Consider the following 144,179-nt stretch of genomic DNA (forward strand, 5'->3'; position numbering starts at 1 on the left):
ATTGACCAAAATGAACTTGGGTACAACTGGCAGGCATCAGTTGCTGTCAGTCGTTTTAGAACAAGCATGTTGGATAGGGGGCACTCCTAATTGCTTAGCATGAGCAAGTTTTTGTACTCTCTTATTTATGAGACCAATGCCTAAAGTATTATAAATTATGTTAGTGCCGTAGTTGACCTCTTTTCCTTTCAGTCCCTCAACTGCGGGGGGCGGGGGGGGGACAGTCCGCAGGTCAGAATTGCTGTCGACTCCAGCCTGTACACGGATGGCCTTGCCTTATCAGGCATCCTCTTGTTACTAGTACGGTACTGGAAAACACTCTTTGCTCTGTCCAGTAGAGGTTGCTGTGCGTATAGTTTGAGGTTTGCTTACAGAACGAATCACTTCTGCATGATAAAAACAGAAACAGGGATCCAAAGCCAGGTTGTGTAGGGCAGTGTAGATCGCTGCCTCCTTGCTCTTGGGCCTATCCTGAAGATTTAACTCTTTTAAAACCTTGTTTTTAAGCAGATTATCTTTTGGCTTTGTATTGTGTTTCCATTTTATATTAAACTATAAATTAATCTTGCCCTATTATACTATTTCTCATTATTTATTTTTGTTGCAGCCTGCCAGTGCAAAGGTGTGTGTTCTCCCCCTTGAGAATATAACCACTTTAATAAACTCACAATATGTAAAATAAGCCATAAGGCTTTGATTTTTGATGCTCCTAGAGGCATCTATGGTGGCTTGTTCCCAAACTCTATCTTGGCATTTTACCATCTTAAGTGTTTTCAGCTGAGAAGGAAATTTCAAAGGATACATAGGAAATGAAACAGCTTGCACTTCAAAATACTAGACCATATTATTCAGACCAATTCTTAGCACAACTGAACTACTATAGTTAACTTGTGTGAGTGGAATTATTCTATCCAAATAAGCAAGCTAACTTTAAGCTTTTGAGTGTAAGTGAAACTTCTCCCTAGCGTTCAAAGTTCTATTGCATTGTGTAAACATCACTGCAGTGCACAGTGCTAGCAAATACTAATTTGCATGTTAAAGGTCTTGTTAGCAAGAAATCCAGCTTGAAGCATGGCATTTATTCCAAATGAAATGTGCATATATGTTAACACTGAAATTTGCAGCACACTCCATACCTCAACTAGCTTGCAGTGTCCGTCTTCTCTTCGTTTTAATTTCAGGAATCAGCTGACTCTGCTTTGTAATCTGGTGTGAAGAGTTCTGAGCTGGCAGAACGCATCTCGGGTTGGGCAAATATAGCTTGGAGCAGATTGATATCACAAGTTGATTCAGGGTGCCTTACTGGCATTGTACCCTTGATTATTACAGTATTCAAGGTTCTGGCAAAGGTAATGCTGCCAGCCAATTCAGTAGCACAAACTAGACTGAAAGGGAGTGTGTCAGGGATGTAATGATAACAACTTTTCTACATAGCATTTTCAAGGCAACTTAGCTAGTGTGGTCCAGTGAAGTGAGGACCTTATGGCTCTATTTCAAAGAGCTGTATTGGACTTCAGCAGGGGCTTCAGAATTCCCTCTTTTGATAGCATCTTACAGTGCATTCATTACAAACTACCCTTGGAATTATGATACCTCATTCAGTATAGTGCAATGAGCTTCTGTTGGGAAGGGGAGAATGAGAATCTCTGGTACGGGCATGTGAGTACTTAAATAGTCCCCAGTTAGTGTCCTTGCTTTTTTTTTTATAAAAGGTTATGAAATTACTGTTCATTAGCAGGTTGCCTCTGCAAATACTTTAGGACAAACCATTCCATCCCAGTGTGGTAGTGCATAAATATAGGATAAGTGTGCCAGGGCTGAGTTGTAAAAATGCTGGTCTAGACTGGTGGCTGTTAAAGCTTTATATTTTTTGTTCATATGGCCTTTTCCCAATTGGAGGCGGGGTTCCTTTGCTGTGCTGAAGTACTTTTCTGTACTTGACTGCTTAGTCAAAGTAAGTTTTGTGCAAAGAAAGAAAAGCAGTAGGCTGTTGCCTACCCCCCACCCCACCCCCGATATTACAGTCATAGCTGCCTAATTTATCTCTGCACAGTGATAGCATCTTGTCACCGCCCTCCAGTGTGGCTTTCACAGTTCACTGGTGTCATTGTGATGCCAAATAGCTCCCTTCTTTCAATTATGCATAACTAGTTTTTTTTTGTTTCACCTACTGTGCAAAGGAGAATATCTTTACATACATCCAGTAGCATCTTTTTAAAGTTGTTACTATATCCTTGTCTTCTGTTACCACATGGATATGCAACGTGACACTTCAACTCACAAGCTGTCGGTCTTGGCAGTGTTTCAAAGCATCTCCCTATCCAAGTTATCAGGTACGTTGCCAGTGTCTTTACCTGCCTTCGAGTTCACTGGACTTGTTTAATCAAATATTTGCATTAAAATCCTTTAAATATAAATCCTAACAGATTTCTGAGCAAAGGGCTTGTCTGCAATGCACCAACTGCTGTCTCCTTATCTCAAATTGTGTGAATTAATGGTAGATATTTGAGCTTCAGCATCTGCTCCGTAAACATCTGGGGGTCTTTTTAGCCTCTCGGATATTGCGCTTAAATCTGTCTCTGGTTTAAAACGGTTGAAATTATACCACTTCATTTAGCTGTTGGAATGAAATATGTGCCAACAAAAATCTTGCATTAATTCTGTGTCAAAGTAGTTGCCCTCTGCGGGATGTGTGGGTTATCTTTGTGCCGTCCTTGCATGCCTTACAGGTCTGTCATTCATTACATGCCACAGCATACCTGTATTGTGAAAGAACTTGCAAGAGCTTAAACAAAAAATGCATCTGGTACTGGAAGGGTGACATTATTGGACTTAACACCCATCCCATAAGACAATCCATTACCCCAGCAGGATTTGATACGTGACAAAAGTGAAAAATAAGATGTAAATTGGATGTGGGCGATTGGGAATGAGGGCATGCAGATCAATGTGAAACCAAATGTTACACAGCTGGTTATATTCTACTAAACACCTAGCTGAAGACAACTATTTGGAAAGAGGTCAGGAATTTTTGTTCTGTCCAAGACTAATATGGTGAGCTTCAAAAATACTCCTACAGAGTGAAGACCATTTTAACACAGCAATCCTATGTACGTATGCCTTCTCAAGAGCAAGCCCCATTGAGTTCAATTGGACTTATGACATATAAGTGTTGCGGGACTGCAGCCTTAAGTGTGCATGCAAAACCTCTGGGGTTTCTGCAAGTGAACAGAGTAATGGTCCCTAGCAATAGGCAGAATATTTCCACCTTTGTGCAAAATGACCCTTTAGATTAGAAATTGTAGCAAAAGTGGAATTGTAAATGCATCTTGGAAGCTTATTGCTTAATAGAATATCTAAAACATTCCAGGCTTGAAAAAAGCTATGTTGCCTAACATGGGTTGAAAAATGAGAATAATTTGCTTGTTGCAAATTATAGTCCAAATGTTAATATCATCATCATCATTTTGCTGGAATTTTTTGTTTGTTTGGTGGTGGAATTTGTAAGCACAACCCTGGGGACTTATGGAAGGATGCCTCTCAAGTCATGTGAGTCATCCTTCTGTTAGTGATTGGTCTTTAAGGTGTTTCTGCATTCTGCCCAACTGCCCCAGATTTTTTAAAAAATACACCCACATAGATTCTTGTTTTGCTGCTGTTGTTTTTAATCCTTTTCTGCAGGGTTGATCCAACTTTGTGCAGAGCTAACAGCCACATGCATGATCAAGGAGCTATTATATTATTCCTTTGACAAATCCTAAGCTATGTACTTAAAGATAGCATTTTCTCCCTTGCAGCTGTAGTGGCAACACAAGATACATAAAAAGCTGCCTTAGATGGAGTCAAACTTTTAGCCTATCTTTTCCCAGTGTTAGCTATTCTAATGCTCAAAGCCTTGAGTAGAACTCTTTCTTAGCCCTGCTGCCCATGAGTCAGGGGTTAAACCTGAGGCTTTCTAATGCACAGTACTCCACTAATAATGTATGGTCTTTTTTTCCTATAAAATGTTGGCCCCAGCTGGTCCCAGGGAGAGCATAAGATTTGAACCTGTAAACACAAACCAAGCACAACTGCTAAATGTAAGCCACTGTCAAAGAACAGGGTGTAAGTATAAAATAAGAATATGCCTTTGCCTAACATGGCTGCTATGTCATTTCTTTAATTCCCATGGTACCGCTGTTTTATCAGCATTAAGGTAATGCAGTTGTGAGAAGAACAGAGAAGCTGGAATAGCACACACATGATAGTAGAAGCTTAATTCCTTTATATAGGTAGATAGATCAAATGTTTTGCATTCATAAGCCAGTTCCCATCAGGCTTCTTGACCTCTTTAATATGATGATGTTTGAAAAGTATGTGTATCAGATGCTTTGAAAGCTGTCTTCCAAAGGCTTTTCATGATGATGATTCATTTTATTATGTTAAATGTGATATTGACCAGGTCCAAAGGCAGAGGAGGGGAGCTTGGCCATTACCCATCCTCAAGGCATGGATGGGCTCTAAGGGCCGGTGCAAACATGCCCTACCACAGCTTGGAATAAAGCTTCATAGATATTGCAATGGTGAAAACTGGCATTGCCAATAGATAAGGGTGGGGTTTTTTTGATGGTGTCCCTCCTGTGTATTAAGGAGAGTTGTCTTATTTTTAGCATCTTAGATCAGCAAGTCTTCCTCTAGATGAACTTGGGGGAACTGCTGATTTACAGCAGGCATGCTGCCATTTGAACTGCACAACCTGCCACTCCCTTGTCTGTAGTTTCACTTTATAAATAGCAGCAAGCCGGGCTAAACAAAATTTAGGAAATGTCCCGGCAAATAATATGTCAACTGGCTAACTTTTGTGCAGTCACTAAAAAAAAAAAAACTCCCTTGTATTGATGTTATTGTGTAATGCCAAGCTCTCCTTGCTTGTGCTTAGAAACTTCCAAAATTTGATCATAATTCATTTTCTTGCTTGGGAGTAGCAAGAACAGAGCACTAAATAAATGCCTGCAATTGATTTTTTTCATCTGAAATCACCAATAGGGCATTCTCAGTCTCTTTCTTCCTGGATCCATATACTGTATAACTATATTCAATTTTTCATGCTATAGAACCATGCATCCGGAACCAAGCTATTTAAAAGCTTGGCATAAAATACCCTGAAGATAGCATAATGATATTGATATTCACATCTCATTCCCACCTGCGTGTTTTCTGACTACATAGCAAAAGCACTGTTGCATATAGAAATGTAGCTGCAGGGATGAGGAAAACAAAATCTGCTCAAGTTTGTTGTATAGGATTCGAATTATGCTCAAAGATTGCAAAACATGCCAGTGATATACGCACGCAAAAGGCTCCAGATAACAAAGTGATCAGGTAGGAAGGAGGTGATGCCTTTTTACTGAAGGAGATGGACAAATAGTCAACTGGTAAATAAGCAGCATCTTATGTTCCTGCTATTCTGCTGGACTATTGCTCCATCTAGCCCAGAAATGGGAACCAATGGCCATACTGGTAGTTGCAATCCAAAATCACCTGTAGGGCCACATCCCTAATCTCGCCCATTGTTACTTACTGTGACTGGCTGCTCTCCAAAATCTCAGGCAGAGGTCCTTCCCAAGACCTGAGATATTTCCAAAGATCCTTTAGCTAGAAGTTCCAGGGTCTCAAAGTATTCATGTTCTGTATCATAGAATGGTAGAATCCTAGAGTTGGAAGGGATCCCATGGATCATGTGGTCCAACACCCTGCAAAGCAGGAATATGCACCCATATAGGAATCAAACCTGTGGCCTTGGCCTTATTAGCACCACATAGACCAGGCATCCCCAAACTTCGGCCCTCCAGATGTTTTAGACTACAATTCCCATCATCCCTGACCACTGGTCCTGTTAGCTAGGGATCATGGGAGTTGTAGGCCAAAACATCTGGAGGGCCGCAGTTTGGAGATGCCTGACATAGACCTTCCATAGTTCACTTAATGACCACATGCTAGGAAGCCATGGTTGGTTGTAGTTGCCCAAGATTTGTACACAGCTGCAAAAGCCCACATGTAAGTTTGGACCTGACATGCAATGCTTTTCTCAGCTTTGAGAAGGCAATATGCTACAATCCCCATATTTTCTGTCGTCTTGGAGGTTTTCTGTGTTTCCCACGACAAACTTTACTGCTTCAAATTCAGGAGCCCAGTGTTGAAAACTAACTGTAGCAGATATAACATTTTAAGGTACTGTAGAATAAATTGGCTCACTTGTTGTTGTTGTTGTTGTTGTTGTTGTTGTTGTTGTTGTTGTTGTAGGGGACAGGAGTAAAAGAGTCTTAATACATTGTTACCGGTATATGTGTCCCAACACAATTTCATTAATAAAGGGTGCTTGGAAATGGAAAAGTTTGCAAGTATCAGGAATGCTGGTGGCAATTCAGAGGGGTTTGGTAAGACTTCATATGGATAGCACTATACAAATAGGTTGTTGGACTGCAGGGGGGGTTGTCCAATATTAGTATCACTTTTCTGGTACTGTACTGTTCTTGCTGTTCTGGTTTTAGCACCCTGTTGCTCAATAATCAACACATGAATCTGCTGTCTGGGCGCAGCCTTAGAAATTTGACCTGCCTTGTTAATGGAAGTAGGGAGAAGGCCACCTCTACCCGAGAAGCGCTTGTCCTGACAGAAATGTATTTGTAAAATAAAATGGTTGTAGTAATCATGTAGGTAAGAGCTGTTCACAATGGAACGGATTCGGGAGGTTGTGGACTCTTCCTTCATTGGAGGTTTCTAAGCAGATTCTAACTGAGATTCCTGCGTTGCCGGGGGTTGGACTGGATGATCCCCAGGGTCACTTCCAACTCTAGAATTCTATGATTCTATTATTTAATGTTTAACAGGAACAGCTGCACTCCAAACCATGCCTTTCTACAAAATACATTTCCACTTTGAATAAACTTGCATGCCTTAGGACCAAACTAGGCGTGGATTTAAATGCATATTTGCAGCTAATGTGCAGTTTCTTAAAATGCAAATGGCATCAGCTGAGGGCTGGTCATTATAAAGATTGTAGCAGGTATGGAAGGGGAATTTTACCCTTCCCTCCCCTGTTGAGGTCCTGAAGAAAATCTCCCCCCTGAAATTAATATTTGCATTTGGAATAAACCCTCTCTTTGTTCCAATAGAGGATTCTACCCCACCCCAATGCTACTTGTATTTTTTTAAAAACTTGAATATTAAAAGCAAATATGTATTTAAAGTCCAGTGAAGCTTGATGCTTTAGACCAGCCTTTATCAACCTTAGGTCCCTAAATGTTGTTGGACTACAGCTCCCATCATTCCTAGCCAGTAGTCAGGGATGCTGGGAGTTGTAGTTCGAGCACTGGGGATCCAAGGTGGAGGATATTCTGTTTTAGACCATTAAACCTGAGATTATCCAACATTTGGGGAGGACACTTTGCTAGGAAAGCATAGTTGGTGATATACTGGTACAAAAAAGAACAAGCCTGCTTTATTTTGACTGACTTACCTTCAGGAAAAACTATGTAGTAGGGGCAATATATAAAATGGGGGACAAATCTGGAGGCAGCAACACATTAGTGATATCTCAGGCTTGCAGGAAGAATCAAACAAACAAAACATCAGTTGTGTCCAGTGTGGTGCTGTAATATGAAGGCACAATGGCATTTGGGGTTGTCTTAATGAGTGCTTCAAATAATCAGGAAATAACTTGATCCAATCATCTTGGTGTTGGCTCTAATCTCACCTGAAACCTTGATGCTCGGTTCTGGCTATTGTAGATCAGGAAGAAAGTTGTGCAACTGGAAAGGAATTTGGAGAAGAGCTATGAGCTTCTAAAACAAGCGAAGGGAACTGGGTATACTTGGAGAAGAGACGTTTAAGGAAGTGGGTTAAGGGAATATGTCAGAATTCTCAGGACTTAAAAGACACCAGGTAGAAGAGAAGCAGTTCTTGATCAGTCCGTAGAGGGTAGAGAAAGGAGCAGTTGTGTTTAAACTTCATTGAAATGCTAAGTATGAGACAGTGCCGTCCTAATATGTACTGCAGCACATGATACATACATCCCTTACGTCTTGGGGGTGACTTTTGCTTCACGTTTGCTCAGCTGGGGAGCTGGTAGCAGGACAGAGCAGGAGAAGCAGGCAGGAGTGCACCATAAATAATAATAATAATAATAATAATAATAATAATAATAATAATAATAATAATAATTTATTTATACCCCACCCATCTGACTGAGTTTCCCCAGCCACTCTGGGTGGCACCCAATCGAGTGTTAAAAATAATACAGCATTAAATATTAAAAACTTCCCTAAACAAGGGCTGCATTCAGATATCTTTTTAAAAATAGGATAGCAGGCCCTCTGTCTGGTTCCCCGTAACCTCACTTCTCGCAATGAGGGAACCGCCAGTAGGCCCTTGGCGCTGGATCTCAGCGTTCGGACTGAACGATGGGGGTGGAGACGCTCCTTCAGGTATACAGGACCGAGGCTGTTTAGGGCTTTAAAGGTCAGCAGCAACACTTTGAATTGTGCTCGGAAACGTACTGGGAGCCAATGCAGATCTCTCAGGACCATAGTCTTCAGGCTCTTCTCCAATTGTCTGTAAACCCGCTAGCCTCCCAAGATTTGGCAAGTGAAACCTCCCCCCCCCCGCCACCCCCCATGTCTAATGTGCTGTCTGGTTGTGGTGCGTGTCTGTTGGCAATGGCAATGCATAGTTAGGAGCTAGATCCAAAGACTCAGTGAATAGACGAATTTCTACAGGCACACACTCCCCTCTATGCTCCATCCAGACAAGCAAATTCTATATAAACACATTGAAAGACACATTCCATCCTGGCAGAGACACTCAAAGAGAGAGCAAAGCAAGGCTGAGCTTTGCCATCCCTGAAATAGCCTTGCAGTATAGTCCCCCTCCAACTCCTATTTTAAGTTTACCTTTTGCTTTCGGGTAAGCACAAATTAATCAGATTGTAATGTTTCTTATTTTACTCTTGAAAAACAGCAACAACCATTCAGTTGCAGACAGCATTCCTACCACTCCTAAACTTCGGAAGGGTTATATGACAATGGGTTCGTCTCCTGCGTAAACACCACTTAGATTAATATAAACCTAATTCAAGGGTGTTAAGGCGGCCTTGTCTAGAAGTAAATGCATGCAAAGATGAGCCTGAACATGGACAGAGCTCCACACAGGGGCTGCTGGAATCCTGGGGTGCTGAATTCCAGGTTTTCTTTTGGTGAGGCTTGCACCAAACATACTGGACATTGCAATGGATTGTGTCTGTCATTTCTTTGCATGAAATGTAGCCTGATACAGAACTGGTAAAAAAAAAAAAACTTTATTAGCCAAGCATATGAAAGTCCGAAGACTTGATTTTTCTTTTTCTTTTCTTTTCTTTTTTAAAATACTCTTGGGCTGGTCCTAAGATTATGTGAAAAGTGTGTCTGTATTGTTGGTTTGTAAAGGCTGATATTATGGGGTTTCATAACTTAAATCTCATGGTATTTGTAGGGGGTTTGTTCATTCCTTTTTGTACTTATACTTTTGTTAAGGAGTCATTGTTTTAACATAGTAAACAGCCTTGTTTCAGCTTAAACAATTTTTTGTGTGTTGTTGTTTTTTAATTGTTCAAATACATAAATATATCTAGCTGTTTGAAATCAAAATGGTTCTAATACATAATAAAGGACATCATTTTGGGAGAGGCAGGGGTCAATTCACATAATATGACCATTTCACCTGTTGAACCATACCTGTTTGCCCATTTGTGCTACTTCCAGTGATCAAATGTACTCTTGCAACACAACATGCTAAATCACAAGCTGGATGTATTATGCAAAATAAAGGTGTAATTGATTTAATAAATTGTCTGTTTGTAATACATGCCACTTTGATTTCAGTGTTTTCCGTTGTTTAGACATTCAGAAATAGTTTCCATTTTCACAATTACTAACATGAATATTTGCATTTCCAATGTATGTAAATAAACCAAATTAGAAAGCTTCATAGGCTGGCATTACATGTTATATTTAAATGACCCTTTTCCGCTTTCTCCCTTGCATTAGCATTCCCAAGAGATACAAAGACATGAGTCTTTATAGTTAATATTAACTCTTTTAACTGGACATTTTCTCAAGCTTGCCTAACAAATTGTGGGCAATGATCAGACCAGGTATCGTGCCATTCACAAGAGACTATGTTCCATGTTAATATATACCAGCCTTTATCAACCTTGGTTCCCCAGATGTTGGACTACAACTCCCATCACTCCTGACCACTGGTCCTGCTAGCTAGAGATGATGGGAATTGACATCTGGGGACCCAAGATTGCGTAAGGCTGACCTGTACTATAAACTATCTGCTGAAAAAGTATTCAGGTATCCAAAAGCCATGACGATCTATGAACAGCAACTCCCTTACATGTTTTTTATATTTATTTTGGTTGCAGAGAGGTCCAAATCTGATCAGAACTGAAGGTGAATTGAATTTGCCCTTTTCCATGCTAATTTCCAGTGAAAATCAAAGATTTCAACTCTGTTATTGAATGAATGAGTGAAAATCCAAGTCTCAGCAACACTGAGCTGTTCAGTCTGGCTTTTTTTTCAGAATGTGAATTTGAAACTGCAATTTGAACGGGCTTTATGCTCCGTTGGTATCTTGTCTGAAAGGATATGATGGACCAGTAAACTAAACAAAATTACTTATTTTCTTCATCTTGTTATAAGCTTCCTTGCAACAAAAACCAAAATTGGAAGGTGGCATTTCTGTTTCCAATGGCTTTATCATGATTGATTTAGTGCCAGAATTTAGTATCCTGGCCTTCTGTCTTAGCAAGATCTTTCTGTGTTCATTATTTCATCCTGCAGAGAAACAAAGGTAGGGCTGTTCCCTCCCCCTTTCAGAAACAAGACTACAAAACTCACCATTCTTGTGCATTCAAGAAAAATAATGGTGCTTTATAAATGCATTGCAAAAAGTAAATCTCCACACTCATTTAAGGACATTGCATTGCATCACCTCCATCCAATGCCTGTGCAATTTCGTTGTCCCTATTGGTCCCCCCCCCCCTTTAGCAGGCATAGAATGCCTTCCCCTTTCAGCCTGAAGTCAGAGGAACCGGTATGAAGATGTTTGTGATTCACATAGGGTGTCAGACAGAAGAATATGATGCTTTATGGCCAGTGCCAGCAGCAGCGTACTTTACCGCCAAGCATTTCAGAATGCTGGGTTCACGCTGTGATTTACTTGCTTTTAAAGGCCTGTGACCTACTCCATTTCCTTCTACACTGACATAGCAACCCCAGCAGTATATGCTGAGTACACCAAATTTCACATCTTAGTGAGACGCTCACTGGGGGAAATACAACTATCTGAGCAGTTGTAGGAAGTACAGAGTAAACAGCTTTTTAGCTTGATCCAAACAACACAGTTCTGGCCTGGAGATGATAGTGGGGAGGAACTTCCAACTCCATGATTCTAATCCAGGCATCCCCAAACTTCGGCCCCCCAGATGTTTCGGACTACAATTCCCATCTTCCCCGACCACTGGTCCTGTTATCTAGGGATCATGGGAGTTGTAGGCCAAAACATCTGGAGGGTTTGGGGATGCCTGTTCTAATCTATGGCACGGTTGTTTGATTCTAACCTTGCTTATTAAGAGAGTGAGGATCCAGCTGCCTCAATGCCGCTCCCTTGGAACACCCCATTTGGGGGATTTCACTGGGCTACTGCTAGCGATACTCCCCAAGCCTAGACACTTGGTAGGTGGAATGAGGATCTCTGTGTCAATGAGCCCAGGAAAGCAGAGCAAGGTAGAGGGTCACTTCCATCCAATCCACCCCCACCCCTGAGATGGACACAAAACTTGCGTCCCAAATTCAGCAGCCCCAAAACACCATTCTGGCTCCATCGGACTTTATAAAGGCTCCAGCATATGGTATTCCATTTGAGCAACTCATCTCACTGGAGAGGACCCTAGCTAGGTAAGTGTCTGATCCTTTTTGAACCTTGTTTTGCTTGATCTGGGGTTATTCTGCTACCTTCCAACCTCCTGAAATTCAGCTGTCGCTTTTGGAATTTGCCAAGATCAGACCCTCCAGGTGTCCTTATTTTCCAGGGGCAGTCCCAGATTTACAGACGCCGTCCTGGTTTCTGATTTGATCCTGGAATGTTCCGCTTTTCCTTAGGACATCCCTGTTTTATTTTATTTTGAGAAATGTTGGAGTGTATGGGGTTATGCGACCCCCCCCCCAAGCCAAGGATGTAAGTAAATATACAACATTTAAAAGGCATCTGAAGACAGCCCTTTACAGGGAAGTTTTTTTTAAAATGTTTAATGTTTTATTTTATTTTTATACCAGGCAGATGGGTGAGGTAATAATAATAATAATAATAATAATAATAATAATAATAATAATAATAATAATAATGGAACAGGACACCCCTATATTCATCAGAGAAATGTTGGCAGGTATGCAAGATAGGTAGGTTTGATTTTGTCTGCTACTTGTGCAATTGGAGCCTGTGTTGTTTACTTAATAAAAAAAAATTAGACCGCTTTCTGTATGGGATTGGAAAGGAATCACAATGAAGTATCCCCAACCTGTTTCTTTAAGCCCACCTCATTTAGTCATTTAGTCATGTCCGACTCTTCATGACCCCATGGATCAGAGCACGCCAGGCACTCCTGTCTTCCACTGCCTCCCGCAGTTTGGTCAGACTCATGTTGGTAGCTTCGATAACACTGTCCAGCCATCTCGTCCTCTGCCGTCCCCTTCTCCTTGTACCCTCAATCTTTCCCAACATCGGGGTCTTTTCCAGGGAGTCTTCTCTTCTCATGAGGTGGCCTCAGCTTCAGGATCTGTCCTTCCAGTGAGCACTCAGGGCTGATTTCCTTAAGATTGGATAGGTTTGATCTTCTTGCCATCCATGGAACTCTCAAGAGTCTCCTCCAGCACCATAATTCAAAAGCATCAATTCTTCGGCAATCAGCCTTCTTTATGGTCCAGCTCTCACTTCCATACATCACTACTGGGAAAACCATAGCTTTAACTATATGGACCTTTGATGGCAAGGTGATGTCTCTGCTTTTTAAGATGCTGTCTAGGTTTGTCATTGCTTTTCCCCCAAGAAGCAGGCATCTTTTAATTTCGTGACTGCTTTCACCATCTGCAGTGATCATGGAACCCAAGAAAGTAAAACCCCTCACTGCCTCCATTTCTTCCCCCATTTCTTCTTCCCTCCTTGCCAGGAGGTGCTGGGACCAGTGGCCATGATCTTAGTTTTTTTTTATGTTGAGCTTCAGACCATATTTTGCACTCTCCTCTTTCACCCTCATTAAAAGGTTCTTTAATTCCTCCTCACTTTCTGCCATCAAGGTTGTGTCATCAGCCTATCTGAGGTTGTTGATATTTCCTCCGGCAATCTATTACTACCCAATTATTTGTGTTTAACTCCCCCCCCCCCTCCGCCAGATGTAGCTTGATTTTGTTTCTGCAAACTTCTTCCATGGAGCGGGGGAGCTCATTAGATTGCAGATCACCATCATATGTTAATTCTTTAAACCAAAGATACAAGTTGAATTAGTTCTCTTGACAATAGCCACAAACAACCAGTGGCTTGGTGATTGTCTCTATTCCTACTGAATGTTTCAGATTTGATTTAGAGACCCTCTAAGGCTTCAGTTCAGAGGCGAAAGTGTATAAACTTTCCCAGTGGTCAATGATTGATTATCCTGCCTTGAATCCAAAGACCTGAGAGTCTATATAGTCTTGACATCACAGGCAGTCACTGATAAGAGTGATACATGGACACAGAAATCCATATAAGTGACTTCAAGGCATTAATCAGCCATCATTCTTTCAGGAGGGTGGATCTGTGTTTGCCACAACCATATAGTTGCCATCTCTTGATGAAATCAGTGATAATATTCAGGCTAGTAGAGGTAGTTGATAACAACCAGTAATAATACTTGTCATTCAGCTGAGCATTTAGCTAACATGTCTGCTTCTCTGGAATTTCCATATGAAAAACCATAGAATTGTAGAGTTGGAAGGGACCTAAGGGTCATCTAGTCCAACCCGCTGCTATGCAGGAATCTCAGCTAAAGCATCCATGACAGATGGCCACCCAACCTCTGCTTAGAAACCTCCAAGGAAGGAGAGTCCACAACCTCCCAAGGGAGACCTTTCCACTATCAAACAGCTCTTGCTGCCAGAAAGTTCTTCCTGAATTCTTTATTCAAGAAAACAGCATACTGTACAAGCAGAGAAGCCTCAAGGCAAGGTTGACCCCCAGTAATACAGTTGCCAGGACTGATGATATATGTGCCTCCTGCTTCCTGCTAAGTCTCCCCTCCAGCTGGATGTCTCCCCAGCAGCCTTAAGCTACACCTGGTAGGAACCATCTGAGCCCTTTGTTCTGCTACACGCAATGGTTCTTCATGTCCTTGGAGACATGTGGGGAGGAGAACTTACTACAGTCAGAAAGGCAAGCTCTGTGGATGCTTCTGAAGCCTCTAGCCCTTCATTCTCAGCTTCATGTCCTGAATCTGAACTGCTTCCTGCCTCTGGCTCTTCTCTCTCACTCAAGCCTGTTGCTTCTGCAGCATCCAACCATTCTGCCCCCAATTCATCCTCTGACCTGTCCTCAGTGTCCCACCACCACTTCCCTGGCTCTGAGCTTTCCTCCTCTGGGACTTCCATGCGGGGGGGGGGTTCTCCATCTGGAATCTCCCACCGCTCCTCATCATCCAGTCCCTGACACCAGCCTTTGGTGCCCTCAGTGTCTTGTGTGAAAAGAGTAGGTTGTGTGTCCTCTTCAGAGCCCAAGCTTTGGTTTCTTGGCCACTAGCATGTAATGATATAGACTAGTATAGACAACTAGAATAGATAACTTTATTTACAGCATGTACTGCAGAAAGTAATTAGTAATCCATGATATTTTTATTTTAAACTATGGTGGTAGGCTTAAAATATTTGTTTGCAAACTATTATGTTGCTTGAAATATTTCAGCAGTGCATCCTACACAGATTGCTGGCCCAGCAGATCTTAGGACCTGGCTATAAAATATTATTAGAAGTGAACAGTTCCCACACCAATAAAGCCGGATGCCTTGAGGAATGACAACCAAACCAAAGGGTAGCCAGTAGAAATGTGTCCCGTTGACAATTTCATTAAGTCGGCATTTGCTCTGCAAGGAGCCATCAAACATTCTTCCAAACTGCCTCATCGTAGAAACTATTGTCCTGTTAATATCTCGCCGCTTTCCGGAACTTTCTCTACTTGCATTACAAAACGATAAACATCCAATGTTGCAGAACGGCAGCTTTTCTGACTTGAAGAGCAATGAAAAGTCCAATTTTGTCATGGTGTGTTGGGGGGGGGGCAGGATTTATTGCTCAAAGCAGCTGTGCAACCACCATTCATTTCATTGATCATGAGGGACCCTTGAACTACTGAAACAAATGGAAGACATTCAGCAGTGGAAAGACTAAATAAATAAATAGATAAAATCAGAGAAGTTTTATTTTCCTGCCGGAAAGAGGTCCCAGGAAATATAACCGCAAGTCAAAATCATGCAAGGGAGGTCCTTGGGTTGCAGAGAATGTTGAACCGATCGTTTTTCCAAAGCTAGATTTTTAAAATAGTGTTGTTGTGGGTTTACTATCTGATTGCTATTAACAGGCTATCGCCCGGGCTTTGCCTTAAAGTGATGCCTGATCAGAGTCTGAGATTTAGCACTCAAAAATGTTAATGTTTCCTAAAGCCCATGGCATAAGAGTATCTATGGTTAGGAGGCTGATGCTGGTCGCCTCCCTTGGGCAGTTCAGAGTAGCTGCTGGAGACGCTACTACAGCTGAGGCCAGCCCTGTGTTGACACACCAGATATGGGGCAGGCAGAGGGCACCCTGGGTGAGAACAGACCCTCCAAGTGTCCCTATTTTCCAGGGACATCCCCGATTTAGAGAAGCAGTCCCTGTTTGTGATTTCAACCCACTTTTCCTTAGGACGTCCCTATTTCCATTGGAGAAATGTTGAAGGGTATGGAGTTATCTGACCCCCCCCCAAAAAAAAAGTGGCCTGAAGGCAGTCCTGCATAGGGAAGGTTTTTTAAAATGCCTTTTTTATGTTTCTATATATGTTGGAAGCTGCCCAAAATGGCTGGGGCAACCCAGTAAGATGTGTGGCGTATACCGTAAATCAGGGGTCAGCAAACTTTTTCAGCAGGGGGCTGGTCCACTGTCCCTCAGAACTTGTGGGGGGCCGGACTATATTTTGGGGGGGAAAAACAATGAACGAATTCCTATGCCCCACAAATAACCCAGGGATGTATTTTAAATAAAAGGACACATTCTACTCATGTAAAAACATGCTGATTCCCGGACCGTCTGTGGGCCGGATTTAGAAGGTGATTGGGCCGCATCTGGCCCCTGGGCCTTAGTTTGGGGAACCCTGCCGAAAATACTAAAATTATCATTAGGGAATGGGACGTCCCTCTTTTCATCAGGGAAATGTTGGAGGGTATGTGTGAAATTTCCCCATCAGATGGTGTGCTTCAAGCTTTTCCTGTGGCAACTGCTTTATGAACGGTTCAGTTTTATCAGGGAAATTGTTTGCCCTTCCCACAGTGATTTTTGTGTCATGCTAACATCCTGTACGTAGGGAGGGAGCACTTGCCAGGTCACAGCGTCACACAAGTGTGTTTGTAATTCCAAAGGACAGCATAATAACAATAATAAATCTCTCTGGAGGAGGGGGAGGAAGACCTGTAACAGGATGTTTCTGAGCCATGGGGCTGGGCACTGATGAGTTACATCGCACTTACATTAATGTGCCATATGAAATCACTGCTTTAATTCTGTTTGCAGCCAGTTCTGGAAAAACATGGCTCCCATACTAAATGAGCCCAATTGCATTCAAATGTTTTTAAGACCAGTGGCTATTTTTATACATCACATTGCACTAGAAAATTAAATAGTCTTCTAGACCTTGGTTAAAAGCTGAGGTTTTTCTACGACGTGGGCTCTGCAACATAAGCTTGCAGCGCATCTCCACAGTATTTTGCTTTGGTTCAGGGCTTCAGGCAGTCTGTAGCATACCCTCCAAGTGTTCTGATTTTCCAGAAACAGTGCCCAGAATATCCCTATTTTCCCTGCCACTGCTGCTGCCGTCAAGCTTCAACCAGCCTTCACCCAGCCTGCCCAGGCTGGATCCCAGTCTTCCTTCTTCCCAGCACCCCTTGCTAAAAACTCTCTTTTCCTGTCACCTCACAACCAGTTGGCCTGGCAAGCCCTCAACAGCCCTCTGTTGTTTCTTAATGGCCCTAGCTTGGCCAGGTCGCCTTGCACAGGCTAGCAAAAGAATACCCGTGCTGCTTGTATTTCTACCTTCACATCCCAAATATTAAATTCTAGGGTTCAGGGGGGTCCCCCCAAATCGTTCCCCTGAGAATACAGACACCACTGGCCCAGTTTCACATCCAACCTGATAGCCAAACTTCAGAGTTTGTTCTTACAGGAAATGGCAATGGGACACTGTAATTACCGTAACCTCACCAGCAATTGCCAATCATTTAGGAAACAAGGAAAACCCAAATCATTCTAAGAATCTGGTTTTGCAACCTCTCTTCTGCAAAACCAGCTGGAAAATAAATGGGTGTGATAAAGCTGCCACGAGATGGAAGGAATAAAGTATATTGCTTTCCTTCTGAATAGAATAAGGAGCATGGTGCCTTGTTGTAAATGGTATTTTCTATTTCATTTAATATACTATGATTTAAGGCTCCAGTTCATCTCCTAGTTAAGGTCTGAAACTTCAAAGGTTTTTGGGGGGTGAGGAAATTTTTTTAAGGCAAAGTTGCTTCTTTGCCTTATCATCACTATTCCACCAGTTTGCACAGTGCTTTACTGCACCAGCTCCTTGGGATGCAGGATCTGGCCATGGTGTCACATGCCTTCGTTACATCTATGTAATGTGTTCGGAAGCTTCAGCGGATCCAGAATCCTGCAGCCAGAATGGAGACTGGGGCCAATTACAGAGAGTATGTTACTCCCTTGTTGAAACAGCTTCACTAGCTACGGACCCATTTCCAGGCATAATTCGAAATGCTGGTTAGACCACAGCGCCTCTTCAGCTTGCCTATCGGAAGCTTGGTGCTTCAAATCCCTGTGACCGGGTGAGCTCCCATTGCTTTGTCTCAGCTCCTGCCAAGCTAACCATTTGAAAGCACACCAGTGCAAGTAGATAAATAGGTGTACCGCTGTGGTGGAAAAGTAAATGGCGTTTCCGTGTGCTCTGGTTTTCACCACGGTGTCCCGTTGTGCCTGAAGCGGTTTATGAGTTGGAAAATGAGAGTACCCCTAAACATGTGTGTCGTGTTTCTCCGAAAATAAGACACGGTCTTATATTTATTTTTCCTCAAAAAAGCACACTATGGCTTATTTTCAGGGGATGCCTTGTTTTTTTCCTCCTCCTGCTGCAGCCGGCATTGCTGCTGCGCCTATCACTATGTCTTATTTTCGAGGTATGGCTTATATTCCTTGAATGCTTAAAAATCCTGCTATGGCTTATTTTATGGCTACATCTTATTTTCGGAGAAACAGGGTATATATAAGCATTGCAAAAGTCTATGTAAGGGCTTGCGCGGCTTTGCATTGTTCTGGGTTCCTCCTCCCTCCTGCCTGTGGTGAGTGGGGACCCTGTTGCAACAATTTAATAAAGATCAGGTTTACTAACCACTTTGCTTCTCAATATTTTCTGGTTGGCCTCTGTTATTTTCTCCTACCGATAGGAGACCCACTTATACGGGCTCTTGGATACCCCATAAGGGAAAAGGAACAGTTAACCAGGGCCGTCTTTAGGCCTGGGCTGGGTGGCGCAATGCGCCAGGGCGCCTGGCCACCAGGGGCGCTGCTGCACCCGCCAGACAGCTGATGTCTGGGCCCTATGGCTCCGCCTCCTCCTCCTCTCCTTCGGCCCGTGGGAATCCCCTCAGCCGCTGCCCGCTGCCGCCTGCGGGAGTGGTGGTGGCCTAAGCGGCTACCGAGGGGCCTCCTCCACATCTGCTGCCTGCCGCCCCACCATCACCACTCCCGGAGCACAGGTGGCGGTGTAGCAACCGCCGCCTGCTCCTTGGGCTGCTGGGAGCGCAACGAGAGAGCACAGGTGGAGGCAGCGGTGGACTGGTCAGCCGGCCGGGGAACAAGCGGTGCACTGCGGGACCCGGAATTCACCGCTCACGCTTGTTTCCTCCGGTGCGGATGGCGGCTGCTAGGCCACGCGGCCTCCGGGCCGGGGAGGTGGCGGGAGCTGGGGAGCTGCCTGCGCCCTGGCTGGGGCGGAGAGGGGTTGTCGGGGTGACCTGGGCTGGCAGCGGGACACCGCACAGCAGGTGAGGGGTAGCGGGAAGCCTGGGCTGGTGGCGCTGGGGACCCTGAGCCAGGGCGAGAGAGAGCAGCTTGGGGAAAGGGAGGGGGCGCCGGAGGGACCTTTGCGCCACGGCACTGGATTTGCTTAAGACGGCCCTGCAGCAACAACAACAACAACAACGACATAAGACGCGTCCCCGCTTTTGAGAGCATGTAACAAAACCCAAAGTGTGCCAACTCATTTACTCGAATGCCAGCTAGGCCCCCTACTGCTTTCTCCCGAGTAAGCCCCCTTCATCTCTGCGCCTCTTCCCCGCCCCCTGTGCGCTGCTCCTTGCGCGCTTCCTACGCGGCGCGTGCGCCCTCGCTTCCTCCCGACTCCCTTTTAAGCCGCGCCCAGCATGACGCGCGCCGTTCCTTTCGCCTCCCCGAGCGCTGGGTTTGCCTCTTGCCGCCGCCGCCCCCCCGCTCCGTCCGTGCCGGCTGGAGACGTCAGCTTGCAGCTTCCCTCTTCGCCCTCCCCCTTTGCCATTGCTGCATCGTCCTCCCCGCCTCCTTGCCAGGGAGGGAAGCAGCAGCGTCGGCGAGCGAGTGTGCGCGTTGGGGGCGCGCTCGGCGGCTTATTCCCCTCGCTGTGTGTGCAACAGCCTCCGGTGGGTGCTGCCGCCTCTCGCCCCCACCTCCCTCCGCCCTAGAACCGGAGCCGCCGCCGCCGCCTCCCTCCTCCACCGCGGTTATTTCCCTTCCCAGCCTCCTCTAAGGAAGGAGCTCTTACCCAACCAGCCGCGGGTGCGTCCGTGGCGTGTGTGTATTCTTCTCCTTCCCTCCGCCTCCAAATCGCAATCTTATATAAATATATATATCTCATAATCTATTATATATATATATTGCTGTTCAACCCTGCTTGGTGCCTCCACCGCCGAGGAGGAGGAGCGGCAGCAGCAGCGGCAACAACATGGCGAAAACCGAGCAGGTCCTGAGTCTGGAACCGCAGCACGAGCTGAAATTCAAAGGTAAGGAGGGCGCGGGGAGGGGGCGGCCGCCCATGCAGCAGCCATGCGACGCTTCCTCGCCTTCCCCTTCCTCCCCCCGCCTGTTTCTTCCTCCCATTTTATTAGTATTATTATTCATTTTCAGAAACAGGCAAGGTGGCTCCTCCGGCGGCGCGCTCTGCTGCAGCCGCTTTGCCAGAAAGGGCTCAGCTCCAGCGGCAGCCATTTTCCGGGGGCCGCCGGGGTTGGGCAGCAGCAGCAGCGGCCGGGCTCAGCTCGCAGGGCTTGCTCAAATGTCCTTCGTGGTCGACGAAAGGAACCGCGCGCGGCGGGCGCGCCTTCTCCTTCCCCGGGGTCCCCAGGGCGCCTGCATCGCCCGGCTGCTGCTGCGCAATCCTCCCTCGCTCGAGGCGCTGGGGATGCGAGAGGAGCCCTCGAAGCGTTTCTCTCCTTCGGGTGCAAAAGAAGGCGGAGAGAGGGGTGTTTTTCTTTTTGCATTTGCGCTTTCCCCCTCTGCTCGGGCCTGCTTGGGCCCTGGCGCTACTCCTCCGCTTCGATCCCTGGATGCCCGGGGAAGAAAAACCTTCCTAGGCGCAGCAGCCTTTCAGAAGCGGGAGCAACCCTTGGCTCGATCCCACCAAGAGGGATCAGAATGGGATATATTTCCCCAGTTTTAAGCCTGTAAGTGCTCCGCGGTGCAATGGGGAGAGGGGACATCTCTCGATCCTTGGTTTGGGCGGGGGCCTACGAAACCCTAGTTGACGGCGGCAGTGACGGGGCTGATCTGCGTTTGCAGAAGGGCACAGAATATCCGCCTCTGGAAACTTGACAGGCTCCCCGATTATTATGAAAAACAAACATTTGCAAACTCGTACAGTAAATGCAATTACGGTTGTTGCACAATCGCGCGCTAGTGGGGGGTCGGGACAGTGAGGTCGGCTCCCCAGGGAAGCGTGTACTGTGGATGTGAAGAAAAAGCACAGCAGCAACAAATAACGCTTCATGACGTGTCACGCTTGTAAGGTGCGTTGATCGGCCTGATCCCAATTATGTTCACTCGGAAATAAGTCCCATTGAGTTCAGTAGGAAACAAGCAAGCATGCCTAACATTTGCAACAGATTAAGGGTTTACAGCGCAATCCTGTGCATGCTAACTCAGAAGCCCCACTCTGTCCAGTGAGTCCCAGGTAAGTCAGTGTGGGCATGTGTTGTCAATTGATGGTAGCTGAATGACAACTGGAATTTTTATCTTGCTGGGGTTGAGTCACGTTGCTCTTACTGCCTGCAGCAACCTTATAGCTGCCTGAAAACTGCCTGAAAGTGTGGAACGGCTTTCACTTTGTGTGGCAATAAATTCTAAGACCTTTAGCCCAGTGTGTAACAGTAAACGGCTGACTCCTCCTTTTCCCCCCCCTCCTTTTGCATGTTAAGATAAAAACATCTGCTATTTTTGGAATCCTTACTAAATACGCCTTTTAATACGTGCCTCTGATTCAAGGTGTTATACTTCAAGGTTTTATACTTTAGAAATCAAACGCTGATGTTTTCATGGACAGGGCTGCTGGTAATACAATACGGTGAGATTACACAGCAGCAACCAGCAGGCTTATTTATAAAGTGGATCAGAAGCGTTTCTGCTTGCAGCGGTGTTGTTCCGGTTCCAAGACTCCAACACCGAATTGTTTTGTCTAATTGCCTCATGCATATACTTGGTCTCCTTGCAGGAAAAGAGTTGTCACTTTACCGAACGCTGCAGTTCAGTAATAAACATGTAGATGAAACATTAGCTGTACATATGCATGTGAGACAGCAGCCATTATAATATGTATCTGAGGAATATGAAAACACTGGTTTAATTATGGAGGCAAGTCCAGACTCAATCCTGCTTCATTAAACATGGCATGTACATATAGACACACCTGTGTGCGCACAAATCTAATGAATATGTGATGGAACTGTTGGTGTAAGGTGAGATTAAAAATAGACACACACTGAACTTGGAGATTCCATCTTTATATGACTCATTAGGCACTCAATTGAAGTAAATAAGGTTCAGTCATAAGGGACCTGAAGGCCATAGATCAGTGTTGGCATACCTAATAATTCTGGGTTAGAGCTTAATTTGCGCATGATCTCATGGCCATCTCTAGTAAGACAGCCACCCTAAATGATTAAGGCCTGTTTGAGTTGAGTGAAACTGGCAAATGAACTCCAATCCCATGCTGTATCCACCTTTTTTCATTTTTACTTTGACCTTGGCAACAGAAATAAAATTTCCTGGGGTATTGGAAAACTGGGTTTTTTGTGTTGCTGTTTCTGGCACATTAATTTTCTTCTATAGCTATTTTCCCTGTTTGTCCTATTTGCCCATAGATGGGCAGTTTATAGCTTTGTACAGTCATAGTATTCTCATGTATTGACAGTACCTTTTTTCTAATTTAGTTTAAGGCCTTGTTTTTAACTTTGGGAGGTATAAAAATTAATAGGTGAGACCTCATCCACTTCCGTAATATGTAAGCTGTGGTCTCTGCTGGAAGTAAACTGCTGTTTACTGGGGGTAAAAAAAAGAGTAAGCAAAAACATGTTGTTACTGCAAGCAAAAGCACTCAACTCTGTAACATAGAAGATAAAGTGAACATTATTACGCCATGCATATTTGTTTAGATTTGCACCCACACATTCAGGTTTAGAAGGATGGATTTAATCTGGCTTCTCTAAGTAAGAATGCTTAGGATTGCGGCATATCTTTGAAGGTAGATGTCACCAGTGCTTCAGCAGGTACTTCTGTCCTAATTGCAAAACAGTAAATAAATAATAAGAGGAGAAAAAGGGCTTGAGACTCCAAGGGAATGAGAGCTGGAAAAGTGATTCAGGTTTCCTTGGTGGCATTGCTAAATATATAAGTGCTTGGGTGGCCAACAAGTCTTTACTCAAGTCTTGCTCGGGCAGGAATTAAGAAAGTAGAAGACAAAATTAGGGTGCTCTGGGAGCTGTGAAGAAGCTTCTTACAGGGAGGAGAGTTTGCTAGAGCATATTACAGTTTGCATGCAGAAGGTCCCATGTCATCTTCAGGGAGAAACTTCTGCCTGAAACCCTGGGGATCTCCCAGGCATTGTAGACAGTACTAAACTTGATAGACTGGTGGTCTGATAAGGAAGCCTCTTCTGTTCCTTCTCCTACAGGTTTGTAGACAGTCCCTGTAAGGTCAGAAGCAGCTGTAAGGTCAGAAGAAGGTGTGCTTTCAGAATCTCTTGGGGAGGCACCATGCAAGATGTTCTCTGAATGACAGTGCAGTTATTGATGGACTCCATAAAGTTTAATTTATAAACCGCTATATATATATATATATATATATATATATATATATATATATATATATATATATATATATAATCCCTCTTCAGTGATTGGCATATAATATGATTAAAATTCATATAATTTCAATAATCAGATAAAACTTTAAAAAAAACATAACTGTAGGCCATAGACAAAAAGTGAACAGCGCAGCAAAAGAAAAAAATAAGTTTTGAGTTAGGAATCATAAGCCAGGAAAGCTTGGGATAAACTTATGTGTCTTTAAGAAGCATTTAAAGCTAGCATTTAAAGATTCTGTTCACTTCTTGACCCACACAAGTGAGGGCATTCCAAAGTCTAGGTGCCACCACAGAGAATATGGTCCTGTCCTTTCACCAAACAGCCTGCTGCAAACTTGTCTGCTTATGCCTGCGTTGCATGCAGAGAAAAAAGCACAGCAAGTACCATTGGAAGTCCTTGAACACACTTGAGGTTCTGGTTAATATACATTAGAAGTGAGCCGGAAGAGAAAACAAATCTTGCCCTCGAGACTAGCAGTTACGTTAACATAAGCAGGGTGATTCTCTCTGATGGTTCAAGTTACTAGTTCTTGGATAAGTACAGAGACCTGTGAATACGGTTGCTAAGTTATTCCTTCTGCTTGTCCTGCTCCTGTACTTTCTAGTAGCTCATATGCAGATGTTGAAACAGGGGAAAGGTCTTCCTGACATGGAGGTAAGTGAACAGCTGCATCTAGTTCAAGGCTGAGTGACATGTGGCCTTCCAAATGCAGTTGGACCGACATCCCCTGTCCTCGACAAGGCAGCATAGGCTTCCACATAGCTGTTTGCGTGGCAACCTTTGGCAATGAATAATTGCTGCTAGATGATAATGTCACAGAATATTTTGTAAATTGGAAGATAATTTTCTTCCACCCTGTTGATAGGAAACTGGTATGCAACCATTGTCAGCAGGTTGTAGAACAGCTATTAGCACTTACTGGAAATGATTGCAGGCTGGTATTTCCAGAGCTGTAGATGGTGCTGAGGCTGTGATTTTCCTGTTTGGGCAGACCGGAGTGGTTATTATGGTACTTTGAGAACACCTGAGTTCCAGTTGTATGACTGAAGATCCCCGCCTCTTCTTTTCCTGGGTTGTAGGCGACGCGGGTGGTGCTGTGGGTCAAAGCACAGAGCCTAGGGCTTGCCGATCAGAAGGTTGGCGGTTCGAATCCCCTTGATGGGGTGAGCTCCTGTTGCTCTGTCCCAGCTCCTGCCAACCTAGCAGTTCAAAAGCACGTCAAAGTGCAAGTAGATAAATAGGTACTGCTCCGGCGGGAAGGTAAACGGCGTTTCTGTGCGCTGCTCTGGTTTGCCAGAAGTGGTTTAGTCATGCTGGCCACATGACCCGGAAGCTGTACGCCGGCTCCCTCCGCCAATAAAGTAAGATGAGCGCCGCAACCCCAGTCGTCCGCGACTGGACCTAATGGTCAGGGGTCCCTTTACCTTTTACCTAGGAGACATTGTATTCCAGGTGTGGCACGGAGCCTCATCCTTAGTTGTACATCCCCAAACTTCTTGTGTTACCTTTGCTTAGTACGCGGTGTTCCTCGTCAAAGAATAACGCACCATGTAGCAGTTCCAGGTTTACTAGGTTCTCATTCATCCTGAAAAACGGAGGAGGCAGGCTCTCCTGAGACATGTGCTCTGTATTGAAAATTGTCATGTTCTACCATGGTACGATGAGCTAGTTTGCTGAAAGTTCAGTGGGAGCACACTAACGTATTTCAATTGCACATGACTGACAGAAACCTGCATGTCAGGGGAGGAGAGAAAGAAGAAAATTGGCACAGCCTTTGATCTTTTGGCATATCCTCTTCATCCTTTCTCCAAGTGGGTTTTCCCAAGTGGGTTTTTACTAGAATTGGGAAAAGCTTGGATTGTGCAATTGTTTGCTATTTTTATTAGGACAGTTTATCATATGGCTGCTATTTCTCTTTGCTCCCTTCCATTGAAATCACTGGCTAAATGTCTTTCTGCTTAATCAAGAGCTGTCTGGTACCAAGTCCTAAAGTTTATTCCATGCACGCAGTGGAGATGGAAGAATGTTAATTTGGAAAAACCAGTGAGATGATTCAGCAGGGATTGGAGCCTCTTTCTGCTAATTCTGATGTGCAACTATCAAAACAGCACCAGATCCTCTTCCTGTTCATGTAGACAAAACATGCCCCAAATGGAATTAGATAGGCAGTAAACAAATATCTGTGGTGAAGCTATTTTAACCCGCCCCCCCCCCCTGTTCATAAACAGGTTAGGACAGTGGTTCTCATGAGTTGTGACTGGAGATGATGGGAAGTGTAGCAGGAAGATTCAATAAAACATTTCAGTGTGGTATAGTATAGTATCAATATATATATATATTTATTTGGATATGGATGGATACCTTTTCAAAACCAAGCACTGCTGGGAGTTGTTTCTTTTTGCTTTACAGTCTTATCAAGAAAAACATTCAGTGTGGCCGGAGCAAATCTTTATTCTAAAAGTGTGATCCAGAGAAAAAAGTTTGGGAACTGCTGGGTGTTAGGAGTACAAGAAGCTGCCTTGTGCTGAGTTAGACCATTGGTCCATTTAGCTCAGCATTGTTGTGCTGTTTGGGCAGGATCTTTCCACGGTTTCAGAATGAGGGCTGTCTCAGCTGTACCTGGAGCTGCTGTGGATGGTACCTCAGGTTTTCTGCATGCAGAACATGAATTTTCCATTACTTGCCAGCACTGCTTCCTTTGAAATGCATCCTTTGTGCAGCTTTAGGTCAGATTTGCTTTTTGCTTTTCATTTAATGGCACAATCTTTGTCTACTGAGAGCATGTTAACTTCTATAGCTTGCTTAAGAGAGACATTCTGGTGTGTTGTGGCTATAGAAGACTTAAATTTCTTAGGGTTCTACAGTTGGCAATGTCAATACTTGTGGAACACAAGTACCTGTTTTGAGTGGATACGTTAACCTCACTGTCTGGAGATTTAGCTCATTGCCTTCAAAAAGGGGGGAAGGGACTTTATACATTCAACCTGGGATTTTTTATATAAATATCTTGCCAACAGCCTTTTCTTTCCCAGATCAAGCATGGTGTTTCAGAAATAGCTTGAGGCTTAGCAGTGCTTCCTTCCAAGCTATCGCTTGTCATTGAGTGGGGAACTGAAACGAGTTCTAAAATTTTCTGCTTAGTAGAGAAGGTGAGCATGGCTCTTTCCACCACCCATAAGTTTCACAAAGCAAAAATGTCTACACTAGGGTTTCCCAAACTTGGGTCTCCAGTTGCTTTTGGACTACAATTCCCATCATCCCTGACCACTGGTTCTGCTAGCTAGGGATGATGGGAGTTTTAGTCCCAAAAACAGCTGGAGACCCAAGTTTAGGAAATCCTCGACTAAACTTTCCTGGATGAACGAAAATAAACCAGAGACTTGAGTGTTGCATTTTTAGCAGGGTCATCTAATCCAGTGTTTCCCAACCTTGTGCCTCCAGATGTTTTTGGACTACAACTCCCATCATCCCTAGCTAGCAAGACCAGTGGTCAGGAATGATGGGAATTGTAGTCCGAAAACAGCTGGAGGCACAAGGTTGGGAAACACTGATCTAATCAATAGTATAGGTTGGGTTTTAAATTCCTTCCCCCTGATGTTAAAGGTAACTAACCATTGATGATGAGTTTGGGGTGGGGGGGAATCCTGCACAAAGGATAAATGAGTGTGCTATTCCTTCCACTTTATACCTTGAGAAATATCAAGTAGTAAAGCTTTTCCTGCTTCATAACACTTCAGGCCAGAGATTGCATATTGGAACGCTCCTCCTGTGAATGTTGTAAGAGTGGGTCATCCTGCCCTTCTCCCTGACATACCTGTGTTTAGGGAGTTTTTCCGATGGGGAGGGCAGAGCATTCAAAATTTCCCCCTCACCCACAGCTCAGAGTAATACAGCCCCAGAAAAGCTATACCACGTTGATTCTCCAGAAGGTGTAAAATGGCCCTCAAGTCTGCTGGATACAGTGGAACCTCGGTTTATGAACACCTCTGTTTACGAATTTTCGGTTTACGAACGCCGCGGACCCATCTGGAACGGATTAATTCACTTTCCATTACTTTCAATGGGAAAGTTCGCGTCAGTTTATGAACGCTTCAGTTTATGAACAGACTTCCGGAACCAATTACCGGTACACCCATGCTTCGGGTTAAGTACGCTTCAGGCTGAGTACTCCGCGGACCCATTTGGAACGGATTAATCCACTTCCCATTACTTTCAATGGGAAAGTTTGCTTCAGTTTATGAACTCTTCAGTTTAAGTACTCCACAGACCGTCTGGAACGGATTAATTCACTTTCCATTACTTTCAATGGGAAAGTTCGCTTCAGTTTATGAACGCTTCAGTTTATGAACAGACTTCCGGAACCAATTACACCCATGCTTCGGGTTAAGTATGCTTCAGGCTGAGTACTCCGCGGACCCATTTGGAACGGATTAATCCACTTCGCATTACTTACAATGGGAAAGTTTGCTTCAGTTTATGAACTCTTCAGTTTAAGTACTCCACAGACCGTCTGGAACAGATTAATCCACTTTCCATTACTTTCAATGGGAAAGTTCGCTTCAGTTTATGAACACTTCAGTTTATGAACAGACTTCCGGAACCAATTGTGTTCATAAACCGAGGTACCACTGTATCAGGATATGTAGCAATTTAACTATAGGTTAAGTCAGATAGAGTAGGCCCATTGAGCTCAGTGAAGTTAGTTGGAGCTCTCTTGAGTCAATTGATTTAATGGGCTCTACTTTAAAGGGACGCGGGTAGCGCTGTGGCTTAAACCACTGAGCCTTGGGCTTGCTGATCAGAAGGTTGGCGGTTCAAATCCCCGCGACGGGGGTGAGTTCCCGTTGCTCGGTCCCTGCTCCTGCCAACCTAGCAGTTCGAAAGCCCGCCCAAAAGTGCAAGTAGAGAAATAGGTACCGCTCCAAGCAGGAAGGTAAACGGCGTTTCCATTCGCTGCTCTGGTTCGCCAGAAACGGCTTAGTCATGCTGGCCACATCACCCGGACGCTGTACGCCGGCTCCCTCGGCCAGTAAAGCGAGATGAGCGCTGCAACTCCAGAGTCGTCCGCGACTGGACCTAATGGTCAGGGGTCTCTTTACCTTTACCTTACTTTACTCTTAACACCCAGAATTCATCAACAGCCTTTAAGGAAGGTTGTAACTGCTCATGGAACATAGACGTGGTGCTTTAGAAAGAATGAGAGCTCTGGTCCCTGCCCCAAGGGGCTAGCAATCTGGATTAGAGCAAGGTGGTGCCATGCTGGTGTTCTTGGGACTATGGCCTTGCAGGCTAGGACTAATGAACATCATAGCCCAACATCCTCTGCATTGCCCCACCATGGCTGCCTCTGATCTAGAAATTGACATAAGGGCCGAGGGTGAAAGAAGACTAGTATCAGGGTGGATAAAAATCAATGATTTTTTTAATTTTTTTTATTTAAATCAGATTTTTTGATTTAAATCAGATTTTTTTAAATAAAATGCTTTTTGAGGAAAATATATTACCATCCAAAGGTTATTCCATCATGAAATAAAGATTTGTTGTTGTTTAGTCGTGTCCGACTCTTCGTGACCCCATGGACCATAGCACGCCAGGCACTCCTGTCTTGCACTGCCTCCCGCAGTTTGGTCAAACTCATGTTCGTAGCTTCGAGAACACTGTCCAACCATCTTGTCCTCTGACGTCCCCTTCTCCTAGTGCCCTCAATCTTTCCCAACATCAGGGTCTTTTCCAAGGATTCTTCTCTTCTCATGAGGTGGCCAAAGTATTGGAGCCTCAGCTTCACGATCTGTCCTTCCAGGGAGCACTCAGGGCTGGTTTCCTTCAGAATGGATAGGTTTGATCTTCTTGCAGTCCATGGGACTCTCAAGAGTCTCCTCCAGCACCACAATTCAAAAGCATCAATTCTTCGGCGATCAGCCTTCTTTATGGTCCAGCTCTCACTTCCATACAGATTAGTTTTTTAATTATTTTAATTAAAGATTAGTTTTTTAATTATGTAGAATAAGGTTGTATATGTTTAATTTTTGGGGTAAATAAATTCCATTAATCCATTCACAATGTCATGCTCTTCCAGAGCTTTTTGTAAGATTATTGGACAATTTCTCTGCCTACAAGATATTATCACAGATTCTTGGTTGACTTTTGCAGTTCTCAAAACTGAATTTGACTCAACAGAGATCACATGCCTCTTCTTCACAGCAAAAATGTTATAACATGAACAGAGTTGAGAAAAAGACCTTAATCCTATTCTTCTACAAACCTATGAATACAGAAACAACCCCTTCAGTGCTAAGTTTCAAGAAGTTCAGTGAATAGAATAGAAACAATATTTTTTTGATTGTTTAGAGTGGACAGTATTTAGGTTTTTCATGTGTAGGCTGGGCTGACAGTCTAAATTTCTTAAAATATATATATTTTGTTTTTGTTTAGCCAAATTAGTTAACAAGCATGGATGTTTGTTTAAGCAAATAACATGCTGTAATGTTATTGTTTCAGTTGAATAAATCTATTTAAATTGTTATTATTAAGGTAATGATTATTTTTCTCCTTCCTAAGTACAACAGTAAAGTTGTCCAAATATGAATGATTAACCTATTAAACTGGGGATGAAAAACTAATATGAAATGTTGTTATTCTAAAAATCTTCATCTACTTGCATATTAAAGTTATACCAGCAAGAATTAGTCTTTATGTAGAAAACTATGATTTAAATCAAGCCTTAATGACTAGTGATTTAAATCGTGATTTAAATCAGTTTGATTTAAATCAAATCCACCCTGACTAGTATGTTATTATTTCAGGTACACTTGCTGCTTTAATGACAACATCTGTTCAGCATAGCCATGTGATCCTGGAGTTGGCGGAGGCTCATGGGTGTTGTAGTCCAGAGCACTTAGGTTGCAGTAGGGCAGTGTTTCTCAACCAGTGTGCCTCCAGATGTTTTGGGACTACAACTCCCATCATTCCTGACCACTGGTCTTGCTAGCTAGGGATGATGGGAGTTGTAGTCCCAAAACATCTGGAGGCACACTGGTTGAGAAACACTGCAGTAGGGTATAGTGACTAAGGGACTGTATCCAAGACTTTGTGGAAAACATACTTGAGCCCAGGGTGGATAAAAATCAATGATTTTTTTAAAAAAATCAAAAAAATCGGATTTTTTTGATTTAAATCGGATTTTTTTGATTTAAATCGATTTTTTTTATTTAAATTGGATTTTTTTTTAATAAAATGCTTTTTGAGGAAAACATATTACCATCCAAAGGTTATTCCATCATGAAATAAAGATTAGTTTTTTAATTATGTAGTATAAGGTTGTATATGTTTAATTTTGGGGGTAAATCAATTCCATTAATCCATTCATGCTCTTCCAGAGGTTTTTGTAAGATTATTGGGCAGTTTCTCTGCCTACAAGATATTATCACAGGTGCTTGGTTTACTTTTGCAGTTCTCAAAACTGAATTTGACTCAGCAGAGATCACATGCCTCTTCTTCACAGCAAAAATGTTATAACATGAACAGGGTTGAGAAAAAGACCTTAATCCTATTGTTCTACAAACCTATGAATACAGAAGCAACCCCTTCAGTGCTAAGTTTCAAGAAGTTCAGTGAATAGAATAGAAACAATATTTTTCTGATTGTTTGGAGTGGACAGTATTTAGGTTTTTCATGTGTAGGCTGGGCTGACAGTCTAAGTTTCTTAAAATATATATATATTGTTTTTGTTTAGCCAAATTAGTTAACAAACATGGATGTTTGTTTAAGCAAATAACATTTGCTGAAATGTTATTGTTTCAGTTGAATAAATCTATTTAAATTGTTATTATTAAGGTAATGATTATTTTTCTCCTTCCTAAGTACAACAGTAAAGTTGTCCAAATATGAATGATTAACCTATTAAACTGGGGATAAAAAAAACTAATATGAAAAGTTGTTATTCTAAAAATCTTCATCTACTTGCATATTAAAGTTATACCAGCAAGAATTAGTCTTTATGATTTAAATCAACTATGATTTAAATCAAGCCTTACTGACTAGTGATTTAAATCGTGATTTAAATCAGTTTGATTTAAATCAAATCCACCCTGCTTGAGCCATAGGACTCCAGGGTTTTCTTTCATATTAAGTTTCAGAATTCAGAAAATTGCAGTGTTCTGAAGAGGGCATTCTCTTTGATAAACTTAATTTTTAGGAGATCTTCTTGATGTGATTCCATTTTAGTAAATATGGTACATTATTGCAAAAAAAGATTTTTTAAAAAAGTCTAGCGGAGTAAAACTTGCAGAAAATACAACTGAAGCAGCTCTGATTTGTCATACAAAAATGTAAACAAATATGTAGTATTTGTGGCTGGGGCAACCCAGCCAGATGGGCAGGGTATAAATAATGAAATTATTAGCATTAGTACCTGGATTTCAGAGGTGCTGGAAGAAATTCCCTTTAGGTTAGATCTACTGTTGATCTCTCAAAATGATTTGATTAATCATTTACATCAGTATGCCAAAAAGACTTTTGTGGAAGTTTTGGTTTATTATTTTTTAAGTAAGTGTCCAGAACTATTTCTTGGGATAATGGGGTTTATCAGAATCTCAATGCACAACCCTATTTTAAGTGTGCCTAGGGCAGCAGCCAGGGTACAGTTCCTGGTTTGACCTAAGGCATGACTGCAGAATCGAACCTTTTGATATGCCTTTGATTTTGACCACAAAGAAATACGGCGAAGTGAAAGTTTTACAACCTCCTTTGTAGATAATTTAGATTCTTGTGATCGGGGACTTGTTAAGATTTGGTTGGCTTCTTACATAAAATTGCACAGTCCATTTATTTGTATATTATTTGTTTATAAAATATTTATATAACCCCTATCTCATATATCCTTCAGCTTTGCATGTATTGATCTGAATTTGGGCAGGTTTAATCCACCCAGGCTCATTTGTCACTTAGGGTCCACATCTTTTGTCGCCTGGTGTGTTAAATGGTACCCACGGCAGGAAATCCATGCAGTGCAAACTTTACATTATATTCTATAGCTTCTTCCCAATCTGGGGTCTTTCTGATAATAGCGTGCAAGCATTTTATGGGCGTTTACCCCCAATTTTCTGTTTGCGTGCTTCAGATTTTGCCTGCATATGACTGTGGCTGGGGCCACCCCCAAATCTGTCAGACCCAGAGAGTACTATTTGGATGGGTGGTTGGTTGGATAGATAGATATAACATAATTGAAGAAGCAGAGTGTGTGCACAGACACGTCCAACATGGCTTGGCAACATCAAACAATAGTCTTAATGTTAAAGCTGCATGGCTCTGGGGGTGGGGAGTGTTCAGCATTTTCCTTGTCCCTTTCTTTGGGTTGTGATCTGCTTACTTGACCATTTTAATTTAGAATAGTTTTTTTGCATTTTTGTCCTGAATGAAAGCAGGAACAAGCTGAGAAGTCACCCCACCCATGGAGTTTGCATGTCTATAGAGTCTGTGTGTGGGATTCTTTGGCAAAGGAAAATCAGTAATTGGTTTTTGTCAGTTTTGGGGTGAGCAGTGCTCTTTGAATTGATTCTGTCTGTGGCTGCGGGCAGGCTGTTGGGTGTGGGGCAGACACCAGATATGTGCAACCCAAATAATGGCTCTGGGGGTAGGCCAACGTGCAAACTGGTAGGAGATGGGCTAGAATCCGTAACTAGCTGTGCTCCATGATCCATGTACTGGAGCGAGGACATTAGAATTAGAGATTCGGGATTTTAACAGCCCAGCTTAGTTCGGTGAAGAGGGGGTCATGTTTTTGTTGCTATTGGTAAACAGTTGGGAATTAGAAACCTCACGTTTGTCTCCAGCAATCCGTCAGTACAGCTCCATCTACTTTTTGCCCAGTGTTCGAAATTAGCCAGGCACATTTTGCACCCGGCTTTCGACTGCTTGTGGCCAAGTGAAGATCTTTGGGCACCAGGACGTCACCTGACATCTCCACCATCTGGAGATCATTGGATCTGGACTGTTTTCACGTGCTAATACAGTGGTACCTCGGGTTACAAACACTTCGGGTTACAGACTCTGCTAACCCGGAAGTAGTACCTCGGGTTAAGAACTTTACCTCAGGATGAGAACAGAAATTGCGCGGCGGCCGCGGGCAGCCCCATTAGCTAAAATGGTACCTCAGGTTAAGAACGGTTTCAGGTTGAGAATGGACCTCCGGAACGAATTAAGTTCATAACCAGAGATACCACTGTACCACATCCTGTATAATTCTATCAGTTATATTTTAGTTGCACAATCAGAATGCATTTCTGGAACAAGATTGCTTTTTCTGTGCAGCCTGAGAGCAGGAGCAGGAGCAGTCATCATTAAGAAAAAAGAGGTCAGAATAGGCCAATATATGTGTGGACTGTCCCTGGATCAAGGGGCTTTTCTTCTTTAAGTTCTCAAAGTTCTTAACCTAGCTCAAAGTTGTCATCTGAACCAGCCAGATGTTTAACTGAGAATCAATCCTAGTTAGTCCATCATTTGAAGAATAGGACTTTGGAGCCTTCTTGCTCCAAAATGGCAGCTAGACATTCTCTTTTTGGCGACTGCAACCTTGGTTCTAGGAGCCATTTGGTGCCTAGGTTAGATATCTGAGTTTCTAACACTGCTTTTGCCCTCCCTGGATACGCATCTTTGGGTAAAATGTCTAAATACCCAGTGAGTGCTGTTCATTTCCTCCAGAATCATCTTGTTGACTTCAGTGGTTGTGTTACAAAACAAACAGTTCTGAATACTGCAACATCACTTGCTTCTCATTTAATTTGGCCAGGTCTAATACAAAGGTTTTGCGTAGAACAGTCTTTGAGTGCCAAATGCAATGCCAGAAGCTTTATTTCTAATGAGGCAATACAGAAAAAGTTGCAGTTTGTTCTCTCACCAACTGCTTCTTCCTACCTGGGATTGACAAGAACCCTTCTGTTGCTTGCCATGAATATTCAAAATCAAATATATATTGTCAGTTAATGGGATTGTCACAGAAATGACAAAACGTTGAAACCATTTTTTGTCCCTCAGCTTAACATTTATTAAAAGGCACAATTGTCTGTGTTGGGGAATTGCAGCAGTGTCATCCTTCAGAAATTAGATTGTGTAGCAGAATCTTAAGATTGGATTCAGACAACAGGTATGTCATACGGCTGATAAGTTCTGCTCAGTTGACAGAATCCTTATTGTGTATGTGGTGCACTCTCTGATAGTCACATCAAGTGTTTCTTTTGTGCTATCACTTTGAGCCCCCTGTTTTTTCCCTCGAACACATGCGGTTTGTGCAACAAGAATTTGCTGGAAGACTCTAGTGTCCCTGCCATAAACAGCGTGTTCTTGGTTGCAGATTCGTTTTATTATGGGAAGGCGGGAAAGCTGAAATTTGAATACGGTACCATAAAAACAGGGACACAGGTGGCACTGTGGGTTAAACCACAGAGCCTAGGGCTTGCTGATCAGAAGGTCGGTGGTTCGAATCCCTGCGACGGGGTGAGCTCCTGTTGCTCGGTCCTAGCTCCTGCAACCTAGCACTTTGAAAGCACGTCAAAGTGCAAGTAGATAAATAGGGACCGCTACAGCGGGAAGGTAAACTGAGTTTCCGTGCGCTGCTCTGGTTTTCCAGAAGCGGCTTTGGCATGCTGGCCACATGACCTGGAAGCTGTACGCCGGCTCCCTTGGCCAATAATGCGAGATGAGCGTGCACCCCCAGAGTCGGTCACGACTGGACCTAATGGCCAGGGGTCCCTTTACCTTTACCATAAAAACACTTTTCTTAATTTCCGGTTTCTGCAGGGCTTGAAAACCTGAGTACGGTAGGTCAGCTTTCTGAGCTCAGGACGTTTATAGCAACATCTTAAATGCTTTTCAAAGAGGTGTTTACAGTAGAAGCAACTATGTAGTTCTAGGTATGTAGAACTAAAAGGACAAGGGACCCATGCATATAAATTCCTTGGTGCCCTCTTGCAATACCCACCTGGATAAAATAAAGCTCTTGGTGCCTGTTGAATTCACCTCCCCGAGGTCTGGAAGTTGCCAGAGGTAGTGTAAGGATTGTTTTTGAACCACTTCAGTTCACCAAATATCTCTGTGCAAGGGCATCCCCGGGTCTATGTGAATTAAGCATTTAATTTAATTAAGCGTAAATACAGTGGTACCTTGGTTCTCAAACTTAATCCGTTCCGGAAGTCCGTTCCAAAACCAAAGCATTCCAAAACCAAGGCGTGCTTTCTCATAGAAAGTAGGGCAAAATGGATTAATCCGTTCCAGACTTTTCAAAACAACACCTAAAACAGCAATTTAAGATGAATTTTGCTATCTAACCATTGATCCATAAAATGAAAGAGATAAACAATGTACTGCAGTCACACAATCAATCAATCAGTAGCTGAACGTTCCACACAGTCACGAAAACAAAAAAGCCGCAGAAACGCAAAAGAAATAGCCAAAACAGACAGACCTCAGTGTAACACTCAAAAGAGAAGTGTGGCACTCAAAACGGAGCGTGTTCGGCTTCTGAAAAAAGTTCGCAAACCAGAACACTTACTTCCAGGTTTGCAGTGTTTGGGTTCTAAGTTGTTTGAGAACCAAGGTTCCTCTATATATCCTGAGAAAATTGGCTTTCTCCAGCTTTGTGAAAGGAAGAAGCTAGTGCGTAATTCTTGTGATTACTTGTGGAGAGGCTTGAAAGTGTTCGGGGCAACAGGTAGAAGCATGCAGTGGCAGTGCCAAAGAATGCTCCAACTACCGCACAATTGCGCTCATTTCACACGCTAGCAAGGTTATGCTTAAAATTCTACAAGGCAGGCTTAGGCAGTATGTGGACCGAGAACTCCCAGAAGTGCAAGCTGGATTTCGAAGGGGCTGAGGAACCAGAGACCAAATTGCAAACATGCGCAATTATGGAGAAAGCTAGAGAGTTCCAGAAAAACGTCTACTTCTGCTTCATTGACTATGCAAAAGCCTTTGACTGTGTCGACCACAGCAAACTATGGCAAATTCTTAAAGAAATGGGAGTGCCTGATCACCTCATCTGTCTCCTGAGAAATCTCTATGTGGGACAAGAAGCTACAGTTAGAACTGGATATGGAACAACTGATTGGTTCGAAATTGGGAAAGGAGGACAACAAGGCTGTATATTGTCTCCCTGGTTATTTAACTTATATGCAGAATTCATCATGCAAAAGGCTGGACTGGATGAATGAATGCCAAGCCGGAATTAAGATTGCTGGAAGAAATATCAACAACCTCAGATATGCTGATGACACAACCTTGATGGCAGAAAGTGAGGAGGAATTAAAGAACTTTTTAATGAGGGTGAAAGAGGAGAGCGCAAAATATGGTCTGAAGCTCAACATCAAAAAAACCAAGATCATGGCCACTGGTCCCATCACCTCCTGGCAAATAGAAGGGGAAGAAATGGAGGCAGTGAGAGATTTTACTTTCTTGGGCCTCCTTGATCACTGCAGATGGTGACAGGAGTCACGAAATTAAAAGATGCCTGCTTCTTGGGGGGGAAAGCAATGGCAAACCTAGACAGCATCTTAAAAAGCAGAGACATCACCTTGCCAACAAAGGTCCATATAATTAAAGCTATGGTTTTCCCAGTAGTGATGTATGGAAGTGAGAGCTGGACCATAAAGAAGGCTGATCGCTGAAGAATTGATGCTTTTGAATTATGGTGCTGGAGGAGACTCTTGAGAGTCCCATGGACTGCAAGAAGATCAAACCTATCCATTCTTAAGGAAATCAGCCCTGAGTGCTCCCTGGAAGGACAGATCGTGAAGCTGAGGCTCCAATACTTTGGCCACCTCATGAGAAGAGAGGAATCGTTGGAAAAGACCCTGATGTTGGGAAAGATTGAGGGCACTAGGAGAAGGGGACGTCAGAGGACAAGATGGTTGGACAGTGTTCTCGAAGCTACGAACATGAGTTTGACCAAACTGCGGGAGGCAGTGCAAGACAGGAGTGCCTGGCGTTCTATGGTCCATGGGGTCACGAAGAGTCGGACACGACTAAACGACTAAACAACAACAACACACATTGTTTTATTATATTGTCTGTGCAGTTAGGAGTTTCCCCCCTGTTTTTTATTGTGGATTTTATTGATTATCTGTTGCATTTTTAGTATTTAGATACCTCAATATGGAAGACTCTCAGCAGATATTATTCATGGGCTGCTCTATAAATTTAACAAAATGACATAGCTTCAAGACCCCAAACTTTAACATACCAAGTTCTTTTCTGTGGCTTCTTGCCCCACAGCATTGCAAATACCTCCAAAGTTTGCTGCACAAACCTAAAACAAGAGAAACAAAAACTTTGTTTGCTTTTATGTATCAATTCTGAATCTGTATGACTCTTGAGAGGCCCATGGACTGCAAGAAGATCAAGCCTATCCATTCTGAAGGAAATCAGCCTTGAGTGCTCACTGGAAAGACAGATTGTGAAGCTGAGGCTCCAATACTTTGGCCACCTCATGAGAAGAGAAGACTCCCTGGAAAAGACCCTGATGTTGGGAAAGATTGAGGGCACTAGGAGAAGGGGACGACAGAGGATGAGATGGTTGGACAGTGTTCTCGAAGCCACCAACATGAGTCTGACCAAACTGCGGGAGGCAGTGGAGGACAGTGCCTGGCGTGCTCTGGTCAGTGGGGTCACGAAGAGTCGGATATGACTGAACTAAACAACAACAACAACATATTAACGGTGCTGCAAATAGCAGAAAATCTCAGTGACAATCCTGCTTGGTCCACTGCTGGGCAGCCATTTTCGGGGTTGCATATGTGGTTATGCTATGTTCACCCCCAATTCTCATGTCTCAGAGTGCCGTGATCTGGGCTGTTTGTGCCTCCCATGTCTCAAGCTGGCTGTCCATGCCTTAGCTCAGGGAACTATCTAATAAACGCTCCTGCATCAGTCGTAAAGTGTTAAGAATCCTCAAGTCCAAGTAGCAGTGCATAGTCTTCTTTTGCACTCTGAAAGTGTAGCTCATAGGGGCTTAATAAAATTATCTGAATGCCCGTCTGCAGTTTGCTCCTGTGAATGTTCGTAGATCATACAGTGGTACCTCGGTTTATGAACACAATTGGTTCCGGAAGTCTGTTCATAAACTGAAACGTTCATAAACTGAAGCGAACTTTCCCATTGAAAGTAAAGGAAAGTGGATTAATCCGTTCCGGATGGGTCCGCGGCGTTCATAAACTGAAAATTCATAAACCGAGGTGTTCATAAACCGAGGTTCCACTGTATTGAAGTCCTAGCTGGGATGGCTCCTTCCGTACAGCATGATACGCTTAATCTCGCGGGTCATGGGTTTGAGCCCCACGTTGGGCAAAAGATTCCTGCATGGATGAAGACAACTTTTCCTAGTTTCTGCCCAAGATGGTACCGTCCTACTTGGGTGGCTTGTTGCCATCTCAGCTTTGTACTGGGAATGGTCAATGAGCAGTTCAGAGAAGCCAGCAAACAGAAACCTCCTTTCTTCTGCTTTTCCTGCTTCTGCACAGGGCTGTCCTTTGAGTGCTTGTGCCAGATAAAAGTTGTAAGCACAACCAGAACTGTTAAAATCATTGTACTGAACAATGCGTTCCCCCCCCCCCCTTGTTTGGAGAGAACAGCACAATATATGCCTGCAACTGTCCTTCTGTTCTCTGCTTATTCTCTTACCCTGAGCCTTGAAGTTGTTTCCTAGGTTCTCCACTCGGGCTGGGTTGTCACAGGTACAAGTGTAAATCTTGCAAACTTAAGAGGAAAAGACTTGTTGGTTCCTATGAAAACAAGGAACATCAGATCATTTAAAGCACTGCTTTATAGCCAGGGGTACAGGTCTTGCTAGTTTGCTCTGTTGCATAGAGAAGATTTGGGGAATGGGTTTTGTCACTCCTCCACTCTTAATTCTTGGCACTCTTAATTCTTGGCCACGACAGTTCCCAGGGTTCTTTGGGGAAAGTCATCTATTTTAAACGTATGGTGTGCATGCAGACTGTGTGTCTCTGAAGCCTTTTGTGACCACACCCCTTAAAATAACTACAACTGGACAATGGGTTTAGATCCGTCCGAGTGGTGCAGGTGCTGTCTGTTTTGCCACGTTCTTCTGCACATGACATACTCCAATGATTGCCTCCATTGTTTTCCTTAAAAGTAGGTTTCTAGTGTCAAAAGGTTGATGTTCCTCCTTTATCAGAATGCGAGGAAAGGCTTGGAAGTTCCTCTAGGCGAGAGCTTTCCAAACTGTCACGACACATTAGTCGCCGTGTTGCATGAATGCTCCCCATGCTTCTCCCGGGGCTTGAAAGGGGTTAGTTTAACTTCCTGTCTGCTAGTAAAACTGAATTACTGTGTCACAAAATGATGATGAACTGAATTACAGCGTCGCAAAATGATGCACGTCTCAAAAAGTGTGTTGCCAACATGAAAAGTTTGGGAAGCTCTGCTCTAGGCCAATGTTTCCCAAACTTGAGTCTCCAGCTGCTTTTGGACTACAGTTTCCATCATCCATGACCCACTGGTCTCGCTAGCTAGGGATGATGGGAGTTGCAGTCCAACAGCAGTTGGAGACCCAAGTTTGGGAAACACTGGCCAGGTTAAAAGCCACTTGTACAACGTTGTACACACAGAAATTGGTGACAGGTGACGCAGCTTGCCACACTGATGAGTGCAAAGAGCTTCCATGAGATTGCATGCTAGAATGCCTCTCTTTTTATGGATGAGGAGCTGTTTTAGTAAAGCCAGCAGGACATACCCTCCATCCTACAACATGCTGCACAACTATGAAGTAGACAAAGGTAATGTTGGGCCCAGTGCTGCCTAATGGAGATGGAGCCTTACTTATCTGACAATAACTTTATAGCTAAGTGGTCCAGGGCACTTGATGTGTTTGAAAGATTTTACCACATCAGACTTGTAAGCACGAGTTTGCCTGGTTGCTGCTATTGAGTAGGAATCTGGTGACGGGTGAGGAAATCTTTTCTAAACAATATATTCCTTCACTCTCCAAAAATGCTCTCCCCAGGGAAGCCTGCCTCGCACCAACTCTTATACAGTGGTACCTCTACTTACGAATTTAATGCGTTCCAAACGCACATTTGTAAGTAGAAAAAATTTGTAAGCCGAATCCCATAGGAATGCATTGGGAGAAAAAAATCCTATCTAAAAATTCGTAAGTAGAAAAAAGCCTATCTAAACCGTATCCAAGATGGCGGACGGAGCTCCATTCGTAAGTAGAGATATTCGTAAGTAGAGGTACCACTGTATTGTACATTTACTTGTGATTAATGCTTAATAAATAATGTTGCAAAGGGCAGGGATTTGGTGGGTTTATGGCCATTCCTTCTTCAACCTGGTGCCCTCTGGGTGGGTGGCGCTGTGATCTAAACCACTGAGCCTCTCTTGGGCTTACTGATTGGAAGGTTGGTGGTTCGAATCCCTGCGACAGGGTGAGCTCCCGTTGCTCTGTCCCAGCTCCTGCCAACCTAACAGTTCAAAAGCACGCCAAAAAGTGCAAGTAGATAAATAGATACCGCTGCCGGGGGGGGGGCAGCATTTCTGTGCACTCTGGTTTCTGTCACGGTCCTCGGTAGCGGTTTAGTCAGGCTGGCCATATGACCCGGAAAAGCTGTCTGTGGACAAATGCCGGCTCCCTCGGCCTGAAATTGAGATGAGCGCTGCAACCCCATAGTCGCCTTTGACTGGACTTAACCGTCCAGGGGTCCTTTACCTTACCTTACCTTTACCTTACCTTTGTCTTCAACTCCCATCAGCACCTGGCAGCAAGACTGTACAGGCTGGAACTAATGGGAGTTGTAGTCCACAACGTCGGATGGGTACCAAGGTCAGAAAAGCTGCTCCACATTTTTTCGCAAGTCTGTGTTACATAGGAGGGTGGATGTCCCAGCCTGTTTATCTGGGCCTTGAGGTCTCACTTACACCTTAAACGCTGAGAGACTACACAATTCTGCTCCAACTCTTACACATACATACAGTTCATATCCTGTGAACAAGTAGGAGAGCCCAGTTATGGAATCCGAAACGTTAATCCTTTTTTAAAAAAAACATACAAACCCCAAACAGATGTTTGTTTGAAACCGAAACCTAAGCAAGGAAGACTTTTGAAGCTTGTGCATACTAGCTGTGTGGGTGGCTATTTTTGTCTGTGTTGCAGAGTTGTTAGAGTCCCACTCAGCTCTGTTGCAGGTCCAAAATGCACCCAACAATAACGTACCAGATAAATTATATTGGGAGCTTGCCATTTTGAGTTGCACATGACAAGTTTCCTAGGAGTGTTTGCTTCCGCCTTGGTGACAAGTGAGGCATCTCATCACCTTTGCGTTATCTCCCTAAAGTGGTGTTGCCAAATAACCAGTAGCCCCCTAAGGCAGAGATGGGCAGAAGACAAACGAGGATCTACTGGTAAATTTCTGAATGATTTACAGTAAATTCCCAGGCGGTTTTGATCCTCATATTTTTATATTCCAGAAATGGAAATAACTGAAATGCTTCTAAATAACATTACCGAAATCTGAAGTAGGGGCAGGACAGAGCGATTGGGAGAGGAAGTTTGGGTGAAAAGACGGTGAGCCCGGTTCTGGTACTAAAACCAAGTCTTGAGGCTGTGCTAAGGCAGGATATGTTCCTTACTTCTGTGTCTCCCATATTTTTTGCATCTGCCTTTGGTTGGTGGGTAGGGACGCGGGTGGCGCTGTGGTCTAAATCACTGAGCCTCTTGGGCTTGCCGATCAGAAGGTCGGCGGTACGAATCCCTGCAACGGGGTGAGCTCCCGTTGCTCAGTCCCAGCTCCTGCGAACCTAGCAGTTCGAAAGCACGCCCAAAAGTGCAAGTAGATAAATAGATACCACTCCGGCGGGAAGGTAAATGGTGTTTCTGTGCACTGCTCTGGTTTCGGTGTTCCGTTGCGCCAGAAGCAGCTAAGTTATGCTGGCCACATGATCCAGATAAACTGTCTGCGGACAAACGTCGGCTCCCTCGGCCTGTAAAGCGAGATGAGCGCTGCAACCCCAGAGTCGTCTGCGACTGGACTTAGCTGTCAGGGGTCCTTTACCTTTACCTTTACCTTGGTTGGTGGACCTGAGTTTTAATGCAAACAATGTAGATTCTCTTTTATGTCTGCCCACCCCTGCTCCGAGGAATTTTGAGCTTACAAAACTTGTTTTGTTTGTTCTTTGAGTATGTAGGAAAAGTCCATTGGAGTTTCCATTGTGTTCTTCCAAAGGAAAGTCTTAACTGGGGGAGAGGGCTGGGCTGGGTGGGAAGCTTTGCTACCAAGCAGAGGCTGTGCATCTAGCGGACTTACCGTAAATGGAACAGGATTAATCAATCCAGAGTAAATAAACTGCAGAACAATGCACAACATTTCAAGTTTGGCATTTTAATCATGTTCAGTTGTTTTTTTTAATGTTTTCCCTTCCCGGTTTGAATGTAGAAATTGTGGCTTACGTTTTTAATCATGGTTCTGTCCTGTGCAGTGTTTACTTGTGTTTAACTGGAAAGAACTCTCTTTGATGAATCACTGTCCTTTCTCTTTTTTTCCTTTTGCAAATAGCCTTTGCAATACAATTCCTGTGTTCTAAGTGAAAGTGGTTCGGCATTTCCCCATGTACAGTGGTGCTTCGCTTAACGAATGCCCTGCTTAACGAAATTTCCGCTTAACGAAAGGTTGTTTCTAGCGGAGGTTGCCTCACTAGACGAATGCGTTTTACGAAAAATTTGTCTAGCGAATTGCGGTTTCCCATAGGAATGCATTGAAATTCAATTAATGCGTTCCTATGGGCAAAAAAAAAAAAATCAGAAAAAATTCGATGCATTCCTATGGGATTCACTAGATGAATTTTTCGTTATAAGAAAAGACCTGTGGAACGAATTAAATTCGTCTAGCGAGGCACCACTGTACTCCTCTGGTGTAGCTCAACCTTTGCCAGCCTGATTCCCTTCAGTTGTTTTGGACTACAACTCCCATCAGCCTCAGTCAGCATGAATGTTGGTGAAGACTGGTGTAGCTGCATGGCTTGTAGAGTGGATGATGGGCCATATGTTCAAACAAAACCTGGTTCATGTACTATCTGGGATGGCAGACACCTAGCCTTCTCATTATGCAGCTTTTGTGTTCGAGAGCTGTGCGGCGAGCCACGATCCGATCCACATAAGACTTAGGTGGGTGTAGTCCAGTGTTTCTCAACCTTTTTTGGGCCACGGCACACTTGTTCCATGAAAAAAATCACGAGGCACACCACCATTAAAAAAGTTAAAAAATGTAACTCTGTGCCGCCCTACATTGACTATATACTTATGACTGTAAGAAACACTTGCCAATTGCTGTGTTGGTTGCAACCTTCTGTAATAAGGCCTCACAAGCCGCTGATTTCTCTGCCAGCACAATCCTTTGCTCAGCAAGTTTCAGATTGAGCTCATCCAGCCAGCTTCTTTAAGTTTGTCTAAAACCACCCTCCCGTGGTGGTGGCTGTTGAGAGCTGCGCTCGCCCCGCGTCGTGACCCGGCCGGCTTCCTTTCCGGCGGGTTAGTGGTGTTTATTGGCGGCCGCCAGGCACGTGACAATGCAAATCGCCCTTCTCGTCGCCGCACATCGCGGCACCAGCCAGCGTCTCGCGGCACACTAGTGTGCCGCGGAACAGCGGTTGAGAAACGCTGGTGTAGGATCTGCATGTTGCTCTGAAATACGCCTGGCAACTAGAATGTATGAAATTTTAAGTCAGTGGCAGATGATAAAGGCAGAGGCAGACTACCATTCTCCCTTTTTAAGCTTTTCATATTTCGAACGAACGTTTCTCAACAAAGGACTTGCAGACATTGTTATTTTGCATATCCTCCTGGCTTCCCATTTCACAACATTCTTAGGCTAAGATTATGCTGACGCCGGCTTAATTACATGCGTCTCCAGAGATGCAAGATGAAGGTGAAAAGTTGTCACACACAGCGTTAGAAATGCTGCTCTTAGCAAGATGATGTGTGTCCATAGTATCAGAATTGAAGAGTTGGAAGGGACGCTGGGGTTCATCTAGTCCAACCCCCTGCAATGCAGGAATCCTGCCCGCCGCTGGCTCGAACCACCAGGCTTCCTGTTAACAACCAGGCGCACTGACCCATTGCGCCACAGAGCCCTGCATAAACCTGAGTTGTGTTACCCCTCCCCACAGTCCCTGCTCATTTTCTCTAGTTTAAAAACCTTGGATGCAAAGCCTATGCTGGCTAGATTGATGACTAAATGGAAACTGACATGAGAGCTCTATTAACTGGTAGAAACGATAGCAAAAGGTTGCCTTTGTACATGCAGTCGCAGTTCTGCCATGCATATATACCCTCCCTGCAATACATTGCAGGAAATTACAAGGAAGGGCCAAACACTCTGTTGCAGGTGCAAAAAAACCTCCCATATATACATTCCTGGGATGCCTTTCTACAGTCTGTACCAGCCTTTCCCAGCCCAGTGATTTCGACTACAACTTCCATGAGCCTCAACAAGCAAGAAGGCATCAGTTCATGAAAGGCTGATCTTTAGCAAGACAATCCAACAGTGAGGCAGGTTGGATGGAATCCAAAATAGTTCTAAGTGAACATTTAACCAGCGCGGCGATTTCTACTTATCCACCTCTCCTTTCCCCTTGCATGGGATTCCCCCATACCCCCTGGAAAAGACTTGGGGAGGGTGCCAGCTGCGATGGGGGGGAGGGAGGCCTGTTGTGCAAGAGGAAATTCTTGTACAGTTGGGACACTGTACTTGAATACCACCCATTGGCTAGAATTACAGCAGAGGTATATAATGTGGTTTCTTATTTTTAATGTGTGTTGCATTAAGTACTGTCTGTCTATATTCATGTGTTAGCTTGCTCCTTTGTTTTAAAATACGGAAAGTGCCTCACTTAAAATACGAAAGCATTTAGCTACGAATTCTGTGCCTACCTCCTGTCGCTGGTGGTTTTAAAAAATGGCTTTAGTGCTGTTGTCAGTAGAGGTAATCCAGAGTAGCAGCTTTCAAGCTTGGCGGACATTGACTCAGCTGCCACAAAGACCCCCTCGTCCTTCCCCAAGCCCCCTTATAAGTGTGTGTGGATTTAAACAAGTGTGAGGGCCTCAACTCTCTGGGCTGTGTGGCTGACTTTGAACTTTTAAAATAGACATCATGTTCTTCTGCCATAGTTCCTTTAGCACATGTTTTACTTGAAAATATATGCAGTTCTGTAATGCCATTGCACAAAGTGGTTAGTTTAGATTGATGTGCCGCTGGTATATTAAGTACAAAATGAACTGTGGCAAACTTGTAAATTATGCAGTATTCTTTGTTCTTTTTGGAGGAATTGTTTGCCGGCTTTCGGGCTGCTAACTATTGTTGTAGTCTGTAAAATTTCTCAGAACAATATAATAGGGTGTGAATTTGTGAATACTATACTTTACATTTCTCCTTGTTAAAATTCATCTTGTTTTCTTTGGCCCAGTTGTCTAATCTGTTAAGGTCATTTTGAAGTGTGATCCTGTCCTCTGGGGTATTAGCCACCCCTCCCAATTTGGTGTCGTCTGCAAACTTGCTCAGGATGCCCTCAAGCCCATTATCCAAGTCATTGATAAAGATGTTGAATAAGACTGGGCCCAAGACAGAACCCTGTGTCATTATTAACTTTTAGTGCATTGTGTTCATTTTAGTTTCCCTTTCAGTTTGTTAAAGGTGCTGAGAGTTGTTAAGAGACCCTTGTTCCCTCTCATCATTTTCAGAGAGGTTTGACAACCAGTCTGTGTTCCCAAGGAACTCTGGGAATTGTAGGTCTGTGAGAGGAATCTGAGAACAACTCTCAGCACCCTTTTTATCAAGCTACAGTTCCCAGGATTCTTTGCAGTGGGTGAGCCATGGCTGTTTAAATTCCTCCTGCAAAACAAGTTTTCTAGAATTAGTCTGGGCCTTCAGATAAAGGATGCATAGAGCCACATTTTTTTCTCCTGGAGAAACTTAACATATTTTTGTTTGGACTTGGGTGTGTGTGTGTGTGTGTGTTTACCTATTTCTGTTTGGAAGGAAGGCTGCACTGTGCAATTTGATCTTTGTTGCTAGGTAAGAATTGATGGCATCCACACTGCAGACTGAAAACTGGCTTCCACTTATTGACCACGGTTTAGCGTGACACACAGATCGGTCCACTGTGTCCAATAACATCCGATTAAAAGTCCAGAGGATTATGATTTACGTTAAATACACACTTACAGCCATTATTTGTACCGTTCTCTTCTGGGTGGAACAGTTCTAATTTTGTTTATAATTGTATGTTATTGAAACCCACCTTGGGACCTTATGGTGAAGTCTGGATACTTTTTTTTATTAATACAATAAATTACTGCAAAGAAAATAGCATCGGTGGTGGTGAGCCCAGCAAGGCTTCATATACACTACTTAGTTGTTAAGACTAACCTGTCTCGCCTAGCGTGCTGTCAGTGCTGCAGATTAAAGAACACAAGACTTCGTCTTGCTGGGTGAGACTAAAAATAAGTCCACTTGGCCATATGTTTTTGGGAACCGCACAAACAAGTCAAGAAGGCAACAGCTCTCATCTAATCCCAGCATCTAGTCTTAAACCATATGAAACTAGCGACTGTTTCCACATATTGTGTTAATGAGCTCCATAAGTCAATTGACCCGATTCTTAAGCAAATAGCTTTCATAGGGTGCCTCCCCTAACTTCAAGTATTGCCAGGGGCGGGGGGAGAGAATACCAGCTGTTTCCATGCTGCTCATAATTTTATAAACCTCTGCCATGTGCCTCCTTGGAGCTTTTTAAAAGGAAAGGAAGAATGCTTCATTTTGTTTTCTTCCTAGGGAAGCTGTTAACCACTTGCAGAAAGCATATCTATCTGCGAGTATGCTTCTTCTTCTTCTTCTTAATATACCTTTTAGTGGCCAATCTTGATCAAAATTCTGCAATGGTAGGGAAAATAATGAGTTGTGGTTTTTTGAGTTTTTTTTTACAGTACATAAGATGAACTTGCAGTGGTCTGGTGTAAATTTTGTGCATCTTCTCATAAAGAAGAACAAAAATAAAATAAACACACCAAAACAGTTCTAGGCTAGAAGGGAACTCATAAAAATCTCAACTGCGGTCAGAAGTCATACCTGAAATTCTATCCTCTGGCAGCTTCCTTCAGCTATTGACCAGAGAAGTAATTAACTCCTGACCTTTCATATCTGCCCATAATAGCAACATCCCATTTAGAAACTTTGAGAATCTGCAAGCCGAGTTACAATATAGTTTACTAGGCGGCTATTTATAACTGGTGCTAACAAGGATTTGCATACCCTGCTATTTAAAGTTGGGAACCTCATATGTCTAAACACTGCTCTAGAATATATTTGCCGGAGCAATAGACAGATGGAATCAAGTGCTGCTTTTGCACAGTAGAGAGCAAGGGTTGTGAGCCAGGAAGTTATGGGGCCAGAGGTCAGCTTAGCTATTTTTTTCCTGGGGTGGCAGCTAGACACGCCCCTGTGCCCTGGCCTCATCCCCATTTTACAGTTTGGGAGGGGGTCAGCAACTGGGGGACCTGCAACAAAATGCTGTGCTGCAGAGTGTTTCGGTTCAGGTTCAAGTCACTCAATTCTACCCCCCCCCCCCCAACATCCCTGGTTTTCTCCAACCAGCATTTTATACCACACATTGCATGCTCAGTCCTTCCTAGTCTTTTTGGCCCTCCTCCCCTGCCTTAGGGTTTTCTTTCTTTCTTTTTTTAAAAAAATAGCTCTGCAAATGTTGGATCGTGCAGACCTTTGTGCTATTTTGGCAACATAAGTAGTGCCACACACAGTCCGAACCACAAAAATAGAAGGAATGATGCTTGGCTTGTCTCTTGTGTGTCTGTCATGGGGTCCCAGCACACTGGAGGCAGTGTTAGAAGCTCAGATATACGGTATACGCTAGGCGCCATATGGCTCCTTAAACCAGGGTTGCAGCCTCCAAAATGGAATGCCTAGTTGCCATTTTGGGGCCAGGCAGCTTGAAAGTCATATATTTTTTGTTTCCTGAAATTCATTCTGATTGTGCTGGTAAAATATAAGAAATAGAATTCCCCAAGGAAGTGTTGCTAGTGTGCGAAAACGGTCAAGATCCATAGACCTCCCAGGCCTGCACCTACAGATGGTGGAGATGTCAGGTGCCATCCTGGAGTCTGGGCACCTTCCCTTGGTCACAGGTAGGCGATATCCAGGTGCAAAACGTTCTTGGCACCTGGCTAATTTCGAACTCTGAGCTCAAGCCTCTCTTTGTGTCCTGGTAGGTGCACACATCTGTAGGAATAGAAAAGCCGAGGTACTTTCTGAACTGTTTGGGAAATGTTTTGACATGTCCTTTGTTCCATCCCGCAGGCCCATTCACAGACGTCGTCACCACGAATCTGAAACTTGGCAACCCTACAGACAGAAATGTGTGCTTCAAGGTGAAGACCACAGCACCACGCAGATACTGCGTAAGACCCAACAGTGGAATTATAGATGCAGGAACGTCAATTAATGTGTCTGGTAAGTTATTCTGACCTAAGAGCCCCAACATTGCGATGAGCATGGTGATCTCTTATTTTAAGAAGCCCATCCATTTCCCCAGGTGTGCTTGCTTTGCCCCCCCGGTATAGTAGGACGTCAAATAGAGAAAGGAAGAGATGTTAAGTAAAAGCTCGGTTTTTTATTAATTATGTCGTTTCATTTATGAAACGACTCATTAAGGAATAATGAAAAATGAACTTCACAAAGCAGGCAATCCATTTTTGGATCATGAATTTAAAAACGATTTAGAGCAAATCTGCTGAATTACAAATACTACACAAAACCAATAAGGAATTAAAAACTTAAATGAAAACAATGAGGTACAAAAAGATCATTAGTATAAAATAATTGTTCAGTCAGCAAATGAGGAGGACTCGGTAGTAAATGGTGAATACAGAAAGCTGTCTGACAGTCAGGCTTCTACACTGGTGCCTCGCTTAACGAATGCCCTGCTTAACGAAATTTCCGCTTAACGAAAGGATTTTTCGAGCGGAGGTTGCCTCGCTAGACGAATGCGTTTTACGAAAAATTCGTCTAGCGAATCGCGGTTTCCCATAGGAATGCATTGAAATTCAATTAATGCGTTCCTATGGGCAAAAAAAGTAAAAAAAAAAATCAGTGCATTCCTATGGGATTCTTCGCTATAAGAAAAGACCCGTGGAACGAATTAATTTCGTCTAGCGAGGCACCACTGTATCTGCTCATACTGTAAGCAGCTCTTCGGGGTTTTAGGAAGAGGTTTTTCATATCACTTCCTATGTGATCCTGTTAACTAGAGATACCAGGTTGAACCTGGAACCTTCAGCATGCAAAGTTTGTTCTGTTTCCCAGCTGTTCTTGTCTCATTCCCTTGTAGCGTGTTAACCTTCCTAGGAGAGGACGGAGCGTCCAAACTGTTTAAGAAAGGGTGCCAGGTTCTCAAGCGATGCCAAGCCGTAGTTTTAAAGGGCCAGGTTTCTGTGCGCTGCTCTGGTTCGCCAGAAGCGGCTTAGTCATGCTGGCCACCTGACCCGGAAGCTGTACGCCGGCTCCCTTGGCCAATAAAGCGAGATGAGCGTCGCAACCCCAGAGTCGTCAGTGACTGGACCTAACGGTCAGGGGTCCCTTTACCTTTAGGTGAACTTAGTAGTGACTTGAGTGGAAGATTAAACACATGCTTAAATTAATCTCCTTGATTTCAGGAGGATTTTAAAAGTGCCAGATTTGGGGCAGGTTTGTGCTTTTAGCTTAATATAGGCCCGTTCATCTCTTAACCATTATCAGTTTATTTCAAGAGCAGTTTTACTTGTAGAATAAAACAGGTATAGATATATATATGGCCTTTTAAGCATGCTAAGTCTGTAGACTTCAAATGCTCAATAGGGCAGATGGAAATACTAAATCAATTGGGTTAATGTCTGCCTTAATTAAACCATCAGCTCTATTGAAAATGTTCTCTTCAGCTACACTTTCATATGCATGAGAATTGCCACTAGTTCCTTGGTTCTCAAATATCTCATTGCAACTAGAGCCTTATTTTGCACTGCAAAAGGCTAGTTCTTGGTGCGCTTTACTGCAATTATTTCTTACGAACAAATGCACGCAGGGTCTTTCTCCTCAGCTGTGGGTATTACTCTGATTGGCTGCAAAAAAAGGTTATTTAATTTTTCTTCGATATTGTAAAACTCCTTTCTACCCAGTGCATAAAATAGGCAGCTTTTAAACCTGAGTTTTAAACTAGGTCTGTTTGTCTCCTGGGTAATGTACCTTTCAGCAAGCATTGTCTGTCAGACTGTGATGACCACCTTTAAGCCTTGTTGGCTGTTTCTCTATTGAAAGGGAAGGCTTCACCCGAATGCTTGTTTAAACCTGGCTGATAGCTGCATTGTGAATATCACTAACAAATACAACTGTTTTTGGCCAAAGGAGACTTAGATGGCATCTACAGAACTGTACTGGTGGGCATATTTATGGAATTTACTGAGCAATCCTATGCATGCTTATCCAGAAATAATAGGTGTTGTGTTTTGTGGACTTACTCCCAGGTAGAATTGCAACCTCAAAAGTATAAATGCCTTCTCGAAAGGTATGTGGGGAGGAGAGGTGACAAGATTGACCCCCAAGGGAGGGAGGTACCTGGTCAGGAGGATAGCAGATTTTTCTTACACCTGCAATCACTTTAACAGGCAGTCCCTCTTGACATGGAACTATGGGGATTTTGTAGTGCTGGGAGTTGAAAGGAGGTGGCTATTCCCCTTAAACTAGATTTCCTAGGATTCTTTGAGGGAATCCGTAACTGTTAAAAGTAGTATAATACTGTTTTAAATGTATAGTTTAGATGGGGCCTAGATCAGATATATGACTGCAAGTTTACACAGAAATTACCCTGTAATACAGTAGATTGTCTTGCACAACTATCTTCATACTGAACATTTTGGAAGAGTAAGACCTTGTCTAGCAAAGGCATTTCACTCATTCCAAAGGAGAAGATATTTCCATACGATGTTCTTCAATGTTCCTTCAGATTTTCCCCGCTTTTACAGTGTAAAAATGGGAGGGAGCCTGGGAGGGAGGAAACAAAGAAATCGCCCTCCCCCTGAATATTTCCAGTCCTTTTGTCTACTTCAGGAATAGATAATCTGTGACTTTTGATGATGATGAACTGCAGCTCCCTTCATCCCAGACAACTGACCATCTTAGGCTGATAGGGAGATGGAATCATAGAATTGTAGAGTTAGAAGTGACCCCAAGGGTCATCTAGTCCAACCCCCTGAAATGCAGGAAAATGGAGACCAACAACATCTGGAGGTTTCTCACCCCTGCTCTGTCCCTACCACCAGATGCCCGCAGCAGACTGTTTCTCTGCTTAGCGGAAACTCATTAAAACTTCAGCAGACTTAAGCGTTTATAATCTGTTCCCTGCGGGCAGTGAAGCGGGTTTTCCAAAAAATTTTGAATCGGAAAATGTTCCAGGAAATTTCCTATGCAAATTAGGATAATTTCCATAGCATACCGAAAACTTTCTGATCTAATTTATCGTGTCAGTTTTACTTGCACTTAGTAAACAAAACTAAAAATGTAATGCTGCCAAGCTTGCCTAATGCCAAATTTGTGATTGGCACCCATTCCTTGGTGATACTGAACATTACGAAGCAGTAAAAAAAATCCCCAACAAAATAGAGCAGTGGAAAATTTACTGTGGGTAAATGCTCTCATGTACTTTAGTTTGAGCATCTCCATCTCCATTATATATGACAGCAAGTTTACACAGAAATTAAAAACATGAGCCCTGTTATATAAATTAAAATGAGTGTCTTAAGACAACCTGATTTGGCAGATGTTCCTCAGTGTGTTCCAGACTACCATCAGCACCAAATGAGATTGAATAGGCCATTATTTGTGTTCCTTGTCATCCAAATGTCTTTCACTTTAGGACCCCCCACCCCCAAAAAAGCACGCTTGGAATAGACAATGGTCACCTCATTTCTGCTGTCGTTTGGATACCGTATTTTTTGCTCCATAAGATGCACCTAGTTTTTAGAGAAGGAAATCAAGGGAAAAAATATTCTTTTCTAGCGAGAGCCGCACAGAGCATGTAAGCGGCTCTCTTTGCTTGCTTTACAGTGAGCTGGGAGGAGGGGCAGAAGGGGCTCCCGTCCGTCCCTCCTCTCGCCTCGCTGTAAAGCAAGCAGACCTCGAGGACAGCCTCAAGGTCCGCATCCTGCCATGCGTTCTATGGAGGGTTGCCTCCAAAGACGCTTCGGACACTTCAGCCAGTGCAGAAGTTGGCAGCCAGATTGCTCATTGGGGCAAGGCAGGTTGAGCATCTGACAAGGATCCTGGCTTGACAGCACCAGCTGGGCCCAATTCCAATGGCTGCTTTTAATGGAGAAAGCCTTCAATGGCTCAGAAGGAAGGAAGGAGGAAGGGGAGAGAGAAAGAAAGAAAGAGAGAGAGAGAGACGAAGGAAGGGGTGAAAGAGAGAGGGAGGGAAGGAAGGGGTGAGAGAGGGAAAGGGGGGGAGGGAAAGAGAGACAGGAAGGAAGGAAGGGGTGGGTGGGTGAGAGAGAGGAAGAGAGAGGGGGAAGGAAGGAAGGAAGGAAGGAAGGAAGGAAGGAAGGAAGGAAGGAAGGAAGGAAGGAAGGAAGGAAGGGAGTGAGAGAGGGAAAGAGAGGAAGGGAGTGAGAGAGGGAGGGAAGGAAGGAAGGATGGAAGCTGGGAGGAGGCTCACCGCAAAGCAAGCAGGCGCTGCGTCTCTCCCAACGGCAGCTACCAAGCATGCTCTTGCAAGAGCCAGCGGGATCAGCACCCCTAGAGATGTAAAATTTCTGGAAATTTTGAAGCTCAGAAAAAACGGAAATTTTCAGAAAAATTGAAAAAACATCCTACATTAGCACTTCTTTTTTCTTTTCCAGATCGAAAGTCATTCTGTTACTTTAGAAACATAAAATACAACTATGGAGGATTTTAATGGGCATAAAATTACCACAATTAGCATATTAAAATATAGTGTATCCAAACAATTATTACAAACAGAATTTACTTTTAAAATAATATTTATTTGTATTTGTAACAAATGAAGCAACAATCTCCTGAACTGTTTACTAGTTTAAGTGGAACAAAAAAAAGTTTAGGAGGCGGGCAGGTGTGGAGGACTCCCTGGTCCTGAATGGGGTAACTGTGCCTCTGAAGGACCAGGTACACAGCCTGGGAGTCATTCTGGACTCACAGATGTCCATGGAGGCACAGGTCAATTCTGTGTCCAGGGCAGCTGTTTATCAGGTCCATCTGGTACGCAGGCTGAGACCCTACCTGCCTGCAGACTGTCTCGCCAGAGTGGTGCATGCTCTAGTTATCTCTCGCTTAGACTACTGCAATGCGCTCTATGTGGGGCTACCTGTGAAGGTGACCCAGAAACTACAATTAATCCAGAATGCGACAGCTAGACTAGTGACTGGGAGTGGCCGCCGAGACCACATAACACCGGTCTTGAAAGACCTACATTGGCCCTCAGTACATTTCTGAGCACAATTCAAAGTGTTGGTGCTGACCTTTAAAGCCCTAAACCCCCTCGGCCCAGTATACCTGAAGGAGCGTTCTCCACCTCCATCATTCTGCCCGGACACTGGGGTCCAGTGCCAAGGGCCTTCTGGCAGTTCCCTCGCTGCGAGAATACAAGTTACAGGGAACCAGGCAGAGGGCCTTCTCGGTAGTGGCACCCACCCTGTGGAATGCCCTCTCACCAGATGTCAAAGAGAAAAACAACTACCAGACTTTTAGAAGACATCTGAAGGCAGCCGTGTTTAGGGAAGCTTTTAATGTTTAATTATTGTATTTTAATGTTCGGTTGGAAGCTGCCCAGAGTGACTGGGGAAACCCTGCCAGATGGGCGGGGTATAAATAATATGTTGTTGTTGTTGTTGTTATCCTCACAGAAATTAGAATAATCTGATACCATACATATTTTTTTAAATGATTCATAAAATATTTGAACTCCTTATCTTAAAATATTTTATTCATGTTAAAATAAAACATTCCATAATTTTTATTTTCCCCAAAAAAAATTGGGGGGGGGGGAGAGGCTTCAGGAAAAAAACGGGAAAAAATCTTTTTCCCCTGAATTTTTCTGTTTTTTTTCCGGGCCTTCACATCTCTAAGCGCCCCCCAAAGTAGCCCTTTCGGGGCGCTGATGCCCCCTCCCCTCCCCTTTTTCTGTTCCCCACTAGCCATGTGACCCACTCCCCTGAAAAATAACCAGAAGGAAATGATGGCCCTCCGGCAGAAAAAAAAAAGAATGTTCCCACCCCTGTTCTGAACGTTCCTCCTCCAATTGCACATGCGTTAATGGAAGAAGGCCTGAGAAACCAGAGTTTCAGCCGCCTTGTCAGGTTTTTCACATGGGAGTTCTCGGTTCTGCCGCAAAAGTGAAGGGGGTGGGGGGGTGGGTTTCGCGTGCTTTGTCTTTCACAGAATGACGTGGCATTTAATTGTTAGCTGGCTGAATCAGTAATGCACTTAAATTAGTCCATTTCCAGGACTCAAACTGCAGGATGCAATGATAAATCAATACACTTTCAGCCAAGCAAAGGGCGGCTGAACCCCTCAAAGCTAGCACGACCATTTCCATCTCCTTCTGGTGTTTGCTGGTTTAATTCTGCTTCTTGGCTCCCCATATCTCCCACCTGTGCTGCATCTTTAAGCAGCTTATTTCTAGCGTCCTTGGGAGTGTGTGGTCTTAATTTCGTGCACGGCCTTCTACAAAGCACACTTTAATTAATACTTGTTTACTTTTTGTCCTGCACAGCCCCCGAGGGCTCGTAGCTAAGACCATAAAATAAACTTGGGATGACAAAGCATCTAATTGAAAGCTCTTCCGAATACCGGATTCCAGCTACTGCCTCCACCCTTCTCCTAGCTGGACCAGAGCCACCAAGAGCCAGCCCAGGAGAAGACTTTATTATTATTATTTTTTAACAGCGCTGCATGAAGTTGCCTAGGCTCTGGTGAGATTCCAAGGGAAGGGAGTTCCATAACTGGAGCAGCTATCGAGAATGCCTCTGTGCAGATCAGCAGACAGGAATGGGGTAAACCTCAGTGCTGGAGATTATGTCACAACACGACAGGGTGTTATCCGTTGCATATCTCCTTACAGACAGTGGTAAAAGCAGACTCCAAGGAGAGCGCTTGTTTTTATTAAGGGACAACCTCTAGAGATCTACCGAGAGCTTGCATGTATAGCATAGCTGCCAAGTTATCCCTTTTTTACAGGGATTTTCCCTTATGCTGAATAGGCTTCCTCGCGAGAAAAGCGAAAACTTGGCAGCTATGATGTATAGCGAGACTCTTGCCTCCACAAAACTGCAGGAAGATACCGCTCGCGGTTGCTTAATCGAGGATAAACACAATAAAGGAACAGGACATTCATGACGAAAGTTAATGGCTTCAGACGCAGGATTAAAGTGCAAACGATGGTCAGTCCTCGCCATAAGTTAGCATATGAGTGCGGATGTAATGGCTTAACGGTTAGGTCTAGCATGGAAATACCTGTTCCTTAAAAATGGAGGGAGGGGAGTGTATTACCCCGATGGCAGGAGCCCAGTTAAGCATTTAGCATGCAAGGAACTGTGTGCATCTGGAGTGGCTAAAACCAGAATCCATCTTAATGTCAGGTTGATCAGATGTCAGCTTGCCATGCAGCTGGCAAGCCAAATATTGTACCCAGGCCGTTACCACTTGGGATTTCACTGTTTCGATCACGGAATCAATAGAGCTGGAAGGGACCCCGGGGGCCATCTAGTCTAACCCCCTGCAATGCAGGAATTTGTTGCCCAACGTGGGGTTCGAACCCACGACTCAGAGATTAAGAGTCTCGTGCTCTACTGACAGATTTTCCAAGCAGCAGCTGTTATTTCTGTATTTTGAAGGTTCTGATATTTTATAGATGTTTGTGGTGATTTATAAGCATTTATTTGATTTACTCTTGTTTTATCTTGTATGTGGTCCTGGGCTCCTTTTTGGTTAGTTTGATTAAGAAATAGAATAAATGTTAGCCATGAATAGGGAAAAGTAAGGGTGCCATCCAAGTAACGTATCTTGTCAGGATTTATGCTGGTGCAATGGAATTTCTCCCTGTCCTTCCCATTCCCGCATTCCCTAAATCCGTTTCTAGAGGTTCCCTCAGCCCTTTGGAGCAGATTTGAGGAGGGCTCAGGACCCGCTGGGGCGGGAGTTCTGTTGCATGAACATAAAACCTTGCATGGACAGGATGTGTTATTTGGATGCTGCCCTAAGGTCTGAGTCCCCCTTACTGAGTCATCACGGGGCTCACATGTGATCTTCTTGTTTATGTCCTCGGTGTGAGCTGACATGCACTAGGGTTCCTTAGCCATCGTGATGGTTAGCAGCAGAAATTATGCAATAAATTTAGACGATGCCGCTTAGAAATGCAGCTCGCTCTTCCTTCGCTCCCTTAAAGCTATCCTTAACTGGAGATTATCCCTATCTGTTGGGACTCCGGAGTCCATTGCATGCCTGCACTTCAGTTTCTTAGGAAATGGCTGGTGTGTGCTTTAACAGCACTGTCAGCACATCCGCCGTGCATGTTCTTGTGATTTGTCACGGAATTGCTTAACTCAGCCCTTTTTCCCTTTCAGAGTGTTTCGCTGCGCTGCTCTTGCTGTAATTGTCTCTTCTCAAGTTCCCCTGATGCAAGGAAGGGTGGGGTCTTAAGAAGACTGGGAGCCTTTGGATTCCAGAATGAAAGAATACAAGTGGAACCTGCAGTAAAAAAAAAAAAAAGCAGTGTGGAGTCCTTCTGGCCAGGGTGCCTCCAGGCAGGACCCTCCAGGCAGCTCCCTCCCCACATCCTGTTTTCTGTTTCTCACACCCTTACGCTCAGTCCTCATTGGATTCCTTGAGTGCTGACAAGGATGACTGCAGACAGGTCTCCCTTTAATAGAAGAGCCTTTTCAGGCTGGGACACCCCAGAGACTCACCTGCCACCAAACATCTTCTCCCCCCCAAAAAAAGCATCTGGTGGCAACCTGTTTATTTGCCCTGGTCCTTCAGTTGCCAGGTTTCGCTAACAGTTATGGATTTTACTGGTTCTGCTGCTTTGGTTGAACTGGAGAGGGGGGGGTAGATAAATGTTTAAATACCTGCTTTTAAAAAACTACTTAGGATGTTGCTACAACCGGCAAAGTTCGACAGTCACCCTCCCTCTCAGTCTGTTTGTGGTCCTCTGCTTTGATCTGTGGTGCCTCCTCTTGACTAGGAGAAATCCAAAGGAAAGCCACTTTCAGTCCTGATAAGCTATGCAAGGCTATGGTGCCGAAGTCCTTAAAGGGCACCCCAGCCTGAACCGCAGCATTGCCAAGGATGCTAGAGTAGAGCGTGTGCTGCAGCCCCGACCACCTTGTGCTTAAAAGTAGCATGCAAGCTCACTTGGTTGGTATCACGTGGTGCTGATAACGCCATGGTTGCAGGTTCGATCCCCGCAAGGGACAGCTGCATGTTCCTGCATCGTAGGGAGCTGGACTAGATGGTTCTCGGGGGTCCCTTCCAACTCTACAATCCTATGATTTTGCCTGCTGATGAAGAATTCTTCAGAACTCAAAAGCTTACTGACTTGCATATCTCGGGATCCCCCTGTGAAATTGCAGAACGTGAGGAACCAGCTTATGCTTTCAAAAGACGTCTTTGGATGGGTGCAAATGACTGCCCTGCTGCTTAAAGTCGGGGCTGCCCCACACTTTGTCCCTGCATAGCTCCTTGCCTCTACCCGGTCCTTCTTCCCTGCATAGACTCCCGGCAGCCACGCATCTCTTCTCACTTCCTGTTGGCGTGGAAATCTCTCGAATGCTTCCAATACAAGAACGCAGCAGGGGTTTCCTCCTGTCATAGGTGCATCGGAGTAGAAGTGGATTAGGGCCTGGCGATTTGCAGCAGGAGTTGGGCGATGGGCTCACATCCGTTTAAATGCCGCTTGCTGTGTGGAGACTGGTGCGCAAGGTCTAATAAGCGAGCGGGCATATCTGATCTGCAGGAAGTAGAAAAGGCACGCTGATCTGGAATGTGCCCTTGACTATAGAGCATTGCATAGATTTTCAGGCAGGGCTTGGCCAAACGTCTCATTGCGACGTGCTTGTTGCAAGCCTAGATTCAGCTTTGGAATAGCTGAATGTTCTGTGCTCTTAAAACATGTTTTTGTTTTTTTCCTTTAAACAAAATGTAGTCTGTTGCTATTAGCAACAACTTAGTATGTGTGCACCCCTTCACATAGTAGCGCAGACTTGGCCTTGTTCTCTTTCCTAGCTTTGGCTTTTCCTTGCTGCATTACCGCACATTCTTTTTACGTGAACAAAACACTAAGCTGCTGTAGACAATTATGGCCCTGGGTTGCTGGACATGGTAAGCCTTGCTGTGACTTGCTAGCATGACTTGACCATGCAGGTTCTGGGCTACAGCTTATGGTTAGCGAGGGGAGAGATGAACCAGGACGCTGGGTTCAGACAGCACACTATGCCATAGTTCATCATACCACGCTGTACGGACAAGTTCCTAAATTTTCCATTCTGGATGTTTTGTAGAATTCCCTTAGCCGTGGTTTGTGCCTGATGCCTGAGGTTGCGACAACTGCTTATGCTGACAACTCAAATGCTTTACACCAGGCATCCCCAAACTTCGGCCCTCCAGATGTTTTGGACTACAATTCCCATCTTCCCCGACCACTGGTCCTGTTAGCTAGGGATCATGGGAGTTGTAGGCCAAAACATCTGGAGGGCCGCAGTTTGGGGATGCCTGCTTTACACATTGGCCCTGACTGTAGCGGAAACAACACACAAACCTGTAGCCACACTTACGTTTGACTCCAAAGACCTCCCGATTTTTGGGTGTGGGGAAGGCAGATAATTTTACCGGAGACCTCAAACAGAAAAGCTATTATGCCCTCAGATGTAATCACCCGTGGATGCTTGTAACTGGAAATGAGGATTAGACCAGGATTTATAAGGGAGAAAAGAAGTGATATAAACCAGATAATAGTGAAAAATGTGAAATTGAAGAAGTTACTTTCCTTCAGGGATGACTAACATTTGACTATCTAGGTCACTAAATTACAACTCTATAAACTACAACTAAACTACATTGGCCATGTTGGGTGGGGCTCGTGGAAGTTATAGTTTAGCAGCATCTGGAGGGATGCAAGGTAGTCACCCTGGAAATTGCAGGTAGATAAGGACATTTTGTGTATGAACTCCAGGTGCATGCAATCACATTTTTCCTTGATGTGGACACAGAAGCACTGTTTTTGTCTGCTAGGGAGGACTCTGTCGAAGGTGTGTCACTGTGGGAGGGGTGCAGTCAACAGGAGAGTTGCTGCTCATGCGCTCATTGAAGAGGAGAGGGGATTTGTTTGTTTGTTTGATTATCCTTGCAGCAAAGCATTTGTGCGCTCTCCTCCATGCATGAGGAGAGGATACATGAAACATCTGGTTTGTAAAATGAAGTACCGTATATTCTGGCGTATAAGACGACTTTTTAACCCCAGAAAATAGTCTCGAAATTCGGGGGTCGTCTTATACGCCAGGTACTGCCCGCTCGGCAAGTCCCCCATGCACTGCGCTAAACCGGGGACTCGCCGAGCAGCGCCAGAAATCGCTTCTGAGCATGTGTGGACATGCGGGCATGCTCAGAAGCGATTTCTGGCGCTGCGGACATTTTGGATATGGGCAGCGCTGCCCATATCCAAAATGTCCGCAGCGCCAGAAATCGCTTCTGAGCATGTGCGGACCGCACGGCACCAGAAATCGCTGCAGACATTTTCGAGTTAAAATATAGAGAATATCCCAAATTCTATATTTTAACTTGAAAACTTGGGGGTCGTCTTATACGCCCAGTTGCCTTTTACGCCAGAATACACAGTAACCGCTTTCCATTTTTCAGAGGTGGGAACCTGGTCTCTGCAAACAATAGCTTATTGGGGTAATTTGAGTAAATGCCACCCAAGAAATAACATTCCTACACAAAGTGGATGTATTTCTAACGGCATTTCCTCCTCCCATTCAGCAGTCACGGCAAATGCCCTTGCGCTGCACAAGCCTTCATAACTCTGTAGCTTATAAGCATTAAAAAGTTCAAGCATTTTCATTGTGCAACTTGGGTTAAGCTTCTGAAACAAATGCTGTGGCGCTTACAGCTTCCTTACATCTATCGACGCTGCCAGGAATTGCTTCTGGGAACGAGCAAAGATGCACTCATTGCAATAAATGCTGCGGTTCTAATGGCAACGATTTCTCTTTTCAGTGATGCTACAGCCTTTTGATTACGACCCTAATGAAAAAAGTAAACACAAGTTCATGGTTCAGTCGATGTTCGCACCCCCCGATACTTCAGACATGGAAGCAGTAGTGAGTATTGAGAAATGGCTTATCAAGGTGCTGCGTTCTTCTTCTATGTCAATAACATGGCAGAAATCCTTTTAACAAGAGCCAACGGGTTGTTTAAAGTGCACTGTGTAACAGCGAGACAAGGCGGAGCACCTAGCGGTATTAAAGGGGGTGGGGGCTTGGAATGGAAGTCAGGCAGTCTTCAAGAAATGAAAATTGAAATAGACGATCTGGATCCCTTTGATTGAACTGGCAGTCTTGCTGAGAGTGCAGATGCCTCCAGATTCATAGAGGTCTGTTGAGGAGAAATCTTATTTGCTCGCCTATTCACTTCAGGAAAACAAGTTAGGCAACTGGACTGTGCAAGCATATTAGGGCTGTATCCTGCTAACGTTATCTTGGTGCAAGGATTTTCCCAGGTGAAATGGAACTTCATCCCCACATCTGCACCCTAAATCTGTTCAGGTGTGTGTGTGCTTTTTTCCGATTTTGCAAAAACAGGTCCCAGGTTTTTCCTTCCTTAAAAGACGAAGAAACAAAACTAATTCCCCCCTCCCTCCCCCACGGCTTCCAACATTTCTGGACATTTTACATCTCTAGCATGAACCAAACCAGCAAGAGGGATTTGTAAATAATGTTGGCCCTGTGGCATGCTTGAATACCGCAAGTGCACTAATGTTACTCCCACATCTAGAATACCCTTACAGCATAATGTAGGAATGGTGTGGCTTCGTATTCTCCACAGAGGAAGGCAGTGCTGGCTGAGCCACTTCGGAAAATTCAGGGTACCCTTATCCATATTAGGTTGTGGTTAATACCTACGGGTTTTGCATCTGTTGCTAGAGTTGGATGATATCGCCGTGAAAGGTACAGATGAATCTTGCCCAGCAGCAAGGTCTACAGTTTATGTGCGTTTATTTATTTCAATGTTTACGGATGGCTTTTCAGGGATTAAGGCTCCGAAAGTGGCTCAGGACGTATTAGCATAGGGTTATATCCAACAAAGTCATTCCGTTAGTGCAAGAATATCTTGCTTGTACAACAAGACTTCCTCCCTCTTCTCCCTCATATTCCCCCCCCCCAAAAAAGATCTGTTCTGTGGGTTCCCCCAATTCTCTCAAGCAGGTTGTAGGCCATGGGAAGATCAGAGGGAGGGTAAGTTCCGTTACACAAGTGGAACCCCTCCTGATAATGGGTCAACTTCATTGCACACAACCAATAATGTTCACTCATAATGTAATTGCCAACAACCAATCCACAATCTGTAAAGCACCAAAACTTCTGCGAAATATTCTAATAGCAGCAGGAGAGCAGTACAAATATAAAAACAAGCAGCAAAGCCTAAGATTGTAAAAAGAACGCCAATTACATTTAAAAAGCTAAAATGTTTTTGGGAACAAAACCAAGAATATGTGGATCAGTTGTATAAATAGCGTGTCCCTTTGACCCTAGATTGTAGCATATTGTTGTTTAGTTGTGTCCGACTCTTCGTGACCTCATGGACCATAGCACGCCAGGCACTCCTGTCTTCCACTGCCTCCCGCAGTTTGGTCAAACTCATGTTCATGTTCGTAGCTTCGAGAACACTGTCCAACCATCTCGTCCTCTGTCGTCCCCTTCTCCTTGTGCCCTCCTTGTGCCCTCAATCTTTCCCAACATCAGGGTCTTTTCCAGGGTGTCTTCTCTTCTCGCGAGGTGGCCATATTACATAGCATTAAAATATATTTAACTCTTGAAAGAATGGTCCTGACCATCAACTTTGAATGAACATTGCTTATGACAACTGGTTGACAAACCAAAATACCCTTTGAATTGAGCAGAATTCCGTAAAAGTCATTTGAAATAATCTGGAAGGCAATTGCCAGTGTCCTAATAACCCTCTTTCACACACACAAATTGAAAATGTCAGTATTACCTGTTCTTTAATTTGCAAACTTGCTATCTAGGGGGTGCCACCTCTGTGGGAGGCTGTGGTTAATCCCAGGGGCTCGCATCTGTGAACAATTTTGCCCTTTGCCAGAAGCAAACAGCCCTGCTGTTTGCGATGTTCAGATTGCTTCTGGGGCACGTTGCATGCAACCCACAACCAAGCACAATAGGTGGAACCAGTTGGCTTAGCTAATAGCAGTCCCACTGCATTTTTGCTCAATGGCATGTGCTCCTCGTGGGAAACAAAACATTGTGCAAGCAGAACTAGCCTGTGCAGTTTGCCCTGGGCCATCTGGGAGCACACTGTGTGAACGTTCCACCCGAATGCTCACTGTTTGCCAGTAAGCCAAGCCAAAATCTGTAGGAGCAAGCCTCACCCCTTTCTCCCCAGGCAAATCCCTCTTAGCCAAGTGGATAGCTTAGCTGGTTAGAGCATGGCGCTGATAACGGCAAGCCTGCAGGTTTGATCCCCGTATGGGGACAACTGCGTATTCCTGCACTTCCATTATTCCCCCTGCCCAAATCCGACAGCGTTTTCTGAGTGAAGGAGTTGCATGGAGCGGTGGGCATGCACTAGCCAGCACTAATTCAACACCACCCCACCATTCCTGCTTCGAAGCAGAGAAGGGCTAGGGAGCGGGGGCACTTCATAGTCAAGTCTCTTCAAGACTATGGCACTTCATAGTCAAGTCTCTTCAAGTGGAAAGATAGCAGGCATCAACCGCACGACTTCCCAGCTATCTTCGCCCATCTCTGCAGTGTCGCAGTCAGAGGGAAGCGCCGGCTGTTCATCACATTCAGCAGAAGATGACGCCATGCTTGTCATGGCTGTGAGATTCATTAAAGCCTGTCATTGGCTCTTTTGAAACTTTCTCAGAAGTTCTAGATTCAGGTAGGTAGCCATGTTGGTTTGACACAGTAGAAATATATATATAAAAATAATAAAATTCCTTCCTGTAGCACCTTAGAGACCGACTAAGTTTGTTCTTGGTATGAGCTTTCGTGTGCATGCACACTTCTTCAGATATCTTCAGGTATCTGAAAAAGTGTGCATTGGGGTGATGACTTTTTCAATTCCCCCCCCCTCAAAAAATATTTCCTGTAGCACAAATGGATGACCTTTTGCCTATTAATGACTAAAATGAGGTATATTCCATTGAAATACTAAAAAAAGGTTACGCACAAACCGTTTTTAATTTTTTTGTATGCCGTTTTACCATTTCATAAAATTGTATTAACAATTCTATATATATTTTGTATCAAATTTGGACACAACACCGCATTCCACAATGGGGAGTGTTCTTAGCAACATAAGCCATACAAATGTCACACCTGCGCAAGGTAAAAGCCCCTTTTTGGGACCTCAAAACTCAGCCAGCAGACCCTGCCGGACATGCTGGGAAAAGAACCTACAGGAGAGGTAGCAAAATATCGTCCTCTAGCGGCGTCTATACTGTTACTGCAGCTAAAAAAAGCTTCCTTGTGTTTTTGATGACCCTATATAATGTATATATGTGACTCTAAAGCTTGGGTTCAATTTTATATCTGCTTACAGTGACTTCAAAAATGGTCAAAAAACTGATAAATAAAATTTGTTAGATCATTTTGTGCGTGAGGTTTTTTTTAAAATCAAATCTCTTTGAAAGTAAGATTTTATCTAATCTTTAATGAAAGCTCATCAAATTATGATACGGGGAAATGAAGGTTGTAAAAAAGTCACCACCCTAATGTGCATGCATACGAAAGCTCATACCAAGAACAAACTTAAATTGGTCTCTAAGGTGCTACTGGACAATTTTATTATTTTATATATATATTTCTCAGAAGTGTTTCAGAATGCTAGATAGACATTCCCATATATTTTTTACGAATGATCCATTTCACTTTGCTTCTGGAAGGTATCTTGGACATTGGAGAGACATCGGGGAAAACAAACTGCATAGTACTGAAGAAGACTTATTCTTTTAAAATTAACATTTTCTTCCGTTCTGTGTGTTTTAGTGGAAAGAAGCAAAGCCAGAGGAACTGATGGATTCAAAACTTAGATGTGTGTTTGAGCTGCCGGCAGAAAACGATAAACCCGTGAGTGCAATTGTTACTTTCTGTACTTGGCACAGCTGCTGCTTATAAGTAAAATATCTAGACTCTTAAACCAGGGTGAGTTGCGGTTAAGAGTGGTGGACTCGTAATCTGGTGAACCGGGTTCGCTTCCTGATCCTCCACAAGCAGCTAATGGGTGACCTTGGGCTAGTCACGCTTCTCTGAAGTCTCTCAGCCTCACTCACTTCACAGAGTGTTTGTTGTGGGGGAGGAAGGGAAAGGAGATTGTTAGCCGCTTTGAGACTCCTTAAGGGGAGTGAAAGGCGGGATATCAAGTCCAAACTCCTCCTCCTCCTCCTCCTCCTCCTCCTCCTCCTCCTCCTCCTCTTCTTCTTCTTCTTCTTCTTCTACTACTACTACTATATATTTCAAGGCCCAAACATAAGGCTGTTTATTCAGAAACTATATTAAATGTTCAAAACAAATCTTCCCAGCAAAGAGGCACTTTTATAGTCAATTTAAAATATTTTCGTAGATTGATTTAAACATGATCAATTTACTGTGGATGAAGCTGGTTTTCTTCAGTATGTTCCCTGCTTTTTCTTCTCTCACACAGAATCATGTCATGGGCACATCATTACTAAAACTGCACCTGTGCTTTACATAGGATTGTGCATTGCAATTCTGCAGTCACAGCCATGCCTTTAGATCAGGGGTCCCCAGACTTACCGGTCTTCGGGCCGGAGAGCAGGGGAGTGCGCGCGCAGCGGGCCGGAGGGCGGGGGAGTGCGCGCCCGTGCGCATGCGCACACGCACACGGTCGGGAAAAAAATCGCCGAAAATCGCTTGTGCACATGCGTATGGGCCTCCCCCGACCCGGAAGTGCATCGGAAATGACCTCTTCTGGGTCGGGAGAGGCCCATACGCATGCGCACAAAGGATTTTCGGCGATTTTCTGCCGATTTTGAAGATCGGCGCCGCGCGCCGTAAGAACAGGTGGCGGGGGTCGTCGCGGGCCGGATTGGGAGGCTAATTGGGCCGCATCCGGCCCGGGGGCCGTAGTCTGGGGACCCCTGCTTTAGATATATGGTTGTTGTTTTTCTGGCGCTTAGTCCTCTAACAACGTAAAAGGTGGAATTACAGCATATTGCAATAGAGTAACCTATGGATTCCAGGTTTCTGCTTTTCCCCTTTTAATCTGTAAAAGTTGTAATGGCAGGGGACTAGGGAGCAAATAGTAGCTTTAGCCACTGCTCTTAGTATTCCAGATTGTGATGCGGTCTCAGCGTCAGATAAGAAATAGAACGTTCCATAAGTTGCCAAGAAGGGTGTGTTTAGGTAACTCCTGCCTCCTGCACTGTTTTTGCTGTGTTTGTGGCACTGAGGTGACCTCAAGCCTGGGCAATGTGTATGGAGGTCCTGGGCTGCCCAGAGAACGTGTCGCTGATGTGGTCCAAAGGAAAGCAGAGCAATACATTTAGCACCAGCTTGGCTGCAGGAGTTGCCGGAAAGAGGCATACAAGACGCCATCCAACCGCCTTAGGGGCTCCATTCTGGATTTGTGTAGAGCTTATTCCTTAGCCTTTTCTTCTCCTGAAGATGTCGCACAACGCAGTGGAGGATCCTAGGATCATAGTTTTCCTTCTAGATGGGCTACTCACCAGCTTGACACTTCCAACAATCTGAGAGGTGTTCCTGAACACTTCTGGCTTTGCTTTTTGAACACATAAATACCCTTGTGCCTGGCTGGTTGCTCAGATCTTTTGGCCCTGTTTGTAATCCCAGTTGTCGCCCATTGTAAAATGGGTGCAATGAGAAACCCATGTTTAGAACTTGGGTCTTCGTGTACTGTGTGAAGAATAACGAAGACTGGGAACTATTGAGGGAATAAGGAAGGAGTCTGGGCAGTTGTAATGGGCAGTGATTACAAATATCCCTAGAAACTTAATACTCCTTTTACTAGAGCACTAACAGTAAGACTTCAAGTAGAATAGGTATCTGTAGGAGGCTCTTGAAATCTCTGTCTCACACACAAACACAACTCTCCCATCTACCAACCCAGAGATGAGGCAACAGTAGTTGGGGTGATGGGATTTTAAAAATAGTCATAGATACAGTATGCAAAGCCTTCCGGCTCCCAGGGGCTGATGGGAGTTGTAGTCCAAAACATCTGGAATGTACCAGTTTGGGGAAGGCTGACTGTCCTAAGTGCTTTGTAAAGAGTGGAATGATAGGATTTGAAGTGCCCTAAATGAAAACAAACTTTCTGTTGTTGTTTTTGTCTCAACAGCATGATGTAGAAATAAATAAAATTATATCCACAGCTGCGACGAAGACAGAAACTTCTGTAATGTCTAAATCATTAAGTTCTTCTTTGGATGACAGCGAAGTTAAGAAAGTAATGGAAGAATGTAAGAGGCTTCAGTTAGAAGTTCAGAGGTTACGAGAGGAGAATAAACAATTTAAGGTAAGGTCAACCTAGAGACACTTGGGACAAAGTTAAAGTATTGGCATGTATTGCAAACTGCCTGGCATAGTTGTGTTTTTGTTGGGTGTTTAATAACAGCTGGGGATTTGTTTCATGCTGGTTCACACATGACTCCTAAGTAATAGAAGTGCAATCACCTAAATTGTTGTGCTGGTGGAGGCCAGTACAAGGATTCCTGCTTGTGCAACAGGAATTCTGCCCTCTCCTTCTCCACCAGGGCTGGATGAACTCCAAGAAGAGATTTAGGGGGTGCAGGGGGGGGGGAAGAGATGGGCAGAAGCTTCCAGCTTGCAAGGAGAATCCTTGCACTGGTGCAGCCTTCATAGAACACAACCCATAGTTTGTTTTAAGTCATTAATTATGTTGGGTGCTACCATGCTGTGTTTCCCAGTACAAACAAGACACAGTATGGTTTGTGCCATCAGATACTGTGGCTTGTTTGTTTCCAACAAACCCCAAGCGGCAGGCCAGAAATAAGCCGAGGTTCGTTGTCCTTCGCTTACTTCTGGTTAACTGATCATGGTTTGTTTGAAATAAACCACAATCTGGGTTCACACGATAAGCCATACCACGCTTTTTCTGGGAAGCCATATTGGGAGAAGGTGAGCAGCAGGAACATTCACAATTAAGCCATGGTTTTAAAACAAACAATAGCTTTTGTTGTTTTAACCTTGCTTTACACTGATCTATTGTTGTGTATTAGACAGTTGTTAGCCACTTTAGGTGCCTTTTGGCCAGGGCATAAATTATTTGAGTGAATCTATGAATTTGGTTAATGCATATAATCTACCGCAGTAGTGAATGATGGCAAAATGAATAACTAGCAAGCTTAACTAGAAGGCGTGGGGGTTTTTTAAACCATGGTTAATATGTTAGTAACAGATTGTAGGATCGTGTGCTGTCTTTTCCCATCACTTCCATTCTGGTCCAAATTTCTCCTGGCTGCCCATGGTTTCTTTATAGCATTGACACTTGCATTAGCAGAGACTAGAGCCGACTGCAGTTCCTGGATCAATCCAGCTTGTGGGGGGGGGAACTGTTTTCGGATCCCAGGTTTAGCAGGAACCCTGGTTACATTTTAGGTCTGTTGTGGGCCTGGCATAGGGGAGTTTTCTGCTTGGAAAAGGGGGAGCACGTTATCTCATCCCAGATTGTTTACATCTCAGCACAGAATTGAGGCTGAGCTTCTGATGCACACTGCTGCTCAGTGCATTTATTTATTTTTTAAATCTCCATAAATTATCCTTGCTGCAGGAAGAAGATGGACTGCGGATGAGGAAGGCACCCCAGACAAACCACCCAGGCTTTGCTTCAGCACCTGCTGTGAAGGAAGAGGGGCTCAGCACTAGACTACTTGCCCTGGTGGTATTGTTCTTCATCATCGGCGTCATTATAGGGAAAATCGCCTTGTAGAGGCAGCATGCTGAGGGTTGTAAATTGGATTGATGGATTTGCCATATCATTGGTATTAAATTTATTCATAACAAATGTTTAAAAAAAATGTATGACATCTCACAGGTCTTGCCTTTTAAATTTTTACCCCCTGCACAAATATAACATTAACATAACATAACCTTCCAGAAAGCATAAAACGTACAAGGAGTTGAGCAGGAGAAGAGAGGCGAGTTACATCTTGATTGCGAGCAGTGAGGACAAAATCATGTATTTTAACACTATAAAGGTGCATTGTGTGTGTGCGTGTGTGTGGGTTTTTCTGTTTTTTTTTAAGTTAAACTTCAAAGAGTTCTTGGACCTTCATACCAATTACTGGACTTCTCTTCTTTGGAGGGGGGAAAAGAAAAAAGTTCCTCCGTTGAAAAAGAGTAGGTCCTTCTGGTTATTTAGAGGTTGGCGTTCAGGCAGGTGAGGTTGATGGCGTTTTTGTAAAATATGCTAACCCACCATTCCTCCTCCTCTTAAATTTTAACAGTTCTGTCAAGTGGGTGTGACTTGGGTCTCAGCAGTGTAACTCCCCAAGCAGCTGTTTATTCACCCTGAACTCTCTTTTAAGTGTGATCCTCTCTAGGTCCTGCGTCATTCGCAGGAGCTGTGAACCACTAACTGGGCAGCTTGGAAGATGAGGAGGAGAGGGGAGAGAGGACTTGGAGCAGGTTCATGATCCAGAAGGGTGCCAGCAGCACCGGGGTTCTGAAATTGGCCCTGGCCAGTCTTTATGTATAGAAAAGGGGCGACCAAAAGATTTGGGAGGCTGTAGCAGGAGGAGTGGGAGGCGAGAGGGTCACCCACATGCTTTTTTGCTCATGTCAGTGTAGCAGTGAGGAAACCTAATTGCCAGTAGTGGTTTGGAAACACAAGGAGCCTACTTTCCAGCTGTGGTCAACTCAACGTGTTGCACCAGATGTGCTCCGATTTGAACTGCGGGTGTGATTTTCTTAGCCAGGCTTTGTAGGAAAGAGGAGCGTTGCAATGAGCCATCGCATTTTGTATCTGAACCCTCCCGTCTTGTTAAAATAGTTTCTTCCCTATCCATCTGTGTTTCCAGTCCAGATGGCATCATGTTTAATGGGGACCATGCACCTCTTGCCTCATCCATCGCGTCCTTTTTGCATCCTCCGCTTGTCGCATCCATCAGCAAACCTTTCCTCCTCTGCTTGCACCCTCGGCAGACTCTCACAAGCTTAGCCACGTAATGCATTGCACATGGTGGGTGCGGGGGGGTGTCTTTCCGCTTACATGACCTTATTTCAGCCTTTTGCCATTCACCTTCTCGTGAAGCTTTTGGAGATCAGGTTTCTGTCCTGAACTAGACGAAAGGCTGTCGGGGATTTCGTCTTCTGGACCTGAGAAGGAATGGGACTTGCTGTTCTGTGCCCATCAGTAGCACAGCTTAAGTCTCTGTGGCATTCTCCGTTTCTCAGCAGCTCAGTTCGAGAGAGAATTGACATGCTCCTCCTTTGCCCATCAGCTGTTTAGTGCTGACTTTCTTGAATGGTGCTGCACCCAAGGTAGAAGCGTCTCTTGGACTATAACTGGCTGAAAGGGGGACATGTGCATGGGCAAAGGTCATGAATCTTAAGCAACCGGGTTGTCTCGTTTGTGGGACGATAGGTCTAGACCAGCCTTCATTTTGACCACTCTCCAGATGTTGCTAGATTCCAGCTTTCCTCATCCCTGACCAATGGCCAGGCTGATGCGGAGTTGGGAGAACAGCAACACCCGCAGGGCACCAGGTTGGGTAAGTCTGGTTTAGCACTACTGGTATTAACATACCATTCAACGGAAAGCTGAAAGGAGCTGAATGTAGCCCCACTGAACGATGTGAAAAATGCCACTGGACAGTCACCTGTGTGCCAGGTTGCACGGGGCGAGGAGAGTCAATGCCTCGTTCTAAAAGGGGACCAAGCTACTGTTTGCTGTTGGTTCATGTAGCTGAGTTAAAGTCCTTTATATCCAAATGTTTAATGCATATTTAACTTATTTAATACACAGTCAACTCTCAATTTATGTTCCAGGGATAGCTCATGAAGCCAAAATCTCGTATACTCAAAACATACAGTCCTTGTACCTCCAAATGCTCTCCCAAGTTCATTGCAGTGGCAGGTGGGATTACTGGTGCCCCCCCTTTAATTTTTTTAAGTTTAAATGCACGTTAAGTTGCAAGTTGACTGCATTTCATCTCATGTTTCCTTTACCGTCACAGAAGTTTGTCTACTGTTATAAATGGTTAAAAAAAGAGAGAGAGAAGAAAGGGCACCTGTTCAAAGTTGGTGAATAGAACTAAACTTTCCCTTTGTTGCTGTAGTAACGATGGACTCTTCCTCCTCCTGATGCTTTTGGGCACGACATAATTCTCACTTTCGACCATCTAAACATTGGGGGGAAACAGCGGTCAGGAAAACTGTTTTTGTATATAAAAATAAGTCTATGTAGGGGGGAAAATTAGTAGGAATTAGTTCTATGCTGTTAAAAACAAAAAGACCAATCCTGTTTGACTATGTAGCATCTTTAAAAAAAAAATCAAATAAATCTACCCCCAAATGAATGGAGTCCTGTCCCTGTTTTGATTCCTTCATTTTGTGCCGCGAAAGTGAATTGTCCGCAACAAGACGTTAAGTTGCCTAGTTTTGATTACCACTTTTTCTAACTTAATTTTATTTCGAAACACATAACAAGTAGCAACTTAAGTAAGAATGTGACTTAGCTTTTTTTGAAGAAGACATGCCATGCACAAATAGGGGGGGGGAAGCCTATCTACGGAAGTTATGGATGTTATGGATGAACAGCGTTGAGTTGCTTACAAGTCATCACCACTTTAAAATAAAAGTCTGCCAACTAAGAAATGCTTCTGCTGTTTGAATCACAGATTTTTACAGCCTTCATCTTCCGGGAGTTGACCATGCTGTCCATCATACCTAGGGTGCTTTTAACCATTGCAGTACTGCTGTGGGAAGTGCATTTTTCTATGGGTTCAAGCCACCACACAAGTAAAGGCCCGCAGCCATATAGAACTAGGCCATGAGATTAACCCACAGAAATCAAGGGTGCTTTAGTTGAGATTCCTGCATTGCAGGAGGGTTGGACTAGATGAACTGAGGATTTGGTCATGTGGAAACTAGCTGCACCAGTATTAGGTAGGGAGCGTCTGGCTTGCCAGTAGTACATGTGAAAAGGATCTAGGGGTCTGACTCAAAATTAGGAAGAGCTTTCTGACTAAGAGCTATTTGACAGTGGGACAGGGGGTTGTGGACTCTCCATCCTTGGACATTTTAAAGCAGGTTGAATGGCTATCTGCCATGGGTCCTTTAACTGAGATTCCTGCATTGCAGGGGGTTGCACTAGATTAACCCTTGGAAGTCCCTTCCAACTCTACAGTTCTATGTGTCTATGATTCTAAGAGTTTGCTCACAGCATTTTCTGTTCAATGAGTATTCTGTGGATTTTATTTTTCAACGTAGAGTTAACCGATTCCAAGCACCGCTTGATGCTTCAATCAAAACTCTTATGCATTTATGACTTACTACTGTTTCTGAAAGGAAAATGAAAGAAACTACGAAGGATGTGTGCCTTTATTTTGAATGGAATAAATAGCAAGAGCTAATTACACACATCTGGTGCCTGTTTCACAAACTGAACACACACATTCAGATCTGTAGTACCAAATCTGTTTTTAGGTTTTGGCTGTGGGGTTGTTGGTTTTTAATCCATTTGGACATTGAACTGAGACCCTTGACATTGATTGCTCTGTCTAAACATTTTGTCTAAATTTTAGAGAACTTAGGATTTGGTCATGTGGAAATTGATTACACTGCTGAAGCCTAGCCATCAGCCCCGTAAGAAGGAAAACAGACCCATCCTAGCACTAATAGCAGGTTCTGATGTCTTCCTCCTTGGCCTGGCAAGCTTTTGATGCACACGTAGACTTATAGCCGCAAACAACTAGCAGGCAAAAGGTTAGCAAAGCGGGACTATAAAGAAGGATTAGCAACTACCGTGTTTCCCCTTTTTTAAGACACCGTCTTATAACTTTTTTTCCTCAAAAAAACACAAGGTGTCTTATTTTCAGGGGATGTCTTAATTTTTTATTAGATTTTTATTACGGTTTTTATTATGGACCCACCCTGGGGAGCAACTTCTTTTAAAAAGAGACAAGGGAAAAAGTGCCCTCTGTTTTGCAACACGCTGCCTAGGCTGCAGGAGGGAGGGCACTCTGTACCTGCCCAGAGACCACCACCATCACCCTCACTCCTAGCCACCAGAACGCCAGCCTTGCAAAATACATCCTCCCTGAGAGATGATGTTTATGTAAGGAGCATTCACCGTGCATGTCCAAAGGCAACCAGTGCAAAGGCAGTGGTGAGGGAGGCACTTTGTGCATGCTCAGAGACCACCCCATCCTGAGCTATAAACCCACTCCGGCTTTCCAAGACGCCTTTTCCCCGGCACTGGACTGGGGGATGGGAAGGGGGTGTCTCTCTGTGCATGCTCAGAGGCAGCCTCGTTCCGGCGCCGCTATGGAAGGGGAGGGCACCCACCCAACCACGATCCAGATCTCGTCCACAACGAGGTGCCGTGCGCCAGCAGTGGACTGAGCCGGAGCCCCTGGCGCAGGCCAGCGTGGAGCCCACTACTGGCCCCGCCGAGCACAGCCACGGGCCTATCGCCCAGCCCGCCTGCCTCCCACTCCCCTGCCCAAAAAATTCCGGCAGCGGCCATGCAGCCCACGATGCTCTGGCGCCGCGAAAGAGGCCAGCAGCGCTCCCGGCGCCGTCCGGCGCCCTAACAAGGCCAGCGGGCCTCCCGCCGCCGCTCTGCCTCAGGCCATGCAGCCCACAACGTTCCGGCAGCGCGGAAGGGCCAGCGGGCCTCTGGCCGCCGCTCTGCCTCGGGCCACACAGCCCACAACGTTCCGGCAGCGCGGAAGGGCCAGCGGGCCTCCCGCCGCCGCTCTGCCTCGGGCCACACAGCCCACAACGTTCCGGCGGTGCGGAAGGGCCAGCGAGCCTCCGGCCGCCGCTCTGCCTCGCCACTCCGCCTCGCCACTCCGGCTGGGCACTCCGCCTGGCGCTGCAGAACGCTCCGCTCTGCAGCCGCCTGTTCCGGCGGCGGGGCAGCAGGCCTCCTCAGCCGGGCGAGGAAGAGGTCAGGCCGCTGGCTGGGTGCTTCGCCTGGCGCTGCTGGGCGCTCCGAGCTGTGGAGCACTCCATTTTGCAGCCGCCTGTTCCAGCGGCGGGGCAGCAGGCCTCCTCGGCTGGGCGAGGAAGAGGCCAGGCCGCTGGCTGGGCGCTCCGCCTGGCGCGCGCTCCGAGCGCTCCACTTTGCAGCCGCCTGTTCTGGCAGGTGGCTCGCCGCTGCAGCAGCCGGTTCCAGGCCCCGCTGGCTGGCTCGGTCCCGCTGTACACGGTATGGAGGTATGTCTTATTTTCGGGGTGTGTCTTAAATTTAGCAACTGCTACAAAATGCTGCCATGGCTTACTTTATGGCTACGTCTTTAAAAAGGGGAAACACGGTAGGGTTGCCAGTCTCAATAGAGGACAGGACTTCTGTGCCTTTAATTGCCCTGCTCTCTTTTTGAGTCTGGAAACCTTAAAGAGAAGCCAGCAGACCCTTCGTTTAATTCCCAAGCAAAGGGTCTGCTGGTTTCTCTCCAGACTCAAAAGAGAGCAGGACAATTAAAGGCACAGAAGTCCTGTCCTCTATTGAGCCTGGCAACCCTATTAGCAACTAGGATTTTTAACTGTCTTCTCTTGGCTATTGTATTGTTGAGACTCATCCCAAGGTCACTAAAGAAGAGTGGTGGGATATGCCTTCAATAAGCACAACAAACAAACCACATTTAAAATCTACTGAGTTATGTGGCTTGAGGAGCCTCTTAACCACTATTTGGTGTTACCAGCCACAGAGAGCAGCGAATGAACATTTGCTGAAGAAATGCAACTCTGAAGTCTTTGATCGTGTCAATAAGTCAGTGAGGACGTTGTTGAGGGCTGCATTCTACAGGTAGCCTGCCTTGTTTTTGCTTCCCCTGCCCCCTCAGTGCACTGCCGGAAGAGAGGAAAACAAGTGGCTTTTTGCTCAAAGATCTGATCACTTGCAAGGGGGCCTTTTTCTTATCCTGTCGCTAATTGCTTCATACATTTTGGTTTCTTCCCCACTCCTGTCGTCTTCCTGAACGTTCCTCACCCACATGGAATTGGGCTGAAGGTTCTCTCGCCCCCCACTATAATGTTACATTTCCATGAATATACATGGTCCAATCCAGTCAAGTGTTTCATCTTCCCCAGATGGTGACTGCAAGGTTTCTGGTAGAGACCCTCCGCACTACTGTTACCTTGAACTCAATAGATGGTGGCCAGAATTAAAAACTTGGACTTTTCATAGTTAAAATATGTGTTCCCACCACTGAGTAATGACTTCTCCCCTTATTTCTGGTTCCATATACTTGAAATAGATTTTCTCACACACAGAAACATGGACCCCAAGCACCAGACACTAGCTGTGTTAAGACACCACACTAACCCAAGAGTTTGAAAACCTACATCCTTCCATATTATGTTGGACTCTATTGGTCATGCTGGCTGTGCTGATGGGAAGTGACAAGATCCTCCAGGAAACCGCCAGCCTACGTCCCAGTCTTACCCACATGCCAATCAGCTGGTGTTAGTCCAGTCAGCCGGTGGTCAGTTGACGAGTTGGGTGGGGTTAAATTCTGATTGCATACACCTATTTCCCCTACTGGGAACAGGCAGTTCGCGGGCAGCCAAAACAACAGAATTTAACTGTCCAATCCTGGGTCCTGCTTCAAAATGCAGTGTAGGGTTGTTTGAAGGTCCTTTTGCAATGTTCCTTGCCACACTGGTTTTCATAGGTTTAAAAAGCAGTGTAGGGCTCATTGCAAAAGGGCTTTTAAATAGCCCTGAGCGGCATTTCGAATTCCTAGCAATCGGGGCTTAGAAATGGAAGTATCAGAATCATAGTGACATCAGGTGGCTGACAGATCAAATTTGGCCTGTCACAGGTGGGGAAATAAGGATCTGGCCCTCTAGTCAGAAATGGTACCCACATTCTAATAGATCTTGAATTGCAGAGAAATGGGCCAGCAAAAGGGAAAAGTAAAAGGACTTTATGTAATTATGTCAGTGCCTATAAAAAAACGTAGCCATTTTTAGAAGTTGGGCAGCTGTTTTATATACATGACTTTTCTTTTTTAAAAAAGTTCCCTGTGTAGAAAAAAAGTTAACATGCTGTAATACATTTTGTGCTTTAAAAATTTGTACATTAAGATAAGCATTACATCTGAATCAGTTAATGTACAGTTCCCCACTGGTACTTGTATAAAAACCCATCATTAATTACATATTAGCAAAAAATGTTGTAAATATACCATGTAAATTGTTGTTGCATAGCTGAAGGGTTTTCTCTTTTTGGCGGGGGGCAGGGTAGTTCAGTGATTTGGAGAAGGCACACAGTTCCAAGGAGATCTGATTATTTTAGGAATCTATAGCTAAAAAGGAGCCAGTGGTTTTTAGACTATACAATGCCATGCACATTAGCCTGAGTTACTGAAGATTGTCATGGTGGTTCATTCTCCCTTTAGGTTTTTTTTTTTAAAAAAATGCATAGCTCCTTATTGCCAGAAAATAAAAATTATTTCATAGAATGCAACGGCTGGAACTCTACAGCTCCAAGGAATAGCTGCCAAGCAAGTTTTGATCAGACGAGAAATCACGAGTTTTCGCCTGTTGCCAGCAGCTGTGTGTTTCAGAGTTAACTCAATTGGATGTTGCTTTGTTGACTGATTAAGTGAGATGAAGGATGCCAGAAAACTCATACTGGGTTATTTTTCACAGTGGAGTGGAACAGCCGAGGCTGTAAACAAATGCCCTTTTGAGCATTTTCTGTTTACCAATAGCTGTTACCTTTCTTTGCAGGTGCAGGAGGATAATCAAGTATGTGGGGCAGGGTGGAAAAGTCAGTCTTCACAAAACCAAGGCCGCAGCTCAGTGGTAGAACATGCACTTTGAATGCAAAAGGTCCCAGGCACAATCCCTAGCATATCCAGGTGAGGCTGGGAATGCCTCATCTAGAATTGCAACACCTGCCAGGTAGTGTAGACGCTACTGAGCTAGGTGGACCAATAGTTTGACTTTGTCTAAGGCAGCTTCCTATGCTTAAATCTGGCTTGCACAATTCATTGTGAACTGGTTTCTTCCAATCCCAGCACCTCGGTAGAGTTCCACATACATAGCTAAATGAATTGCACCTTGTACCTGGTCTGGCTTTTAAACTGTGGCTGTCTTTAGCATTTTATTATCTTTATTCCTAAGGACTAGATTCACGCTCTTTTTATCAGAATAACCAAGGGCCTCAGGACGTCATATAAACAAATCCACGACACCTACAAAACAGACATTGTGGCCTGGTTCACACATAATGCAAAACCATTGTTTACACTGCATGAGCAGGAAGAAGCCCAGGCAAAGCATCAGGCTTGGCAGGGCTCTCCTCTCCCCTCCCACATGACCAGCAAAATGCTTTTGCTAGTGCTTAGTTTCGCCTTCCAATAATCCTGGCTTGTCAGGCCATACAAAGAGAAATGGTGGTTCGAAAGAAACTGGTCCGTTAAGCAAGCCAGCTTCGTAATTTCTTCTTTTGACCTAAACATCCCTAAGGAACTTGAGACTTGGCTACCTGAAAAAGACTCCTTATCCCATTTAAACCTTTCTACACACCAAGATATTTGGAGGAGGTCCTCCTGCCAATGCCATGACCCCTATTAATCCATCTCGCAGCAACCAAAGGCAAGGGCATTTCCATGGTGGCTTCTAGATTGTGGAAGTCTCTGCTCTGAGATAAGGCATGTACTGCTAGTAATGACTGTTTAAAACTGTGTTAAAAACTCTGTATTTATTAACCCATGGATTTTCAGGCTATTGATATGCAGTTGTAGCTACAGTATTTCCCTGCCTAATGTATTTGGATAATTGATAATTGTATACCGCATTGGAATTTACTTTTGAATTAAAGGCGGTCTAAAAATATTTGAAATGAAATGTTTTGAAGTTGGCCTGTCTTAAGAAACAAAAGAAACCAACAACTATGATCCCTGGTTTGCTTGAGAGAACAAGGAAATATGAGTGTGAAGTAAAACTAATCTTCAACAAGGTCCTCCTTCTGCCTGCTTGTGCACATAACACTGTGCTATGGCATAACTTTATGTGCAAACCCAGCCTCTGGGGTTCTGTGCTGACCAAATCTACACCCTCACCACCCCTGTTTAAGATAAACAGTTGAATATGCAGGTACATTTTCTCACACATGGTACATTATACGGAAGCTGGATAGCAGGCTCCCTAATTCCAACTTTTGTACTATTAACAGTTGGTTTACATTGCGAACAAAATAGTAAACGGTATGTCTCTGACGCTAATCCAGAGCAAACCAAACTGAAATTGTCCCATGAAAGCAGAATTGCTTCTCGATACATGAGAATTACTTTTTTTGTTTGGGTGGGGTGCAGGTCTATCCTACACCTATTGAAACGAGCCGTTCTGGTGCGTTAGGTACAATTTAAGCCACCTGATCAGAAGCCGAAGGATGCCCTCTACATCAGAGACCAAGCAGCCCAATTCAGATGGCCGTGTCCATACTTAGGCATCCAACAGGCTTCACCTATCACCTATCCAACAGGCTTCACCTATCATTAAGAAAAAAATAAAGAGTGTGTATTGGCAAGGTAGAAAATGAAACAGTTTCCCCAGTGTGCTGTTGTGCATACACGTAAGTCTGAATGCTAAGGCTGTCTGGATTCCATGCAGCAGCTCAGTGACCAAAACATCTGGGCTTCTAGTCCCACCGGACAATATGCACAGCTAGAGATGCTAGCAGGGATGCCCAAGGCAATGTCTTCAGTGCCCCACTGCTATTGTCCTCGCCTATTCTTCCCAGGTAACTTGGCTTGATGTGCCTCGCTAGGGCTCCTGAGGGGCCCCCGCACTGGACGAGAGGGGCCTGGTAGGACGTGGGTCGCTTGCTGGGTGTGTTGGGGCTTGACCCATCGGTCGGCCTCTCCCCGATGAAGAGCAAGCTGTGGTCTTTGGCATCCTGCTCGACTCGGAAGAGTTCGTACTCGGTGTGGGGCAGTCTGATTCCCAGTGCGGCGCAGCCATTCGTGTGAGTCACATCTAGCTCTTGCCCGACGCTCCAGGCACCGGCTTCTCCGCAGCTCCCGAAGCTGGAGGAGTTCAGCATCGCCACAGTTACGGGATCCATTGGCGTCACCCGGGCGCGGGTCACCTTGAAGACAAGCTCGGTACCTCCTCGCACAATGAGGGACGGCGCTCCCTGGGTATAGTGGCCGAGAGCATAGACGGTGAACGTTGGCTGCTTGCAGAGAGGGTCAGAGTAGTGGCGGTAGTAGCCTTCCCAGCTGCGGTTGTTGGCATGGAAAATAAAGTACCTTGTAAGGAAAAGCACGGCTGGGCGGACCTCGCAGCGAGTGCTGACCCAGCGGCCGCTGAGCAACATGGGGAGCTCTGGCTTGAGGGGTAATACAGGCGGGTGGTGTTCGTCAGCTCGGTATATAATCCCACAGGCAGGGCACGGCTGGATGTGATGCTGCGGGAAGGGAAGGAAAAGACAAGTTGTCAGCAAGGCTTTTCACTGCTTGCTTAAAAATAGGCATGTTCTTCACCAAGGGAAGCTGCATTCCACAAAGGGGAAGGAAGAGATTCTGCAGAAAACGTTAACTTCTGTTAGGGCACGAAAGACTAGAATGCAAGGGAGGGAGCAAGGCAAAACTGTCCTTTTCCCTGGTTGTACCAGCCTCTTTGCTCTACTATTAGTAGTAAAACATCTTTGCTGTTTTTTTCTTCTTCTCTGACCAAAAAAATTAAAACCAAACATATAAGTTTAGATTTTAAGGATACCAAAGACCAGGGGTGTGGGAAGGTGCTTAAAAGACTGCAGGGGGAAGCAGAGACCCACAACAACAAATATACATTTAGATCTCTCATCAAATTTAGATGGTGATTCGGGTCTCACCAGCTCTATCCTTTACAGGAGGCTCATAATGACTTATTTAAATTATCTGGCAAAATATAAGATGCAGCTACTTTTACTGGTCTAGGCTAAATTGTGAAATCCTGCAGGTTTTAGTATTTGAATGCCAGATAGGTGCCATCAAGGGGAAGGGTGGGAAATACAGATTTTTTATATATATCAAAATGTCAGAAGCCTGTGTCAGAATTCTTAGGGCAGGGAAAAGGTTTAACATTTCAGAGTGGAATCTGGTAGTTTCTTTAATGGTATAAAAGCAATTTCCTCTCTACCCCACTATGAGGAGCTAGCCTCGTTTAATGTGGAAGTAATGTACCGTACATATTTTCATCTGACGTACGCTGGGGGAATATAACCCGAAATGTTTCTAAGTCAGCATTAAAAACGTGTTCCTGTACTAATTATAGAAATGGGCAACATAACAATTTACAGTGAACCGTATCTGCTTTCATAAGCCTGGGTTGCTACATACGGTTGATTTCTGAAAGACGCCAGCCGTCTTTGCATGGGAATGAGATTTCAGTAACTCTGCACTTAGCAGGCAATTTGCATGTGCGCTGACTGAAGTCTGCAATAACCAAGCCATTTTCAACTCGCCTTACCACAACTGTCACTCTTGAGGAGCGTTGACGGTACACAGGGCATTGCAGCTAAATATTCCCAGCCTTTTTATTTTTAAAGCAGGAAATACTTTAATACTGGAAGATAATTTCCCAAGAGTGGTTTTTCTTTAAAACATATTTAAGAGGAAATCAAAGACGTTCCTCTGGGTAGAGCGGGGGTCTTGGAAGAAACCTCTGCGGTTTGTGATTGGTTCTGACCCACCAGCCGCTGACTCTGGAGCAATTCAGCTGACTTGGTGACTGATCTCGAGGCCGGTAAGCGAGTTGAACTTCTAGGGGAGTGCAAGAAAAATACAGAGAGGCATTATGCTGCCTTATACTGGCCGGGCTATGAATCCCATGTTATTTAGACTCTAGTTCCCATCACCCTTTAGGCCACAGTGGCTGAGGCTGATGGCAGCTGCAGTCCAATATCTGGAAGGTAAAGGTAAAGGGACCCCTGACCATTAGGTCCAGTTGTGACCGACTCTGGGGTTGCGGCACTCATCTCGCTCTATTGGCCGAGGGAGACGGTGTACAGCTTCCAGGTCATGTGGCCACCATGACTAAGCCGCTTCTGGCGAACCAGAGCAGCGCACGGAAATGCCGTTTACCTTCCCGCCAGAGCGGTACCTATTTATCTACTTGCACTTTTGACGTGCTTTTGAACTGCTAGGTTGGCAGAAGCAGAGACCGAGCAACAGGAGCTCACCCCGTCACGGGGATTCGAACTGCCGACCTGATAGGCAAGCCCTAGGCTCTGTGGTTTAACCCACAGCGCCACCCACATCTGGAATGTACCAGGTTGGAAAGGCCAATCTCAACTTACCGTCTTTCCCAATCCTGCTACCCAATATTTTTAAACTCAAAATGCCTGGGAATGAAGTTGAGACCGGTGTACAAAAGAAAGTTATCTTCTACCTTGAACAAGACTTTTTTCCTTTTAAAAGAGACAGGATGTGTGGAAACGTTTTTGGCTTCACAGGCCAGATCCTTATCGTGTGCCAAATTTGGCAGGTGGGTGAGGCCTCCCACCTGTCAATCACATGACATCACATGACTGACCACGTGAGTGGTCTCACTTACCTTGTGTAGGGTTTCCAAGTGCGCAACAGTTAGCTCTCTGTTGGATACTTGGGAACCTGCAATGGCTTCAAAGCCCTTTTGCTGTTTGCAAATGCCTTTAAAGCAGCCCCCATGCTCCCATTTCAGCCTCTGGAGATTCTTATCCGGATCCACTACCCACAACCGCTCACTAAATAAAAGGAGAAGCGTGGAACTGCTTCAAAGAGCACTTTTGCAAAGGGCTTTATTAAACAAAGGCTCGGCAGCTGATGAGTGGAGATGAAATCCTGTTCCCTGATGGGTTAAACCCTCTCCTCCCACTGATGTCTGATGTCACCGGTGGGTGTGAGGAAAATTGCCTCATGGAAACTGGACCTCCTTGGCAGGCCAAGATTGGCACACAGACTGGCTGTTCTCCAATCTTGTTCTGGCCTCAAATAATTTATGCTCGTTCTGACCCTTCTCCAAAGCTTACCATAAACTGCCGTGCCCTTCCTTTTGAGTTATCTGCACATGCAAGTAAATACAAGGAGGGAACATAAAATGCTGTTGGACTACGTAGTCCATGTGGCTCAGAATAGTCTGGACTGACGCGGACAGCAGCTCTCCTGCCTCTCCTAGCCCTTCCCCGGGAGCCACCGGAAAATGAACCCAGGACCCTTTTGCGTGCTAGAGAGAGTATTCCCCTCCCCCCCGGAGCTACTGTCCTTCCCCAAAGATTGGTAGCAAATAAATATATAAAGGGTGGCCACGAAACCAAGCCAAAATCTGCAGACTCCTCTTCCTTGCCAAAAAACCTTTCTCACTTCCACTTACGTGAAACTCTTTCGAAGGAGGCAAGTGACGCTGTCTAACTCTCCCCAGGCGGTGACATCATCCGCCAGCAACAAGCCGCGTAGAACTGTGAGCTGATTAATGGCAGCATTGCAGTGAAGTCACTGTATTTCAGCGCACCTCAGCTTGGGTTTTAATTTGTTTAATTTTTTTTAAGAAAGCAATTCATGTTTACCATCTGGTTTAGCTCATACATATATGGTTTTGGCCCGAGATAACTTAGCTTTAATGCCAATCTGAGCATGTGCCTCAGAAAGGTGGTTGTTTTACGTCCTTCGCCTCGTCCTTCAAGAATCCCAGTGGCTGCAATATTGTGTAGGTGGGGGGCGGACTGCTTTTCCTCCCCTCTCTCCACCTCAGCCCTGACTTTGGTCCCATCTGGCAACGGTCATGAGCCCTTTTACCGCTCATTGCTCCTTGTCCTATCTTGCAGTTCAATCACATTTCTCAATTGATTGGTTATGATTTTGATTAAAAATACACTCTGGGCATGAAACCAAGCTCCTGACAAAAAATTGCGGGGTGGAGAGAGAAAGAAACCAAGGCCGGCTTGTTTCAGCCGCACTGGAAGTTGCGTTTCTGTATATCCCAGGCCTGCCGCCCATAATTACATTCAGGGCTATTTCCTCTGGTAATGGCATTCTCTGCTGAGGGATAATGGTTTATTGGATAATGTTTCTCTGCCCCCCCCATCCTTTTCCTGCTCCTCTTTTTTTCATATGAACTAGAGGAGAACCAGTCAGAACAGAGACCCCATAAGGTAACATCAGTGTCCAGTGAGCCTGCCATCCCCCTCCAGGCCAGGGTTTAGGGGACCATTTTATATTGTTAATTAATTAATTAATTTTACACCCCGCCCATCTGGCTGGGTTGCCCCAGCCATTCTGGGCAGCCCCCGACAGAATATTAAAAACACGATTAAAACATCAAACATTAAAAACTTCCCTAAACAGGGCTGCCTTCAGATGTTTTCTAAAAGTCAGATAGTTGTTCATTTCGTTAGCATCGGATGGGAGGTCGTTCCACAGGGAGCGTGCCATTGCTGAGAATGCGCTCTGCTTGGTTCCCTAATTCCTCATTTCTCACAGTGAGGGAACCGCCAGAAGGCCCTCGGAGCTGGACCTGTGTGTCCGGGCTGAACGATGGGGGGTGGAGACGCTCCTTCAGGTATACTGGGCCGAGGCCGTTTGGGGCCTTGTTAAAGGTCAGCACCAACACTTTGAATTGTGCTCGGAAACATAAATTTGAGAGGTGCAGTCCTTCCTGGGCAATTTTGTGATGGCCAGGTCTGATCAAGGGTTTGGGAACCAAGCCTTATGAGGGAGTTGGGTATGTTTTAGCCTGGAAGATCCCACCTGGCCACAATCCCACGTGAGATGTACCCCTTACCATCGCATTCTGCAGGGGGCGCTGGTATCCTGTTGGCCGATAATGGAGCCTCTCTGACCACTCGGTGTGGATGTCCCCCAGATACAGCTCCTCCACCTCCCTGCTCCCCTGGCTCTGCTGAAGGAACAAGGGCTGGTGGTACTTCTCCACTCGTACAAGGCTGAGTTCATGCATAGCGAAGCCAAGGCCCGCGGTGCAATCCCGCTCTGCTTTGGCACTCAGGAGCTCATAGAGGGCACCGGGAGCCCAAGTCCGCCCAGCCGGCGAGAACCCGCTACAGTGCTCTCCCGAAGTCTGGTTGATGCGCGCCACTGTTTCCTGCATGGCCCTCTGGCTGTGGAAGACAATGCCAACTTTGTGGAGGTGGTAATCTGCCTCCGTGGCTCCCCTGGTGATCCAGGAGGCTTGGCGGAGCCTGACCTTCCCTTTGATTACCAGGGAGTAAGAGGGGTCCCGGCAGGAAGGGTCCCGGTAGTAGAACTGATAGGCTTTGAAGAGGCGGTTGGCGTAGAACATATAGGACCGGGTGAGAAATTCAGGTCCTGGACGTACCTCACACCTGAGAATGAAGAGGGACATTTTGGTTAAATTACAGCCCTTGCAATATATCTCCCCTGCTCCCCTTGTGTATACTATATTGATGAATGTGCTAGAAAAACAGAAACTTCATTACGTGTTTTCTGGTTGTTGCATAACTTGGAGCTCAAAGGGAATTCTAGTTGGGAAAACACTGACAGATTGTCACAATAGGCATGGGCTGCTATGGCTCAAGAATCACGTTATGCCAACAAATGGTTGAAATATGCGGCATACTGGAATGAAATATGGTCATCTTACTATCTTAGCTTGTACTTTGCAAAGGAGATTTTAAGAACTGGGATGGGGAAACAGAATGGGTGCGTGAGAGGGCCTTTTCTGTGGTGGCTTCCCTTCTGAGATGTGTCTGGCTTTGACACTGTATGTATACAGTTCACCATTGGATACATTTTTGCAGAGACCTCTGGTGGTGGAAGATGGGATCATAAATAAATGTTACATTGTGTATTTGAACTGACCTATATGTAACCTACCCTTAGACTGTGTGGTGAAGGGCCGGCTATGAAGGTCAATTAATTAACAAATGTTTTATGCATTTTTCCTTGATGATACGCAAAGTTTTCATTAGCATTTTGAATTCAGGGCATCTCAAAAATGTCTTTCAAACGGAACATTCATATTCTATGATTTAACAAACAAGGCAAGGCAAATTGGTGTACCAAATCTAATTTGATATAATTCAACTAACAGCATTTAATTATCTGAATTAAATCTCCTTGGTCATAAAGGAGAGCCAATGTGGACCACTGCCTAGACTAACCCCATGGGTGCTCCCCTATGCTTCTTAGAGGAAGGATGCAATATTTATTTCAAGTACACAAACTTCTTCTTTTTTTAAAGCAGCAACCCCTAAATCTGTTATGGAGCTTCCCGCAACCCTCCAGAGCAGATTTTACAAGGCATGCACGGCCGGGAAGTTCCATTGCAAAGCTAAAACTCCTTGCGCAAGTGGAGCGGTTTAATTGGATACCACCCATATAAATCGTCCCCCATCCCAAACTTGAATGCAGCCTAATGACCATGTATTTTGGCTTACCAGGTTTTTTTTTTACAGCCCCAGGTAGGCAATATCAGCAGCAAATAGGTTTATCAAGTCTCCAGTGGGCAATCCCATATGGCTGGTGAGTAGCAGATAGTTACAAGTTCGGCAGGGCCTGAGTTTTATTAAGTTCTGGTGCTTCACTTTGGGCAGACCTTATAGAGATTGGCCCCCTCCAGAGGATAGAGAGGAAGTCAACATAGTGCTAAACAGATGGCTCCATCAGCATTTCTGCTTGCCTCATGGAACAATCTGCCCTTTTCACACAACTTGCGTGCCGTTCCAGGGCGAGATTGATATATGCATAAATATGGACAGATACCGTCCTACCTACTACTACTACTAATAATAATAATAATAATGATTTTATTATTTATGCTCCACCCATCTGGCTTGAGGAATGGTTGATAAAATTATTGGACTTAGCTGAGATGGCAAAGTTAATGTATGTAATCGATGAGAAATCATTATTGACATTTATTAAGAATTGGAAACCCTTTATGCATGAAAAATATTGGCTTATAGAAAATAGAATAGTTGGATGTCAAATTGAGTGAATACAATGCATAAGTTGCTATATTTAGCTGACAGACAGAATTGGAAGTTGTGGTTTTTTTATTTAAAAAAATCCATTTCCCCCTCTCTTTCTTTTCTTTTTCCCTTTTCTATTTCTCTTATTATTTTCCTTCTCTTTGCCCCTGTTTCTTTTTAGATTTTTAAAGTATTTCTTTTTATTTTGGTATATTATAAAAACTTTTGTACATCTTTTGATCAATTAATTTTTTTAAAAAAGCAACAACTGGAGAGCCACAGAACTCCCACTCCTGATTTAAGATTTCCAAATTCTCTGTTTGCAAGTTAAGGATTACTTTTTCTATAAAGAGAAACAGAAAATAAAGTCCCCTGGCTGCAAGGAGTCATGCACAGGCCACTTGAAGAGAAGTGATGTACAAAGTACACACTGGAAATATTCCTAATAGACCACCCTCTAACACAGAACTCTGCTTTAGTGTACGAATGGCCATGTCAGATTTGGGGCTCTGTGCAATTGCCAAAGAAGGCAAAGCAATTTGGAGCTCAGACGTTGACTTCCTTTCAAACTGGAATAAGCAACAAAAGAAAGACATGCTTTCCATTAGTCAAAATTCCCCACCCGCAATTAAATGCACAAGAGATGGTGTATTCAACAGCAGCACATTTACCCTTTACACTGCTGCAAACTCCTTACCCTGTTGAAATCCAATGACCTTCCAGCCTGGGAGGCAGGACAGCCGAAATTCTAGCACCATCCTGGAGGTGGCGCAATTGATGCTGGCACTGCGGCTCCCATCGCAGTTTTCCTGGACCGAGCTGGTCTGTGTGAGATGTTGGGACATCCCACCGCTTCTTCCCAGATGTGTAAGCTAAAGAGAGAGAGAGAGAGAGAGAGAGAGAGAGAGAGAGAGAGAGTGTGTTCAGATTTTTTTTTAAAGACACACATATAGATGCTTTCAGTCACAGCATTTCACCTAATCAAAAGCCCACTCATCACAGCATCTGCCTGCAGGCATTCTTTGCCTCTCTGGTAATTTATAGATGCAAAATTTATAGATTTTATAATTTTAGCTGCAAAATACACTGCGCTCTCTGTCTTGGCTACAGTGATGAAAAGCTCGTAAGATGATGTCACTGTTGTGCGCCCATTTTACAAATGGGAAGCGGAGTCTGAGAGAGAATGAACGAGAGAGAGAAAAAGAGAGAAACTGGCTTGCTTGCAGCAGGTGTTAGGACTGCAACTTTTAATCATTTTTTAAATATTACTAAAAAAAAGGTGGGTTGCAATTAGCGCTGCACGAGCAGAGTTTCACTTCCACAAGAAGACTTTCCCCCTCCCCTCCTTGTGCACAACCAAGCGGCCATGTTTGCACTGTGCGTTTAAAGCATCATGCTACTACTTTAAGCACTCATGGCTTCTCCCAAAGAACTCTGGGAGCTGTAGTTTGTGGAGGATGCTGGGAATTGTTAGGAGATCCCTATTCTCCTCCCAGAGCTACAATTCCCAGCATGGTTGAACAGTCGATCCCTCATCACAGACAACTCTGGGAAGTATAGCTCTGTGAGGGGCATGGGGGTGTCTCTTAACAACCCCCAGGACCCTTAACAAACTACTCTTACCAGGACTGTTTGAGGGGAGAAGATGAGGAAGTCATCTGTGAAAGCCAAATGGCAGACTTGTTTAATAATTCTATTTGAAAAACTTCTCCCACTGTTATGTACTGAGCTGAATCCTAGAACAATAGGATTCAGAAACAGCGGGAGCTACCCAATCCAACTCCAGGTGGAAGTGAATCCGCAACCTGATTGGCCTGCTGGAGCAGCCAATCAGGCGGCTGGCAGAAGTGAATCTGCTACCTGATTGGCCTGTAGGAGCAGCCAATCAGGCTGCAGGCAGAAGTCAATCCACAATATAATTGGCCCACAGGTGTAGCCCTGAAGCAGCCAATCACGCAAGGCCCATTGTGTAAATAATGTATATAAGCAGATGGTTTTGGGAAAAGAGCCATTCTTCTTCTCCTCTTCTCCTTGATGACTATGAGCTGAATAAAGAGCATGAAATTCACTCTCGACTCCGAGTACATTTCACCCACACACATTTTTTTTTGCACTCTGTTTTAATGCATATGTGCATTTGTGTGTTAATTTAATAAACTGATTGGTTTCAGGTTTCTTCAGCTAGGCAGAAGCCCCATTATAGGTTTTCATGGTTTATGTTCAGTTTGCGTTTTTGGTATACCCTTTCTCTCTCTGAAAGTTTATCAAGTGGAAAGGTGAGATATAAGTATTTTATATGAAAGAGATTAAATAAACCCGTCTGTGTCTTTGGGGATCTGTTGCTGGGGCTCGTGAGCAGGAGAGGACTGTTGCAATCAGGCCCTACTTGTGGGTTTCCCGTAAGCATTGGCTTAGCCACTGTGAGAACAGGATGCTGGACCAGGTGGGGCTCTGGTGTGATCCAGCATAGCTCTTCTTATGTTCTTACAGTTAATGTCTGTTGCCTCATTTGTTCACTTCCCAAAGCGAGGTCTAGGGAGACCCCCAGGTTTCTGGGAACATATGGCTCTGTCAGCCATTGGATGCAGCAAGACATTTTAAAAGGCTGACTATTTTGGTGTGCTAACCAAATCAAGATTCCGAGTAACACAAAGTTCCGGAGCGGCCAGAGTGGAACTATTAAAAGCTCAGCGCGCGTACAAACAGCACCACTTTGAAACGTGTCCAATAAACAATCCCATTTTAATTTAATAGGTTTCTAGCCTGCCCGATCACTAGACACTCCCCCCCTCCTCCCAACCCTGCGTCCTCTCACCCTTGCCAAATTTACTGCTGATGGGCAACAGCTGAATTGCAACACAGGAACATAAAGCCTTTCCTGGTCCCCTTTTACAAGGACAGTAATCTTGTCACTTACCTAATTTCCTGTAGCAGCGGATGTTACTGGCTTAGGCAATGGGAGAATATGCAGCCAAACCAAGTCTTTAACTTGATAGTTTTTTGGGGGGGTGGGGGGAATACACAACTGAAGTCGGTGGGGCTTCTACTAGCAGAAGAGAGATAGATAGTGTCCTAGTTTCCAACACCTGTGTCTTTTTCTGAATAAGCTTTTGCTCCACGTTTTTAATCATTTGAGCTAACCCCTCGCCACTCCTCCTCTTCCTCCTCCTCCTCTTTATTATTATTATTATTATTATTATTCATTATTATTATTCTCTAAGTTTGAATCAATGTAGAATAATGGACAAACTATAGACCAGGACCAAGGCAGCTGGTTTTCACATTCCTTTCCGGCAATAAACCTTTCAAGGTGGCCCCAGACCACATTTCGGAAGTATTTCTCTTTCAGCTTCAATTTGCCCATCTGTAAAATGGGGGCATTAACGGTATTGATTTCTCTCTGCCATATACCACCTGCTGGTTAGGATTCTGAAAAATTGAGGTGGGAGCTGTTGCTAAAACCATGAGTTCTGTAATCTATTTGAATGTCTTGCGTTTGTTTCTTTACCTCCAGTAGGTATCTGATTATACATACATATGTATAGAAATAATTTTTCTCATGGTTTGGCTTGTTTGCCTTATGAATGGAGTGTTAATATGCCACTTATTGTACCTGTTTGTATGGTTTTTTGAACTTTTGTATATTGTTGGTTTTCTGTTTATTTTTACTACTCCGCACAAACACACACACACACACCCTGCTCTGGGATTGAAAATATTCAGTGACGAGTGGGTGAGAAATACTGTAAATAATAAACAAACAAATGCTATTTTGATGGGCACTTCCTGTAGGTTGGCCACATTTCCTACTATGCCTAGGACTCCCTTTGAAGTGCTGTTAAAGGACAGCCCTCTGTTATTTGAAGGGCTGTCTGGTCCAAGTCCAGTTAAAAGACAGAGAACCATAAGAAAGAGCCTTGACATTGCCAGTCCAGTGTGGTGTAGTGGTTAGAGTGTTGCACGATAGACCAGGGTTCAAAACCCCACTCGGCCATGAAGTTCACCGGGTAACCTTGGGCCAGTCACTGCCTCTCAGCCTAACCTAGCACCACAGAGTTGTGGTGCAGATGAAATCAGGGGAGAACCATACATATTGGCTTGAGCTCCCTGGAGGGACACCGTGTTGGAACATTGTGGGAAATTAAACTGGTGGGCAGCTCACAGCGGCCAGCAACCTTTATAGGGAACAAGTGGGGGGTGGCAACCGCCGTGGGCCCTCTTGGGGTTTTGGAGGTCCAGCAGCCTGTCCCAAGATGCTAGATCCTGCCACAGGTTGTAAACCCAAACAAAGACTTTATTTTACTTAAAAGAGTAAAAATACTACAAACAGTAAAAAAAAAAAGTCTCAATGTGCAGCGCTAATGGACCAGAATCACTTACTGTTTACATCACTGTATACACAGTTGAATCAGTGTACCATAGTTATTCCAGATGTTTACTAGTGATGGCTTAGCGCCCAAATGTTTGTGCATGCTAACATTTCTGAGCCAATGTGTGGTGCTGCGCTTTGATTGAATCCTTATTATGTCTCCTTGGCAGAAGCAGCAAGCCTGCATTGTTTTGCATCGCAGACACTTTGGCAAGATAATCACAGGGCTCCGACACATTAAAAAAGGGAAAAGGTTGTGTTTTCTTTCTTTCCTAATAGGAGATAAGACTTGGCAAAGGGAAAAAAGTGAAAGTGCAACCGGCTAAGATGTTTTTACTTCTGGGAGAATCTGTATTGCATTGTGCTTGTGGCAGTGAAGCTTCTAACATCGACTGACTGAAGTGAGAAGGCTCATAACAATTCCAACTGGTCAAAGAACAAAGCTCAGAGAATATTTGCAGACCAAATTCTTTCCGGGGGGGGGGGGGACTGTCAGTTTGGCTGGGATTGAATCTTCAGGTAAGCTAAAGGGACAGGAGAGGCAAGGAGTCCAGAGGCAAGGTGGCTGCAGGAAGGGAACAGAGCAGACAATGGACTGAGAGAACAAGGCTATCAATGGCTTCTAGCAAGGGTAGATTTAGTTCAAATCCACTGCCAGAGGCAGTGAAGCACAAGTGAAGAGAGTACATCCTGTTGTGAGAACAAGATGTTGGACTGGATGGGCCTTTGGCCTGATCCAGCAGGCTCTTTTTGTGCCCTTCGGATGGAAGGCCAGGAAACAAAGTGCAGTTAGTATGGGCCTGGCCATCTTAACAAAGGCAACGCGTTCCAAGAAACAATGAAAGGTGGGGTTAAGGAGCTCCATTTCACAAATACGGAAGTGCTAGGGATGGAGAATAATTTTGCAAATGGGAGTGTTGGAAACGAACTCCTCCAATTTCAGAAATCACCAGGCCATTAAGAGCCAGGTCCAACCTCGGCTCCTCATGGTTCAGCCCCAGCCTTCTTGCTTTCCAATTTCCCTCCTTCTACTGGGGGAAGAAATAACAGCAGCTGAGGAGCTGTTGAGCCAAGATCTGGAAGCTGCCTTATACCAGATCAGACCATTGGTCCATCTAGCTCAGGACTGAAGAGAAGTGGTTTTAGACAGGTCTTCCTAGAGGTGCTGTCGATTGAACTTGGGGCCCTTCCCTTCCCCACAACATGAACACGGGGGGCTTAAAAAACAAATAAACCCTCCCTTCTCATTAGCTAGGAGGAATTAAATAAAGAACATCTCAAATTTAAGCTAAGGGCCATTGTCTGTTTTTCTGCAGTCAGTAATGACTTTTGAGCCCAAGACTCATTTTCCAGAAGGAATAATTTTATAAAAAAAAACAATGGTTCCTAGATCTGGGGGGGTTCAACCATGTTTGAAAGCTTTCATTTCGGTGAGCTGGCAATGTAGAGAGAGCTTTAGACACCTTTAACTAACACCGTCCCTTAACCAGATTAAGTATGGGAAATGATGGCAATGCGGGTTTGGAGAATTCCTGGGGAAAGTCAGAAAGAATCCTGAGAATTCTCAAAGGAAAAAGTCCCTTTGATAGGATAGAGGAGTTCTAAGCATACAGCTCTCTGATACAAACTACTGTACAGTACTGAAGTGATAGTATAAATCCATGTTGGTCTTCCAGACTTCGCCACAAGGGGGCAGTTTAAGGAGAAATGCTCACCAGGCAACTGTGATGGCCAAAGGTCACAATGAGCGTGACTTTTAGCACTCCAAAAATGAATATAAAGGAAAGGGGGATATCTGATTGAAGGTGATCATAAAGACCTTTGAGTGCTGATAGGGTTGCCAGGCTCAATAGTGGACAGGACTTCTGTGCCTTTAATTGCCCTGCTCTCTTTTGAGTCTGGAAACCTTAAAGAGAAACCAGCAGACCCTTTGTTTAATTTCCAAGCAAAGGGTCTGCTGGTTTCTCTTTAAGGTTTCCAGGCTCAAAAGAGAGCAGGGCAATTAAAGGCACAGAAGTCCTGTCCTCTATTGAGTCTGGCAACCCTAAGTGCTGATTATACCTTGTTAGGGAATTTTATAGGGGGGGCACCCAAACGAGGCTTCATTTGGGAATCAAGATTAACACAAATGCCCTCAAGGGGACCCCGTCTGATCCTACAACACCACTCTAGTATCGCACCAACACGAACCCCTCAAGGTCAAGCCCTGTGTAATAAAGACTCCCTTTCCTACCCTTTCTCTGTTGCCTGAGACTCTATGTAACCATATTTCTTTATGAATGAATACAGTGTATCTTTATTTCTAAATGAAACCCCCTTTTGCGACTCTGGCCAAGGGCTCTCAGGGATGCAGGGAACAGCCATAATCCTTTAAGCAAGAGGTCAGGTAGCCAGGGTGGTGCTCCTCTGCATATCCATAATCCATTCAGGTACCATCTCCTGCCATTTCCACCAGAGGCAATACACACACCTGGACCCATTGTTTTCCCCCACCAGGTACTCAAGGATCCCCTCCCAGATACTTACTGGTACTTGCTTAACAATGTCCTGGGACATCATGCATTGTTACCTTATGTTAATCCTGTTTACCTCCTGTTTACCTGTATGCTAATGCCCCTTGCACCTTCCCCTTTTCTGACGTTTTACCCTGTCACAAGTGATGTATGTATGATGCTTTCAATGTGCATTATGGGATGGTGGTGGGAACTCTTAAAAGTTCTTGCAGCCCTGTTCACGGTGTTCAGTCTGGCATTGAACCTGCTGCGCAGTAATTAACCTTGCTGTTTGCTCCGGATCATGGCTGGACTCCTTCCTTTTATACTCCGCAACGACCACAGGCCCTTGCCTGATGAGCTGGGTGGCTGAGCATTCTCACACCCAGAATTTTGCCCTAACATACCTAATCAGGCCAATGTTCCACCTAGTTTAGCAATAAATAATAAAATTATTATTGGGTGCTGGGGATTGAATGGAATGGATTATCTGAAATCCTGAACAAAAGCACTCCATGCTGCAACATTTTGTTGCAGGGCCCCACTTGTACCTATTGACTTTTTAAAATTGCTGTTAAAAACTGTGCAGGCACAGATTTGAGACCAGTTCTTTCAGTGCTAAGCACACAAACAAACACAAAGTCTGAGGGAATAATTACACGTCGTGGACATACCCCACCACAAACATGCATTTTGAATCCCCACAGGGGGGAAAAGACAGCATTGTGGGTGTGTAGGCTGACATTTTGAGTGGAAAAGCAGGGAAATCGTTAAACTGTAGTCTCCCTCCTCCAACCTGACCCTTTCCAAAGCTGCTTTTCTCTGTGTGGAAAACCAGCTAGCAGGCTTGTCACACGCAAGTATGAAGCATGCAGCTTATGTTATTGATTAAAGATATTTACTATGTACCGCTGTATCATTAAAACCACATCACAGCAGTTTACAACAGTATAATACCCCTAAAACAAAACAATAAAATCACAAAAAAGTTAAAAACAAGATTAAAACAATGATCAATAGTCCACTGTGGGGGATGTTCTCTTAACTGCCTGCATAGGCCTGGAGGAAAAGAAAAGTTTTCAGCGGGCATTTAAAAATTGGCACAGAAGTTAAAGCCTTAGATAACCCACAGAACCACCAGGAAACATATCCAGTTGTTATGTACTGTACTACTCCGGCTAGTGGCTGTGACAATGTATATTTATGTAACTAAAAATATTGTTATTTTGCCACTCCACACTCCATAGGGTGGCTGGGAATTGGACGGCTGTTCCACAGTGGGCAACTGAGCAGTAAACTTAGGTTGACCCCTGGGGCAAGGAAAATGTTCAGAGCCCCATTTTTAATTTAATTTTATTTGGGGGGGAGCAGGGGGGAGCCAGGCCACCATAACAATACGTGGGAGAAGTGTGCGGCACAAGAAAGGCTGAGAAAAGGGGCTGCAATGTCTGTGAAGGAAAAATAACTGAGGTGGGGAGGTGGCCCTGCTTCCTGACTAAAGTTCAGACATGGGCCTAAATAACTAAAAGAAAAGTAACCACGGATCAACAGCAATTCTGCTGGCAATTAGGAACAGGATGTTTTTGCGCAAAACTGTTGTTGTTTTTGAACTGATCACTTTAACTTATAAATCGCTTTCTACGCAACCATCTCAAGGCAATGTGAAATGAAAACAGCGAAACAGTTTTTAGGAAACCTCAAACAGCAGTTAAGTTTAAAGCAAAGTTAAAGAGGGCCTTCTCGGTAGTGGCACCCTCCCTGTGGAAAACCCTCCCATCAGATGTCAAGGAAATAAACAACTGTCTGACTTTTAGAAGACATCTGAAAGCAGCCCTGTTTAGAGGAGTTTTTAATATTTGATGTTTTATCGCTTTACGACGATGGTGATGATGATGATGATGGGAGCTGCCCAGAAGGGAAACCCAGACAGATGGTGTATTATTTATTATTATTATTATTATTATTATTATTATTATTATTATTATTATTATTACCATACAAAATGGACATTTGTGACAAGGGCCTATTTATCTGGCTGTGAAAGTCTGCAGATAAAAAAAAATGTCTTCCGACTGTTTCCGGAAAATTCTGGCAGTGGGCACCTGCTTGTATCTTGACAGAAATGCTATTCCAGAGAACGGAGGCGGGCACACTAAAAACCTTGCTCTGAGTTACTGCAGAGAGAACTTATGAGATCTTTGGAGCTTGTAGGAGAAGTTCTTCCCACAGACAAGGGTGAGGAGATTGTCATGAGCTCCGGCACCTCTTTTTCTAGAAAAACAGCATTGTCCTCAAGGAACCTGTTCCTGAGCTGCCTAGAGCCTTCTTCAACACCTTGAACTTGTCCCTGTAGCAGACTGCCAGTCAGTGCAAATACCACATGGAAGTTGCTATACCCTGGAAGTATAACCAACCCCAGGAATAGCCCCACATACGAGTGCATTGCAGCGAGGTTGCCAATGCATGAACAACTGGAACAGGCTTCCAACCCCAGCTTAACCAGTAGGCTAAGATCCTGTTGAGACTCCAGAGAGGCTTCTAAGCAGTGGCTGACTGGCCAGCTGTCAGGGATACGGTAGCAACAGATTTATTGCACCGGCAGTAGCTTAACTGCAAAGATTTCAAGGTTTAAACTCTGTTCTTAAGCATGGACAATACAGAACTAGATAGGTCAGACTCTGCACAAGGCAGGTTTCCATGTTTCTAAGTTTAAAAGAAACGGAGCTATAGCAGGAAGCAAGACAGACTGTTTTTGAAGTTAAAATTATATGTATCCCTTCCAAGCCTATAGAAGATGTATGTTATCCTTGCATACCCAAGCAAGGAAGCTCAATATTAGCAGCCCTTGTGGTCTCTTCCACACTGATACATAAGGACTTGCCCTCCCTCGTTCTTCATCTCCTATGGCGCTTTCTGAAGAACACAACTATTAATTAGGTTGCCAGAAGTATTTCCAGGGTCTAAGTAATTAATAGTGATCTCAGGCCTGGAAGCAAAAGGACCACCTACCACATACCGGTAATAGTAAAATAAATAGGGGCTTCATCCCAAGCAACACAAAACAGGGGTACTGGCAAGACTCGAAGGTCCAGCCAAAGGAATTTTTAGAGGTTTTTGTTATGAGGTATGATAAAAAGAGCTTAGTAACATACAGGCTGGCTGCATGACAAGCGAATAGTAGGGAAATGATAGAAACCGATAAATATTCAAAGGGTACAGGCATGCAAGAGTGGGAATTTTGTAAAGGTAAAGAGAAAGTGACCACTCCAGGGTGGAACTGCAAAAGGCAATACACTGTGGGGAAAGCAGGGGGGAAATATTAGACACTTCAACTCTGCCAGAGACTGCAGGGAAAGGTCTCAAGCAGGCCCGGCTCTAGGTGTAGTCCCGGTGGCGCGGGGCGCCAGGGGGGGTGCTGCGCGGCAAAGCTGCGCAGAAGCCGTGCTGTGCGCTGCGAGGGCGGGGGCACCGGAGCGATCTCCGCGTCTCAGCGCCAGGGCGCCTGACCTGCTTGAGATGGCTCTGGTCTCAAGAGTGTTCGGTCCCCTGTGGTACAATTCAGAGAGGAACGCAGCCACATAAAGTGTTCAGGGAACAGGTAAAGTGACCATGAGCAGCTTCTCATTTTCCCGCACAGAGCATACCTGCCAAGTTGCTGTCGGAGAAATAAGGGACTGGGTGGAAGTAGCAGACCGGAGGTAACGCTGCCACCATTTTGGAACTGGGCGGAGCATGCTCGGAAGTGACTTTTGATGCTGCTTTGCCCAGTTCCAAAATGGCCGCCGCGCCAGAAGTCGCGCTGCAGCCATTTTGGAACTGGGCAGAGCAGCATCAAAAGTCGCTTCTGAGCATGCTCCGCCCAGTTCCAAAATGGCCACCGCGCCAGAATAAACCGGGGAAAAGTCCGTTTTTTCAGCTAGGATTTCCCGGGGATTTCCCACGAATATGGGAGATTTCCCGGGGAATACGGGGATTTCCCGGGGAATACGGGAGACTTGGCAGCTATGGCACAGAGTATTTGCTTAACTTTTGCCATGATGATCCATGGGACCTTAAAAACATTATTCGAATTTATATTCACTGAAAGGGATTTTTAAATACTGCTTCTCGTTTTCCATGAAATACCAAGGCGTTGTAAAACACACCGAATGCAACAGGAAGGCCCACAGGTCACCCACCCTTGCTTTATGCCACGTGGTTTCTGATTCCAACCTGTATGCTAAATAAGAGCATGGTGCTGATAATGCCAAGGTCGCAGGTTCGATCCCTGTATGGGACAGATGCATATTCCTATGTTGTACTGTCAGAGACAGTATACCTCTGAATGCCAGTTGCTAGGAATCACAAGTGTAAAGAGAGTGCTGTTATTATATCTGCATCTTTTCAAATAGCCCACAACCCATATAGGAGCTCCAACATCAGTACATACAGGGTGGGTATGGTAGACGTTGCCAAAACAACGGGGGAAAGGATCTCTCTTTGGATCCCCCACTTGAGGTTGGATCGCAGAGGGGGAGCCTGATGTTATCTGTAAGGGTGACTCCCTACAGGGAGCCAGCCCCCATCATCCTGACGTCCACCTCGGCAAGTACAGAGAGCACCAGTGGTTCTGAAGCAGCCAGAGGGGGAGAGAAGGACTCGGAGGAGGAGAGAAATCAGAGGGAGGAACAATGGGAAAGCTCGGGGGCGGAGGGATGCAGGAAAATGCTTAGAGATGCTGCAGAGCCAGGGCACCAACTGCTGAGAGAGGAAGCTGAAAGGGTATCACTCCTTCCGGCGCCAGAAGTAAGGAGAGCACCGCAACGCAGGTCAAGGGGGCGGCGTTTTGGGGTGCCCAGACTACTTTGCTGGCATAGGAACAGATGTATGCCATTGCCGGATTCTGATTCGGGACGAGAGGTCATGTTTTAAGCTGTCTCTACACTGTAACTAAATAGCACAATAAACATCTTTGAAGACAAACTGGACTCAGGCGGAGTTACTCTAGAGTAGCCACGGCAACCCTCTGACATTATCCTATGGCCCCAGGGACACATTCTGAGGGGGTCACAAGACAGCAGCTTTATTGACTAATTGAATGTACTGCAGATGGTTAAGGAAATGTGTTTCAGCTGTGAACTCACTGGCTCCCAGCCCTTCTACGATTACATGTCCATGCTTCATGAACCCTCCCCCCCCCCCCGAAAAAAACCCTCCAAGGGCATGGCGCTTGCTTTTATGTTGCTAGAGATAATTTGAAAGATTCCCCAAGCAGCTTGCAAATTGCATTAATGTGCCCCGAGAGTGTCCCAGGAGTACGGCTCGCATGGCAAGGGAATATGGAAAGAGAGATTCTCCCCCCCCCCCAATCCAGAAAGTGCATTAGATGCTGTCATGGCAGAAGGCACCTCGAAAGGAAAAAAAACACGAGCTTGGAAGGCTATTAAAGTGATGCATGCCACACAGCACCAATGACACAAACCAAAATAAAGGAAGAAAGGCAACATGTTTAACTTTGCAAGTGGCTAGCCTAGAAGGAGAAAAATGGCTTGTCCAGTCAAAGCATAGAATTGGCATTGTTTCAATAGGCAGAATGTTTCGGGGAGGGGGAGGGGGGGCAATCTCTTAGGGTGTGGTTTCTAGATAGTCTGAAATTTCAGCCTACCGTTTTGCCTGCCAACATGGGCCAACGTTTGATGCATTCCAGCTCCCTTGAACGCAGCCGACAGACGCTCAAATTAAAGCTGACGTTCAACCTGCCCTCTGCATAATCTAATAACAGGGCTTGTGTTCCTTCAAATTATAACAAAGCTTAGGACTTCCTCGCCACAAATGCAGGCTGTCGTTTAGATTTTTCATTTGACGTATCCAGGTGGCCTAATTTGGGGAGTGGGGAGGGCAAGCTTGATTTTAGTAACATGAAGAATAGATGGCCCCGTTTCGTGTTAAGGGGAAATGGCGCTGAAAATGAACACCCAGAATACGCTTCCCAGGTCTCCACATCAAAATTTCGTACCAGAGAAGAAAGAACTTGAGTAAATCATGGCAATGTATTGCTCCGGATCCTGGATGCCCCTTTTTGGTGCGGCCACCATGGGGTTCTGCTGTCAGAAGAGATAACCAAGCTTTTTTCTTCTCCACCCCTCAGCACCCAACTTTATTTTATCTATTTACCTGGCAAGATTTATATTCCACTTAATCAACAAAAACTCTTCACATGAGACAATATATTGTTGCTCTTTATTAAAACTGCATGCCGCCGTTCTTCCGAAGGGCGTTCACAGGGTGCTTCCCAACATAAAAATACAGAACGTAAATGTAAAACACCTAAGAAAACAAAAGCAAAACAAACCAATAATTCCCCTCCCTGCCTCTGACCAGGGGCAGATCTACTATGAAACTAATGAAGTTTAAGCTTCAGGGACCCTAATCTCAGAAGTGACTTTAGTCCATCATGTTTAAAATTTTAGACCCAATTAGAGTCACACAACTCAAATCAGTCTATGATGTATAATGCGTGTACAGTGGTACCTCGGTTTACAAACACAATTGGTTCCGGAAGTCTGTACTTAACCTGAAGCGTACTTAACCTGAAGCAAACTTTCCCATTGGAAGTAATGGAAAGTGGATTAATCCGTTCCAGACGGGCCCGCGGAGTACTCAACCTGAAGCGTGCTTAACCCGAGGTATGAGTGTAATTGGTTCTGGAAGTCCGTACTTAACCTGAAGCATACTTAACCTGAAGCAAACTTTCCCATTGAAAGTAATGGAAAGTGGATTAATCCGTTCCAGATGGGTCCGCAGAGTACTTAAACTGAAAGTACTCAAACCGAAGCGTACTTAAACCGAGGTATGACTATATATAACATTTCCCTAATTCTCATCCTCCCTCCCATAACTCACAAAAATATAAGGCATAGGAAATTTTAATTCACACCAGTGACTTTGACGTGTAAGATAATCCAGTACAGCACAGCAATTTTATTCTAAATCTGAGATGTAGCAGTTCATTTTTTGTAAAAACATTGCAGTGATCTGTCATGGAACAACTCTATTGAAGAAGGTAACAGTGGTTACTCAGAACTTGTTGCTGGTTGTGAAGGCACCCCCATGACGGTTCAAGATTCAGGGTTCAAAAATGTAGGTCCACCACTGCCTCCGACTGCTGCCCCATTGGTGTTGACCCATGACACTTTTCATTTATTTTAATTTGTACTGTTTTAACATTTTGATATTTGCTGCCCTGGGCTCCTTCGGGAGGAAGAGCAGGATGCAAATTCCGTCAACATCCTGCACTTTGTTCCCACAGTGGCCAACTAAATGCTTCCAGGAAGCCCAAAGGGGGACACAAGACCTACCTAAAGCTTCTAGGGACTGAACCTGGGAGCTTTTTCCAGAGTTGGGATATGCTATTTTTACGTCATCTCGAGGAAATGCACAAACACAATACAGAAATCCTTCTCCCTGCCTGCCCCTGGGGATCTGATGTTATCGTGCATTGTTAAACATGGTTATACCGTTTAGATGTGCTTATGCTGTGCAAGTTACTTTGGAATATTACTTGTTTCTTATAATAAAAGTGGAGGTTTTTTTATCACCTAAAATGCACTTTATTCCAGTGAGCTCTGCCGTTGCACCAGAAACTGAACATTCACAAATACCATGTATTCTAATCTCGAGAATGTTAACAGAAGGTAAATTGTTGTTATTTATTTAATTTATTTTTATTAGATTTATATACAGTCCTACCTTGGTTCTCGAACGCCTTGGTACACGTACCTTTTGGCTCCCAAATGCTGAAAACCCGGAAGTAAGTGTTCTGGTTTTCGAATGTTTTTCGGAAGCCGAACATTTGACGCGGCTTCCGCTTGAGTCCAGGAAGCACTTGCAGCCAATCGGAAGCCACGCCTTGGTTTTCGAACGTTTCAGAAGTCGAATGGATTACGTTCAAGAACCAAGGTACAACTGTACCACCCTTCATTATAAGGGTGTTGTTACTGGTGTTGTATACTGGACCATCCGTGTGCACATTGCTTACAGTACAATAATAGGAAGGTAGATAAGTTATTCTCAATTCCTGGGTCTACAGGGAACTGTTTTATTAACCTCTTTTCCTGGGGTTTATGTGGGTTTGCCTGGCGCTTAACCCATCCATCAGTTTCTCAGGTGAGAGGTACCAGGACCCCCCCTTCACTCTTGCATCCTTTGACATGGGATCTGGTTCCTCCCCATGAAAGAGGGGAGTGTGGTATGTGCTTGTGTGGTTACCAGAATCCCATGGGCAGGGCTTCTTCACAGCAATTCCTCCCATCCGATCATTACTCTGCTGGGAGGGAGCAGCACATTCAACTTGAACCTGAGTAACCCCTCCACATTTTGGAAGTGGCATTATCCGCGACGTTCCGAGCCGTTAACACGAATGCAACACTCCTCATTTAACGCGCCTTGTTTTCTTCTCTCACCCAGGCTCTAGAGAACCAGTGCAGAAAAGCTCTTGCCGCGGCAGGTGCAAAACGATCCGAAAGACTCAGGTTGGAGATTCTGACCTATGTCCCTGACCACCCTCCACCTGACGTCTTGCCCACCAACGTTCAGTTTAAAGCTTTATCATGGCGGATGAATCCCAAGCAGCTGAGCCATGATCTCAACTGGCATCTGCCAAGCATGACTTCAGCCGAGCGTCCAGGGTGTGGTTTGAATGGCAAAATAGAGGAGTCAATGTCAATATGTTGAATGCAGACTTCATGCCAGTGGAATGCTTCCAACCAGCTGAGGTGTCCAGATTTAATGGGATGCCATTCACCTGGAAATGCCACCGCCGCCAATTAACAACACCAGCTCACGCGGTGGCATGTACAGCAGCAAGAGAGAGATACCTCTGACCTAGCCAGAGGAGACACTCGTAGCAGCTTATGTAGGCTGGTGATATCATCCGCCTGTGCCAGCACAGCACCCTCCGCACTGAAAGAACTGGATCGGGCACACCCAACTCTAGCAGGATAAATCACACAAAATAATATTTATTAAGTCACGATGGTGCACTGGGTAATGCCGAACGGAACAAGGCCTATAATAGTGCTGGGTCTATAGAGCAAGAACTCAAGAGGTCGAAACTGGACACACACACACACACACACAGGAGAGACTCTGCAGCTGGAACAACTGCAGAGCAGGTGAAACTTCCTCTTCCTGCTCTGCATTTGCTGCTGCTATCTCTGCATGAGAGGTGAGCCACAAGTTCATCCCTGGAGGATCACACAAATACAAACACACACACAAACACACACACAAACACAAAAACAAACACACAAATTGCCTGGACTTCTGGGTGGTGTGGGGAGATAAAAACAGACAAAGAAAAAACACTATGTTGATGCGGCTGACTTCTGGGCTAGGGAGGGGTGTGTGTCAGTGTTTGAGCTTTTACTTGTACCTGCTGCTTAGTGGGTGGGAGCATCATTTTGGATTTTATTTACAGTGGTACCTCTACTTATGAATAACTCTACTTACGAATGTTTCTACTTACGAATGGAGCTCCGTCCGCCATCTTGGATGCGGTTTAGATTTTTTCTACTTATGAATTTTTAGATAGGGTTGCTTCGACTTACAATTTTTTTCTCCCAATGCATTCCTATGGGATTTGGCTTACATTTTTTTTTTGACTTACAAATGTGTGTTTGGAACGCATTAAATTCATAAGTAGAGGTACCACTGTATTTATTTATTTATTTATTTTTGCTACTTCGCTGCCCATGTTGTTGTCCCTGCTACTGGGCAGAAGCTGCTCCTTGTGTTTTATTTACACTCTGTATGGAATGTTAACATTTTGTAAGACTCTTTTTCTTTTCCGTTTTCTTTTATAGGTTTGTAAATGTTCTTCAGTGAAGCTGCCTGGAGGTCTCTTAGGTGAAACCAAGCAGCTTATAAGTTTTAATAAATAAAAAAATACTTCTTCTTCTTCTTTTTTTTTTAAAAAAACTACAGTATACATTAAATTAAGTTGCAAAAGGAATCAAAATCTCATTTCAAGAGGATAAAGGTCTTCAGTTCCTGGTGGAAAACAAATGGGAAGGAAGATAGCCTAACTCAGGGCTACCCAAACTGCAGACCACAGACCACCAGCGGCCACAAGCTTCATTCAGGCAGTCTGTGCTGTGTCAGTAAAAATGCAATTTGAAAAAGACCACACAGCATATAATAATAATAATAATAATAATAATAAAATTTTATTTATACCCCACCCTCCCCAGTGAGAGCCGGGCTCAGGGCGGCTGACATCAATAAAGTTACAATAAAACGTAAAAGAAAGAAAAACATTTGATTAAATTGCAGATTAAAATACCATTTATATTTTAAAATTGTTTTAAAAAGCAGCCTCGTTTTAAAATGGCCCAAATCAAAACCCAGAGGCATCTAGCATAGCACATTGCAATTGCTACAACAAAACCCTCAGAAATTTTCAAGTGGCTCATATGTGTGGGGAGTTTGGGGACCCACTGACCTTCCCTTTGGAGCCGGGAGTTCCACAACAGATCACTACCACATGCCATCAACCATGCGTCCGACAGGAATGGCGCAGGCAAGTGGGCCGCAATGGCTGATCTGAAAGGATGGGCTGAGTCACACAGGAGGCGATGGTGCTTTAAGTAGCTTGGCCGCAAGCTATTTAGGACTTTGAAAATGACAACTGCACCTGAATCGCACTCGGAAACTAAGGGGCACCCAGCTGACTCCATCTTTCAAGCAGAAGACAATAAACAGGCAGCTAACAACTCCCTGCAAGTAAAGAGCTTGCAAAACAGGGTAAGAGCTTTTCCGGTATCTCCCCTCAGCTCAGTCAGGTAGAGCATGAGACACTTCATCTCAGGGTCTTGGGTTCAATTCCCCACCTTGGGCAAAAGATTCCTGCATTGCAGGGGGTTGGACTAGATGGCCTCCACGAGCCCATCCAACTCTGTGATACTATCAAGTAATAAAGAAACTATGCTTGGCTGCTCCAGTCTTGCTTCCTGGTGCCGCTAGAGCTCTCCCTCCACCCACCTACCAAGCCAACAACAATTGTTCTCAGGGAACAGTTTTCCACTTGTCTGCTCAATCCCAAACCCGTTTAACATCTCAAGAAGATGCTGCAGTCCAGGAATATGGAACCTGCAGCCTTCCAGATGTTGCTGGCCTACAACTCCTGTGATCCCTGAACATTTGCCAAGCAGGCTGGGGCTGGTGGGAGTTGGGGAGTCCAATAACATCCGGAGGAGCAAGAGCTCCCCAATGTTGGCCGTATTTCGCCCAGGGAAGCCAACACAGGTATTCCTGCTTTCTCATCCTGCCCATCCTCCAAGGACGGAGGACCCTGCGAGGACTTACACCACCCACCCCTTTGTCTGCCCTGGTCCTGCAAGTGGGGGTACCAGACCCGCAGAAAAGGACCTCTCATTTTGACCGCTAATCTCGAGTCATTAACTTCTGTTTAAGTCGAACACGTATCTGTGCTACGTCTCCTGGAAATCCAAATACCCATTTATCATTGACAAATTTTAAGCCTCACAAGGGAATGTGGTAAAGAATGACAGAGTTGTACTGGATTTCTCTGATGATGGATGGAAAAACTACATGCACACACATTCTATATAATAGTAATAACAACTCTCATTTCTCTGAACACCAAGCTACCGCCACCGATTTTGGGTCCCTCACTCACCAAGTAACCACTATTTCTTGGAAATGTCATCCACGACATGGTCAAAAATCCTACCTACCCTTTCATTAAAGTATTGAAATTCCAATGGACTGCACCAATGTTTTTTGATGCAATCCAGACTGTTTTAACATCAAAGGATCCATACTGGTTGCTTGACGACGCTTAAAAGTTTTGTGTCTGAAAACAATTTGGGTCAAACTCGACTTAAGATTAACAGTTGCGCATAATTATTTCATGTGGGGAAGAGTTTAATGAAACAATGCTGAACAAACACATCATACTTAATAAGCAAAATGCATACTTTCCAGCTGCCGGTCATGTTTAATTTGGACGAGGTCTTTTTTTTATTCATATATTCTGTACAGTACTTAAAAAAAAAAATCAAGTAGAGAAAAATACCAATGATTAATGTATTTTTTGGATCCTGTGATCTGAAGCCGTTTGTTCTTTACTCTAATGATAGCTTTTGGATAGTACAAAGTACATGGATCCAGATAAAAAGAGGATTCAGATAAAATAGATGGAGGGAGATGCAAGTGAAATGAAATATATTGTGGTTTCTATATTTTCTCCACAAGCGCAAATTGATGAGTAAGGAGATTTTCAAAAGCCAGAAATTGCTAGGAAGAAAAACAGCGCTGGGACCCTATTCTACGGGAGGCTGTGTCTGGCAGAACAAAGTTTGGAAACAGGTTTGGCATGCAGTGATTTTCTTAATCTCCTCCCCACCCCCCAACAGTACAGCTTGACAGTGAGCACTGTCGCTTATATAACCAAAACGGCACCATCATCATTGAAGAAGAAAATGTTGGCAACCTCAGGAAAAAACTTCAAGGTGCGCAGAAGCATTTTTCTGTTTTAGATAAGGGGGGGGGACAAACTTCCCTGTGAGAAATTAGCATGCTCAGTAGTCACAAAATGCAGACTGTGAGTTGGGAGGGGGAATGGGAAAGGGAGGAGAATGGAATGGAATGGAGTGTCTTGGAAGAGGGCGTGGTTGGCTAGCACGCTGATAAACATGGGCCACCCCACACCGTAACATTTTGCTGCAGGTACCACTTGCCATTTATATAAAACAAATAGTGTTGCAGAAGTTCCAATAAAATCTGTGGGAGCTGGCTGATCATGTACATCAAAGGTGCCTTTTCAAGACTATAGCATCTCAGAACGCAAGTGGGAATTTTCCATTTGGAGCACTGCCCCTACAAAGAAAGATCTCCTTGCTTGTAGAAAACTAGCATATCAGAGGAAAGGGAATTAACTCCCCTTATGTGTCAGTTTTCTACATGCAGGGAGGGTTGAAAAAAAGGGGTAGCTAGCATTTGGAAATGCAATTCTCCCATCGGCAGCCTGAAATGGTATAGTCCTAGGGGGATTCTACCATTTAATTTTCATTTTTGCTGAATGTGATCAGCCTCAAGTTTTGCTGAATGTGCCGTTCCTATTTCCACCTAAGTGCCATTTAATTGGAATCAGACTGTTGCACTCCTCCTCCTGTGAGCAGCTGTGCTTTCAGATACACACAGCTGACGAAATCAAACACGGGTCCTAGCAGTGGCAAAAAAATACAGTTTGTCTACTTGTGAGACTCGTGACCAGAACTTCCGATTAGTTCGCGAGCACATAGAGCTGTGCCTTCGAAGGCCACTGCACTACTCAAGTGGAGACAGGCTTCTCCCCACTCCAACAGGGAAGGGCAATAGCTTAGTGACCGAGCATCTTCTTTGCAAGCAGAAGGTCCCAGGCTCCATGCCAAGCATCTTCAGGTAGAACTGGGCAAGATTCCCTACCTGAAACCCGGGAAAGATGCTGCAGTGTAGACAACACTGAGCAAGATGGACCAATGGTCTGATTCTGTATAAGGCAACTTCCACTATGCAATTTTTGATCCTCAAAGCCTTGGGATATCTTTGCAGCAGTTCGTAGGGGAACTTTTTCAGCTAAAGGGCAGAATTCTTTTCAGGGCAAGCTTCTGAAGTAGACTGGAGGGCAGAACCAGAGGGAAAAGAGAATGGAACAAAATAGGATGGAACACATCCCTCTTTATCCTCCATCCAGCCAAGCAAGCAGTTTTATCAGAGTTCAAGGATATGGCCCAGCCCAGCAGAAACGCTCAAGGAGGATGTGGGTGGAGAAGGGGTGTGGTCTGGGGGAGAGTGCCAAGGGCCGCATAGAAATTCCTGGAGGGCCACATCTGGTCTCTGAGGTTCTCCACCCCGTGCTAATGCAAGAAAATCATTTTCCAGACAACCTGAGCAAAATCAGACCACATGAAACAGGACTTCTAGAACGGAAGCCTTTTTCAGATTACTTAAAAGAAACACTAGAAGTATGATGAACTCGTGAGCAGGATTTGAACTATGAGCAATGAAAGGAATTAGAGATCATTGAATTGTTGCTATGGTATTAAGAGACAGGTGTTAGGGTACAGCAAAGGGGGAGAAATTAAAAAACACTGTGGGAAATGGTGTGGATAGTCGATGAAACAAAATAAAAATTCATGATGTATTGGAGTGTATGTTTTAATTTTTGGATAATTCAATGAAATATAATTAAAAAAACAAAACAAAGCAGGACTTCTGCAACAGTTTAATAGATTATTAAACCAATAAATTGGACTGGGAATGCCAGGAGAGAAGACAACTGCTGCACAAATTAATCCCAGGCTGAGAGGCATCCCAAATGATGCACCCCCTAAATTTTGCCTGCTCTCTCGCGAAGGAAGGATGCTGATGACAACAACATCTCCAGCCTCCAAATTCTAATAAAATGTACTAGCGTTTCAATGAAACCGAGAGATTCACAGCCAATAAAGTGTATCTGTTCTATGATCTGCTTCTTTGAAGCTGGTGGTGTTGCCAGCACTTGAAAATGAAAGGCACATGCCTGGGATCAGAAAAACAGCTGGGAGGATTCTTCCGCAGCCTTCCCCAGCCCGGTGCCCTCCAGATGTTTTAAACTACTCTCCCACCAGCTCCAGCCAGTTCTTAAATCATCTGCAATTTGCGTGTTAACCAAGAGGCTAAGATTGCGTATTATCGGTGTTGAAAAAAAATATCATTATTTTTTTAAAAAAACACCCCACATTCTGCAACGGGATATTCCAAATCTTCCACCAAGGAAAGCTTAATTCTGTAACCTATACCAGTTAATGCAAATCAGGGGAATTTTTGACTTACTTAGCTCCTGGTGGGTATGGGGATGGACAAGAAGCTATTCAAGGAATAATCCCATCCTCCTTGGCTACACAGAACATTTTTTCATTTGCTGTAATTCCTTTCATCTCTCCAAGCTTTGCTAACATAAGCTTTCAAGCTTCTGTTTCAAGCTTTCCAAGCCTTTAGCTAGATCTACTATATTCTGAGCACATACAAGGGCGTACGATTTGGAGCATGCCCAGTGCATTTTTGCAGCCAGAGTACGCCGGGGCGCAATTCTGGCACCTCTCAGGTGAGTGCCACTGCGGGCCGGTGCTCCCCCCCCAACCGCTTCTTGCCTTTACGTACTTCTGAGAAGCCCCAAACGAATTATTTCAAGTCAAAACGGAAGCTGGCCAGCCTGTATCAGTCTACACGTTTTTTAGATCTATGACTTCACCTAGCTCCTAGTCGCGAATGGTCAAGCTACGGGGCTGGACTAATTTGTATTTTCTTGAATCCATCTCCCATGTAGAAGAGGCGGGCTTTAAGCTTTCCAGCCAGGCCTCTCCCATTGCACACATGCGTGTTTGCACGAGGGCCTTTCCGAGCTGCCCTAGCCATCCTCCTGTATCTAAGATGATGAGGGAGATGGGGGCACATTTATTTGACCTGCACCAGAACCAGGGGCAACCCCAAAACCAGCTAGGGAGGAGTTTGCCATAGTTTTTAGTGCTTCTGCGGGCGATGAACGTGGCTGTTGTTAACCCAGCATCTGTTCAGGGCTGCCCCGAGTTGCCCAGCGACTTACTGCGAGTAAGTTCCGGCACCTATTTTTCGGGGGGGGGGGGAGTGCCGAGTGCACCAATAACATCTTTCAGTGTGACTTAAGTTTTACGTAACTTGCACACCGTTTTTGGAACCGAAGCACCAACTCCCCAGTGTTGCGAGTCCAGAGTGACCATGGAACAAGGCCCACAATGGCTGACTCCCTTCCTTTCCCTTTTGAGTTTGGATTTTATTAGCTCCAAGAAGCACAAAGGTAGAGACTCTTTCTCAGCGGCTAAAGAGACCCCTTTCCATGCTGAGTGGGTGGCTCTGGGACACTGGAGACGGAAAACCTGTCGCAGAAACTGTAATGGGTCTTCGACCACTACACCTCCCCTTCCAATGGACCAAGGAGCTTTCTACAACCCATTCGTCTTCGTCCTAGAACCTGGTTTGAAGACCTGCCATCTACTTACTCTGTCACAGACAACAATCTGTAAAGCTGGGGGTGGCGGGGGGGGGGAGGAGTTGAGTCTGCAAAATAACTGAAAACAGGTCATGGTGTCCCAACAACTCCTTCGCCAAACTTGGAGAAGATTGTAAGAGCCTTCAGCCAAGATGGAAAATGTTAAGTTCCAAGCCGTACAAATCAAAGACCCTCCAAGCAGGCTTAGCAGGAAGATGGAGGTCTGGGAACCAAGGTTGTTTTTTTTTCCTGGGGTTTGCATATGTGCAGGCAGAGAAGGCCAGTAAGCTGCTACTCTCCGGAAAAAAATGTTTGCCTTAAAATCCGATAGAAATCTAAAGCTCAAAATGAGGTGCGAAGGGATGAGGCTCAGCCTCCATCAATACTGCCCAAGCCATGCATTTGGCTGAGTGGAGTGGAGTCTTTGATTTTGTGGGTCCACACACGTTTCTCTTTGGGTATATAACCTTCTGCAACCTTTAGACACACAGGAAACCTGCAGCATACATACACATTCCGCAAGTTTTATCATTCTTTCTGGGTGCCCCCAAACCCGTGCCAAACTGGTTACACTAATTGCATTTTTTTAAAAAAATCCTTAAGAGTGAAATCGGTTTTTAACTGATGTAAAAATCCATATGTGTCATCAAACTAAGAATGTCAACCGAGCAATCACAGCTCAGTCCTGTTGTGGCATCAAGCCCAGAAAGGAAGGTCCAGTCCTGGAAATGACAGGGGCAAAAGGGAGAGGCTACTTAACCCCTGCAGTACTAACTGAATGTCTCTTCCCAAGGCCGCTTATTACTTAATTGTGTTACTTAAATTTATTGTTTTGAATTTGTTTTGTACTTAAATACAGGTGAAACTCGGAAAATTAGAATATCATAGAAAAGTTCATTTATTTCAGTAATTCAACTTAAAAGGTGAAACCAATATAGGAGATAGACTCATGACCTGCAAAGCGAGATATGTCAAGCCTTCATTTGTTGTGACTATGATGATTATGGCGTACTAACTTAGTAGGGCTATTTTACATTTTCAATCAATTTTCTCTCTTACCTTAAGGCTATTTCTGTTTTGTTCCCTGAGATTTGTTAATACATAGAAACATAGAAGGGACCCTGGGGGTCATCTAGCCCAACCCTCTGCAATGCAGGAATATCAACTAAAGCATCCACAACAGATGGCCATCCAACCTCTGCTTACAAACCTCCAAGGAAAGAGTCCACAACCTTCCCCGAAGGACTCTGTTCCACTGTCAAACAGCTTGAACAGTTGTATATGGTATATGGCAATAGTTTATCACAGTAACTTCTAGTCAAGTCGGATTATGCAAGCTTTCAGACTATGCAGAACTCTTCATCTCATATCTGCCTTCCAGTAATCCTCATTAACTCAGACTGTTTCTGCACTATATGTGTTCTGGAGCATCAACAGTTGGGAGGGTCTCAGTCCTCCCAGCCTCTCAAATTTTGCAGCACAGCTATGAAGCTCTACACTTCAAGCAAAACTTAGGTACCCTGTTTTAGAAAACTCACAGCTTTTCAAACAGTCCCATTATTATTTTTAAATGATCTGGATAACAACAGCACAATTTCCTAAATGATGCCCCCTTTTTTCAGAACAAAGGCAATTCTTATCCTGTAGCTTTCTACCAGAGCAGGCTTAGCTATTCGCTCTAGCTGCCCAACAACCAAACTTTGCTCTCTGTTAGCCCATCGGCACAGACTGTGCTTAAAGTGGCAAGTGCCCCATCTATAGGCAGACTACTGCAGCCCCCATCCCACCATAAGACACTTGCTGTGTTATTGTGCATAAGAAACAAGACCGAAAAGACCAGGAGCTCAAAATTAGGAATCCAAAATGCTAGCTTTAGGCTGAAGGAGTGCATCTGCCCACCAGAGAAAGAATTACAGAAAAAAAGACAGAAAACTTCAGGACTTATTTTCAGAAGTAAGGTGACCATAGTTCAGTGGCAGAGCATGTGCTTTAAATATAGTAGGTCCCAAGTAGGGCTGGGAGAGACTCCTGTCTGAACTTTGGAAAGCTGCTGTCGGTCAGTGTTGAACATACTAAGCTGAACTGACCACTCAAATAGAAGGCAGTGTTCCTATGGCCTCCTCCTAGTACCCTAAACACATGTCTAGTTTGCACAAGCAGGAGAATACGAGGAAGAACCTGAATCTGGGTTGCTCAAAGTGCCATGCGCTCTGTCACACAGTACAGAAAGCTATGCTTAAAAAAACCTATGGAGAGAAAGCCACCAGGAAGGCTAAGCTAAAAAAACCCTTCCACCTGGCATGATAGTTTCCTATGTGTGGCAAGGTTGGGGAGGCAGTAAAATATAATCCTGGCAGTCATTGGGAGTCCCTGCCTGTAGTTCTAAGTGATCCAATTGAGATACAGGTTTACTGAGTCATCTTCCATTTGTGAGAACTAGGCCACAGCGATGCAATAAAAATTGCTCTCATGCCTCCATATCCTTCTTCCCGTACTATGCCCTTTCCATTTGGGACAATTTCAGCTTTTCGCCTGTCATGTTTCTTCAGCTAAAGGTAAAGTTAAAGGAACCCCTGACCATTAGGTCCAGTCGTGACCGACTCTGGGGTTGCAGCGCTCATCTCGCATTATTGGCTGAGGGAGCCGGCGTACAGCTTCTAGGTCATGTGGCCAGCATGACTAAGCCACTTCTGGCAAACCAGAGCAGCGCATGGAAACGCCGTTTACCTTCCCACCGGAGCAGAACCTATTTATCTACTTGCACTTTGATGTGCTTTCAAACTGCTAGGTTGGCAGGAGCTGGGACCGAGCAATGGGAGCTCACCCCGTCGCAGGGATTCAAACCACCAACCTTCTGATCGGCAAGCCCTAGGCTCTGTGGTTTAACCCACAGCGCCACCCGCTACAAATGTAATTTCAGCTACAAATGTCATTTCTATCCTGCCGTCCTGGGGCAAAAGCAGCACTCAGGGCAGCTTGCAACCTTAACTTTTGCCATTTCATTAAAACAACAGTATAAAACTATCAACCAAGGAGACAGCACTTGCAGTTTAAAGTCAAGCATTAAAATGCTATCTGCCACATACGGGTGACTCTCAACTTGCAGAGAGGTTGCGTTCCAGGGATAAAGCCAAAATAGTGTATAGTCAAAACATACTGGGTGCAATGGGAGAGGGATTCCCCAAGTCCTCCCCCCCCCCGATGCCCAGCCCCATTTTTAATTAAAGAACTTTTTTTTGCCTAGCACGTAAAGTTGAATATGCACAAGTTGAATGTGTATGAACTGTGAGTTACTTGTATGCAGCAAAAACCTGCTGGAATAAAACAGTCTAGCAGCCAACCTTTCTTAATGGGGAAAGAGGTTCCATACTTTAGGGTGCAGCCAAACTATGGCTTCTCTCACTATATCAGTGTTTGCCAACGGGTGTCCTCCAGATGTTCTGGGTTACAATTCCCATTGTTCTCAATCATTGTTTGTCCCGGCTGAGGTTGATGGGAGCTGTAGTCCAAAACATCCTACGCTATAGGACACATTAACTATAACTTCTGAAAATGTGGCAAATGTCGGCTGTCGTTCAAGGTGGGAAAGGCGACAAATTTCGCAAGGGCTCGAAAATGCATTTCCCCATTTTTCCAGACTTAACACCTGTAAGCAACTTCTCAGACGATCACAGAACTTGCACTCCTCAATAGGTGCACATTTCCCTGTTAAGATATGCAAAAGAGAACAAGCGCTCCTTACAGGTCTGGCCCACTGTTTGCAGATCGTGGCCATTCCCTCTGTATTTAATATGTGCCACATGAATATTAATAAAATATAGTAAAAAAAAAAGCTACCATGCTGCAAATAGCTGTGGAAAGCATTTCAAGCGAAGGGAGAGGGTGGAACGAATCCCGAAATCAAACGGGATGGAAGTTTTCCAGTTCCTGAAGATTACTGCCCGGCGAGTTAAGCTTGACCAATATTGGACAATCAAGGGGGAGGCTAGCAGAGCCAAGAAAAACCCTTCCCTCCCAGCCGCCTTCCTTTTGCAATCGAGATCGGCACCACCACCTTCAGGTGCTTGGCTGAAGCCAGCAAAGTCTCTTCTTCATTATTAGCTGTGATCTTTTATTAGCTGTCGGAGACTGGTGCTGGCTCCTCCAGGCAAGCTCCCTGCCATGGCAAACAGAAGCAGATCCCAAACACATGTACATGTCTGTGTGTAACCCTTTCTCGCTGCAGCAAAATATCTGCAAGCTGACAGATCGGCAACCTGGGACTTCTGGGGGGGGACGGGGGACGACACCACACCAAAATTGACAAAAGAGTGTGTGCACGCATGCACAAACCCACATGTTCACCCTCCTCAACTGAGTGAGCTGAGAGACACACATCTGGCAAAGCAGGCTCTTCTCCACCCAAAAATAAAATAAAATAAAAATCAGGCCGCAATATATTGGCTTAGCTTTTAAGCTGCTGCAGGAGACTATTGCCGCGTTAGCTGCAATGGGCTACTGCAAGCACTTCTCTGGAATTTGTCCCAGATGAGCCAGGCAAGCTCAGGGGAACCATTTGGACTTAAAACTGAGCCAGGGCTCATTGGGGCTTAGCAGGAGAACCTGCTGCCCGTCCCCAGGACATGGGAAGCAAGGAGAGAAGGGCTTCCTTTGTGTGTGGCAGTGCCTGTTCCTCATGTAACTGTGCATCTGGCACAAGGGGCAAGTCTTTTTACACACACAGCACATTTATTGGGGGGTTGGGTTGGATGCCTGTACACAACCCCTAATTATTTCCCCTATCCTTTCATTACAGAAGGAAGACCAGGTGGCTGAGTCTACATAGGAGACAGATTTATTTTTTAAAAAATCCTCTGCAACTTGCAACTTTGGCTCCCCACATTGGTGCAAAATTGCATCCTTTCAAAACAGGCTCAAGCACTGAAAGACAGGGAGCCACAGTACCAGGATCTGGGGGGACACGACCCAGCAGGGAAGTGTAAGTTTTAGGAATCCCCAAAAGAAGATCCGCTCTGGAAAATGCTCACACAATATCAATCCCTCGTGTTCTGGGCGGATTAAACTTCCATCTTGGTTGTTCTGTTCTGTCCCATTAATGCAACTTTACTGCCCTGACCTATTCAGAAAGACTTCAGCCCTCCCCTCACCAACCGCTTTTCAATCCATACTGATGGGTGTCGGAGGTTCGGGACACTGGAGTAAGTGGTGCCACAATCATGCACATTTGTGTATATGGTGTAAATACCAATCAGAATCAATATTGCTGCATGGGAGGGTTCAACTTCTTCCAGTTTCGACTGTACTTAAATACACAAACTCACACATAAAACGTCACAACCGTGAACTCCGCATTAATCTGGAGTAGCCACCGCTTCCTATTAATCATTCACACTCAATAACCCTTACAGCGCAATTGTTACGGGTGCCTATTCAGCAAATCCCGCTGGTTTCAGTGCAGCTTACACTCATGTATGGGACTGCTGCATACTGACGGGGCTTGCGTTTGAGTAGGCACGTGTAGGATTGCACTCCTTATTTTTTTATTTTATTACTACTACTACTACTACTACTACTATCCTAATTATTCTGACTTCGAGGCCAACAGAGCAATTAAAGGGCATTGCGAATCCATTTTAAGCGTTGTCGCCTCTGCGAGGGTGTTCGGCGCGCACTAAATCCTCTTGCCCACGCAACTCCCCATCCCCAGCCGTTCAGACGTTCCCGACTGCAGCCGCGCTTTGATTTTAAACGTGGGAATCCGCTTTACCCCTTGACGCTCTATGGGTGCAACGGTGCCGCGGCCAACCCAGCTCCTTGGAGACCAGCAGCAGCAGGGCATAGCCGAGGGAGTTGCGAGTCTCCACGCTCCAAAGCGGCAGTCAGGGACCCCAGGCGCAGATGCAAGCCCAAACCCACGCGCCCATTAAAAAATAAAAATATCGCGCGACTGCTTACCTACGAAGAGCCCCACGAGCCACCAGGAGCCGAACATGGCCAGGTCCAAGCCCCACGCGGAGGTGCCTTTGCAACAACCTGTCCCTGGGAAACAGCCGGGGAGGGAAAAAACCAAAGCGCGCACGGAGAGGAGGCAACTCCGGTGCTGTTTGGCTCAGCGCGCACCGCCTGTGCCGGGGAATCCCCGGGGATCCATGTGCTGCTGAGAAGCGAAAGTCCCGGGCAAGCGGGGAGAGGCAGCCCACGGGCAAAGGAGGCCCCGACGGGCTGAGTTTGGCGGTGGCTGCTGCTTCAGAGATCGAGAGAGAAACACGCCGCGCTCCTCTCTCCTGCTGCCGCTCCCGCAGCGCACGGCGCGTTCGCTTCTTCGGAGCCGCAGCGCCTGGCTGCCGATAGTTTTAAGGGAGTTCGGCAGATCCCAGGTTCGCCAGCCAGAAGAGGTGGAGACTGGGGAAGTGGTGTGGGGGGGGGAGCGAGGGAGGGCCGGGAGGAGAGGGGTGTCCCCACGTCCCTCCACGCACATTTCGGTCACGCCCAGCCCTGGCCGAGTCCCTTCGCCGACTTCCCCACTCCACCCCCAGCAGAAATTATTTGCGGTCTTTCCCCCCACGCCACCATTCACAGACCAAAATCACTTTAAAAGAGGATTAGAGGAGAAATTCGTGGAAGGCGAGGGCTGCTAGCCACGATGGCTTTGCGCACTGTCAGAGGCAGCCTGCCTCTCTAATGCCAGCGGCTGGCTCTTTTATTTTATTATTGATAATTACATTTATAGCCCAGCTTTTCCTCCAAAGAGCTCAAAGATAAGTGAGCTTGGTAATATGGGGCCCTGAGCAAGGACATAATTTGGCGCCACTAAATATTTCTTATTTTCACAAAAAATCCATTTTTTGCATGATTGCTTTTTATGGGTGTTCTCAGTTGGTATCCATATAAATATTAGGTTATTATTATTATGGTTATTATTATTACTAGTTTGCGCTCTGCCACTCTCAAATTCAGTTTCCTCACTGCCATAGCTTTGGGCACGGAGCAAAATCAGGCCTCTGCGCTCACTTCCAGATGACTTCTTTATTGAGCATTCATCCCGATTTCTTTGCAGGACAGTTAGATGGTGTTCCAGTGCATTTCCCCGTCACTTTCCTTACAGTAAGAAGTCTGATCTTTTGGAGACACAGTTTTCTGGAGCAAGAACCTCCCAGTCAACTATTGATTGTGCAACCTGAATTTGCAGGTATGTGATTGCCTCACCTGAATGAGGCAAGAGGGGTGTTATAAAAAATTATATGGGGGGAGCAGGACACCATTATTAATGAACAGAGAGGGGTGACAGAATTTTACAGCTGCAACTACCCAGAATCCTGTTCAATGCCATCTTCCCCATCTCCTCACCCCTCCCGCTAGGACATGACCTTGCCTGAAAGAACGCTTAAGGATCTCAACGTTAGCATAAGCTCACACATTTCCCTTCTCCACCTTCCCCTCCGCCCCAGACTCCTTTAGATTATCAATACAGAACCTTTTGCCTTACGTTATGCTAGATTCTCTCTGTATTAGAATTGCTGTCTTATTCATGACGTATGCTAGGATCTCTCTGTATTGTTGTTGTTTAGTCGTGTCCGACTCTTCGTGACCCCATGGACCAGAGCACGCCAGGCACTCCTGTCTTGCACTGTCTCCCGCAGTTTGGTCAAACTCATGTTCGTAGCTTCGAGAACACTGTCCAACCATCTCATCCTCTGTCGTCCCCTTCTCCTAGTGCCCTCAATCTTTCCCAACATCAGGGTCTTTTCCAAGGATTCTTCTCTTCTCATGAGGTGGCCAAAGTATTGGAGCCTCAGCTTCACGATCTGTCCTTCCAGTGAGCACCCAGGGTTGATTTGCTTCAGAATGGAGAGGTTTGATCTTCTTGCAGTCCATGGGACTCTCAAGAGTCTCCTCCAGCACCATAATTCTCTCTGTATTAGAATTGCTGTTTTATGTCTCAGAACCTTTATATATCAGGACTACTACCTTTTGCATAGAATTCTCTGTATTAGATATGTCTCCTGTAAAAGGAAACGCTGCATGGACCGTGTATGACCCCAGCCCACCTGAACCTTGCCCCATCGCCATCCTGATTCAAAAGACACACATGGACAAAGATGGATTAACTGGGACAGTTTATTCAAACCTCCAGAAGTGTCACCTTTTACATAATCCCAGGGATCATCCTTGTGTGACCTGGGGGAAAACACCTGCCGGATGGACCCCAACCCCTTGGCAATCGCCAGGAACGGCCCCACCTCAACTCCCATCTAGACTGATAAAACAAAGGGAAACCCATCAACAACGGGAGGAGAGCGATTGACATCTCACCTTATGAAGAAATAGCCGTATCAACACCCAGTTAATCCCATCAGCACCCATTTTCCTTGTCTTTCCTGTCCCTCCCAGTCCAGGGATTTCCATGTGGGGACAGAAAGTTATAAAAGGGAGATTCACCATTTCCCGGGGGTCCTTCCTACATTCTTTGAGGCAGGGACCCTACAGCTGTAGTTCTTTCTTTCTGTAATGAAAGGATCAGTTTGTTTTTCCTGACAGCATCGTGTGGTCTCTGTCATTTCCCGGCGGAGCTGAACTTAGTGCAAATTTTGGAGCTTCCGACCCGCGTCTGTCCTTCCTAAAAGGCTGCGCATTTTAGGGGCAATTTTTCATAAGAAGGGGTATCAACTGTGACCTCACTCAGTGGCTGTTGGAACATAAGGAACAGGCTTCGCCATCAAGGAAAGCCTTTGCAACCCTGATAGCAAACTCGTGGTCTCTTGCCTGTGCTGAGTGCAAAGCAGTCTAATGCATTTTTTTGGTGCCCAAGGCAAAGAAACCAACCAGTCCTGTGTGTACCCGAAGCAAAAATATAATGAGGAACTGTTTGTGTTCTTTGTAGCTCTTTAAAAGTACCCAAAATATATTGCCTGTAGCAGCTGCCTCCCTCTGCCTGATGGGGCAAGTCCCTGGCATGTGTATGATTTCAGCATCCATTGGGAAGCGTGCCACAGACACTGTGTGTGCTAAGAGTCAAATTCTGCACATGATGATAAGGTCTGAGGGGGACAGCATCCATATCAATGTGTTCCCTGATGCCACCATCTTTCTACCCAGGGGACTGTGCAAGCAGAACTTTAAAAACGGGGGCAGATACTGCAAGGATTTGCAGGAGAGCAGCCGCCGATACAGCTGCTGCTGGCACCGTTTTTGTGTCCTCTGGGCTGAAAACAAGCAGGCTCCAGGGTCGTGTGAATCAGCCCTCGTGGGTGTTGAGGCAAACGATGCTGTGAGTTTGCCCAAGGGAAGGGCTTTTCAGCTGAGCATCACCCTAGCCAAGTGGCGTGCCCTTTGGGCTTGGAAACCAGCCATCTCTAAACTGCCAAGAAAACCTCCTCCCCGTCCTGCTTCACTTTCCTGCCATTGCATGCCTTTCCCACCAAGGCTGCTTTGAGAGACCCACTATTCAATAGTTTCGTATCTCCCAGAAGGAGCATTTCTGCAGCCAGCTGGGGCCTGAGGACAATAAACGAGAAGTGGCGTTTTCTGCCAGGGACATAAGCCTTAGACAAGAGTTTCTCTTAATATATTAATTGGTGTTTTGGAGGGTATGTTGTGTGGTTTGTTTGTGTTTCCAGGGAACTGGGGCAAGTGCATGGAAGGGGGAGCCAGTTTCCCCCCCTAATTTTTTTTTCTGAAAGCAACAGCTTCCTGAAGCTATAGGAGACTGGGGAACATATGGGCAAATATGCTGTTTATTAGCCAAGTAGCATCATGACCGCTTCTAAAACAGGCTGCATACTGTACTTATTTATCAGGCAGTATTGGTAGTTATCGCTAGCCAACCCTTTAAATGCACACTAGTCAAGATGAGTTAATGTAGATTACTAGTTTGGGGTGGGTGAGGGAGGAATGAAGGAAATCAAACCCACAACAAAAACTTCATGGGGGAAAATAACTAAGTTGGGGTGTGTGCAATTCTATAAAATAACATGCATCTTCAACGATAGAACACAAAATTTATGGCCACAAGTATTGTATTTTTTAAAAAGTGATGCATCACTGGAATGAACAAATCTAAAACCTTTTGTACATGACAAACATTATGCACATTTATGTGTTTGCCTGTGAGCAAGCACACATTATGTATGTTATGTAGCATTTAAACCATACCTTGGTCTTCTCCAGTGATCTAGGATCATGGTCATCACAATTTCAAATGTGCATATATTGAAAACAATTTCCTATTTCTCAGCCTGCTGCTTTACTGTATGTGTTACCTACTCTAAGCTTCCAGCCTCCATTGCTTCTATTGCCTCCACCCTCTCTATTGTAAGCTCTCTTTATCTGTAGATGAGGGGGGGTCTACTCATTTGGCATCTCACCCCAGTTCCTTTGATTCTTTGATGTCTTAATGCCTCATTGACCCCAGGCTATCACCTATGCAGGAGGCTAAGGTAAAGGTAAAGGGACCCCTGACCATTAGGTCCAGTCGTGACCGACTCTGGGGTTGTGCGCTCATCTCGCATTATTGGCCGAGGGAGCCGGCGTATAGCTTCCAGGTCATGTGGCCAGCATGACAAAGCCGCTTCTGGCAAACCAGAGCAGCACATGGAAACGCCGCTTACCTTCCCGCTGTAGCGGTTCCTATTTATCTACTTGCATTTTGACGTGCTTTCGAACTGCTAGGTTGGCAGGAGCTGGGACCAAGCAACGGGAGCTCACCCCATCACAGGGATTCGAACCGCCGACCTTCTGATCAGCAAGCCCTAGGCTCAGTGGTTTAATCACAGCACCACCTGGGTCCCTAATGCAGGAGGCTAGTCCTGGCTTAATTAGCTTTTGACACGTGCTGATTCCAGATGATTTGAAGTGTCTAATACACAGTTTAAATACCCACAGGTCTAGCACATTTTTATCAATCTAAGCATTAGTTTAATTCTTTCACTAGCTAGATCCAGCAATTTTGAGGAAAGTTATGACAGGATTCACTTCTCAGGCTCTCTCCTGGTTAATGTCCACAATGTGGTATAGACCACAAAGGAGAAATCATGCACACATTTCTAGCCAACATTAAGCACAAACAAATTTATGTGCCTATACGAAAAAGCCCTTAGAGTTCTAGCACAGAAGGTACAGATGTATTACACTTTTGCATAACTGGGCAATGTTTTTTTCCATCAAAAGAAGCAAAATCTTAATATCAGCTCTGACCAGCTTAGCCCCAAACGCTGTAACCTTTCCTCATAGGGCAGTTGCTATGTTTCCTTGATTGCTTTGGCTGCTGCCCTTTTAAGGGGTTGCAGTCCAAAACAGCTCCAAAAATGGTGACGGCTGTTCCGTTGGGACTTGGTGTGCAGCAACACAGCAGCCCTATAACTCTGGCAGGAACAGAGCACTCTGCATCAGCAGATCTCCTTAAATTTATTCAAAATATTCCCAACAAAATATGCACAGTGTTCTCGGCTGGGCCCACGGCACCTGGGACAGGATCCAGCCCAGGCTCTGTTTCTCCTCTTACGAATCTCAATTCGGGCGTTGTTGTGCAACAACGGCGGACAAATAAACATGCTGAGAAGCTTGGTAAGCCCCACAATGGTGGCTGGCTGGAAATAGGAACAGTATTGGGGGAAGCTAATTCATTCCAGAGGCATTTGGGCATTATATGTTTTCCTACCATGAGCCTTCCAGTTGGACTGCTTTGACCTTGGCATTGGGTAGGCAATTCTAGGCAACTCTTGCATGACTTAGTCTGCCCAGCATATTATCACTGAGCTGAATCGAGGCTGACGCTTGAATGGGAGATGTGTGGAGAGTCCCATTGGCAGTGATGGATTTATGTATAAGCTAAACAAGCTATGGGACCCAGGTGGCGCTGTGGGTTAAACCACAGAGTCTACGGCTTGCTGATCAGAAGGTCGGCAGTTCGAATCCCTGCAATGGGGTGAGCTCCCGTTGCTCGGTCCCAGCTCCTGCCCACCTAGCAGTTCGAAAGCACATCAAAGTGCAAGTAGATAAATAGGGACCGCTCCGGCGGGAAGGTAAACGGTGTTTCCGTGGTACGCCAGAAGCAACTTTGTCATGCTGGCCACATGACCTGGAAGCTGTCTGTGGACAAACGCTGGCTCCCTCGGCCTATAGAGCGAGATGAGCGCCGCAACCCCAGAGTCGGACACAACTGGACCTGATGGTCAGGGGCCCCTTTACCCTTTACCTTAAACAAGCTATAGCTTAGGGCCCCACTCTCTTGGGCCCCCCAAAAAAATTTAAAGGGAAAAAAACTGGATGTGCATTTTCAAAATATAAGATAAAAAACAATTAAAATAAAACCTACACACAGCAACAGTGTTTTGTGTTGTGTAGGCTCCTATGATGTAAATAATGGGCCCCGCCTGCTAGCCTGCTCTGTAAAATATCACTGGTTTGCTCATTTCTGTATATAGGGTGCCTACATTCTGCATGTGCAAATGGTTTTTGGTACCTATTAGCTCCATACATTTCCATATAGCATATAGTCAACACAAAAAACAGCAACAATTTGTTGTTGACAAAGGACAGCTGGACATATAAAGGGCCCCATTACCTTCCGTAGCTTAGGGCCTCATCAAACCTAAATAGGGCCCTGCCCGTTGGCCACCTCCAAAATCCTCTATTACCATCTAATGCCACTTTTGATGGACAAATTGAACTGGACAGAAATTCAGAGCTTGCTTTCTCCATTTCTTTCCTCTCTGCCAAGACAGCCTCATTTAAAAGATAACTGATTGATAGATTGACTGTCACCGGCTAGAGGCATGACGCTAAACGGGTCCCTGTGTCTCTGCTTTTTAATCATAAAAAAAGAAATGAAAAAGATCTCTAGGGAAAGAGGAATAAATGCATTTCCTCATTTATATCTCATATTGGCAATGAGCAAGAAACAAAATGTTGACGAAAGGGTGAATGTGGAGCAATTTTCCACTGTTCAAATAAAGGAAAACAGCTAGTGTCATAATTCATACCCGACGTTTTCTGCTGGAGAGAAGAGGGGCGGATGCCAAAATATAATGACTTTGATAGTTTAATACTCATTCGGCTGTCTAAGCTACAGGCTGAGTTTAATGGGGCTTCTGAAGCAGAAAAATAGGCAGACATCTGTATGTGAAAAATCGATTTAGACATGCTATAAAAAGAAGCATTTTGTTGAAAATTATCCACCTCTTGACTGGGTATCCTGGATTTGCTATTTAAAAAATTATTCAGCACCTTAAGGTTACAACCCTAAGCTAACGTACTAGAAAGTAAGTCCTGTGGGACTTGGCAGGATTTACTTCTACGTAAACATGCTGAGGATCACTTGGTGGAAAATAATTTTGTGCTTCTTGGAAATTTGTGTGGAGAGGGAAAAAAACTGTATTTTTGGTCTTTTGCTCTCACAGAAACTTAGTGAGGTAGATATATTTATTTCAGGGGGGCTATCTATGTGGCAAACTCTCTTCCTTGCCACAGAAAGTTTGGTAAGAATGCTGAAAATTAAGTAGCACTCCTCACAATGAGGGGTCTTTCGTCCCCTGAAACAAAGTAAATTATGTTTGTCAGATTGATTATTGAGGTTAAACTATACATCTTTCAAACCATTATTTAAACTGTGAACCCAAAATCTAGGGATGTGGGTGGCGCTGTGGGTTAAACCACAGAGCCTAGGGCTTGCCGATCGGAAGGCCGGCGGCTCGATTCCCCACAACGGGGTGAGCTCCCGTTGTTCGGTCCCTGCTCCTGCCAACCTAGCAGTTCGAAAGCATGTCAAAGTGCAAGTAGATAAATAGGTACCGCTCCGGCGGGAAAGTAAACGGCATTTCCATGCACTGCTCTGGTTCACCAGAAGCGGCTTAGTCACGTTGGCCACATGACCTGCCGACTCCCTCGGCCAGCAAAACGAGATGAGCACCGCAACCCCAGAGTCGTCCACGACGGGACCTAACGGTCAGGGGTCGCTTTACCCTTTACTTTTATGCAAAATCTAGGGCACTCCTACTGCTTTTTTTTAGTGTACACACAACATTATTATTATTATTATTATTATTATTATTATTATTATTAGGCCCATTTGGCTGCATTGCCCCAGCCACTCTGGGAGACTTCCAACAAATGAAAACACCAAACATAGCAAAACATCAAACATTAAAAACTTCTCTTACACCCACAAAGGTAGCAGTTAGCCACAATCCACATCTACCCTACAGTTTCTTGAGAAATTCTGCATTTTGATACATTTCCCCCACAAACCAGCTTTAATCCGATTTGAAAATGTAAGCAACTGGTGTGGACAGGCAGCAGGTGACTTGGAAGCACACCCAGGCATACTGATGTGTACAGCAGAGTGCAAATGTGACTGGAAATGCAGTTTAGGGTTTTTCGGGGTGTGCGTGTGTGTGGAGAACCACACTGTGCTTTCAGCCAGCAATGCATACACAGCGTAAGTTATGACACAAGCTACTAGGAAAACAGCAGCAGCATGTTTTCATCTGGAGTAAGATGCAGATCAGGTCCACCCCGCAGCCACAGACTTGCCCCGCTGCCTAGGAACCCCTTGCTTGTTGGCCAAGGAATCCCTGGGTATTGCAAGGGATTGTGGGAAGCGCTGTATGCATCTGCTCACAGGTCTGTTGGACCTCGCTATTGCTCTGGGGGTGAACCATGAGTGCACATTAGAGCAGCATTGGGGAACATTTAGAGCACTGTGCACCTGTGGCTTGCAAAACATTTTGAATCTGAATTCCGGGGCTCTTTCCTTGGCTGCACACTTTCTAGCAGACATGGCATTCAATTTGCCTATGATGTTTGAACGACAACAAAAATGATGGTTTTTCCTGTTTCCTTGTCGCAGGGAGGGGAATGCCTGTGCATATAAATGTGCGTGAAACTGGGGTGTGTCCTTTGAGGGTGGAGGTGGCTTTGCCCCCTCTATATACAGTCGTTGTTGTTTAGTCGTTTAGTCATGTCCGACTCATCGTGACCCCATGGACCAGAGCATGCCAGGCACCCCTGTCTTCCACTGCCTCCCACAGTTTGGTCAGACTCATGTTCGTAGCTTCGAGAACACTGTCCAACCATCTCGTCCTCTGTCGTCCCCTTCTCCTTATGCCCTCAATCTTTCCCAACATCTGGGTCTTTTCCAGGGAGTCTTCTCTTCTCATGAGGTGGCCAAAGTATTGGAGCCTCAGCTTCAGGATCTGTCCTTCCAGTGAGCACTCAGGGCTGATTTCCTTCAGAATGGATAGGTTTGATCTTCTTGCAGTCCATGGGACTCTCAAGAGTCTCCTCCAGCGCCATAATTCAAAAGCATCAATTCTTCGGCGATCGGCCTTCTTTATGGTCCAGCTCTCACTTCCATACATCACTACTGGGAAAACCAGTATATATCACTACTGGGAAAACCAATATACTGTATGTGTGTGTGTGTTTGCTTTGGCCCTGTCCTCTGCTTGCATGAAGACCCTGGAAGGCTATCCCTAAGGGTATGTAGATTTAGGCATGGAAAACCTCCCCCAGCCCTGCCCTGGAGAATACCTAGCCCCTGCTGCTGCACATTTTGGAGGACGACAGCTAGCGTTGAACAAGCTGTCTGTCAGGGTAAACTTTCCACCATTGTCCACCACGATCTTCTCACTGAGGACCCCAGTAAACACATGAAAGACCCACATTTTTGCAACTAGCTGGCTTGAGAGCCACACTCAACAGGCCTGCGCTAGCAGCAAAGTCGCTGGAATGGATTGCGGGTCTCAAGTGTCTCTGCCTGTCAGCTTCCTCCTCCATCTCATAAAGCCCTTGTAGACCTCAGCAGGCAGGAGGATGGCGACAAAACTAGAATTAGTTGGCTCTGCCCGCCATTATCTCTGGCGCCACCTACTGTTTGCCTCCCTGCCTCCTACCCTATCAGTTCCACCACTGGTACATAATAGTAAATACCTTGTGCTGAAATGCTCAGAGTTAAAATAACCAAATGCTCAGAAATTTGCTGATTTTCTGCTGTCATTCTCCTAAGCAACTAAATTTGGGGTTTTTAGCTGCTTTTTCCTGTCCCCCCCAAAATACCCGTTTAAAGTATAACTAGAAAATGGAGTCGCTTTCAAAAGAAAGCACAGCATTCTCCTCTTGGAGTGTTCCCAGGCTTTAATGGGATCCATGCAGCAGAAAATAAGCACATCAACTTGAAGCATTACAGAGTAAATGGTTTTATAATAACAACAATCTTAACTTTCAAGTTCTGCGTCTGATCCTCCCCCTACAATGCTTCCAATAAGATCCGTGAGCCTCCATTAATTGGGCCTCACAGTTGTCAGATTTCCTTGCAACCACCCCACCCCTCCCCTTTCCCATTATTTATATTATTCTCAAAGACAAAAATCAAAGTGGTTAAAAAACCGCAGGTGTTTGAAAATGGTTGCCGTCACATGCAAGGCAGCCTGTGTGCTTTGTATTACAAGGAGCGAAAAACTTAACGTGCGCACGCCTAAAAGGTAATTAATTTGCATGGGTCCTTTCATCGCGTGGGATACCCCCAGAGGACTTTGCAAACATAACAGAAAGCTATATGGAAATTTTATGAAGAGGACCCGCCATTTAATGCTGATACGTCTGACTGAGGGATACCAGCTGCCCCATAACACATCAGACCGACGGGTGAGAAGAACTCCATATCCAATTAAAACTGGAGAAGGGATTTAACTGAGGAGAATATAGCTTTCCCATCTGGAAACATGCCAGGACAGCAGCGTTTTGCCGTTCCCTCCTTGCAGATTGCCACCGAATCCACAATTGCAGCAGGTTTTGTGCCTTTCAGTGGCTCTAATTTAGAGGACTCTGCCTCCTTATTTCTCCTGTACTTCTGGTCCAACCTATTCCAGATGCATGGAGGATTTCATCCGGCACCTGCCTCACCCGAGCAGGTGTAGCAGCGCAGGTCGTGAAATCTGTGAAATCGTTGGCTCCCTATTGTGGGTGTGTGGAAGTCCCCAAATTTGGACGGTTGCGTTTCTGACCCTACAGATATCACACGCACAGAAAGTTTCAGATTACACCACTTCCCCACCCCCCCCCCCATGTCATGGTAGGAATATAAGAAAAGCCCTGCTGAATTTAGGGACGGATCCGCACCATACTTTTAAAGCACACCCAACACTGCATTTATAGTGCATGGCTTCCCCCAAAGAATCTGCAGCTTGCTATACAACGGTAGAGTTGGAAGGGAACCCGATGGTCATCTAGTCCAACCCCCTGCAATGCAGGAATCTCAGCTAAAACATCCATGACAACCTCTGCTTTAAAACCTCAGAGGAAGGAGGGTCCACAACCTCCTGAGGGAGTCTGTTCCACTGTTGAACAGCTCTTACTGTCAGAAAGTTGTTCCTGGTGAGTCCTACCCTCCTCGTTTCATCCTTACAACATCCCTGTGAGGTAAATAACACTGAGAGGCCCAAGGCCAAGCACTGAGCCCAATGGCAGAGTGGGTATTCAGACCCTGGTCTCCCAGGTTGCATGGTGTGGATCTGCCCCACCCCCCAGGCCAGCGTCTTTGGTCAACTAGATGCACTTGAGATTTCCAGAAGCAAGACACAAGTTCAATAGCAACCTTCCCCTTGCGTTCTCCAGCGGGTGGTATTCAGATGCACTTAAGTGAACCAGTGTGACCTGGGAAGTCTGTCGTCACAACGACCCAATGATGCAGGTTAGGCTAAGAGAAGCAGTGACTGCCCAATGGGCAACTTCATGGCTGAGCAGAGTTTTAAGCCCACCTAGTCCAACAATTTAAGCACTGCATTGCATCTTAGTTGGACACACATGCCCCAGTTACAGGTGGGTAGCTGTGTTGGTCTGCCATAGTCGAAACAAAACACCTGAAGAATATCTGAAGAATATCTGAAGTCTGCATGCACACAAAAGCTCATACCAATGACAAAATTAGTTGGTCTCTAAGGTGCTACTGGAAGGAATTTTTAAATTGTATTTTGTTTCGACACATGTCCCAGTTACTCTGTTTCTTGCCTCAAACCTGTGATTTAGGAGCAGCAAACAAATCCCGATCTTGGATTTGTTATTCCGTAGAATCGATCAAGAAACTGATGTGCAAATCCTATTGAAATGAATGGGAGCTGCTCTTAAGCATAGTGTCTGCAGAGGGGGGATGTCCACTGGATCAATCCCTTAATTTATTAAGTCAGAGTTTCCTCTTCAATGTCATGTCATGTCATGTCATGTCATGTTATGTGTAAGGGTGACTCCCTACAGGGAGCCAGCCCCCATCATCCTAACATCCACCTCTCCAAGCACAGGGAGCAGTATTGGGTCTGAAGCAGCCAGGGGGAAGGCTCAGGGGAGGAGAGATGCAGACAAGGGCTCAAGGATTCTGGAGAGCCCTTCCACTACCCTGACAGGGATGAGACTGAGAGGGCATCGCTCCTTCCGGCGCAAGAGTTAAGGAGAGCACCGCGACGCAGGTCAAGGGGGAGGCGTTTTGGGGTGCCCCGACTACTTTGCTGGCGAAGAAACAGACGTACGTCATTGCCGGATTCTGACTCGGGATGAGAGGTCATGTTTTAAGCTGCCTCTGCACTGCAAATATCTTGCACAATAAAAGTCTTCAAAGACAAACTGGACTCAAGCGGAGTTACTCTAGAGTAGCCACGATGACCCTCTGACATTATGTTATGTTTTTTAAAAAATAGATTCAAGCAACCCACCCTAGTTCCAAGCATGGACTCTACTTCCTTGGAGGTTCAGGGGTTGGACTAGATGACCCTTGGGTCCTTTCCAACTCTACGATTCAACGATTCTGTGCATTAATCCACATCGCAGTAAACCATAGAATCATAGAATCATAGAGTTGGAAGAGACCACAAGGGCCATCCAGTCCAACCCCCTGCCAAGCAGGAAACACCATCAAAGCATTCTTGACATATGCCTGTCAAGCCTCTGCTTAAAGATCTCCAAAGAAGGAGACTCCACCACACTCCTTGGTAGCAAATTCCACTGCCGAACAGCTCTTACTGTCAGGAAGTTCTTCCTAATGTTTAGGTGGAATCTTCTTTCTTGTAGTTTGAATCCATTGCTCCGTGTCTGCTTCTCTGGAGCAGCAGAAAACAATCTTTCTCCCTCCTCCATATGACATCCTTTCATATATTTGAACATGGCTCTCATATCACCCCTTAACCTTCTCTTCTCCAGGCTAAACATACCCAGCTCCCTAACCATAGTTAATAGCTTTCCGTGCTGATCCGAGCCAAGTTGCTCCTCCCTGCTAGCGCACTGGAGAAACAGGCCATGATCCCTGGCTTAACCTTATGTCCAAACCAGGGATTCCTTCACTCAAACTATGAACTGTAAGCCAAAAACAAACTTTGGCTACAGGTTGCAGTTTCTCTGGAGCGAAACAAACCACGATTCCCAGTTCAGACATAACACTAAGCCAGGGATCATGGTTTATTTCTCCCTCATGGGGAGGAGCAAAATGGCCAGATCAATGTGTTCACAGCAAGCCATTAACTACGGTTTACTGTGATTTGTGAGCGAGGCCGTTACAGAACAACAATAGGGGGAAAGCGAGTAGGGCTTGAAGGATACCTGGCTCAACGCCTTGTGTTTACATGCTTAAAAGGACCTGAAATATTATTTACATGCTTAGCTGGAGTTTATCCCGTCTTAGACAAGTCTGGATGGCTACCTGTTATACTTGGCTTGTCCTGGTTTCAATAAGAATTTATAGACCCTAAGCCATCTGCAGAATGTCCCAGCTCTTCAAGGCCAATGTAAATGCAATGAGGGGGAACGAAACCACACAAAGGAAAGGTTAACGGCTCGCTCGCTCTCCCCTCCCCAGTGCAGGCACATTTTATAATTGCAAGAAAAAGGCCTCCTAGCCGTTGAAGTTCATCACTCATGTGCATCTCCAGGGATAATTGCAGCATTGACTTACCACGTAAAAGGGAGCGAATTTTCCTCTTCTTCCCTTCGCCTCTTTCTTGTGCTTAAAAACACGCTGCAGGCTTTTCTGGCCATCATGAAAGCGGCCCAGTTTGTTTGAAAACTGCAGCTTTCATCTGGCGTGTGCATTACTTCTATGCATCTCTTATTGGGAAGCGAGAGGAAGCATGCCTAGCAAAAGGACTAAAGTTGTTCATTTTGTGCAAGGAAAAAATGTCAACTGCACATTCCTGGCTTGGAAGCAACAAGCAGAGAGAGAGGGGGGGTTTCTTCTGTCCCCCCCAATCAATATTAAGAAAATCAATTTGAAATTAAAATAGATCTGGAAACTCTAGCCTTGTTTTTCTTCTGAATGACAGATCCTTCCTGGCCTTAGCTCACCACATCTCTCCAAGCTCGAAAACCGAAGCGTCCTCCACTGCAACAGAGAGTGGGAAAGATATTTGTGGTCTGGTGCTAGGGAGCAAGGCGCTGGAGAGGCAGAGGAGATGTCAGTCCAAATTTGGGCTAAGCGCCATGTTCACGCTGGACAAACATCTCGCTAGGTGCTCAGCACTTCAGCCTGCGGGATCTAGCACACTGTTTATGTGCAAGCCCCAAAGAGGCCGTTACTTTTACTGCAGATATGTTGACATCAAGCTGCCATGGGTAGTACCCTAAGTTGTACTAAATTAGCATACTGAATGAAGTAATCCGTGTTACGTCCAACAGATTTAGAGTTCGGACAAAACCACTCTGTGGGATTACATTCAAGCTCTAGTTGTGCTTAGAATCTCGGAATCGTAGAGTGGGGTGGGTATCCCCTGAGGGTCATCTAGTCCAAACTCCGGTATATTAAGCTGGATCAGGCCAAAAGACCCATGTAGGCCAGCCCTCTGTTGTCACGGTGTCCATCCCTGATGCCTAGGGGGAGCCCACAAGCAGGGCACAGCTGAGATAGCCCTCTCCCACTCCTGTTATGCAGCAACTGGTATTCAAAGACACACTGCCCTGGACGCCAGAGGTTTGACTTGTAGCCGCTGATGTGTTCTCATCAGTTATTTTGCTGTGGTTATTTTGCATGCGTTAAAGCTCCAACTGAATTGCTGAAGGCTGTAGCTGTGCATGCCTTAAGTGCAAATTTAATAAATAAAGAAATAGCCAACTGATCGCTGCGCTTTGCGGCGGCGGTGGAGGGCTCCTGCAGACCCCAGGCTCATTCCCACTTACCTTTTGCCCTGTGCTTTAAGCTCCACATTGGACTACCTTTCTTTCCCCTTTCTTTCTTTCTTTCTTTCTTTCTCTTTCTTTTGTCCCAGCGCTTTCCCTAGGAAAACTCACTCTTTCCCGCTGAATCGGAACAAATGGCAATTTGGGTTTCCCCCAGATTGCTGTTTGCTCCAATTTAGCCATCGAAAACTAATGAGGCTTTCCCCTCCTCCTCTTTTTAAATTGTGTGCTGTTCAAAAATATTATACAGGAAAGAGAAGCCTTTTATGAGATATTTTCCCCACACACACATACCCCATATTTCCAGTTTAGCACTGCTGTGCTAGATCAGCTTGTGGGAGGGGATGTCATCTGGATTTAGCCTAAACATATATGCTAAGTGTAATGGGAAACTGCCTGGGTGATGAAGTCCCCTTCTTGGCCAATGATGAAAGGGTGCTGTTGGTTCTTCTTTTATGCTTTCCACTGTTCCCATCTGAACACTCAGCTAAAGTGCTTTCAGTTGAAGTGCTTCAAAAAAAAAAAAACTTTTTAAAGAACTGCAATTAGAAATGATTCCCCCCCCCATTTTTTTAAGAAAGCCTCTTTCCTTACAAGACTCCAAAGAGCAGTTCTGATTTCAATTCATGCATTGGGCTGGATTTTTGAGGTCGGCAGCAATTTCATTTGTCTTTGCTTTCGGCTCCCCACTCTCCGTCCATAGAGAAGAATAACAATCACGAGTTGGTTTATTCCAGAGGTACGTCCAAGACCACCTCTGTTTCCTGCTTGGGGGCGGGCGGGAGTGGGACAGGGAAAATAGCTCCAAGCAATACATCTCTCTCACAATTGCTTTCCCACAGTTGTGCAAAGGATTTTTCCATAGAGTTCATGGAAGTGGATTCAGACAAATCACTTAGTTAGCGCTTCTTACACTGCAAGCTTGACCACTGCAAAACTGACCCACATAGAAGATCACCACTGGAGGCCCTTTGAGGTGTTCCAAGGTCTGTCTGTCTGTCTGTCTGTCTGTCTGTCTGTCTGTCTGTGATCAAGGAGGGAGATGTATTCATTAGCCACACAAAGTCTCTAAGCGTAGTTCGCCTTGCTCGCTCCCTTATGAAATAATTTAAGGCGAAGATCTTCAGCAAGGTCTGTGGCCAAGAACCACTGCAGGCTGGTTGATTAGAGTGACCGGATCACTCTACCGCCTTTTCACTTTGTAGAATTCGGCAGGGAGGAAGGTTGAGGGGGGAACTAGAATGAGTTGATTCCACCTCTTGTTGGCCTATTGTTGATTCCACCTATTGTTGATTCTGAAGGAAATCAGCCCTGAGTGCTCACTGGAAGGACAGATCGTGAAACTGAGGCTCCAATACTTTGGCCACCTCATGAGAAGAGAAGACTCCCTGGAAAAGACCCTGATGTTGGGAAAGATTGAGGGCACTAGGAGAAGGGGACGACAGAGGACGAGATGGTTGGACAGTTTTCTTGAAGCTACAAACATGAGTTTGACCAAACTGCGGGAGGCAGTGGAAGACAGGAGTGTCTGGCGTGCTATGGTCCATGGGGTCACGAAGAGTCGGATGTAATGAAATAACCCTAAGATGATATATTTGGTTACAACCTGGATGTAAAAGGGTTAATACACCTCCTACCTTGAGTGACAGCACATGCTTGTGGGGGTGGGGTTATTGACATTCTATGAGGTTATGACAGTTGAGAGAGAGAGAAAAAAAGAGCAGGAGAGTGGGAGGTTGAGTGTGATGCTAGTATAATTCGAATGTACTAGTTTTACAGCTTTAAGTAATATTATGAACTAACAGTTTAAGCAAATGAAAATATAAAGAAGTTATAAGTTCTCCAGGAAATAAAAATTGCATCTATGTTGTGTCAAAAACAAAAAAAGGATGGTCTTCATTGATCCAGCGATATATATCTAAACTCAAAAAGGTGGTGACTGAAGAGTGGAGACAATACTATACCTGAGGGACAGGTGGATAGTTTGTATCTCAAGGTCACGCACAGAGGAGGCAAGGGAAGGAAAAGGGTGCCACAAAGTAGCCAAAGTGTGGAGTCAAACAGCGACTGAGGGGAACCTGAGTTGAGAGGGAAACCCTTACCGTGGACACAAGATTATTCCTTCAAATCAGCCTAGAGTTTCTAAAGATATATGGCCACGTTAACTGTGATGCTGGAAGTGAACTCTATGTACTAGCAAACCCATATATAAACAGGGAGTTTATTTGGGAGGAAGAAGGAATAGAGGTTTGTTTGATCCTCAACTGAATTCCTTCAGCACACTGTTAGTAATAGAGAAGAGAGGTTTGTTACATCGGACACGACTAAACGACTAAACAACAACAATTGTTGGCTCTGGCGCCACCTGCTGTCTGCCTCCCAGTGTTCCACCCTAACAATGGGCACCAGCCAGCCCTGCTGATTACATCTTGCTTTGATAGACTGGTCAATATTGCTTAAAGTTGTTAACACGTGGTGTTAATTGATGTTAATTGATGCCTTTCCCCCTGCCCCCGCTGCTATTTTTTTTATAAAATAGGCTTTAGCTTGCTGCTTTGTGTTGTTTAGATTTCAATCCTAATATCCATTTACTTGAGAATAAGCTCCACTGAATTCAATTTATTTCTGAGTAGCTATGCGTAAGATTGCACTGTTAGCTTTGTAAATGGCTTTTTAACGGTGTTATTGTTTGGACAGTGGTATTAGCCACCTTTTAAAGTAAAGGGGTATAAAAACATTTCAGATGCATAAAAAAAATGGCATCCAGAGATGCTACTTCACCTAACTGCTGCCTTTCTGCACGAGAGGCAGAAAACCCAGCAGGTAAAACATTGAAAATCCATGCTGGCTGTGACTGAGAACTGCATGTTTCTTTTTATTAGCTTTCGTTGTAGAAGAGTATAGGATTTGTTTATTCATCTGAAGAAGAGAGCCCTTTGCTCAAAATTCACCCAAATCTGGATTCTCAAATAATAAATTTTAGCCTGCCCCATTTTGGATTTCCCTCTTTCTGTGTGTGCTGGATCTAACTGTGCAGATTTGGTGATACTTAGGACGACAGAGGACGAGATGGTTGGACAGTGTTCTCGAAGCTACGAACATGGGTTTGACCAGACTGCGGGAGGCGGTGCAGGACAAGAGTGCCTGGCATGCTCTGGTCCATGGGGTCACGGGGAGTCGGACACGACTAAACAACTAAACAACAACAACAAACCACTACTGTACCCAACTACTCCAAAATCTCATTCCAAACTGTTGCAGATATTAATATTGTGCAGCTTGAAGTGACTGTATGCATAAAAACTGACTCCTTTTGGAAATAAAACACTGTGAAGGCCCTTAAGTTGAATTCAAAGATTTACTTGCAGAACTGTCTTCAAAATGGAACAAAAACATCAAAAATAGATACATCCATATAATTCCATATCTTGTGCAAGTCCAGCACAGGTTCATCTTCTTAGAAATAAAAGGTAATTCTATGATTCTACCATTCCAAACAGACCTAGAATCAAAGATCTCTATCCTTGCATCCTCCATTTTTTCTGAGGCTGCGTGCTCCTGAGTGAACTCCATTATCACATCTTATTCTTACAGAGCCTGAGAACAAAGACTTAGCCACTACTCTTCCAAGATGGCAATTTGCAACCAAATACCTTTGTCACCTGATCTAAGGTTAAACACCCACATTTTAGCTAGCAGAAAACAACAATAGTTAGTTATCAATCCATCAATGAGAGACCACTTAGTACACTTCAGTGGAATTTCCCCACATTAAAGCCTTTAGTCATACACATTTAGTCATTCCCCATTTCAGTGTCAAGTAAACAATTATACTTAACACACACAGCATTGGTAGGTTGACTTGAGAATTGCGCATCAAAAAGAATTATATATCACCGACAGATAGTGACAAGTCTCAGAGGCAGGGCTTAAGCCTTGTTTCTGGACTATGGCATAGGACAAAGAAAGGCAGTGTCATGGACAAAGGGCACCTTCTTGGCTCCCTTTTAATAGTTTGATGGATGTTTTGCCAATGATGACCATCAGTCGACTCCATTGCTCCTTCCCAGCTCGAGCTGGCATCATGCAGACATACCGTTCCAGCGAAATACTTTTTTTTTTTTTTGCAGTGCAGCTAGCCAGAAAGAGCCTGGGCTGAGCTGTGGTCCCAGGCGCTGCCACTGCCAGTCTGCCTAAAGAAAGGAATTCATAGGCAATGTAGCCATCAATAATGAAACAGTAAAATAACTCTCCGTGTTTGCTCCTTGGCTGTGTTTAACCATAAAGCAGCTGTTAAAACAGATCCAAATATATTAAAAATCCAAATCTTTCTGTGGTCCTGGATCTATTGCCATACTGTTGTTTTTCAGCTTGGTGAGAATTTTCCCTGCCTGAAATCCTGGACAGCCCCTGCCAGTCAGTGCAGGCAATACTGAACTAAATGGATGCTTAGTCGGAATCTCTTCTCTTGTAACTTGAAGCCATTGGGTCAAGTCCTACCTTTCCAGAGAAGGAGAAAACAAGCTTGCTCCATCTTCCATGGAGCAGCCCATCAGACATTTGAAGGTGGCTATCACATCTCCTCTCAGTCTCCTCTTGCGTCATCTATTTCCCTCCTCCTCCTGGTTCATGTGGGATCTGAAATGTGATCATTTGTATAAACAGAATCCCAAACCTTTCACATCCTCTTCCGTTCAGCTTGGTTGCTCGGGGCTTTCAAAGGTCATCTCTATAATTGAACAGACACTTGGGACGAAGGGACATCTCTTCCCACCTTGTTTAGGAACACACAGGTCCCCTTCCTGATAGACATAACAATAAGCCATGGCAGCAAACAGCAAGAGCTGCTTCTCAATTTGTAAACTAATTCACGGTGCAATCCTGGACATGTCTGCTCAGAAGTAAGTTTTATTAAGTAGGGCTTATGCTTGAGTACGTGGATAGAGGATTGCAGGTTAAAGCAGGTGAAATAGATCCAGTTAGGGCTGGGATGGGGAAAACTCTGCCCCGCCGAGATGTTTCTGGACTACAGCTTCCATCATCCTTGACCATTGGCCATGCTGGCAGGGACTGATGGGAACTGGAGTCCAATACCATCTGGTTCTCTACTCTTGAAATAGGATATCCCCAACTCATTCATCATTATTATGGTCTGCTTGTGTTTCAGGAGTTTTGTCCAAGTACATGGAGATAGCTGTGGATGAAGTTCATCCATATTCTCCCTGAAGGCAAAATTGTGCAGTCTCCAGTTTCAAAAATATAAGGGCCCTGTAGATCAGACAGAAGCAGGACACAAGTACAACTTGTGTGTCACTTGCAATTGACATATACTGCTCAGAGCCTGTTAGTTCCATTTAAATTGGAAGTATCTTACAAGTATTATCGAATCATAGAGTTGGAAGGGACCACAAGGGTCATCTAGTCCAACCCCCTGCAATGCAGGACTCTTTGGCCCAATGTGGGGCTCGAACCCACAACCCTGAGATTAAGATTCTCCTGATCTATGAACTGAGCCAGCTCTATCAACTGTCATGATTAATAGCTTTTAACAACAGCAAAAAGGAGGGGGAATTCTGCAGACATCAAAGCACAACAGTAAAGGTTCGTTCACACATTGCACTAAACACAGGTACAAGCTGTCTCTACACATGTGCAAGCGTTTGTGTTTATTTCTGCAGCTCCACTATCTGTGAACAGAGGCACATAGACTGTACACTCATTGAATGTTATGCACTGTAAATGTGCTTGAAATGCCCAAGAAAGGTAAGTTGCTTTGTGGTGGTAGTGCATAAGGTTGTAATTTTGTTTGCCAGTCCCCAAGAAGACTGCAATTGCTAAGCAGGGCAATTGCTTTGTAGAAGACCAAGGCCACATTGACACCATACATTTAAAGCCCTATTATACCACTTTAAACAGTCATGGCTTCATGGCTTCTCCCAAAAGAATTCCGGGAGCTGTAGTTTGGTAAGGCTGCTGTGAAGAAGAGTTTGGATTTGGATTTGATATCCCGCTTTATCACTACCTGAAGGAGTCTCAAAGCAGCTAACAATCTCCTTTCCCTTCCTCCCCCACAACAAACACTCTGTGAGGTGAGTGGGGCTGAGAGACTTCAGAGAAGTGTGACTAGCCCAAGGTCACCCAGCAGCTGCATGTGGAGGAGCGGAGACGCGAACCCGGTTCCCCAGATTACGAGTCTACCGCTCTTAACCACTACACCACACTGGCTCTAGTCCCCTAGGAGACCCCAGTTCCCCTCACTGAGCTGCAATTCCCAGAGTGGCTTCATCATCAATCCCTCTTCGCAGGGACTCCGGGAATTGTAGCTTTGTGCGGGGAATAGGGCTCTCCTAACAACTTTCATCACTCTCTTTAAACCTCAGCTTCCAGAATCCTTTGGTGGGAGACACGACTGTTCAAAGTGCTTTAAAATTATGGTGTGAATGTGTCCAGTTTACCAGTTTCCTGCTGACCAGTTCCATATTTATCCATGAAAAGGTTGCAACCTGAACTCGGGATCCATTGTAGGGTCCTATAATATGATGCCCTATTCATTCCCCTCACTGTTTCAACAAATGGCAACCCTTGCTATATCGGAGAGCATTCCGATCTGCAATGGCGCTGGCCGTGCCCACAGATGCCCTTTCTTTCTCACTCAGCTGCTTGCAATGCCAGCCTCTCTCATTATGCATATGATCGCCTCCCTGCAGTGAGATGCATGTGCTGGCATCTGAATGCGCTCAAACGCTCTCTCACACAAAACACCCACACAGGTAGCAGCCCCCCAAAGGCAGAAGAGAAGCCTCTGTTCTCCTCCTTCCCCCTGGCAGGCCTTCTGAGCTTTCTCCTCCCCAGATCTCTTTTCAATCCCCTTCCTTTGCTGAATTGGCCTACAGAGATGGGTCTGAGCCAAAAGCAGTGTGGGACCACATTAATAGGGGCCTCGAGCAACTCTCAACGGGACAAAGAGAAAGAGAGAGATTGTTTTTACTGTGAAGCCCAAGATTTCCCCACTAGAAGAAAAGGACCATGGTCAGATAACTCCGCTGCTGCCAAGTCTTTTTCTTTCTAGGGGTGGACAGATCTGTCAATTTTGGGTTCGTTCAGTTTTTCAGTTTTTTTATTTCAGTTCTCCACCCCCACCCCCCATTACTGCATCAGTATATGAATTTCCTTTAAAAAGTCCACATTCAAATTTGTACTTTTTGTGTATATTTCTTCTGACATACACATTTTCATCTAATATACTGCATGTTGAAAATTTTCACACACACACACACACACACACACACACACACAAACACACATGTATTTCCCTAATGCATATTTTTGGTTGGAGAAAACTGCAAAATTTAGAGAAGCACAGATTCTGAGAGATACCTGTGTTTTGGTTTGCGTTTGGTTCATGCATAAAGTAAATTAGGTAGGCTTGCATTCATTTCTCTCCAACCCTGGTTGTTGTTGTTTAGTCGTTTAGTCGTGTCCGACTCTTCGTGACCCTATTGACCAGAGCACGCCAGGCACTGTCTTCCACTGCCTCCCGCAGTTTGGTCAGACTCATGTTTGTAGCTTCGATAACACTGTCCAACCATCTCATCCTCTGTCATCCCCTTCTCCTTGTGCCCTCAATCTTTCCCAACATCAGGGTCTTTTCCAGGGAGTCTTCTCTTCTCATGAGGTGGCCAAAGTATTGGAGCGTCAGCTTCACGATCTGTCCTTCCAGTGAGCACTCAGGGCTGGTTTCCTTCAGAATGGATAGGTTTGATCTTCTTTCAGTCCATGGGACTCTCAAGAGTCTCCTCCAGCACCATAATTCAAAAGCATCAATTCTTCGGCGATAAGTGGAATTTACTGTTTTCAAGGTCCACTTGCTTGTTTCAGTGTGACACATAACTGAATCTGTCTTAAAACATTTCTGTCGGATTTCCTCAACTAATATATATCCCCCTTTCCCCATAGGAACTCAAGGCAGAGTACATGGTTCTCTCCCCAATGCTTTCTTCACAACAACCCTGTGAGGCAGCTTAGGCTGAGAAATAGTAACTAGCCCAAGGGCATCCAGGAAGCTTTGAAGCTGAATGGAGAGCTCAGGTAGAGTTTCCTCAGCTCTTAATGCGATAGCTCGAACCACTACCTCACATTGGTTCTACAATAAGAAGCCCGAACCTTCTGGGTTCAGATAAAACACTGTTGCTTACCTCAGCAAAGTGGGCTACAGCTTCTGGTATTACAGCGAATGAAGAAGTGCCCTCCACTGTTCCAAAATTGCACTTCTCTGCCAGCTTTTCTGAATGCTCCACACCTCATTATTCCCCTGCAGGAAGACATTATTATTTTTATCCTCATCATAAATACAGCCTTGACAGGTGGAGAATATCAATTTTCAGGGGAAAGGCTTGATGCACCCTTCCGCGGAGAAGAGTGAATTATCTTACCAAGACATTGGATGGGCGAGTTAATGTTAGATCTGCAGGCGACAACATGGAATTGATTTTTCCCACTCGGGAGGCGTGACTGATGCTGCATTTCTTAAGCAGGGTCCGGGTGGTCCAGATGTCCATGTCTGATTTTGGCCCAACTACCGTGGTGCATTTATGTTTGTCTTGCTTATTTTATTGTCCTCCCTCTCTCCTTCTCCCTTGTCGTACAACCCACCAGGCAGTTGCTGTTGTTGGAAGCTTCGCCTGGAAGGCAGCCGGAAGGACAGTGAGTTTTTCAAGGAAGGCTGGTGAGGTGGGTGGGAGGTTAGGGTCCCACAGAAGCTTATCAGCCCCTTCTCTGTTGGGAGATACCAATGGCTTCCCTTGGAGGCAGAAGCAGCTAAGCTATGCACAAGTTGTTGGACTACAAGTCAGTGGCTTAGTGTGGGTTGCCGGAGCCCGGGGCTGCGCAAAGTGGGGGTGCAAGGGAGGGAAACGGATGGATTAAACATGTAAACATGTACATTCAACTGCCTAATTGTGTCCATGCCACCCAGAAGATCACAGCCACACTGATAAGAAAAGAAGAGTCATTCCATTGCCTGGCAAGATCACTTCCTGGTTCACATGGAGAAGCCATTTTCAACCAAGTTCAGCAATGGAAGCACATCATGTTAAGGGAAATGGTTTAATTTCCAGAAATGGGGATGTTTGCTTATGTTGAACTGCTGTGTATTTTTAACATGAGGTTTTTTCCTTTGGCAGTAGCTCTCCTGTGATTGGCTGACTGTGAGTCACATGAGAGAGGCATTCCATTCTGTTGTGACTGTTATTCCAGTAACTCTTGTTTTTTAACTGCTTTCTGTTCCTTGTGAGGAGAATGGCTGCTGAGAGAGGCTTCTCGGGATACTGCTGAGGACAAGTGTGTGCCTGTGTGATCAGTCTGAAGTGAAACAGACAGGAAGATCCCTAAACGTTAATAGGGAGATAGATACCTGTGCAGGAGCTCTCTATAAGGAACCAAGTGATAGGGCACACTCACTGCCTACATGATTTCACAAGTTCATCTCAGACTTTTAAAAGATATTGAAGAGGATTCTGAGGTGCTACATTCTAACCAACAAAAATGGTTGAGCCAATCCTGTGGTCCCCATCTGGAACATTCTCTGACAATCCTCCACAGGGTTTCATTTCTGAGCTGTGAAAAAGGGGTCCCCGAAAGTTCAAAATACCACTGCAATAGAAGATCAAACACCAGCATTTATCCTTCCTTAGCTGCTCTGATCTCTGCCATCTGACCAGTTGCATGCTTTAATCAGTAACCAGCAGTTGGACACCACAATTTGCTCAATTACACGAAAATAAATATAATTGTAGCAAATTGACCCAGGTTTTCCTTTTAAAAAAAGAATCAATGCATTTCAACTTAGCTGTCACATGCTAAAAATATTTTTTTTAAGCCCCGCTGGGTTGGGGAAGTGGGTAGAGAGCAGGCTTGAAACAAAACAATCTTTCAAGTTGTATGAAAATCTGAGGAAAATTAATAGTGCATCCAGTTTTGAGGTTTCTTGCTCAGTTTTTATTTCTGTGGGAGGCTTTCCTGTGTAAAGACCAAGCAAAACCAAGAGGATAATACATGGAGGATTTGAGCCAGCGTGCATATTAGATGAACAGCAGAGATTATGTGAATACATCTTGGACCTTTCTTGCTTCTAGTTTTATTCAGAAGCAATTTTTATTCATAGGAGTGCCTCAGTGGCATATTGCTCCCCTTTCCTAGTCATCCGTTCATACTTCTTCTCCTCTCTCCTCTCTGTATCCTCTGTTTGCAAGGAGAGGAAGTGCCAACCCGGGTTTGAATTTACAGCCAAATGGTTTGAGGGGGCAGAACTGGAACCTTCTTTTTCTACCGTAGGGGGGGGCGGAGTCCTGATGTCAGATTTATATCCATTTATCCTTTGGCGTAGGGTTTGGCCTGTTTGTCCAATATAGAGAGCTGAAGGGCACTGTTGGCATTTGATGGCATACACAATGTTAGAAGATGAGCAATTAAATAGTCCTAAGTGTAGACTGTATCATTTCAGGCTAAAGTTGGGGAGAAGTCATTTTGACTGAAACGAGCCTAAAGTTAATAAACCTCTCCATTTAAAAAATGTATGATGATGGAGCATGCTAAAATTGCAAATTCTACCTAGGAATAATACAAGGTGTTTGAAATAGGGCTGCAAACTTTGAATGAATTAGTGGATTCATCTAACAACATTTTACCTGCAGTTTTAAACCAATCCACTCCCAATCAATCAGAGGATAGAAAATGAATGAATTTGAATCTGCTCTTTTGGAAACTCTTAGTTCTGGCCCTGATAAGAAGAACATATACAAATAGCATATATTCTACAATCCAGATTCCTGAATTGTTTATAAAGAATCTATTTGTGATTCTTGAAACAATGGGTTGGGGATCCAGGGAAGACTGAGTGAAATTCCTCTCACGCAATGGGGATTTCCTGACTCCTTTCCCAAATGCAGCTCCCTGTATGCCCCCAAAAGTCACACCTGAGCACAGAACATAGGAGTCTGCCTTATACCAAATCAGAGTGTTGGTCCAGCTAGCTCAGCACTGTCTGCAGTGCACTGACTGACAGCTGCTGTCCAGGGTTCCAGACAGGGGTCCTGCCCAGCACTACCAAAACATGGCAGGAATTGAACCCGAGACCTTTTGCATGCAAGGGCAATGCTTTCTCACTGAGCTCCAGTCCTTCTGAAGTGGCATGGGATGTGGCGTGGTGGTGGAGTGTGTGTGTGTGCAGAAAGAGAGAAAGTTGAAGAATTGGGGTGGGTGGGAGCTTTTCTACCCATGCAAGACACCTTGCAAGAAATCTTGACATCCAAGGCACTCATAAGCTGGCATCCTTCTGTCTTGGGAGACAATGGAGGAACATGAAAGGCACAAATACAGGATGGGAGACACCTGGCTTGAGAGCAGTACATGTGAAAAGGATCTAGGAGTCTTGGTAGACCACAAACTTGACATGAGTCAACAGTGTGATGCAGCAGCTAAAAAGCCAATGCAATTCTGGGCTGCATCAATAGGAGTATAGCGTCTAGATCAAGAAAAGTAATAGTACCACTGCATTCTGCTCTGGTCAGACCTCACCTGGAGTACTGTGTCCAGTTCTGGGCACCACAGTTCAAGAAGGATACTGACAAGCTGGAACGTGTCCAGAAGAGGGCAACCAAAATGGTCAAAGTCCTGGAAATGATGCCTTATGAGGAACGGCTTAGGGAGCTGGGTATGTTTAGCCTGGAGAAGAGAAGGTTAAGGGGTGATATGATAGCCATGTTCAAATATATAAAAGGATGTCATATAGAGGAGGGAAAAAGGTTGTTTTCTGCTGCTCCAGAGAAGCGGACACGGAGCAATGGATTCAAACTACAAGAAAGAAGATTCCACCTAAACATTAGGAAGAACTTCCTGACAGTAAGAGCTGTTCGACAGTGGAATTTGCTGCCAAGTAGTGTGGTGGAGTCTCCTCCTTTGGAGGTCTTTAAGCAGAGGCTTGACAGCCATATGTCAGGAATGCTTTGATGGTGTTTCCTGCTTGGCAGGGGGTTGGACTGGATGGCCCTTGTGGTCTCTTCCAACTCTATGATTCTATGCCTTTTGGGGTGAGGTCAAGCTATTGAAAGGTTGCAGTACCTGCTGTTGCTCTGGAAACCGATGCAGGAGAGACATGTGTCATTGCAGCTGCAGCAGATGAAGACTTCCAGCTGTGTTGCTGCAGTTTCACATGGCGTTTCTTCCCTTTGCCCTCCCACCCAGCGATCATCCCTCTTCTGGTCACTGCTATGAATACATGACCTGACTGCCTGTCTATGGGCACTAGGTTCTAGGTTGACATTGCCAGGCTTCCTGTCACGTTTGCAGACTTCGTTGTAACACAGAGTTGGCCTGCCAACTGGCCTGGTGCCGGAAGCCAGCTCCCCATAGAGCAGGGTTTTGTTTATTTAAACGCTAAGTTTTCCCAGGCCTTTCCACCAGTAAACCCCGGTGCACCTGCTGCAACTTCTCTGAGCCTAGCCACACTGATCGATGCCTTTGTTAACCTAAAGGTTAGATTGCTGCAATACATTATATGCGAGGGTGCCTTTAAAAACATCTTGGAAAGTTCATCTAGTCCAGAGTACAGCTGCTTGGCTGCTAAATGGGTCTGGCCCAACAAGGGAGCAGATCTTGCCAGCTTTGAAACAGCGTCTCAAACAGCTGCCAGTCCATTTCCAAGCACAATTCAAAGTACTGCCGGGACCGAATGTTAAATCCCCATACAGCTTGGGATGAGGTTACCTGTCTGTTCCCTATCATTGGGGGAACGTCCTCAGATGCTCCTGACTCTTACTTGCCTGGCATCTACTCTTATCCTTTTCTGGCACAGCCCTTTTAAAACATCAGATGAATCTGTTTTCACTGCACTCATGTGATATTTGCATGCTTTCATCAACTCTGCAACAAACAGTTGACTATTGATGTGCGCTGTTTGGTTGTTTTCATGGCTCCTATGCCTTGAAAAATTAATACTGAAAGTCAATGTTTGACTTGGAAGTAGATCCCACCGGGCTGTTCCCAGTGCCGTCTGTGAGGGAACAGAATGGACTCTCTCTTGCATGAAAGGACTTCACCTTCCTCTCTGCCCCCTGCATCTCTCCAAGCCCCCTCAAAACCTCATTGGGAGGTTTGTGAGAGCCTATGGAACAGATTTGGGGGCTGTAGGGGGAGGTGAGGAAGGTGAAGGCCTGTTGCATGAGCGGAAGTCCATTTGCATTCATCATCATCATCATTTAATTTATATCCCACCCTATACCCAGAGGTCTCAGGGCGGTTCACAGAACAAAATCAAAATATAAAACCACAAAAAATATAATCAAAATAAAAACAACAACTCAAAAAACCCCTCTCAAAGAAAACCTCCCACATTTTAAAAGGATGTCAATCAAATCTAACAAAAGCCTGGTTAAAAAGGAACGTTTTTGCCTGGCGCCTAAAGGTGTATAATGAAGGCACCAGGCGTACTTCCCTGGGGAAAGCATTCCACAGACGGGGAGCCACTGCAGAGAAAGCCCTGTGCTCGTGTTACCACCCTCCGGACCTCTCGAGGAGGAGGCAGCACACAAAGAAGGGCCTCAGTAGATGATCTCAGGGTCCGGGTAGGTTCATATGGAAAGAGGCGGTCCTTGAGGTATTGTGGTCCTGAGCCGTTTAAGGCTTTATAGGTCAAAACCAACACTTTGAATTGGGCCCGGAAACTAATTGGTAGCCAGCACTGTCGAAACAATGTCAAATTTCACCCACTGCATTCAGTGGAAACCATGCATAGGTTTGCAGCCTTCATAAGAGACCAGATTTAGACAGTGCAATGCTATACACGTCTACTCATGTGCAATCCTTACAAAGTTCAAAGAGTTCTGGAGGTTTTAACTCTACCCACCTCCTTGTTCTCCTACTGTAAACAACATTACTTTCCATGCTTAGGCAGGTGCAT

General features: G+C 44.9%; 3 protein-coding genes across 3 annotated transcripts in view; 2 read left to right on the forward strand and 1 right to left on the reverse strand.

Moving 5' to 3' along the window:
* RAB22A (RAB22A, member RAS oncogene family) overlaps window positions 1-4,921 on the forward strand; it is a 24,099-nt gene extending 19,178 nt beyond the window's left edge. Inside the window, exon 7 of the mRNA XM_035122523.2 lies at window positions 1-4,921. This exon is cut by the window's left edge and continues 812 nt beyond it. The gene's annotated coding sequence lies outside the window, so the exon portion shown is untranslated.
* A 14,948-nt stretch (window positions 4,922-19,869) lies between these two features.
* On the forward strand, window positions 19,870-71,599 carry VAPB (VAMP associated protein B and C). Its single transcript, XM_035122520.2, has 6 exons — window positions 19,870-20,377; window positions 49,102-49,254; window positions 61,057-61,160; window positions 65,070-65,150; window positions 67,399-67,575; window positions 68,851-71,599. Exons 1-6 carry the CDS (start codon window positions 20,320-20,322, stop codon window positions 69,007-69,009), a joined length of 732 nt encoding a protein of 243 aa, XP_034978411.1. The 5' UTR covers window positions 19,870-20,319; the 3' UTR covers window positions 69,010-71,599.
* A 3,195-nt stretch (window positions 71,600-74,794) lies between these two features.
* On the reverse strand, window positions 74,795-115,462 carry APCDD1L (APC down-regulated 1 like). The gene is made up of 4 exons (XM_035122457.2): window positions 115,034-115,462; window positions 86,867-87,041; window positions 84,003-84,561; window positions 74,795-79,671 (listed from the first exon to the last, which is right to left on the reverse strand). Exons 1-4 carry the CDS (start codon window positions 115,068-115,070, stop codon window positions 78,901-78,903), a joined length of 1,542 nt encoding a protein of 513 aa, XP_034978348.2. The 5' UTR covers window positions 115,071-115,462; the 3' UTR covers window positions 74,795-78,900.
* Between the last annotated feature and the right edge of the window lie 28,717 nt (window positions 115,463-144,179).

Source organism: Zootoca vivipara, chromosome 7 (genome assembly GCF_963506605.1).
Source record: "Zootoca vivipara chromosome 7, rZooViv1.1, whole genome shotgun sequence".
Taxonomy (NCBI): Eukaryota; Metazoa; Chordata; class Lepidosauria; order Squamata; family Lacertidae; genus Zootoca; species Zootoca vivipara.

Bases quoted from the DNA above. Each gene is read 5' to 3' on its own strand.
- VAPB (XM_035122520.2), top strand. From the start codon at position 20,320: ATGGCGAAAACCGAGCAGGTCCTGAGTCTGGAACCGCAGCACGAGCTG. The intron at 49,255-61,056 runs GTAAGTTATTCT...TTCTCTTTTCAG, and splicing joins AACGTCAATTAATGTGTCTG to TGATGCTACAGCCTTTTGAT. The intron at 65,151-67,398 runs GTGAGTGCAATT...TTGTCTCAACAG, and splicing joins CGGCAGAAAACGATAAACCC to CATGATGTAGAAATAAATAA.
- APCDD1L (XM_035122457.2), bottom strand. From the start codon at position 115,070: ATGTTCGGCTCCTGGTGGCTCGTGGGGCTCTTCGTAG. The intron at 84,562-86,866 runs GTAAGGAGTTTG...CTTCATTCTCAG, and splicing joins GGTCATTGGATTTCAACAGG to GTGTGAGGTACGTCCAGGAC. The intron at 79,672-84,002 runs GTAAGGGGTACA...CCCTTCCCGCAG, and splicing joins GCCCCCTGCAGAATGCGATG to CATCACATCCAGCCGTGCCC.